Below are 144,179 nucleotides of genomic sequence, written 5' to 3'. Positions count from 1 at the left end.
TCGCAGGAGTCCGCTGGATGCGGGTGGCGCAGGAGAGGTCATTGTGGCAATCTTTGGGGGAGGCCTATGTCCAGCAGTGGACGTCTTTCGGCTGATATGATGATGATGATAAATATTCAGGACGTCATCAGTTGCTTTTGGTACGTATTATAGCTCCTTCTGGCAGGTTCATCAACAGCCTCAACTAGTGCCATTTACGTCTGTCCATCAGCCCGTCTCGATCCAAAGTGCCGTCCGGCACAACCATTACTTCTAGATTCCGTTTTCCCCTTCCACGTCAAACACGTTTTTCATAATGTTGTCATACGATAATTACCATTTACCTCGAAATCTGTCAGTAAAGTACTATATTTTAGGTAATTTCTTTAAACATTATTTACAAAATCATGACATTCGGCCATCAGTTCTAGAATAAATTGAAAGACTTGAATATAATTATGAGGCATCAATTAATCAAGTATTACAGATTTTTCACATATACATTGAACACATTTATTTATACTAAACAATCATGACATTCGGGAGGTTAAGTTTTTGTTTAAGTATCCGACTCGGCGTGTCACTTTTGTGAAATTGGAGAAAAAGATTTATTTTTATGATTTTCGTAATTTCATAATAAAATTAATTAACCAGTGTGAGAGACCCTTAGGAATAGGTACCATTCAAGTTAGTGTCAAGCAAGTGATGTTACGTCATAACAAATTAATCCTAAGAAGTAGTAACCTTTAAGCCGTACAACACTTATTAAGGCAATAAATTATTTCTTTGAATAACTCGATAACAGAGTTACGACACTAGTTTCTTAGAAAACTTGATTCTACTTTACCTAAAGAATCTTCCCTTAAAGTTAACGGAAATCAATAAAAACACGTTGTACTTTCACAAAACTATCAAAAAAAACATTAACTTCACACGTGTATCCACGAAAAATCAGGAAATTATACTTCTTGCCTTGTTAATGACCGATAATGACATATTGATTCTTAAAGACGTGTTTACCTCACGCAAGAGACAAAATGTCACACATAAAACGGTCATTGCGTCATACAAAAGACATCACCGTATCACATACAAGACACCTCTGCGTCACACAAAGGACACCTCTGTGTCACATACAATACGCCACTGCGTCACATAAAAGACACCTCCGTGTCACATATAAGACGCCACTGCGTCACTCAAAAGACACCTCCGTGTCACATATAAGACGCCACCGCGTCACACAAAAGACACCTCCGTGTAACATATAAGACGCCACCGCGTCACACAAAAGACACCTCCGTGTCACATATAAAACGCCACTGCGTCACTCAAAAGACACCTCCGTGTCACATATAAGACGCCACTGCGTCACACAAAAGACACCTCCGTGTCACATATAAGACGTCACCGCGTCAACCAGAAGACACCTCCGTGTCACATATAAGACACCACTGCGTCACACAAAAGATACTTCTGTCTTTGGTACGTGACGGTGACAGTTATACCATGCCGACCAAAACTTTTCAATGTACATTTTTTTGTGTGTAAATCCCTAATAACAATCGATCACCACCACCCATGTATTCCCGAAACATTAAACGAGTTGTCCTTGATTTTAATTGCATGGGGATTATCGCAATGGTTGGGATGTTTGGCACAGCAAATATTACTAGGCACGTATTTAAAACAAATAAAATGGATGGAAATTAGAACTAGACGTGGGGACAGTAACGGTTATGATTAAAATGCTATCATTTAATTCTACTAAAAAGTCCACTGTTAGTTAGCTACCCTCAAATATTTTAAAATACGAGTTGGTATTCTAGGTAAAACATTATTACAAACAATCAAAACAAATAAAATAACACTACAAATAATCGTCACTCAGTCAAAAACGGTTACTTAAAAACGGGTAGGTACGTGTAAAAATATCAATAGGTAGCCTAGTAGCTAAATATCGATAGAATTAGGATATATTTTTGAACTATACTTTTTGTTACACGTTTTCATTATTATAAGACTATATGCGACTAAACTATACTAAACATTCCATTGAACCACTTTGAACGTTAAAATCTAAACCAAGATGTAGGTAATCACAAATCACACAAGAATTGAAACACTTTGTTTTTATAGACCGATGGTTATGAGCGTGAAGATCTCTAGACACTTCTGAGATATTATAGCTCCTTCTGGCAGGTTCATCAATAGCCTCAACTAGTGCCATTTACGTCTGTCCATCAGCCCGTCTCGATCCAAAGTGCCGTCCGGCACAACCATTACTTCTAGATTCCGTTTTCCCCTTCCACGTCAAACACGTTTTTCATAATGTTGTCATACGATAATTACCATTTACCTCGAAATCTGTCAGTAAAGTACTATATTTTAGGTAATTTCTTTAAACATTATTTACAAAATCATGACATACGTAAATTATTTAAGTACCAGAATTCGGCAAGATATTTGGTAATTTATTAGGGATCAACACTTTATTACAAGTGGAAATCGCTTTCTAAATATGACATTGTTGTAGAATGACCACCGATTGAAATTGTAATTTGTAGCTTTGCGCTGTCTATCAAAATCAAAATGGCGGCCAATGTAGCTTGGTTTAACTCTATCACAATTTCACAATACAAATTCCGTTGGTTAAAAAATCGCATTTGCATTCATCATTATTATATACATTCATACTAATATTATAAATGGGAAAGTGTGTGTGTCTGTCTGTTTGTCCGTCCTTCACGGCAAAACGGAGCGGTAAATGAACGTGATTTTTTAAGTGGAGTTGATATGGATGGAGAGGGACATATATACTACTTTTTGTCTTTCTAACCCCGCACTTTCCTAAAATGGGGTGTGGAAGTTTGTATGGAGCATTCCGCAATTTTCGAATTAAATTAACGCGAGCGAAGCCGCGGACAAAAGCTAGTATATGTATGTAGTTGTAGTATGATAGTACTAAATTGATTCATTGACTCTATTGAAGATACGTTAATCTCGCTTGTGACAATTGAATGTTTCTTTCGTACATAATACTTATTCGCCCTGTATGTATATTTAAATGTGCTTTTTTCTACTCCCGTGTTGTTATTCGTCATTTACAGTGTCGTGCATACGATAGATCGTTAAAACCCTACATAAAAGATGCCCGCCCCCGCCCGGCGCCCCGCGCACCCACGCATAGGATATAGCTCTTAAAGCATTGTTAGGAAGCCTTTAGGGGATATAGCGTGGGTGCGCGGGGCGCCGGGGGCTGGCGGCGGCGGCGGCGCGGGGGAGTGCGAGCGACAGGGTGAGTGCAGGAAACAGTGTGAATTTCACGAAAGTTGTTCAAGAAAACTATTAAAAACTAAGTGCATGGTCGTAGAAAAAGTATTGTATGCAACGGTGTTTAACTGAGTCAAAAAATACTCGTGGCGTCTTAATAACAATTTTCGGCTTCGCCTCAAATTGTTACCCACGCCACTCGTCTTTTTTGACCTCCTTTAAACGCCTGTTGCATAAAATACTATTATTTTATACCATTTTATGTGATTTATTGGCAAATTTTGTAGATAGTTATTTCGAAATGTGGTGTAATTTAGTGAAATACAAAATCACATCAGCTGTGTTTGTTTCAACAGATAGCGAAGAGTACAATGACTCCTGAAATGTTAGCTTGTGTTTATTTATTAGTCTTTCTTATCATCGTTACTTTCGCGAAAATATTCACAAAGAAAATTGATAAGATGTTGGCTGATTATCAGAAGGTGGCTAATAAATCATTTTGTACACTTTAATGATGCCCTTCCTCGTGTAAGGAGTAGATTTTTGATTAATTATCATTTCCAGAATTCTTACGCCGTGTCTTGCGTCGCCGTCGCGTCTCATACTTCCATATCGATAAGGTTTGATTTCGTATGCGTCGCATCGCCGTCGCGCGAACATCGCGCGACCGTCGCCCACGCAAGCCACGGCGTTATATTCAATACCTGGGTACCTTACCTTAGGTACCTATACACGTAGCGTCACGTGACTTTATCGCTGACCGTTATTTGCGCAGAAGTCAAAACCAGGTCTCTCAGGGGATTACAGGGGCGAAGGGTATGAGTTCCTATGCGCAGCTATCCTCTCCACATTTCACTCAGCGCTAAACTTACGTGCCGCCACTAGGGATACCTGAAAAAGTCAGCCTTCTTTGAAACATTCCAAGATGTACATAGAATTAGAGAAAGAAGTACATACATAGGTACCTACATAAACTCACGACTGCATTTCCAAATGGGGTAGGCACAGCACACGAAACTGTTCAAGTTCTAGTGCCAGTCTTGGCAATTAAGGGTTTGAAACCGAAATAGTGATGAATGGTAGGTACAGTACATACAGGTTCAGGTACCTGAGAGAGACAAGCTTTACTACCAGTTGCTTATTTACCTTCTTTTATAACGGAATTTATACCGGGAACTTCAGAAATATGTACAATTTCTTAGCAAACACTGTTTCCTAGCTCTAATTAGTAATTAGAGTTAATATCTCCCATTTATCCCGTGGCAATCTACTAATTGCCAGCAGGCCGTATCTACGCACAATCTCGCTATACCGGCCGGTCAACGGCCTTCGTATCGCGCGTAGCTATAAACAAAGTTTATCGAACAATACTACAAAAGACAATAAAACCAACTAAGCACATGTTTTGCTGCACAAAAGCCGAAAGGTAGCGAGGGTTGATGGCGTTAAACAAAACTTAATCCAGTAGGAATTTCACCTACATCATTTTTTACCGCCAGAGTGCCGTAATACCACAAACCGTAAACCATAGAGTAACCAGAAAATTTAAAAGTGGTAATTTATTGCCTTGATAGATGTCGCTACAGGTCCCACTCTCCAATGTGGTGGAGAATTTCGCTGGCTTGGTTGAAATGTGGTGGCTCAGTTGGCAGAGCGCTGGAGTATCGAGCCAGAGTACCAGGTTCATCCAAGGCAGTAACAATACAATACAATACAATACAATACTCTTTATTGCACACCTCACAGGCTCACATAGTTTACAAGTAATACACAAGAAACAAAACAAATTAAACAGAGGTAACAACAGGCGGTCTTATCGCTGAAGAGCGATCTCTTCCAGACAACCTTTGGGTACTGGAGTTAATATAATCAGAATATATGGTAGGTGGCTCTAAAAATATGAGAAGTAGAATTTAAATACAACCAAACAACACAAAACACTCATTCAAATAGACATACATAAATAAGTATAACCATAAACATACATAAACATACACACATAAATATATATATAAAAAGGTTTATATTCATAGAGAAACAAACAACAGTGTCATTGAGTTCCACAGTCGAATAGCTTGGAAAGTAAATGAACGATTATAAAATTTGGAAGATGAAGATGGCACAGATAGAAGGAAATTTTGAGAGGATCTAATTGAATTAAGATAAGAGAAACGCTCCTTGAGATAGCGGGGAGTTGCTGGATTAAAAAGTATAGAATAAAGAAGAGAAATTATGTGAGAATTCCGACGACGACGGATGGGGAGCCATTTTAGTTGAGATCGAAAACTGGAAACATGGTCGTATTTGCGCAGCCCAAATATGAACCGAATGCAGACATTTTGAATACGTTCAAGCTTACTTAGCTGATCCTCAGTAATATCCAAATAAGAAATGTCAGCATAATCAAGAATGGGATGAAGTAATGTCTGAGCAAGCGCAATCTTTGTAGGAATAGGTAGAAAGTTACGAAGTCGCCTGAGGGAACCTATAGCGGTAACTTTCCACTTTTAAATTTATTTAAAGCCTAGTAGCATCTTTATGCTTATGCTTGTCAAAAAGTTAAATTTAACCATAGTCAGTTATATTTTCAAGTTACTATGCCGCGATTTGTCACAAATTGTTCCTTAAGTTACTTAAGTTTGTTACTTAAATTTAACGCGAGTGAAGCCAAATCGTTCGGGCAAAAGCTAGTATGGAATAAATTCGGTCTGCAAAAAGCGTCAAATCTCGATCAATCCGGCCCTCTAACGAGAAAGCGGGTTTTTGGCCTACGATCCAAAAATGTGGAGAACTTAAAATTATTCTGCCGCAAGATGTACAAAAAGCAAAACGTACACAACGCGCAAAATGTAACAACAGGCAAAATTCAGAAGGTAAAACGTACAATAAGCGGAACGTACAAAAGAAATTGTACAATCGCATAATGTACAAATCTGAATATGCGCAGTTGCGCACTACTAGCAAAACGTACAATACGCAAAACGTGTAATAGGGCATTTTCAGAATGTGGGTCCGCCCAATTAGCGTAAGTTGTTAACAAAACCGGCCAAGAGCGTGTCGGGCCACGCTCAGTGTAGGGTTCCGTAGTTTTCCGTATTTTTCTCAAAAACTACTGGACCTATCAAGTTCAAAACAATTTTCCTAGAAAGTATTTATAAAGTTCTACTTTTGTGATTTTTTTCATAATTTTTAAACATATGGTTCAAAAGTTAGAGGGGGGGACGCACTTTTTTTCCTTTAGGAGCGATTATTTCCGAAAATATTAATATTATCAAAAAACAATCTTAGAAAACCCTTCTTCATTTTTAAATACCTATCCAACAATATATCACACGTTGGAGTTGGAATGAAAAAAAATATCAGCCCCCGCTTTACATGTAGGGGGGGTATCCTAATAAAACATTTTTTTCCATTTTTTATTTTTGCACTTTGTTGGCGTGATTGATATACATATTGGTACCAAATTTCAGCTTTCTAGTGCTAACGGTTACTGAGATTATCCGCGGACGGACGGACGGACGGACGGACGGACAGACAGACATGGCGAAACTATAAGGGTTCCTAGTTGACTACGGAACCCTAAAAATGAACTCGCTGTCAGTTTTATGACGACAATTATAATAGTGAAATGAAGGAGTTTCTAGCAACATAAAAATTCCAGCCAGTCAGGGCACCATCACCAAGCCAAGTAAATATGCACGAGACCAAATAATAAGCCACTTGAGTAAATATTAAACATCCGTACAAAGTGTGTGGTATTCGTTGTATGGATTAGTAATACCTACCTACGCGAACCACATGTTTTTAATACTTCAATAATGGCAAATACCATATTTTTAAATCAATACATGGCACATACCTTCGCGCAATATATGAAGTACGTACGTGAATGTACGTATCTATAGTTTTCAAGCAATTAATTGGTTGCTTCAGTGCACACCATGGTTGATGATACAGAAGGTATTTCGAATAATTCATTATAAAAACCACCCCAACCCAAGTCTAACAGGTATCAAAAAGTTACATTTCAGCTTTTGCAAAAAAGGGATTTTTCATGTTGCAGCTGTTTTCCTCTACAGGAAAAGCGCGGGGAGCTGTAAAGAAATTTCATACAAAATTTCAGAGCTAGGCCGGGAAATATATATTTTTCAATTTCCATTACCTATTAAAGTAGACAGACGATGGACGATGATGACTGATGACGATGGAACATGGACGGACACACTGCATGCACCCTACTGTAACTTGAATAAGGTCTAATATTTATTCGCTTTTTGAATAGTTTTGACTTTTAAAAAATTTTTCTTTTTTTCTTTTAAGAGGTAAGTAAATAAATTGAGGGTATTTAAAAAAAAATACTTATTTAGCTATTTTTGCGCTAAACTTATTTTTTTTAATTCATTGCATGTTTGGCAAAATCATTATACCGACATACCTCGCCGTGAAAAGGCACTTCATTCATTTGAATTATGTAAACAAACACTTATAACAATTTATAAACCCAGCTGTACCAAGTCTACTAGCCCATTATATGCGCCGGAACATATTCTTTCTGGAAACGCATAGAGGCTTCCACGATAAAGTTACACAGCTGTTGTGGTGCATCCATCGACTTACAATAGGGACTGAGCTCACACTTTTTTTGCCATACTAAATTGAACCTTATCACCGGCGCATAAAGGCGTTCTTGACAGACTAGCAAAAGTGTGTCCACATGAGAGGGTCAAAGTTGGGGCTGGTGTCCCTCTCGCACGTGTGACCAGTGTTAAAAAATTACTATAGTAGTAGTATTTTTACCTGTATGATAACTAAGTTTATAAACTTCTTAAATTATTTTCGTATTATATCGAGGTAAGTCATTATTATGAAGCCATAAAACCAAAAAATTGCGCAATTATTAAAAACCTTTAATTGGGTATTAGTAGATTTGGTAGTAACTTTGAATATTGACTGGTATCCCCAAATGATGACAGTGATGACGTCATTCAAATGATTTTGATAGTGGTAATAAGTGCGAGAGGGACACCAGCCCCAACTTTGACCTCTCATGTGGACACACTTTTTGGCCTAACTACTCATTCTGGTTTAATTATAATTCTGTGGGTGCATCTATGATAAACAGGACAATTCAAATACTGACATTCAGAACGATATCTGCTGCGGCGTAGCCGAATGGCAATCGTCGCCGCCAGACGCCGACAAAAATGTAGTCGGGTTCGCTCGCGCCAATACGCAAGAGCAATAGAGATAGATAGCTACGAAACAGATAACATCGTGAGCGTTTGTGTTGACTATCTACTCGTACGTACTTACCCTGAAGCTCCTTTAGTTTGCGTCCCGCTCACGCCAAATACAGCTACGAAACGCACAAGAGCCAAATGAACAATATTTGGATTTATAATATCCTTCATGTAAGCACAGTATAATAAAGAGTATTATCGTACAGTATGGCCACTCCCGCTCCAGTTACCGCCTGTCGAAAACGCGAACAGTCGACCTTTCATAATATTTCACTCATACAAGCATAGTACGCGTTCACCTACACGAGCTTAGACTGTGTGCTAGGAACGCGCCTCTTTCATATATTTGTATGTATGTATGTATGTATAAGCTTTATTGTACATAAAGGAAACAAAAGAGACACAGTTACAGAGTCAGTAATATACAATGTAGGCGGACTTATCCCTTAATGGGATCTCTTCCAGTCAACCTTTGAGGAAATGAGTAGAAGCGAATTAACGATGAGTGACGAATTCAAAAATGTACAACCACTAAAAGAATTAAATGCAAATTTTGTATACACATGGTAACAAATATATACATATACAATTACATTAATACACCAATATATACATATAATAATATAATAATAAATAAACAAATACTCATAAAATATATATTTATATAGGTACTTAGACCAAAAAGTATATGGATATTAATTCGAACCACAAAGCAAGACGACAATAAAAAAAAAAATAGATAAAAATTAAAGAAAAAGAAAAAGAGAGAAAAGAAAAAAAAAAAACAATCCGATAAAAAAAAAAATTAAGTGTCGGAAAGCCATAGTTATTTAAGGTTATTCTTGAGTGCTGATATTTGATCGCCAGTGTCCGAGGTGTGGTGTAAGTTCGAATGGATCCGAAAGTTACACAGATGTTGCGGTGTTGGTATACAGGCCCCGTAGCCGAATGGCATTTCTCCGACGCCAAACGAAAGCGATACGCCGCTGTTTGGTCGATAGAGATAGATATCTATAGCGCTTCGTTTCGTGAGCGATTGTGCCATCGGCTAGCCACCCACTGTTTGTCTTTGCATTTGTTTGCTCATTAGAAAACATTCATTTCATGATCCCTGTAAATTGTCATATCTTGAGGTATTCGGAGCCGTATCTCGAGTTTTCAACTCTTTAATTGCCAATGAAACTTGAGCAGTTTCTTAAGTCAGTTTATGTACTTATGTTTACATAAGTATTCCTCCAGCGACCTATTGGCTGGCGTATATTCTATAACACTATCCGACCCATTACCGACCTAACCACTAAGTAATTAAATAATAAAAAATGAATCAAAATCTAATCTACGAGTTGCTTTGGCTGGGGCGACTTTAAGACTGCTTTTGCACTGAGGCGTAGATTACACTAAGTAATACCTATTATTCGGCGGGTTCCGTAGGTACCTAAAAACGAAAAAAAAAACCAGTACCCATAATGACCCTAAGTTTTCATCATTTGGCAAGTAATATCGTTATCGTCTTACACGATACTTAAATTAGATTTAGAAGATACTTAACTTCGTAATATGTAAACGTAAAATTAGGCCAAAATAAATAGGCTCACTTATTATCTCATTATTAGGCATGTATTGTATCATAGAACCTAGTGCCTACGTGAGGGACAATACGGTCCTCAAATTAATTATAATTACGAGTAAATGATATAAACGCCACAAATAGAAGCGATTAGTCATGTTGATAGGAGTTGTAATCAGTCAAAGTGGCGTGAGCGAGAGCGAGTCAACAAGATAATATATACCTACACGGTGAAATAATAACCTAACCACAAAATTAAAATTTTGTATTTTAAAAAAATTTTCCCCATAGACCTGTCAATATTAAGATAATATATACCTCTGTCTGTCTGTGGCGTCGTAGCTCCAGAACGGATGAACCAATAAATCGGTTCATCCGTTCGGGAACTATACGACTATAATAACAAAACGCTACGACTATAAATCTAAAGATTTATAGTCGTATTTAGATTGTTTTGTTTGAAAGCTGAGTTAGTCGGGAGTGTTATTAGCCATGTTTCATGAAAATCGGTCCAATATGTCGCGGTCGGGGGTTTTTCCAAATTTTTTTTTATTTAATTTTTTTTTAAAGACACCGATTTATATACCGGGTGTCCCGTAAACCAACGCCAAAATTAAAAGGGGTGATACGCCGGCGCGGCCGGCGCACGTCTAAATTCCCACCAGTCGACTTCTACGACACCCATGGGAAGTAGGGGGGTGGTGAAATTCTTAACCCACCACCATCACATAATTACATATACATAACTGCCAAAATATTCTGTCCTACAGCGTCCTGAAATAGGATACCACACGATATAAGCTATTCGTTAGGAAATAAATCATTTTAAAAAATGAATTAGATACATAGCTGCTGATTATTTATATTATTGGGGTAATTGTCGTGCCATGTTGTAGGGATGTGTTTGTTTTATCAATATTTTAGATAAGTATCTTACTTGCGATTTATTCTCTTGAAAGGTAGGTGAAATAATAATGTAAAAAGCAAGCGCTGCGCTTAAGATTAAGTGGAAAGAGGTAGTTAGCAGCAGCGGCTGGTCCATACAAGCCACAGAACTAAATCAAGATAGAAGGAAAATGCTCGGCGATTAACAGCGAAACCGAGCTTGTAACGTTTTGTGTCGAGCCTATGACGTCACGAGTGTACTTTAGTGATGGGAACGTTGTCGCCGCGTAACCCATTCGATCGATTGTGGAGGTTGCGTGCGGGATGCCCGCCGAAGTTAAAAATATCGGATGTTCATCTTCGTTGTGAAATGAAGTAAGTATATACCTGTATTCGTGTGATGACAAACAATTCACTAGTAGGTATATAATTTGCCTAAGGTTTTAGTAGGTAGGTATTAATACTAGTTAATATTTCGTAATATTTTTAAGAAAATCGACCATGTACTCACAGCATTATCCTCATGTTATTTGTTACAACTTTTAGTAATATATAAATATAATTAACCATTAACACATTTTTAGAGTTATTTTTATTCATAATAAATATAGAGCGTATTATGTTTGTATTTGTTTTTCTGCCGACCACAAATTCAACGTTAATACCGTAACTGTAACCTATTTTAAAGTTAAATTTACTTTTCACTCGTACTTTATATGTATAGTTTCATAGCAATATAAAAACATAATTATAATTTCCACTGCTTCGCAAAATCGATTTAAATCGAATAAGGAAATTGCAGCATACATGACGATATAGTTCCGTGGTGCACCACTATTCTTAAGTTCGACGTGAGTTCGACGGACAAAATAACAAATCTACCTTCACTTTGTCTCGACAGTTTGAATAGCCTATTTTTATATCGCTTGTTTTAAACGCACGCCAAGTCGGACTCGTCAAATTAAAGCCGCAATGGAAAACTAGTTTGACGGCCGTACGTCAGCTAATGTTTTGATGATAAAAATAGGAAAATCGTGTTTTTTATTTAATAAAAAATATTTTAGGACAAATGGTACTTACCGATGATAGGAAACACTTTGTTTAACACCCTTGCTTTTATTGGTGGTGTTTGAACAGTTAATTATCGAATACCGACCCATTTTGTATTTTTCACTGTATGTCACTCGCGGGCAGCGGTCGGGAGCAGACTGACTTGCGCGGCGAACAATGTTGCTCGCTATTTAACTTTTCCGCACGCGAAGTAGATACACTTTTTCCTTCTATCTTGATTTAGTTCTGTGATACAAGCCGACTCCCACCGGCTTGCCTAAAATTGATTACTAGTTAAGTACATAATGTTAAGATAGGTTTCTTTTTGCTTTGGTGTTGCCCAGCAGAAATTTTCACCAGCCGCCACTGGTAGTTAGTTACACAGTTAAGAGGAAATCCTTTACCCCAGAGGAAGTCATTTACCCCTACCCCTGGGGTAAACCGGTCTACATATTTATATATTTTATTTAAATACATTATTAACGCGAAACATCGCGTGTACAGCGCCAGACTGGCTGAACCCCTGCGGTCCGCGGCAGAGAACTGGTCTGAACACCAATTACTTTACCCCACACCATAACGCCATATGAGCCGTTCAATTACGCATTTTCATAGTACGTTGCGGATCAGAAGATGGGGTAGTTCCTTTATTTTTCCACTTACAACGGCTTTACGCGGACGATAGCTGTAAAAGCGTTTTTAATTATTTAAAGTTTTACGAGTATAAGTTATTCTCAATGAGTTTCGTCCCATTTGTATCCACCACATTTGTCATCCAAGCTCATTAAGTATTAATAACGATGGGACTAGCTGACTTTTTTAAATACTTTTTTACATGTCCTAATCCATACTCCATACTTACTTACTTATACTTACTATACTTACTAATATTATAAATGCGAAAGTAACTCTGTCTGTCTGTCTGTCTGTCTGTCTGTCTGTCTGTCTGTCTGTCTGTTACGCTTTCCCGCTTAAACCACGCAACCGATTTTGATGAAATTTGGAACAGACAATCTTTAGACCCTGAGACAGAACATAGGCTACTTTTTATTTCGAAAAAAAGGGATGAAGGGGTTGAAAAAGAGGTTGAAAGTTTGTATGGGATTTCTTAATTTTAAAAGATAAAACCATGAAACTTTATATTTTAGCACTTGATAAGAAATCATTAAACATCTTGATAAGGTCGAACGCGATTAATTAACATTATTTTTACCTTTTTTTTTTGTGTGTCGTGCGGTGGGAAATAAACATTAACTAAAAGCGGGTAGATTATATTTATTTGTCTACCCCGAACATTTATATATATTAATATCGGGTAGTTTTGTGTTGTTTACATCTCCGGTGACATTTTACTGGGACGTCAGTCTTCCGCGACCACGGCCAGTGCAACCTGGCCGAAACGTTGGGAAAAAAGGTAAAAATAATGTTAATTAATCGCGTTCAGCCTGTATGTGACTTTAAATATGTGTACAAAGCGCGAGAACTTAAAGTGTTATCTTGATAAGGGATAGGGATAGGGATAGGGATAGCGATAGGGATAGCGATAGCGATAGGGATAGCGATAGGGATAGCGATAGCGATAGCGTTAGCGATAGCGATAGGATAATATGGGTATCGTTAGAGGGATACGGATAATCGCTCGGCGGTCTCTTACAATCAATGTGCTCTAAGACGATCGTTGTTTGCTTGCTTGAAGATTACGTTTGCGATTGGTTTGCGATAAGTATAATCAAAATGTAAAAAATTGTAAGGGATAATAGAAAAAAGTACTTTTTACCCACCGATCATAGTGTCGAAATACGGGCTATTACGGATGTTTATAAAGGTTTCCCCAGCGTATATAGAATTACCTACGCTGTGGTCGATGTGTAATATTTCTACAATCATTGCAAGCAAAAGTATTATGTGCAATCGAAATAATCGCAGATAAATATACCTACAGAGAAACCTACGGATCCAAATGAAAATCTTAATGAATACTTTTATTACGCGGGCGAAGCCGCGGGTAAAAGCTAGTATAATATATACCTAACTAATATTTACGGATATGGACACTTTTTATATTGAGAACGTCACATTTCATAACAAGGTGACCCTTGTATGCATAATATCTCTAAGTAAACAGAATATATTGCTGTGTAGGTACCTAAATATTTACCTTTCACGATAGAACGTATAAAAAATAAGATAGGGCCGAGACTGATAATGGCCTTGAAATAGTGAGTCAGTTTTCGTGGTATTGACATTTCGTCAATTGCATGGAGTCGTGTCAACGACTGGTGCGTTTTTTAAAGAGTTGAGACCAAGGACGTTACACAAAGCATTTTCGTATCGCAGTTTTAAATCGGCTATCAGACATCATTCAATATTCAATGCAATACTGAAGATATTCGACATCCAATATGCGAATCAGATGAAATCTATACTCACTGAAGAGGAAACCTTCTGAAAGAGTATTTTCTAGTTTGAACTTTTACTGAATCTTTAATAGTTTCCGATCAAAAACAAAACATCTTCAATATCGGATCGGATCATGTACTTATTTTTATTCTAAATGGTGTCCCAGCTAGCTTTCTCCACTCCTCACGGTTTGATGCCCGCTTATTGCCAGTCGCTGCAAAATACGTAGAGGTCGTCCCGCCATCTCTTCTTTGGTCGTCCTCTGCACCGTTCCGGGTGCATCCGGCAAACATGCTCTGCCCAATCCCACTTGAGCTTGGCTGTCTTAGCACCCAAATCTATTATACCAGTTTTGGAACGCAGTTCGGTGTTTCTAACTCGATCGGTTCTACGAAGTCCAAGTATGCTGCGCTTGCTCGTTGCCAAATCTTGAGTCGGGACTTTTCAGCTTCCGTTAACGACCAAGTTTGGGCTTAATTTCATAATATTTTATGTGTCCATGCGTGTCACTGGTTCCAGTATGTCTACGCAGCAGAAACTCGAGTAGGTACACTCTACGTACTAAAGAGCAATTAACTACGTCACTTATCGACTAATCCGGAAACGTGGCGTGAATGCGAAAGTAAATATTATTCGATCCGAGTGATAATAAATAATAAATATCGCAGAAAATAGTAGAAAACAATAGGGGCGCCACCGTCTATGTAAATCGCTTGCATTGTATCAACTATTTTGACACTTCAATGAGAATGTTGCTACGATAAAAAATTTAGTTCCATTTCTACTCCTTTTGCCAAGCTGTACTACTCGTAGTCATTTTTATCAATTTCTCGCCAAAACGTATTTAACCCATTTGCAAAACGGAAATCTTTTCATATAAGTAGGTACATACACAATTTGTTATCAATTACTTACGTTTTACGCTGAGCACTAAAAAGGAGTTCCCTAAAATTTGGTATGTTTGACAGTTACGTCAGTTACCGAAGTTTTCCATTGTATTTTCTTGGAAACATTAGTATTTGTTATGCTAATAATAGTTCAGACAATGTCAGTACTTCTCGGACTAACTGAATTAGCATGACATGTTCGTACGTTTACGACGTTAAAAAACATTTTTCACTACATCATGAGCAGTACATTAGCTGATATATCTACATCATCCTCCTTGCGTTATCCCGGCATTTGCCACGGCTCATGGGAGCCTGGGGTCCGCTTTGACAACTAATCCCAATTAGCAATTAGCTGATATCTCTACGAAACCCTTAAAAGATTGTGTTAAAAACAGTGGCTGTGTCAAGACGTGCAGTTCAGTAAGGGATTTTTGCATATTCAGTAGGTACACAATTGTGTTTTAGAAAATTTAGCAAACCATGTGCTAAATTGCGTCGCAAAAGGTACCCAACGAATGCAGATGAAGGCAAGTAATTATAGACCTTTGTGGCCCAAAACATCTGTTGCCCGCAATGTGGTTTCGTAAAAAATGAAAGTCTTAATTCGTCGAAAGACTGCTGTAACCCCTGTCTCTTGAAGGGCAATTTCGTCCTTTTGTTAATATCGACTAAATATTTTGCTATCATGAGTGTCATGACATGACAGTTGTTGAACGACTCAAGAGAATTCATGAAGGAGATTCAAAAAATCTCTTAATTAATGATAACATTAATGAATTCTACGTCTGGTTTAATTAATCGCCCGTATAAGGCTCACACGCTGTAGAGTTTATATGTTTTGGTGGCTGGTTTATCGATTAGACCTTTATTAATAAAAATAAAATAATACTACCCTTTCCCTTGTAAAAGTGGAAAACACTTTTACCTCAATTATGTTATGAAGTATCATACGACATTATCTCCACCAATGGTATCAATGGCTCTTGTGATAACCGCAAGACGTGCTTTGTTGTTGTCTGATAGACAATGCCCTTTGTGCCCTCCTCGGGCCTTCGAGTAGTAATTATAAAAAAAATACAAAAAAAAACAGAAATGATTTATATAGCCTCCTGAGTCCCCGCGTACTTGTACAAGTACAAATTAAATTCGAGTTTTGAACTCTTAAACAAATAAAAGAAAGTTCCAAATTCAAAATCGGAAAAATTGGCCCGGGACTCAGGAGGATTAAAATTTGGAATCAACGCCGCCATGGGACATAAGCAACTATGGAGGAGCCTCTTATGCATTAAATGCCCCGATTGAGAGTCTTTATTTTCCTACATATACCAGCTTTTTGAATACCCCATCTAATAAGGAGTCATAGCCCAAGAGCAGTCAAGCGCGGATCCAGCTTCGTGCCCAGGGGGGGGGGTCACGTGGTAAAGGCCCAGGCCACTCCAATGACCGGGGGTCCGGCGATCTGCGCATGAGAGCAGTACCTCAGAAGGTAGTTTGTTTCTGCTATAGTTTCGTCCTCCTCGCTTTCTTCTTCGGCTTTTTTCTAACGCTGAAGTATTTTTTGCATATTTTATCTTGTTCGGCCTAAAAATTAAAGTTTTGTTTATTGTGTTTATCACGGGAAGTGATACACAATCTCTACTTATACTATTACTCATATCATACCAGATAAGAAAACATAGATTTCGTCACTACTTTTTAAAAAACTTGTATCTTCGTCTGTCAATGAAATAGTTATTTGTTATACAAGGGGGCAAAGTTGTATTTTAACGCCGAGTGTGGAATTGAAAAACGAGCAAGTGAAAGGATTCTATAGTTGAACCACGAGCGAAGCGAGTGGTTCGAGAATAGAATCCTGAACTTGCGAGTTTTTTAACACACGAGAAGTAAAATACATTTGCACCCGAGTGTAACACAAAACTTTTCCCCTCACTATAGCGAGGAAACTACTACGCAAAAAATGCGTTTATCACTGCTTCCAGTAGTTCCACGGGTGGTAAATAATCTTTATTACTAGATTCACCTACTTTTATCAATTTTAAAGTAGTTAATTTGACTTTATTCAAGGTCAAATTACTTTACCCACTAGTGGATAAAATGCATTTTTACCCGCTGGTACTAAAGGACAAAACACGTGTTTCCGAGCTAGTGAGGGGAAAAGAAAATTGTAGTAAGTATGTATGAAATGCATATAGACTTACTGCGTTTTAACTTTGAGGAACAGCGTGAGATACGAGATTTTTTAAAAGTAGTGACGATTTGCAGGTATGCACTCATTAACAAATCTTTAATAGTTATTTGTTATACAAGGGGGCAAAGTTGTATTTTAACGCCGAGTGTGGAATTTAAAAACGAGCAAGTGAAAGGATTCTATAGTTGAACCACGAGCGAAGCGAGTGGTTCGAAAATAGAATCCTGAACTTGCGAGTTTTTTAACACACGAGAAGTAAAATACATTTGCACCCGAGTGTAACACAAAACTTTTCCCCTCACTATAGCGAGGAAACTACAACGAAGGTTAAACAAACTTTGCCACCGATTGAAACACAACATTTTTCACCACATCAACACTAACAAAATACTGACTATAAAACATCAAACTAAATCAAATCCATCATCTATTCAATATTTACGATTCAAAATCATAATTTATAGGTCAATTCTAGCAGCCAGCTTAAGACATCAAGTTAAAATTTGTATGAAATTACTTTGCACTCTTGTGGATAAAATGCAATTTTGCTATCTGTTTTCGAATAGCAAAGTAAGCCTTTACCAGTTGTGTGGTGAAAAAAAAAGTTTTTTGTTTTATAAGGGGACGATACACGAGCAAGCGTAAGCTTTGACCCGAGAGCGTAGCGAGTGAATCGAAAAATGGAATCTTGAGCCTGAGCGAGGGTTTCAAGGCACGGAGGATAAACAAATTATAGGTGAAACAAACCACCGAGTGACACAAAACATATTTCACCACACTAACACGAGGAAAATACCTACTAACTGTAGGTACCTACCTAACTGAAACTACCTTAAATGAAATCTATTTATTTATTGGTTTTCAACTGGGGCTTAATTTTTTTTTTATTTTGCCAAGAAGAAGGTTAAAGTAATACTTTCATCCTGCAGTCAAACTGTTAAACAGTTTTGCAGGGCCTCTGATAAATTGTAATATTTGTCGACTGGATAATAATTCAATAAATAAAATAAAATAAATAAACTGAAAATTAGCTTGGCCTGAAGTCCGATCTACTCTTCAAACTCCGTCAAAGACTACGTAAAGTAACAATTTACGTATCAGCTAAAGTGCAAGGATCTGACGGCAGCGCAGGCGCAGGGGTTGCGTAAAACGTTGCCGCTTTACGAGCCTTTGTGTCGGCTCGGTTGTCGCTATCCGTGGTACTGTGGTCGACATAATACCTACTCAGAATGGGACAAAAATGTTTATAGCGTATAGCTTGGCAAAAAAGATGGAACATTTTTTTAAATCCTAGCAACACTGTTCTCATAGAAAAGTGTCAAAATCTGTCAGAATATTGGCCGTATCAAAAACGCATTGGATTACAATTACATATAGACGGTGGCGCCCGTATTGGCCTTATTATTTTCTACTCTTTTTTGCCAGACTGTACTGTACCCATAGCATAATCATATCAACTCTAACACAGTCCTTTCACTTTTTCACCGATTTACCTTTCCCACTTCTTCCCTCGATTCACATTCATTCATATTATACCTTATTAAACACATCCACATCACATATTAAAGAAACTGCAGTGTCGAAAAAATTGGTTTAAAATGTGTAAATATATCGTTGTTTAAAAAACAATTCAAAACATATTTTGTTTTTACCTGTGTGAGTGATTGTACAGTTCCTACGCAATAGTAAATAGGTAATGTAGGTACGTATTAGGTACACCGCGTATCGGTTACCCGGTAGCGGCGCGAATCGACTGCCTACACAGACTTTATGGCGGCGTACACCTATTCTAAGTGAGTTTCCTTTACAATACACTGGGTATATTTGCATAAATTACGCAGATTTTGAGGTTTTTGCGTGCTATTAGGTATATTCTGCGCCGGTATCACGGTTTAAGCGCAGAACACAGTGCCTCTAGCCAAATGTGCAATCGCTGGTGCTCCATGGCGAACGATGCGCAATTGGCTCTGTCGCCAATAGGTGCAGAAGAGCGAAAATAATAGAGAAAATGCGTTAACGATTATACGCCTGGCTTTTTAGATTATAGGCCCTCTGCCTCGGTGCTTAGCTGACGTCACAATCGCTTACGCCTCGTTACGCCGTGGCTTGAGTGGACGACGGGCACCCGACACGACGGCGATGCGATGCGACGCGGCGCGACGAAATCAAACCTTTCAAGCTAGGAACATGCGTCCGCGTACGTCCGTCGTCGAGCGACCGCGACCGCGACCGATCAGTGTGCACGGTCTTCGGGACGTAGCTTCGGCTGACCAAAACATCCAGCGAGCCAGATTTCGATCGGACGTCTATGCGCTCAAGGCCACGTCCACGACCGTCGACCGATAGTTTGCACGGTTAAATGTATATTCATTGACCAGATCCGCGTCTGCGGTCGCGCGACGACGGACGTCCGCGTAGTATGTTCCTAGCTTCAAGCTCTATGAAAGTGTCTTAAGCCGGGTACTCACTAGCGAGCTATAACTGTAACCGAACAGATACAGTAACGAGGAGTAATGTGTATGCATGTTACAGTTCAAGCTCGCGACGTCGCCGGATCCATTACCCCGAGCGTACTCATTTAGCGAGCCGTATTAACTGACGACCGGCCTGGCTTAGCGCGTAGTGACCCTGCCTGCTACGCCGCGGTCCCGGGTTCGAATCCCGGTAAGGGCATTTATTTGTGTGATGGGCACAGATATTTGTTCCTTAGTCATGGATGTTTTCTATGTATATAAGTATTTGAATATTATATATATCGTTGTCGGAGTAGTACCTGCAACACAAGCCTTCCTGAGCTTACCGTGGGACTCAGTCAATCTGTGTAAGGTGTCCTATAATATTTATTTATTTTATTAACTCTAGCCGAACAGATACAGTAACGGTTCTAGTGTGTACGCATGTCAGGCTCGTGACGTCGTGTCGCCGGATCCATTTCCCCGAGCGTACTCATTTGTGAGCAGTAACTGTAACCAAAAAGATACAGTAACCAGGTTCTAGTGTGTACGAGAAGGCCACACCGCTGTAACGTTAATGACGAGCCGGATGTATCTGCATTTCAGTGGCGGCTGGTGAAAATTTCTGCTAGGCAACACCAAAGCAAAAAGAAACCTACCTTAACATTAGGTATTTTACTAGTAATCAATTTTAGGCAAGCCGCTGGGAATCGGCTTGTATGGACCAGCGGCTGCTGCTGTATTTTTGGATTTACTCCACAATACTAGGGCTCTGGATATTCGGTACTACCCGCCGATCCGTGCGCCCGGCCCCTTAGCCCCGGCGGTGCTAAGCGTCCGAACTACCCGAACCCGCCGAAGTCCGTTCCCGTGTAGTGCCGTTCGCGCGTGTAGTGCCGAATCGGCGTTCGGGGCCGGACGGCCGGACGCACGGACTTCGGCACCGTTCGGGTATTGAACACACGAGGCGGCCGGCGGACCGATCGACTTATTGCCGTGCCGGTTTGTATTTAAAAAATAGGTGAAATTTAATAATTTAGCGAACGAATACGAATTGGTTTTATACATACTCGTTTTATTTGAATCAATAACGTGTTAACTATATTTTTTGCACTTGTTCCCGTTACGTTATAGGCTACTCGTACAGATTAGATAATAATTATGATGATATGTATTCAATACAAATATTACAAACGTATTCCATATAGGTCCATAATTCGCCAGGAACACTAGTCTACTGTTTTTTTTCAATAAAGTTGCTTAAGACAATTGCGAAAAGTAGAGTTTAATGGACTTTATTTGTCTCTAGGTTAACTAATAGAAGTCTAAACAGGGTATTGGTTTGTGTGAAAAATACTATATTAGTTCTATTACTTACTTGATTGTTTTATGATATTCATGGTGCCTTACTAACTATCTATAGGGACCATACCACCTATAGGTACTTACTACATATATGTACACATGTTGACAAATATACTTCAAAATATTGTCTTCGGTTACCGCGACAGTTACTCATGCAATTTATTATAGTTATATCTATGTCTCATAGTTTTAAAATAAATAAATAAATATTGGGGACATTACACAGATCGACTTAGCCCCAAACTAAGCAAAGCGTGTACTATGGGTGCTAAGCGACGATATACATACATACTTAAATAGATAAATACATAACTATGGAAACGGATTATATCACGTATACTGAATTTACAATTCACCCCGACGTTTCGAACACTTTACAGCGTCCGTGGTCAACGGGTGACACCCATAATTAATTGTAAATTCATTACTTATAGGCGATATAATCCATTTTATTTCATAAATATCCTTCAAATTAAGGAAATTTATTTGAACTATCGAGTTATTAGTTTTTATCTAAAAAGTTAGTAGAATTAACGTCGCATGAGAAGACAAAGGTAATAATGACTTGTGGGCGGCACAATAACCAATACCCGTGGTGATTTTTTTTTACTGATAATAATGACACTCAAACCTCACACCCGGCATCCCTTTGACATGGACAAACCTTTTGTTTGAAAAGTTCTAGATGTAGCCGCGCTGTTTTACAAATACCTAGTTAAGAATGGTATTTTTTTTTGTTATTTTGGAGTGAACTACTTTGAAGTGAATATGTATCCATAGTCCTGGTTCTTAACTTGAGCTAGTCGGATAGGGTGTGACAAAAAGCATGAGACTTGACATGTATATAGATAACTTGCAAACACTTAACAGAAAAAAATAAAAGTACGCAGACGCCGAGGTGTCAATGTTTCCCCTCTTTTCCCTCATTTTTATATCACTATTTTCAGTTTTTTTATATTGTCATGAAAACCGTGAAAGCTATAATCACAATATTTAGGAAAAATATATTCTCCATAAAATTTCCTTCAATACTGTCTGTTAAGGTATAGCTTTAACTCATCATTTTAAAATTATGCTTAAGTCCCCCGCATAATATTTGTGTTTAACTACTAGTGGGATGAGTAGGGGTAGCACTACCGTCTGTTAGTAATATACTTTAAATGGAAATATTGTAGAGAATTTCATGGTACTTCTCCTAAACATCTTTCTGGTAAGTACCTACTCGTAATATTTACATACCAAAACCTTTAATACCTACCTTTAATAGTTTTCGTGAAAATTTAAAAAGCTAAAAATGGGAGATAATAGTGGGGGAAGAGATTGACTCCTCAGCGTGTTTCTACTTCTATTTATCCTTATGAACGTCAAAGCTATGTGCATACCAACTTTCATGCTTTCTAATTTAGGCCACTGAAAACGCGTGCCCTGATATATAATTAATAATGCCGAAAATGGAAAACATGGAAAAAATCGAGTAGTTAAAATTTGTCCCCCAGTCACAATTGCTCCGCTGTCCCTTTCTCATTTTAGTTATTAAGGTTTTATCATTTTTGGTTCTCATATTCGCTTGAACCAAGAACGCGAACGATCATCAAGCATCACTATAGGTCGAGAACGGATCGGACCCGCGGGTTTTTAGAGTCCGTCGATCCGGACGCACGGACTACACGGGTACCCGGACCTTAATTACACGGTCCCTAATTACCCGTTCCAAACGGGCCAGAAATCCGGATTCGTGTAACACGGGAACGGATACCCGGCAACGGGTACACGAAACACGGACGCGACCGGGAGCCCTAGAGAATAGAGGTTAGAAGAGAGGTCTCTTAGCATTGGGCAGGTCTAATGCTTTTTTCACCACATGGTCGTCATCACGTCTCATAATGTGTCCGTAGCTAGGGATTGCAATTGCTGGATCCAGCATCCAGCAATCCAGCTGGATCCAGCGCATTTTTCGGTCTGCTGGATCCAGCAGCCAGCGCTGGATCCAGCGCTGCGGATCCGCAAATAAAAAAATCGGCAATAAAATGCGTAATTAACTTTAATAAACTTATTTTACGTCATATTTAAAACGGTTTCACGTTCCCGCGCGTAGCCCGTGGCCGCTTAGCACAAAATAATTCTATTTCGCCACAATTGTGTGTTTTTTTCAAAAACGTAAGTAGTTTGAAACTGTATTATAACTACTGAAGATCTCAAAATGTATTTATAGTATTTAATTATTTACTGTTACCGCAAAATTTCTTTTAAGTTTCAACTTATGTTTAAACTAAGCACTAGTAAGTAAATTAGTAATATTCAATGTGAAATTGTGAATGCCCAAATGTTGTGCCAAAAAAGCAGGCCATGTATGGTTGATAGCATTATTTATGTACCCACTTATTGTAGTACCTTCGCTGTTACAATTTTAATGACATTTTTTATTCATGTAGATTGCTATAAGGATTAAAAATGGTTACAAAAAGTAATGCCAACTTTTTACATATAAATTTTAACTTTTCTTCCCTGTTAGGAGGGAGCAAAGTAGCAGTTTTCTGTACACGGACTATGTTGGCAGTATAATCATATATGACAGAGTCCAGTTAGGGGCGACGACAAGCGAAACGAGGAGGAGCGTGTTAGTTTGACCGTGAGGAAACCGGAAAAAACTTTTGAAATGTAATAAGGTATCTGTACACTATTCCGGGATAGTAAAATGTGGTACATTATTCCGGGATACTTTGGTTTTTGTCGCAAAATAAGGAAACTATCAGGAAAATCTTAAGTTAATGCAGTATTTAATTAACTATAGATCAAATAGAACCGAAAAAGTCGATTTTCGGATATTTATCTTATCTTTTGAAGCCATGAGGTACCTCCAAATGCGTCAGTCGCAACCACGCAGTGGTTTCTATGGGCGTGTTTGACGGTGAGCTTAACGCGGCAGCGGAACTTCGTAAGGGTTTGCTGTGAAGATGGTAAGTTTTTTGATATTAAATTTGTATCATAATTGTCTTATAGTTATTAAAAGACATTTATATCATCTTTTCAAGTTAATTTAAAACATATTTTTATTAAAATGCCCGCTCCCGGAATAATGTACAAGTAGTATATATTTGGGAAGTTTAAACCACTTTCATTTCGTTCGAGCGATTCTCGCTCAAACTCATTCCAGTGGTCTAAACTCCCAAATACATCCTAACCCTCAAATATCTGGGCAAGAATTGTATCATCATCGTTAGGAAGTTTAAACCACATCGATATCCTTTCGCGATAATAGTTGTGTTTAAAATCACTTCATACCGTTCGAGCGTTTCGCGGCCAAAGCAGGCATATTAATCGAGTTGACAATGTAAGTCATCATTATGGATTAACATTTCATTATAACAAGACGTTGCTAACTAACGAGTATTTACTATGAAGTTTGTTAAGCAACCTCAAACCCTTCGGTTTGACATACTAGCTTCAAACTGTTCAAAACAGAATTCTTATCATGGAAAACTTTACCGAATTCAATCCGTTGCGTCATTTGTGGACCATCTAATTGTGGAAAGACCAATCTAATGATAGGTCTTCTTTTACATGAACAAGGAATTCGTTTTCAAAATGTGTATGTGTATTCAAAAACTCTTTATCAACCTTTATACAACTATCTAGAAAAAGTGTTGTCATTGGTTCCCTCAGTAAATTATTTCAAATATCGCGAAAATGATGAAGTCGTGAGTCCTCAGGATGCAGCTAATGACTCTGTATTCATATTTGATGACGTTGCATGTGAAAATCAAAATAATATAAGGGATTACTTTGCGATGGGACGACACAAAAACATTAATAGTTTTTACTTGAATCAAACCTACAGCAAAATACCTAAACAGTTAATAAGAGATAATGCAAATCTGATTATTTTGTTTAAACAAGACGAAATTAATTTACGACATATTTATGATGAACACGTTGGAACTGATATGCGATGGAACCAGTTTAGAGATATGTGTGCCACTGTATGGAACCAACCGCACAACTACTTAGTAATAAATAAGGATTGTGCGAAGAATTCAGGATGCTATAGATCGGGTTTTGATACATTTATTATTTTAGATGAATGTATTTAGAATGCCGCAATTACATTACACCGCCATTTCTTCATATAATTCCAACGAGGTTGCATGGTAATGAACGAAGAGAAGAATTTAAAGAGAAGCTGCTTCAGTCAGCTGAGGCTGTAAAGAGAAAAGTTAAGTTAATTCGTAACATCAAAACGGCCAATGAAATGACATTAGAGTCAGTTTTAAAACCAATAACAGAACCTCTCAATGAGATGGTTAAAAGTAATAAAAAAGTAACTTTAATAATGAAAATAATTACCTTAGCGACGAATTTAAGACTGATGATACAGACTGGAAAAACTCAATTAAGCGATTGAAATTCAGCCCTGAGGCCAGTGATAAGGAAAGTACTACTCACACCGTTGGTGTGAATTCTACGATCTCTAAAAGTAGAGACGTTTATGATGGAAGCAACGCCTCTTTAGATGACAGTATTAATAGCGAGGAATCAGCTGATGAGTTCTCTTTTAAGACTTCTGATTCGATAGATTCTCCCGGAGATGATAATAGTGATGGTAACATTTCGTATAATTTGGAGAATATCCCTTTTGGCGTACACAAAGAACGTGGTAAAATTATGCTCGGATCGCATGTGGTAGCGCTTGATAATAACAGTATAGTAATTAGCGGAAAAACTTACAATTTAACCCCGGGTTTGAAGGAATTATTATTTACAAAAGTGCCTGAACTTGAAGTTATAACTGAAGAAGATAAACTTAATTATAAGTTACTGCTATTAGAAACGAATGCACACAGGCGTGACTTTAATCCAAATAAACCTATAAAAAGCAACAAAGGTAGAAAATATTTACAAATCATAAGGCCTATGTTTAAATATACTAAAGAACGTTTAAAAAGTAATGGGAGTAATGTCCAGGGACAAGGGCTCCCAACTATGAAAAAGGTAACCAATAATATTTCATACGTTTATTGGGATGATCCAAATGAGTTAGTTGAAAGATTAAAGCTACTTATTGCATCCCGGGATGCTGGTAATACAGGGTTAGATAACGAAATAATATCTATAATTGAAGAATTGAAAGAATCAGATATATTGAAAGATATATAATGACCTAACGATACTTTAGATCCGCAGTCAATCTTAATCTTTTAATAAAGCATGATACATAGCAAAATGAACATTGATAAATTTGGACACCATGTACATAAACGCTTACGAGTATTCGAATTTTCGGAATTTGGCGAAAGGGCACTAATTCGCGCTGATAATGGCGATTTTGATTTACAATCGTCTCGACTGAAAGGTGTTAATACACCTGTGCTGTCTACTGATGGTGTAAACAAACAATATGTTGATCAACTCTTTAGTGGCACTTACAAAAAAAGTGAATTGGATTCTTTGCTTGAAACTATAAATTCACAAATTCATAGCTTGCAGCGCCAGTTGAACTTGAACTTTTATACAAAAAAGGAAACTGAGGGTATTTTGAGCAGACTCAGTAATGGAAAAGAACCAAATAGTAAATGAAATTCATAGGTCTGCTCGCAAAAATTTTGCGCGGCGTTCAGTTGTACTAAAAGGCATAGATGATTTGTGGCAAGCAGATTTACTGGATTTACAAAAATTTCATAATATTAATAAGGGTTATAAGTACGTTTTGGTTGTCATTGATACATTTTCAAAATACATATGGGGAATTCCGATGAAATCTAAGACCAAATTTGAGACCAAAGACGCTTTTAGGCAACTAATTGACACTGCAAAACGCAAACCTAAACATCTACAGACAGATTTGGGGAAAGAATTTTACAATACTGAATTTAAAAATTATTTGGAATCCTTGCAGATAAACCATTATTCAACCTATTCAGTTAAAAAAGCATCAATTGTAGAAAGGGTTATAAAAACTTTAAAAGGCAAACTGTATAAATATTTTAGTTTTGTTGGCAATTACAAATGGTTTGGAAAACCTTTACATGATATTGTGAATTCATATAATCATACATTTCATCGCACAATAAGGTGTAGACCGATAGATGTTGATTTCCATAAAGAGTCTGAAATAAAATCTATACTAAACAAACCTCGCTCATACCTACAAACAAGGGCCAACAAATTCAGTGTAGGGGATTGCGTACGTATAAGCAAGTACAAAGGCGCTTTTCATAAAGGTTATACGCCTAATTGGTCTACAGAATTATTTACAATAAAACAAGTTAAGAATACTATACCCGTTACATATTACTTAGAGGATCAACGAAAAATTCAATATTAGGCACCTTTTATGAACAAGAGCTGCAAAAAACAAAGTATCCTAATGTTTATCTTATAGAGAAAATAATGAAAAGAAAAGGCAACAAGCTATACGTTAAGTGGTTGGGTCTTAGTACAAGCGAAAATAGTTGGATTGAGCGCAGTGCTGTTGTATAGAGGTAAATCTATTTATAATACTGATGCGAATGTTACTTTATCACTAGTTAACTGACTATGAAAGGAAGAGGACTTTTAAATAGTGCCATTAATAATCTTCCATTTGAACTACACATACCTGGGTACAATTATTGCGGCCCTGGAACTAAATTACAAGAACGCTTAAGACGGGGTGATAAAGGTATCAACGGGTTAGATTCAGCTTGTATGCAGCACGATATTGCTTACGACAAATATTCACGTATAGAGGATCGACATAAGGCTGATTTAGAACTTTATAAAATGGCTAAGCGACGTATGAATGCAAAAAACGCTGGGAAAGGAGAAAAACTGGCGTCATGGTTGGTTAGTAAAGTTATGAAATCAAAAATTAAGACAGGGGCAGGTGTTAAGTCATTTAAGCACTTAGTTACAAAAATACGTAGCGAATTAAAGAAAAAAAGAATGGAAATATCATAAGCAGTGCTTATACAGCTGCGAAGAAAATATTTCCTAACACAAGTCGTATGCGGATACCTCGTATAATACCTATTCCAAAAACTGGAGGCATATTACCGTTGATTCCTATATTCGCGGGATTATCGGCTCTGGGTTCTCTGGCAGGCGGCGCGGCAGGAATAGCTAAAGCTGTAGGAGACTATAAAGCGGCAAGAAATAAACTAGCGGAATCTGAACGTCACAACAAAATGATGGAATCCATAGCGTTGGGCAAAGGATTACATATAAAACCGTACAGAAATGGCAAAGGACTATGCTTAAAAACCTCAAAAAACTAAATGGTAGGTTACCCAGTCGAGCTCTCACAAATGTCGATATTATCAACAATTCAACGGGTATACCTTATTTTAGAGGAGTATTTATGAGAGACCGCTTACCCAAACTTCCTAAGCGTAGAGAATGCGCGATAATTAACTTAGACGAATCAAAAACCAAGGAACTCACTGGGTAGCCTATGCAAAGGATAAAAAATATTGTGAATATTATAATAGCTTCGGCGATATTAAACCGCCATTAGAGTTGATAATATATTTGAAAAGATTTGATATTTCATATAATTATAGGCAGTTCCAACAATTTAATACTGTAAATTGTGGTCATTTATGCTTAAAATATTTAAAACAATTTTGGCAGAGGCGTTTAAATTGTTAACACTAATAAAAAAAATGTCATTTACACGATGTCTTTCACTTTATCCATAACGGGAACCTCCTCTAGTCTTACAACAAATTATTCGCCTGAACTTCAATTGGACGGTGAATACGAATGTGGTCTACTGTATTTATCTACGTTTAATTCAATACCTAACATAGATAGTCGAAATTGCAAATTTTACTACGGTGAGGGTGAAGTATTGGAGATACCAGAAGGCTCTTATGAACTCCAGGATTTAAACGATTATTTAAAAACACATGTTCAAGGCTGTTCTTTTAAACTTTTGTGTAATAATAATACTCTAAAAACATCTATTTTTTGCTCTAAGAGCATACATTTTGGTGGCGATAACTCCATAGGTAAACTACTAGGTTTCGGTAATGAAACTGTTCCTGCGAATATATTAATGGAATCTCCATTTCCAGTGTCCATTCTATCGACGACTATAGTTCGAATCGAATGTGATATCATTAGTGGATCATTTATCAACGGAAAACCGAGCCATATAGTTCATGAATTTGTACCTAATGTGCCTCCAGGGTATAGAATAATAGAGACGCCTAAAAACGTTATTTATTTTCCCGTCACTCAAAATACTTTAAGTTCTCTTAAAATAAGACTACTAGATACCAACAACCAATTGATAAATTTACGCGGAGAAGAGATTCAAATATATTTACACCTGAGAAAAAATGATTGATTTCAATAAAACAGCAGTGAACCGTGATAAATCAGGCAGTACCCTTGGTGCTATCAAGAAAAGAAGACCGAAAAGCAGGCTCACTAGTGAAAATATTTTGTTTCTCAGATCAATCGGTTTACTAAAATGAGCATTCTGGACTTAGCAAACTCCTTTAGCTATGATAACTCAATCGAAAGTTATGAATACCACTCGTACAAACCTTACGTTACAAGTTTTAATTTGAACGATGAAATTCGCATACCCATCAATCAGCAAGATATGTACGTGTTGCCTTCAGCTAGCACATTATACATAGAAGGTACTATTACAGTGATGAACAGAGAAACAAAACAACCCGTGTCGAGCGTCCTGTTTACCAATAACCCTGTCCTCCATTTCTTTCAAGACATTCGATACGAACTGAATGGAATTGAAATAGACAAAATAAAAATGCAGGAATCACAACAACAATGAAATCTCTTTTATCCATGAGTGAACATGAAGCGAGAATGGCAAAGTCGTGGGGTGGGACATAAAAGGTACTAAAGTTACCCAAGGTTTATTTTCTGCTTCTATACCATTAAACAAAATTTTGGGCTTTGCTGAAGACTACAACAAAATTATTATTAATTGCAAACATGAACTTATACTTTTACGCTCTAACACTAACTTGAATAGCGTTAAATTGAACCCAAATGAATATATAGACAATGTTACTTTATCAAAAGTGGTATGGCGTATGCCTCATATTAAGGTTTCCGATCGGGAAAGACTGAATCTTCTTAAATATGTGGAAAAAGATCGTGCAATACAAATTGCGTTCAGAAACTGGGACCTCTTCGAATATCCACTGCTGCCAAAAACTTCCAAGCACTCTTGGGCTATTAAAACTTCATCTCAAATTGAAAAACCTCGGTATGTTATAGTTGGTTTGAAAACTGGTAGGAAAAATGCGTCCGACAAAGATATAACACATTTCGATCATTGTAACTTGAGAGAGGTTAAAGTTTTCTTGAATTCTATATATTATCCTTATGAAAATTTGAATGTTAGTTTTTCCGATGAGAAGTATGCTATATTATACGAGCAATATTCTAAATTCCAACAGTCCTACTATAATCGTAGTCAGGCACCCTTGTTAAATCCTTACGATTTCAAAGAAATAGCACCATTGTTTTTCGTGGATTGTTCAAGACAAAGTGACACTTTAAAATCGGGTGTTGTTGACATCAGAGTTGAAATAGAGTGCAGTGAGGATATACCCGATCAAACATCTGCGTATTGTCTTATTTTGAATGATAGCATTATAGAGTATAGACCTCTTAGCAATATAACAAGGAAAATATCATGAGCACTAAAAGCTTATTCGTGGATGTTCAAGGATTTAAATCATTAAATAACGATTTTATAATAAAGGAATTCGCACTTAGTACTAAAGAATACACGCAAGTCTTTTTAATAAAACCACCCTACACGTTTTCTCATTTATCTCAGCAAGAAAGAAAAAGAGTAATATGGTTAGAAAAAAACCACGGGATTTTATGGAGGGAAGGATTTGTCGATCACAGAGAATTTAAAAGAATGATTGTGAACCATTTAAATAACAAGAACATTTATGTAAAAGGAGCGGAAAAAATTAAGTGGGTTAAAGATTTGTGTGCTAATTGTGTTGTAATAGATTTAGGTGAACAAGATTGTCCTAATTTTCTACATTTGCATGAAAAATATTGTAATAAGTCTAGTGCATATAACTGCCTGCATCATGAAAAAAAATGTGCCTTAAAAAATGTTATATGTATTAAAAAGTGGTATTTTGATACTATTGTGTCTGCACAAGATTTATAACGATGTTTACTATTTTAGAAATAAGCACTGTATTATGTTTTAATGATAATAAATAAAAGTCTGTAATGAAAGACCCATTTTTTATTTTTTTTATTTTACGCACACATACATTTTTAACCTTAACAATAAACTCAGAAATTTTCTTGTAACATTGATTTAGAGATTTGATTTATTAAACTGTATGCCGAATCCACAACATTGTCCACTGGTTCGCTGGCTATATATTGAGCACTAAAGATCATATTTTCTTCATCATCACTCTCTGCCTGGCTTTCCTGCCCGTTACGTAAGCCGATGATTTTTATTTGTATCAGACGGGGTCCCTCAGCAACGGATTTTCTACATTTCACAAAAGTAGTGGATGATTTTAATTTACGTTTTGGAGCACGCTGTTTAGTTTTTATTTTCTTTTTGTTGGGTGTTTCTATTGATGGTGCTGTAATGGTCACGTCATGCTTGTTGGCAAGTTCTGGATATGCGTCTTCAAATGTCTGGGTGTTCCACTCTTGAGCATGGGTAAAAGGATCCTCGGGGTCACAATGTTCGCACATGTTGAAACTGTAACACAATAAGTATTACCTTTAATAAAGCCTTACTATTAAGCATTAAATCTACCTCTTGTAATTTTAAGTTTTTCTTTTGTAAAATAAAGTTTAAATAAATAAATAATAATAATGTATTTAAATTATCACATAATATTTACTAAACGTATATAATAAAAATAAAATAATTACTTACTTGAACTTATTACTTGAACGACCACTTCTTTTTGTATCAAATTCATAAATGCGAACATGCGAACATTATAACAATATAGAGAATGTCAGTATTGCAGTTTTCCAATAATGTTGTTGACCTGCTTTTGCCAGCGTAGGCATGCACGCGCCAAGAAATTAGACTCTATTCAGCTATGCAATATATACAGGTTAGGTAGATAAGCTTCTTGTTACTTGTCGGCGTTAATTGATTTATCAAACAGCTCAAAAGAAGAGAGTCACATGTGATGAGCAAAATTAACACCTTTGTATACTTACTCATTATCATTAGTAAGAAATTGATGTATTTAATTATAATTTATAACACTGAGTGAAAGTTACTCACAGAGCGCACTTGCAACTATTATTTACTATAAGATAGGTATAGCTCTGTACTTCCTTAAAGAAAAATGAATCTACAGCACTCAGGCTTTTGAGTAGGAAACTTATAACAAAAATAATTGTCATCCTTTTAAGAATGTATTCATCTTTTTACATTATTTTCATTGGGAAACATTGTTAAAGCTACTTAAAAATAACATAATTATTTGTACAATAGGTACTATATTGAATACATTCTTAAACGGTTGATCAGTATTTTGGTTACACCCTGTAAAAATGGAAAGTATGGGAGTGTATAAGAAGAAATAAACTGAACACATATTTTTTATACGTTTATTAGATAAGTATACAAAATAAAAGCATAAAATACAGACGTGCGTTATTATATATATATATTTATTTTCCAATGCAGTGAGTTAGCAGAGTATAAGTGGATATCCCTCATCCTGCTAAAATAAAGTGTAATTTTTTTTCATGATTAACTGTGTTAACTAAGTTTAATAACAGTTTGAAACACTTTCACGGTAAATACAATTGAAATAGTACATTAAAATTCGCTACAACATATAATATTCAGCACTTACTTTTAGTTACAACTTTTCCATTATTTGTTTCGGATCTACAAAAAGAACTATTACCCCATGCCATAGTTGAAACTTTGTCTGATAAAATAATTCGTTTATCATCTTTATTACATAAAGCAACTTTGTTGACCGTTTGAGTGAAGATGTCATGTTTGATAGTTTTAAACAAAATATTCTTTTTTCGAATGATTTTATCGTTTAAAAGTACGTCTTTGTAATTTTCCAGTGTCAAATCTTTGATGGCACCAGCCTTAGTACCTTTTGCTTTTTTTACAAAGCCCTTTTTCGGGTGTGTACTAGTTATACAATACAGCTTAGACCGCAATCCTACAAACTCTGTTATAAGTGATCCTTCTAGCTCATCTTTGAATAGTCCCGGAATCTTTTTATTACGCAAAGGAATCTGGAAATCATTTAAAGGACTGTAATTACTCGTATCAAAGAAATCTAAGAAATGCGTCCTTAAGTCTTGGTAAAAGTCTCTAGTTTTAATTTCATAAATGAAACTGTCAGTATCAGAATAACAGAGGCGAACGCGATCACTATAGTGGGGTTTTATTACCGAGTAGTGAAATTTGTACATATGATTTTTGGATAGTTCTAATACCGAGAATCCTATGTAAATGGGTTTATCCAATACAACTCTTTCTGGCTTCATTTGAATGGCTACCAAGTTGTCAGTGAGCACTGTGGCGCTATGAAAATTGGGTCTTGCTATTAAAGTCCCGCCACAAGTAACCTTTTTAGTGCTGTTTCGTTCGTCATACCACTGGTTGACCAGTTTTACGTCAACGCGTCGTTCACAATCCTCAAGAGTTTTTCCGAATATCGAATTGTTCATTAGTTTAAATAGGTCCTGTTGAAATTGGGTTTTCGCATTTTTCCGCAACTCTGTATTTAAGTCTATGTATTTCTTTAAAAAAGAATTTTGTTTAAAAGTGAGTACACGATGTATTTTCTTAATAACCAAACCGTTTTTGAGGCATGTTTTTAGATGCTCGTAATGAATTACGTACTCATATTTATCGAACAAATTTGGAATTAATTTTGTATTTTTCCTCCCGGAGGAACAAACTTTTCTGCGCAAAAAGGATAGTCGTTGTGATCATGATGTAAATATTGCGGATATAGCAAGTCAACCTCAAGTATATACCCAAATTCCGCGTCGTCTGAAACCGATGTAATATCTAGGTGTGAAATTTCAAAGTCATCCAAAAAACGAAAATCTGACACAGGCAGCGGTTGTGACATTGCATACCCGTACAAATTATTACAATCTATGTATATGAGAAACGAATCAGGTGATTTGTTATCGTAGGTTTTCATATACTGATTATTTGCAATGGAATGTCTAGTTGAACACATACAAATCCCTCCTCGAATCCCTTTTTGAATAAAGCGAATGATTTCTAGGTCTGATATTAGCTCTAATTTAATACCAGTCATTAGTAACATTGCATCGAATGAAAGACTAGGGAGGTTAAATAGAACGCAGGATCTAGTCGATAACTAACCATACAATTTCGCCGAAAATTTTCAAAGATGTCTGATAAAAGTAAAACGTCGGTCTGAAGGTAAAGATCCGTATATTGACCAAGATTTTTTATATTAAATGTATTCCATACAGTTTGCGCATGCACATAATCCTCATCACTTATGTTCTCCGAAGTTAACGAGTTATAAAATAAATCCTGCGAAGGTAATTCAGTCTCGGCAAACGTGTCCCAACATGTTATATAGTCATAAGGATAAATACCTTTTCTAGTCAATAGGTCAAATTTGATTTCATCAGGAAAAAACAATCGTAAGTGAGAAAAGTCTGCCTTAGCAAGTCCCTTCGCTAATTTTTCTAAACTTGTATCTAGGAATTTAAACGAATCTACAAATCGTATCCGCACATACTGATCGTCAGGCATCTTTAAAAACTTACTGAAGGATATATAGTTTTCCTTGTTCTTCGCAATTATTTGCACCTTTGAACCTACATCCTCGCATAACTCCTTTATAAACAAGTGCGCATCATATCCTGCTAAGTTATGAAAGAAAACAGGAATAAATTTGGGAACACTATAACGTAAGTTACAGTATTGATGAGCGGCCCCACGATAAACACCAGTTAAGTGGCAGTGATCTCTTACTTTGTCGCCAAATAAAGCAGTCAGGCAAATGTGGCATGTCTGAGCATTTTTGTGGGCTAAAGCATTTGTTTCTGTGAAAATCATAGGCACTTCTTCACGCAATATTTTATAAATATCTTCAACATGTCTGTATAAATATTTTAAAAATTTAGAAACACAGTCGGGTCCTCTGTATTGAATAAATCTATTTAAGCGTTGATCATAAGAGCAGACTATGTTATAGGCAAAAGCTGCGGGTATATGCATTTGTTTATTTACAGTGAAACTTCCCTGAGGTTCCTTTTCAGGCTCACATGATTGAAATGGCCTAAGAATTGTTTCAAAGTCACAATAAACTACAAAAGGAACATTATAGTGACGTTCATAATGTTTAAATTGTAGATATGTACCTCTTTCCGGGAGTACAGTGGCGATTCCACTACAGGAGTGACTTTCAAACTTGTCTAGGGAAGGAAAAAATAAGAGGCAATCTTCACAAAAGTAAAGTTTACCATGATGTTTAGTTATTTGGGAACGAACCAATCGAGACAAATTATTTATTAAAACGTAGTGCGATTTATTTCCTTTCTCTATTAAAAGTAAATTAATTTTCTTACTCCTTTTATATTGAGATCTATAAATAGGTCCTGCCACTGTACGATTATCCATTAAAGAATACACATTAATACTTAAACCCACATTTTTATGCTCAAACATACCAATATCAGAGAAAGTTATGGGAAAACTGAGACCATCAATATTCAACACGTCTTTAAAGTAGGGGTATGAGGCCGTACGCTCTTTGTGATTTTTTGAGGGATAAAGCGCAGCAACAATACTCCACAGAAAACAATATTCATCTTTATTCTGTATGTTAATACAAGCTTTCTTGTTTTTAATAGACTTAGGTAAATCTATGTAAGAAGATCCTTTCAGAGGCTGGTATTTGTTAACATTAACCTCTAAATATAAATTAGATAAGAAAGTCCATCCACTATCGCGCTGCTCAAAATTTTCAATGTTATTTTTTATGTCGTTTATAACTTTTTGGTATAACTCAGAAAATGTATAGTTTTGATGTACTGTGAAGTTTTTTGTCGTAAACGACTTTGTTTCCTGCCGGTTGTTCTTAAATAAAAGAAAGTTTCCAAAATACTCGAAATTGATTTTTAAACACACGTGCTTTATCAAACACTGTTTTATAATATTTTCTAGTTTCGACGTTAAATTATCTAAAAACTGTTCAGGTATAGCAAATTCTAGCTCTTCAGATCCGAAAACTCTATAAGATGATATACGACCTTGAAAGGCAGACGAAATCTCAATTACGCCATCAGTTACTGCCACTAAAGAATTATTTTTGTGTTTAGTACTTCTCAAATGACCAACCCATTTATTTTTCAGAACTTGGATTGAACAGGCAGAGCAAAAAGGCATTTTAGTTCCACCTAACTAAATTCGCGTATAAAACAGTAAAATAAGTATTTATCTAACTAAAGTAAGTACCTATATGTATATGTGTGGTATCCGAATACAGTTCAAAATATACACTTAAAAATTATTTTTGACAATGCTGAATTTTTAACCTTTTTTGTTGTGAAAAAATGTAACTTCAGCATCGTCAAAAAGAGTTCTTAAATGCTTTGTGAGTTTTTGTAGATATTCCCACTGAGGAGTATCGTTATTTATTTGCGCTTTAACTGCCAGAAGGGCCTTTTTCCACTTATGCTCCGCTAACTCACTGCGTATATCGGCGGTGTTGTATACTCGCAGCTCCAAGAAAAACTCCCCCTCAAGATCAGCAGCACGCCGAGTCAATCCATCAGCCACGCGTTGAGTTATAGACGAGCGTAGCTGGTCTGGTGTAGAGCAATTTTTCGCAAATGCCTCGTCATCAGGAAATAGCTCGAAGACGTCGAAGGGGTTGCTGGCAGTCTTTTTCTTAGACGCTCCACTAGTAGTCCTGTAAATAATACAATAAAATATAAGTAATGCAAAACAAGGCAACAAAAAATATTTTTCAGATTACAACATAGGTGGGTGTCACAATTATAATAATCGAATAGATGCATATTTTAAATGTGTAACATACCTAGGAGATTTCGCCTGGCGAGGCTTCTTCACCTTCTTGGTCCCCGCGTCAATTTCTTCCCACTCTCGTTCTGAATCGGACCTGAAAATATTTTAACAATTTGTAAATTTAAATTCATAATGTAAGTAGGTAAAATAAAACGTAATAATCAAAAACAATTTACGTATGCAACGCATACAATATGTAAGTAGGTACGTGCAGGGGTCATATCTTTTTACCTATTAGCAGCATCGGACTTTCTTTTCTGCACCGGTTTTTTCGCTTTCGCACCTCCAGTCTTGTTATTTAGGGGTACAATAGTTTCAAACTCGGAGTCCGACCTAAAAGTAAATTAAAAAAATCATTTTAAACCTTGCACATGAGCAACTAGTATTATAATTTATAAAAAGACAAAATACAACACTTACTTACATGTTATATGTAGAAATGACGGTGGTTCGAACTTATTATTTATAAGACGTATGAGTACGTAATGTGCACTGTAAAGAACAAAGTAGCAAAGGAATAAACAATTAGAATGATGGTTTATTAATAGCAATTTATTGATGATTTTACTAAACGAATCAGGGGTGTCACAGTCCTCATTTTACTAGTACTCGTAATAAATGCATGTAAGCCATTTGTATGACTAACTTAATATACTACGGTGTTTAAAATGCAAAATCGAGGCACACTTATTAAGTGATTAAGTGATAGTGGTATCTTAGGTGTAGGTAATCTTATTCAAGAAATCACTCCATAGCGGCAAGATAACATGTTGCTAAAGTAATTTATACTACTAAATTATTTTTGTAATTATTCTCAATTTGGTTTAAAAGCCAATATTCAAACATATTATTTTAGTGTACTTAGAATAAGTTAAACACCTAACAAGAAAACATTGGTTTTAAAACGTATGTTTTGCGCTGATGAAACATCCAAAACAGTGAATAAAGAGATTAAGGTGTTTATCCCGGTTATGATAATGTTACTTTATCATATCACCAATAATCATAAATCACCAAATACGTGCCGGCGGCAACCCTATATTTATGCCAATACTATGCTAACGCAAGTATCCTATAACAATTTACATCCGTTTCGAAATTACGAAATGTTAGATGTTGTTTTTAACAATTAGTGCAATCAATGCAGAATACCTAATTAGAATAACATATGGATATGACGTTGCATTTTCGCAACACGAACCTTGATGATCGGCTAAGTAGCAATACTTAACAGTACCTATAAAATGGATGGTCCTGGGTTCGAATCTCAAAAATGGCCAACATTTCTGTGAAGTGCTTATTATTATTTTTCTCTTCGTCTTTAAATGAATGAATGAAAATGTTTATATCAGATAAAAATATCCATATTTTTTAAATAAGACTTTAGACTATTGCTATTAAAAGTAATAATTGAGCAAATATATAATGACGTTACAATATATTTATGTGCATCTATTAAGTATTTATCCTCCTAATACAAACAGTCTAAAACTCTTGTTCCAATAAACATACATAGTTCGAAGTCATTATGAAATAATTGTTTTGCTCAAATAGGCTCCTTTTGTTGAGTGCTTAACTAAATGAACCCATGAGATTTTTTTAGTTGGAACCATTGAAGGGAAGCTCCTTACTATGGAAACGATAGTGAACGACATCTATGGAAATTAGCGCAACCTAGCATAATAATATATTGGATAACACGATGCCTTAGAAGCATCTAATTAACGAAGTAGCTAGTTAGTACCATCCCTCACTAATAGAGGCCGCACTTGCAGTAAAACATCAATGATAATAAATATGATCTGATTACATTCCCCCTTGACATAGCAAAATAAGACTATAGTGTATTTTCTGCCGTTTCAGACTTTTACTGTTTAATTACAAAGTCCACAATTGTTAATCAAAAGGTGGTATTTACTTCGTTTATTATAAACGATAGGTCTACATCGCACTATCAAAGTTTTTGATGTTACTTCGTATAAATAAACGCCTTATAGACGACGTTGATGAGTCTCGACGACCGGGGACTCCAACGTTCACACTTTTCGGAATTGGCCAACCGACTTGTGTGCAATGTTGAATCAGATACTTAGGGAAACTCTGTATATACGCGGTCGATATATATGGATTTCCATGCCTGAAGAGGATTGTACTTAAATGATGCACGTAAAATGCGGCCTTACGCCGGGGTTGAGCACCTTGGAGGTCCATTCATGTTCTGTGACGCTGACGAGTTGATCAGACATGTTGTGTGAAAACGCCATAGTCAACCGAGCATTCGCTTGGAAGAGACTCGCACTCTGGGACTGGCCACCTCAGAGAGTGAGTTGCGTTAAGCTTTTGCATCTTTTTTCAAGAAACATACATTTTATAACGTGTTCTTATAACTGATATTCACTGAAGATTCAAATAAAGTGCTCTCAAAACACCTTTGTTTCAAGAGACGACAAGTAATTTGAATAGTATGTAACATAGAAAAAATCTTAGCCCGATGTTTGAGAGCCCGGATATATGAGTTTGTAAGCACTGGAACGATTTCGATCGCGAAACGCTCGAACGGTATGAAGTGATTTTAAACTTCCCAACGGTATGGCTAACATGATCATGCAAACGCGATTATTATAGCAAAACGATATCGATGTGGTTTAAACTTCCTAACGATGATGATACAATTCTTGCCCAGATATTTGAGGGTTAGGATGTATTTGGGAGTTTAGACCACTGGAATGAGTTTGAGCGAGAATCGCTCGAACGAAATGAAAGTGGTTTAAACTTCCCAAATATATACTACTTGTACACCATTTTGACGAGGTGTACATAATTGCGGGAGTATTACGGAATAACAGAAACACAGTCCGTAATGTTTTTGTGTCCTATTACTATTTACGGTTTAGTATATTTATATATTTGATGTAAATACATTAAGTAAAGATTACAGATTATAGTGACATAATTACGGTACATATATTTTTTAGATTTTAATCTCATAATTGAATACGAAATGTATACTCATTGAGTAATACGTGCGAAATATTAGACTGTGGCATCAATTTTAAATTTGTTTTATTTCATAAAATTAAAGCACAAAGTTTATTTATTTCAATGTTTTGAGTGTAATTGTTATATAATCTTCCAATATACTAAGAAAAAATATCTTGTTTATGTTTTAATATAGCCTTTTTTTTACTTCCGTAATTAAGTACACGACTTTATATGAGTGTATCTTATTCCGGTATACTTATATAAAGTATATTAAAATATATAAACTCATAAAATAAGGTGCAGAGACCCGGATACTATGTTTTTAAACTTCCTTAGTTAGCTAAAAATCTTTATACCGCATATTGGTTTGTCCGTCAGCCATTCTGTCCGTCTACGATTTAGCTCAATCATCATTAGTACTAGAAAGCTAAAATTTACATGAGGACAATACATAATAGGATAGACATAATATAAATATAAAATAGTTCCTATTTAAACCGATTTCATCAAACATGGCTAAGAAGAACACTCTCGATTAATTCAGCTCTTTCAAACGAAAAAAAACTAATCAAAATCGGTTCATCCATTCGAAAGCGATGCATTAGACAGACAGACAGTGAAACTTATAACACCCTGTCGTTATATCATATAATCGTTATACCGTAAAATATCATATTTCCCTTCCCATTCCAGCTCACCAAAATATTGCCAATTATAAAAAATACACTCTGTATAAGCATTTATCAAAACGATATGTGCATTATATATTTATGTAAACAATATTTTTAATTCGTTTCTTTACATTATGCTTCAACAAAGTGGACTTTAAAGACATCCCGGAATAATGGGCAAACTAAGGGTTTAGTAAAACAACGGTAATTTCTATAAATTAGAAGTTACGATGCAAAATAGTGTCTTACATCAATCGTAGAAGACTTATCCTTAAAATAAAATAGTTAACACGACTAGAAACCTCGCATTTTTGTTTCAATCCTCACTTAAAGTAGGAAACGTCTTAAGTTCCCGTAATATGGTACAGTTACCTTAACAATAAATTAAACAATATTCTTGTAAAAAAAGTAAGCAGGTAACTATGTTAAAAAATATATACGTAAGTAAAATACGTAATTGCATCCCTGTCAATAAATTTGGGAGTTCATAGGAGACTCAATATTGCATATTTTTCGAAATTCGCCATAGATATTGTCGATGTTCAATGAAACATTTGGTGTATACAATAAGCAACTAGTTGTATATTACGTCAAGTAAAACATAAGATAACATGAAAGTTTGGTTTTTAAAAAAAGGCTTTTTAATAACCCTAAAAACGGCCAAACTTTAAAATGGTAGATAAATGCAAGGTTTGCAAATTAAAAAAAAAACAATATGTTAATCCGGGAAATGAACATTCGGCGGAATAAAATTCCGCGAAACGTGCGTTGGGAAGTGATATTCGGTCATACAATTTTCCGAGATAAATAAGATACATAACTGTTTTTTTTTAATAAATTTTGCTTACAAAATTGCGCGTTTTCATCCTTCCTTTCACTATTTCAAATAATTTTAGTAATAACAGCCCTATAGTAGAGCAAAATGTAATTTTTTTTTGGAATTTTTTCTACCTGCTGGATCCGCGCTGGATCCAGCTGGATTGGCGTCGATCCAGCAAAAATCCAGCTGGATTGAAAACACTGCTGGATTGCAATCCCCCGTACCATCTCATCTGCTGCTCTGTTAGTTTTTCCGGGATGGGCGCAACCTTAAAACTGCCTCTGATGTATTCATTACGTACTTTGTCGAGTCTAGTTACACCTGCTGCCCATCTCAGCATCTTCATTTCGTTGGTATGAACTTTTGCTTCGTGAACTTTTTTGATCGCCCAACATTCCGAACCGTACATCAAGGCAGGTCTTATCGCAGTCTTGTATACTTTCCCTTTGGTCTTTATGGGCATTCGTCGATCACATAAAACTCCCGTAAGGGCGCGCCATCGTTGCCACGCGACGTTGATTCGATGATTTACATCAGATTCAATGTTAGCATCTGATGTCAGCATGGACCCGAGATACTTAAACTGTGGCACTTTCGGAACTGGAATATCTCCCAGTCGTATAGAGTTTGGACCTTGTCTTTGGGGTTGGTATAGACATTCTAGGTGCTCTGTTTTACTTCTGCTGATTCGAAGTCCGTTACTTTCCAAAGCATATCTCCAGGATTCCAGAGTTGCCTCCAGTTTTTGCACACACTTGTACACCAAAACCACGTCGTCAGCATAGAGTAGGCACCACGGTAGAGGTGACTGTATGGTTTTAGTGAGGAAGTCCATTACGACATTAAACAGCAACGGACTTAGTGCCGATCCCTGATGTACTCCCACAGTCACCTCAAATGGCTCACTGATTCCTGCCGGACTTCTGACCCTAGTACTGATGCTGTCATACATGTCTTGAACTACTTTGACGAGTGTCTCTGGCACTCCTTGAGCTCTCATGGCATGCCAGACTAACTTTCTAGGTACGCGATCGAACGCTTTCTCCAGGTCTATGAATACCAGATGCAGATCTTCCCTGTTGGAGCGATGCTTTTCCATGACAATTCTGACAGCCTGGATAGCGTCAGTTGTTGATTTTCCGGCAGTGAAACCAAACTGATTCTCCGATATAGACACTAAAGCTAAAAGGCGATGGTTTATGTTATATATTTTTATAGTATATTCAGTTATCTAATCACTGTTAGTACAAATATTAGATAATGGCGCCCTTATCACTACATCCAGCAGCAATTATTATTATCACTGAGCCAACAGTCTCGTATTTACTTTAGCTTGATATGTGCCGTCAGATATCCCAAACTGTTGTTACATAACTTTGAGGTTGGGTTGGGCGCTCGATACCCTTTGATACTAATATGCTACCATACTAAATCGAGTTAACAAGATTATTCCTGATCGAAAAATAATGATAAATATATTAAATATGGTCAAAATAAGTAATATCGACCTTTTCATTTGGCAAATAATGTTTATTAACTTTATTATGTTTTTTTGTTTCTTCTTCTTCCTCGGTTCCTCATGGCTTAGGGTCGCGACCACATGAGGTTTTGTTATCTTGCTCACCAAAGCTCTCCATTGATCACGGTATTCACGGTCTTCTGCAGTCCTAATAATAGGCGCATGTGTCAATCCCTCGCAGGCCTTCTTAACGCTGTCCACTCAGCCTAATGGCCTTAGCGTTGTTGTTGTTGTTTCTATCTTATTCAAAACTTATTTACGAATATACCGACCGAGCTATAGCTATATTTTATTCTGTCCTGTCAATAAAGTTCCCATGCTAAGTAATACTGCTTTCCGCCTGTCATGATAATAATCTCCATTAAGATTCTAAGCACGCCGCTGGACACGTTTTGCAAACAGAACTAACGCGAAATCAAACAAGCCTCTCACGTGGAAATGGCGACGCATTCGCCTTATACCTACAGCTTAGCTTTAGGTCAAGTAATAAGGTGAGATTGTAGAAGAAAATGCTTGGAACACAATTTTTGAACTAGTTACGAGACAAATCAAAAGTCCTGATCAATGAATCATGTGTCACTGGGTCACATACTCGTACGGCCGGGGATTTTTGACATGTTCACATCCTAATTATTCCAAATCCAAAGTTGCGAAGAAAAATTGTGCTTATCTAGATTTGGGCACGCTGTTAAGAATTCTAATTTGCTTAAAAGAACTCGCTATCATCATCATCATTGGCTTGCCCTTATGCCAGTTACTTGGGTTCAGCGCAGCATGTCCTGGCATCTTCTTCCATGCAACTCTTATCAATCGTCATCTCAGCATCTTGCTTCCGTTTCATATCATCTCTTACACAGTCCATCCACGTTTTCCTCACCCGTTACCTCCTTCCACATTATTTTCTAATACCTTTCTCGTCACATGACTTTCATTTCATCCCTTCGCATGAGATTTCCATACCACGATTCACTCTTGCTTTTTCTACTATCGGCTAATATTGGGATCAGATTCTCAACGGCTCCACACGGTTTTCATCGATTTTTCACAAGTTTTAAGTTGAAACTCCTGAACTTGTACTACAGATAGAATTACAAGACCTACAGACATCGGTTCTTTAATCTTTTATCTCTATCGTAAGAGCCATATTTTAAAAAAAAAAAAAAAAAAACTAAGGTACTTATTATTTTATGAATTTTTTAAACATGGTCTTAAAAACACTTTTATCGGAATTCAGAATGGGACCCCCCAATTAGCGAAAGTTGTTAACAAAAATTAACTCGCTGTCAGTTTTGTGACGATAATTAATAATAATGATGATCAAATTAAGCATGAAATTTCAATAAAAAAAAATTATTGAAAAAAAATTATTTCATTTTTTAAGCGATAATCTCAAAAACTGATTTTTTGGTCGTTAATTTTTTCCTTTTTTTTTTCACATTCTGAATGTACTGAATGTGAAAAAAAAAGAAAAAAGTTACGACCAAAAAACCAGTTTTTGACCCTACAATTGTTCAATTTTGATATATCATAGAAACAATGAGCTGTGAAGGAATTATGAGATACTATTTTGTTTAAAGACGATGCTGTTGATATGATAGGCTTTAGAAACGATCATAATATCAATGGTTTCAAATCGAAGGTCATTGGCACAGGAAACGCCCTTAAACGATAAGTACTTAACTAAATTGTCAAAACCACACCCCTAGCCCGATTCGAACTTTACCTTCGTCAAATATTAGATCTAAAAAATTAGATACGATATGGACCAGATGTGTCAGATGACGTTTCTGTTTAAAAAGATGTCACTTAATTTCGTAAAAATATTATTTTAATAAAGCAGCCTGATGGCCGTCCGTCGTCCTGGCGGTTCTGCGTCGGCTTCAAGTCAGTGACTGGCAAGAGGCTGCGTAGGATCGGGACAGGTGGCGATCACTCGTTTCGGAAGCCAAGATTCACTTTGGATCACTGAGCCAAAATAGTTAGTTAGCCTTGGGAGATTTTTAAGAAACAGCCGCACAACATGGTTTCACAGCTGAGTAGAAACTTCTAGTAAACATTAAACTAACGACATATACACAATAAAACTCTTAAAACCATAAATCATATAATCTTACATGTCATTCATTATAGACAATAATAATGTACCATATAATAAAAATAATAAATAAAATAAATAAAAAGCCTTTTTATTTCATGCAAGTTCGTTACAATTTTTGTTAAACATAAGAGAAGAAAAAAGTATATATATATTATGGTAAATGTTGTCGTGTTGTGTATCTTAGCTATGTAGATATCTTTGATATGCACGAACCCCTCCTCAGGTGTATATTAATATAGTAATAATGTACCATACCATGCCATAACTCCGGCCAATTTATTTTTGCGGTTCTGATAAAGCTTTCAACGCGATTTAGGGCTCAACAGCTTTGTGATAGAAACAAACGATGCCTCAATTTAAATGATTAGAGGTTGTATAATCGGTTGTGGAAATGAGATGTCTTGTCAAGGCCAGGCGTTATCTGGGTATTGGTTTACCAAAGCCGACTGCGATAGAAACGTGAGGGCTAATCAAATTATTGAACTTATAGTCAAACTCAAAGATAATACTGGGGACGCTATTGCTATGTCTTGTATGGGAACCCTGCATTTTATGATTAAGCACTGAGACTTGGCACAGTTGTTCATTGGGTGGCCCTGAGTAGATAAAGATCGGGAGGCATCGAGAGCCCCCCTTAATTTAGGAGGGAGGAGGGGGGGAAGGCTGGCGCCTCCGCGCTTCCTTTAAAACCATATTTCTCTAAAACTATACAAAATAGGGCATGCGATATATCATTTTCGGATAAATGAAGGACGAGGAATTCATTTTTGGAACAAAAAAAAATGTATTTTAGAACAAAAATACAAAATAAAATGGAAAAATCTGAAAACGAGATTTTTTTTTATACATGGTTTTTTCTAAATAAAAAATATTATTTAATAGCTACATTTATCTAGTTTTAGAAAATGTATAATTTGTTATAGAAATATATTATACGACGAGTGATAAAAAATAATTTACATCGCCCGATAGGGTGATTTGAATGCTCATTTCAATAAGTTTTGTCAATGATTTCAGGTATAACCACTATTATTAACACACGAAAGCCGTAATCATTGTATTTTATGGCTATTTTAGTGATTAATGTACTTAAAATGAAAGAAATACAAAAATTAAAAAAAAAATGTGATAACTTTTTTTATAACATTATCCTATTTTGTTCTTTCTATACAATATATATATCTAAAAGCAATAAATATGAATGAAAAGCCACATTTATGTAGTTTATAAAAATATATAGTTTGTTATATAAATATATTACTAAACGCGAGATAAAAAATAATGAAAGTGACGTGGCAGGGCGATCTTGATGTACAGTACGGGTCAGCTTGTATGATTCGATGAAGTAAGTAAGTAAGTAAGTAAGTTTATTTGCGAAGAATAAGTAGGTACATTAGTGTCTTAGTTGGTAGGTGACATTTGATTGCTTATTCTGCTATTTGTACTATACAGGTTGTACTAGCATGCAAAAATCTTAAATTAACTACTATTCTATCTGTATATCTTCAAAGAGGAAATCTTTTACACTGTAATAGCTCTTTTCAGTCAGCAACTGCATCAACTTATTTCTAAATCTATGTACAGGTAGCTCTCTTAAAGATTTTGGTAACTTATTAAAAACTTTCATACACATGACAAAACAGTGATTGGAATATAATGCTGTCCTGGGAACATAATTATGTACTAGTCTTCCAGGATCACGTTGGTTTCTAGTAGAGGCGCTTTCAGCTGTTGTAAATAAATACATATGCCTCTTTACAAACATGCACATTTCTAAAATATATAGACTTGGCAGCGGTAAGAGCTTAAGTTTTTTGAAGGATGGCTTGCATGTTTTGTGTTTAAGTGAGGTAAAGGTACTCAAAGCTCTCAAAAAGTGTAGTTATTTAGAGTAATTCAGATTAAACAACATACTTCTATATAGTCTGAATTTAACTATTTATATTACATGAAATGATCGATTGATATGATAGGTCAGATATATACATCTGATCCTAATACATCTTGTGAAATAGTAGTTATCTATATGATTTGCATAATTTATGGATAATTCTTACTTGACATATTTATTATTCCAGATCTGCGTCCTGTACTTTGGTTAACGAGTGCCGAAAATAGTAATTAACCAAAAAAGACCGCCAAATTAACAGCATTTCACCGACAAAAGCTGCCTTGCACCATTTTTGTAAGGGTTATAGGTATATCAAGGTGTCCATTTATGGGGTCAACTAAACCCAATTCAAAATTTTCCATTATTTGCTACTTGTGGCTGGACGAAATTCTGTAACAATTGGGATTTGGGAGCCTACTTGCCCGCAACGTTGCCTGTTGCTGCAGAAACATGCCTCGAAATTGTCGGATGCAGGTGTAATAAAAAACAGTGCCGCGTAAGGTGCAACCGTAAAAAAAGACTTTTTAAATCGGAGCTGATGTGCTTATGCAGTGGATGTTGTGATATGTACATAATTAAATTCGGACTATTCATGTTGTTTTATTTGAATAACTCAAAATAGCTACACTTTTTGAGAGCCTTGAGTAGTAGCCCCGATACACATGTTTTCGTCTAGTCAGACCATTTTTTGAGGTTCTCCTTTGTACAAAAGCAATGTCTTAGTTCAAAAATCATTAATGTTTAATGCTAATACGAATCTAGTTTATTTTTTATGGCACTATTGCGCAATAACTAACTATCATTGATACTGAAAGGAAGAATATGACGATTTTTATTTTATCTTTTATGAATGGGTAAAACCGATTTAAGGGGGCCCAAAGGAAGTAACTAAATTCTGCTAGTAAACTAAAAAATCTTCAAGCCTATGCATGCAGAACTGCTTTAGGAGAGGAGAACGTGATTAAGACATTTTTTTTGCAATATAAGTCACATGCAATTTTATTTTACAATCAAAATAAACTATATTGTCTGGTAGAGATCGCTTACAGCGATAAGACCGCCTGTTGCTACCTATGTTTAATGTCTGCTATTTGTAATCTGTTATCCTTGTGGTGCAATAAAGAATATTTACTTACTTACTTACTTACTTACTTATATTATAGGACTTTTACAATTTTCTGTACTGGGTCGTGATATACCTACATGTGTGTACAAACGTTATTAGAATAAGTATATTTCTGTATTACTAGACGAACTCCACTGCATAGCGGGTAGTACCTTTACCTCACCTCATCGAACAATGCAAGCTGACCCGTACATTAAAATTTTCATTTTCATTATTTTTTATCTCGCGTTTCGTAATATATTTATATAACAAACTATATATTTTTATAAACTGTATTAATGTGGCTTTTTATTGATATTTATTGCTTTTAGATATATATTGTGTAGAAAGAACAAAATAGGATAACTTTTTTTATTTTAAGTACATTAATCACTAAAATAGCCATAAACTACAATGATACTCTAAATAACTACACTTTTTGAGAGCTTTGAGTACCTTTACCTCACTTCATCGAATCATACAAGCTGACCCGTACTGTACATCAAGATCGCCCTGCCACGTCACTTTCATTATTTTTTATCTCGCGTTTAGTAATATATTTATATAACAAACTATATATTTTTATAAACTACATAAATGTGGCTTTTCATTCATATTTATTGCTTTTAGATATATATATTGTATAGAAAGAACAAAATAGGATAATGTTATAAAAAAAGTTATCACATTTTTTTTTTTATTTTTGTATTTTTTTCATTTTAAGTACATTAATCACTAAAATAGCCATAAAATACAATGATTACGGCTTTCGTGTGTTAAAAATAGTGATTATACCTGAAATCATTGACAAAACTTATTGAAATGAGCATTCAAATCACCCTATCGGGCGATGTAAATTATTTTTTATCACTCGTCCTATAATATATTTCTATAACAAATTATACATTTTATAAAACTTGATAAAATTAGCTATTAAATAATATTTTTTATTTAGAAAAAACCATTACAGTTTTCATAAAATGTGCAATAATATGTATAAAAAAAAATCTCGTTTTCAGATTTTCCCATTTTATTTTGTATTTTTGTTCTAAAATACATTTTTTTTGTTCCAAAAATGAACTCCTCGTCCTTCATTTATCCGAAAATGATATATCGCATGCCCTATTTTGTATAGTTTTAGAGAAATATGGTTTCAAAGGAAGCGCGGCGGCGCCAGCCTTCCCCCCCTCTTCCCTCCTAAATTAAGGGGGGCTCTCGATGCCTCCCGATCTTTATCTACTCAGGGCCACCCAAGGAACAACCTGTGCCAAGTCTCAGTGCTTAATCATAAAATGCAGGGTGTTGTGCAATAGCGTCCCCAGTATAACAAATAGTGACGCAAAACAAACTGCCGGCAGTCGCTAATGTGCCCATAACTAATCGCGTTCTTAGCTTTCATTTGATATAGGAATCAATTTCAAGTCTGTCTCCTACCTCCGTATATACAGAAGACATATAAAGTATAAGAAAAAACGCACCTCAGAACCATAAAGAAAAAGGTACGGAGGCCTAGATCGCGTTATACCATTGGGGGCCGCTCGGCTAGATGGCGCTAATACATATTTGACATTTAACACATATCAAGCTAAGAATATGGGCCAAATTGTCAAAACTGAGGTTCAAAAGTTTCAAGCCTGTGTCGAGAGATCAGTCTATGCACTGTGATTACACATTTGACTTTGACAGTAACTGTCTATAATACTCGATCCTCTTTGATTGTTATAGGCGATACGGTATAAGTAGGTCAGCCAAGTAAGTGGTTTACCACTTTTCGACTATTAAGGTCGAAAAGTGGAAAACCACTTTTTTGACTGACTGTACCTCATTAATCTATTATTTATTTTTCATCACATTTGCTGTTTAAGGTCTCATTGCGTCTACGTGTACTGAAGTATAATGTACTATTTTGTTCCCAAGGGAGTAATGAATTTAGTTTTAAAAATTAATACTATCCGTACAATACTTCAGGCAAAGGATGTTTCAATCAGCCAAGGATTTTTGTTGCGCAAAAAAAAAATATTGGGGACATCTTACACAGATCAACTGAGCCCCAAACTAAACAAAGCTTGTACTATGGGTGCTAAGCTAAGCGACGACATACATACTTAAATAGATAAATACATACTTACTAGTATATAACATAGAAAACTGACTGACTCAGGAACAAATATCTGTGCTCATCACACAATTAAAAATGCCCTTACCGGGATTCGAACCCAGGACCGCGGCTCAGCAGGCAGGGTCACTACCGACTGATCCAGACCAGTCGTCAAAGTCAAAAATTTTACTATTCAGCTATAAAATAGTTTATTTGTTTTACAAGGAGGCAAAGTAGTTGTTTAACCGCACGTGTCAATATTGATACCCGAGCAAGCGAGAGATTCCAATATTGAACTGCGCGAGTGGTTCAAAAAGTGAAATCTTGAGCGTTTCGAGGGTATCAAGGCACGAAGGTTATATATATGCCTTATGCCATATACACAGTATATGATTCACTTTTCTAAATAATGCTTCTATGCCGCGAGCCGCGTCCTGGTACTTCTGAGGTCTTCCCTATTATGGTGCTCCCACATTGGCTGTTATAAATGTTATATAACATTCTGTGACCAGGACAGCGCGATAGCATAGATATTACGCTGTCCTTGTCACACAGTGTTAACAGCCAGTGTGGGGTGAGCACCAAAGGTAATAATGAAAATTCTCTGCACATTCCTGGACCTATAAAAAAAATTGACGAAAGCAACCGTCGTTACTTTTTAGCCCAAATACGGTCAGGAATTTTTAGTGTCAGGTGTCAATAAGTAGCGTGGTGAAATAGACCCCAGTGCCCTTAGTACACAAGTCGTTTTGACAACACCGCTATTCTCGATTATCTTATACTGTCAATTTGTAAAATCGAAAAATGTAGTTAATTTTAGGGAGAACGGAAGATGATTTTTCGTCTGGAGCAGGGACCCGCATGGCAACTAACTTTTATGATCATATAAGAAAACCGAGAATATTAAAAACCATTAAAACACTGTATTATTAACACATTAAGGTCCGGTTCCATCAACCACAATCATAATTTGTTACTCGGCGTGGCGTTATTCACAAACACGTAACAAGCCTCCATTACCAATTAATCATTTGTCTTAGGGCCAGTTGCATGATGCATCAACCACAGTTATAGCTTGACCACAACCGCTGTGCCGCTCCTTAGGTATGCGCGGGGAGGCGGGGTGCGGGCAGGAAAGATCACGGACACACAAGAGTCTGTCGTCGTGTCGGATAGATCTGAAGATACCGAAGTACAATATTTTGGCTCTGTATAGGTACATACTTATTATATCCAATTTTTATTATGGTACAATACGATTTTTAGGTAAGCACAAATAAAAAAACCAATATAAGTCAAATTAATGTGTAATTATCGGAAAAATTAATAGTTTCGAGAGTTAAAACAGAATCAGTTCGAAAAACAAAAAAACATAAGCTTCTAGTTAATGAATACAGTGACTATTCTGACATAGATTCACTTTTATCTTCATCTTCCATTTCGCTACCGGAACTTGAATCATTGTCATCCTGCAAATTTATTATTATGGGGTCAATAATATTGTCGAAACGGTTGTCGCGATCCCAGTAATCGTTTTCATTTTTTGGACATGGTCATCACACCTCTGCCATTTTTCTGCCGTGAACTCCGAAAATAATAAATTCAGTGCGTTTATCTTTTCATCTAGAGAAGAATGAATATGGTTTTGCGCTATATTGTTTTTAACATCAGCCCATACCAATTCGATGGGGTTCAGATCTGGATGGTATGGAGGTAAACGCAGGACTGTGTGCCCATGAGCTTTTAAGAGGTCATCGATTCTGTAAACAGGCTCTTTTTGAGTGGCATTTATAAGAATTTGCAGTTGATCTTTTTTAATTTTTTCCGGAAATTCAACATTGTGACGCCGCAGCCAGTTCTGCATTTCACTTTTGAGGTTTGTCATGGTCGGTTTCTTATCAACTTGAACGCTGTGGTAAGACGCGTTGTCCATCACAATGACAGAATTCGGCAGCAGTTTATCTTTCAACTTTTCATCCACCCACTTATAAAAAGTAGGCCCGTTCATGTCTCCATGGTAGTCGCCAGTCTTAGCATCGGATTTAAATATAGTCAATGCACCTTCGACCAAGCCATTTCGACTTCCAGCGTGAACGATTACCAAGCGTCGTCCTTTCCCGATGTCAGTGTGAATTCCAAGTTCCGACGATGATTGCCAACATTTGCTAACATTGTGACTGGCGTTAATATATGTCTCATCTAGGAAATATATGTTGCGGTTTTCACTTCTATATTTTTTTATTTCTGTCAAATATTTCCTCCGCCACTCTGTAATATTAGGCTGCTCTATAAGAAGATGTCTTTTCGATCTACATTTTTTGAACCGGTAACCCATTGTGTGTAAAAGTTTTCTCAAATATTCTCGTCCACAATTCAAAACACCATCTTGTCTCAAACTTGACAGTAACTTACGAATACTTGGCACTGTTTTTTCGATCTCATAAAACTGATGAATCTTTCTCCTGATCACTCCCAAGTCAAAATCATCAATTACATATTTTTTCTTTATAACTTTCGGTTTTTTGGGCGAATTAAATTTCGGTTGGCCCTCATTTTCAATTGATGAATTTCCTACAGATATTACATTTATTACGGTTCTTTGGCAGTACCCAGTAGCTTCGGCCACAAGTTTGGCGATATTTGCGTCACTTTTATGTTCGAAACTATCTTTGTCTGCTTTTCTTTTCCTAAAATATTCCGCCACTTTGAAAATGACAGCTTTAACATCTCGAGATAAAGCACGACCCATCTTTGGATATTCTATCTCATGTGCGTCTGACATAGACAGCCCGCAACAGATAACACTACACGCCGCCACGAGCGACGACGGCGGAATGACAGAGCGCAGTGGCTGCTCTGCCCCCCCGTCTCGCCGCTCGCATACCTAAGGAGCGGCACAGCGGTTGTGGTCAAGCTATAGTTGAGCATTTCTTTTTTTTTTGCCACTTTTATGAAGTGTGATATTTTTGAAAAAAAAATGCTATTTCTACTCAGAATTACTAGCTTTTTCAATCCTAGTTTAAAAAATTGTCCCATACGATTTTTTCTTATTTTGTTACCATTTTCCGTACATTTTGTATGGGGTAACAAAAGAGGAAAGTAACAGAAATGTATGGAAATTCTGGGACACTTTTTGTCTCCCAGTGAGATTGAAAGTACTCGTGATTCTGAGTACAATTGACCTAAAATTACCTTAAACAAACAAATTTTTTTTATTGGCAAAAAAAAAGAAATGCTCAGGCACATCAATATCACGCTGCAGAAATCTATGGAAATTCCCATACAAAAAAATTGCGAACGCTGACCTCTTGGTGCATCTGACCCTTTCTGTCATATTAGCTTTGTGTTTGTAAGAAATCATTTGAGTCTTTTTAAAGGGATAATATCAGCTACTGTAAGAATTTGAGTGCAATTGGTCCATGATTCTCCCTCTGAGAGGAAATTTCCCATGCTTTTCCAAGTTCCTGGAGACAACACGTCCACTACCATGATAGTACTAGACAGATTACCTACGAATTTTACGTCTCGTGTGCCGCGATAATTTTTCATATGGTTTTCTCATTCCGGTATACGAGTTATTAAACAGGGTAATACCTATGTAATAAGTAAGGTAAAATACCCCATAATGGACGGAGATGCCATTATAGACAAAAAAACACAAATCCTTAAAAATAAGTATCTAAAATTAGTTTCTGAAAACTGATGGCTATGTACCGTAAACTAGAGTTGTAGAGCTGTTTCATTTTGAAGTTTCAATTAATTTGGTTATTTCTGAAGGATTTGGCGACAAGATGAAATTCACCAGTTTACTGAAAAAAATATCAAGACGAATTCTTAGTAATGTTGCTAAGAGAGTTGAGTTCATGTATAAAATAATAAAAAAATAATACTCGGTGTAAACTTGAATGCGTTTTACTTACTGCATTAAGCATGAGATAAGGTATAAAACATACTACATAGTTTGTTGCTCCAAGACAACGCCAGAAATGGCGTTATTTTGCGAGTATCCATTACTGGAACCGGAAAACTGCGTACCTCCTATGATGGACAAGGAACAATTTACAAAACCAAAATTTACAAGAAACAATCCTATGTTAAAATAACCCAAACTAATTGTATTTATGGTATATAAAATTGACTCATTGAGTTGGCTTTAAAAGTAAAATTTTAAACTTATTTCACTGTCCATAATGGGGGATCCATTACTGGAGAACTGCCGTCCATAATTGGAGAAAAAACACCTAGTTTTAATTTGTTAACTATGAAGAAACCAATAGGAGTATCTATTCTGTAATACGCTTGAAATGTAAAAGAAGGATAGGACATTCAAGATTTAACACACTTAGCGGTAGAATTTTTACGTTTATCAGTGAAATATCAAAAACAGGCGAAATTTTTTCTTAAACTGTCCATGATTGGGTCCGTTACCTTAATAAATAAGGTGGAAGTTATTCATAATAGTTTTCGGAAACATTTTTTCGCGTTTATTGTTTTTTTTAATATCGCGTGAAGGTAATGTGTAATTTATTCGTTCTGCGTTAATAATTCTTTTCAATACTAATTAGCGGCAGGTATAATCAGTGTCATTTGATTTATTATTTATTAATCAATATTTATTAAGAAGTAAGTAAGAATTTTTTGATTCTTGACATTTTAGGGAATATTATGGAGTGCCCTACAAATTCTTAACATAGATTCCCAAAAGGCATATCACTTATATTCAGTCAAGCTCCGTGATTGTTGAGACATTTAAAGCTCGGCCACACATGCGCGTTTTGATAGCGTAGGCGGAGCGATAGCGGAGCGCAACGATAGCGGTGCGCCGGACGAACGCTGGCGTTGCGCCCAGCGGACGCCGGCGGGAACTAACGAGCGCGGATTGCGAGCGGAATGCGCGCGAATTGCGAGCGGAACGACAGCGTTCCGCCGGCGCACCGCTATCATTGCGCTCTGCTAACGCTCCGCTGACGCTACCCTATCAAAACGCTTTATGTGTGGCGGAGGTTTTAGGGTTAGATCTTAATTGGGATTTGAGTGCAATTTGAGTGCAGTTTCACCGTTTATATGTAGCTGTTTACAAATTCAGCTAGGGCTTGAAATGCCTTAACAAACGGAGCGTAGCCGTACCCTATGATAAGTATGATACCTACAAATATAATACTTACAATATTGTAGTCTCACGGGAATTTAGTTAAAATTAGCTGCAACCAAAGGAAAATAAAAGGAAGAAAGCAAAATAAAATACAGATTTGAACATATTTTTACTATAATTGAATAAAAATGCAGATGGAAATAAGGAAAACTTACAAGAAAAAAAATGTCATATACAAGCTTTAGCCTTAAATTTTTTTTTGTCTAAGAGAATACGTAGTCAATTTTTTGGATGGTTAAGATTAAACTTACAATGGAATTAAATAAAAAAATTAAATACTTAATTACAACTGACATTGGTAGGTACTAGAGTTAAAACCTAATGCCTGTTTTTATATTAAATGACTCATGATATATTACTAACATTAAGTTAAGTATGTAAACTTATTACATAAATGTCTGTTTAAATACAAAAGAAATTAAATAAATCAGCTTTAATGGTTTATAATTCGTAATGAACTGATAATAAATAATATTCGTGAACTTTATGAAAAACGCTTAGAACTAACTTATGATTAGGTACAAAATTATTATCTTTACGTGGTCACCATGCAACGAATCGCTAAATACGGAGAAAAACTGAAACTAATAAACTATAGGAAAACAAAAATACCACCATCTCGGTATATCATGATCATGATAATTAAACACAAAACCAAAAACGGTCAACATGTTCGTTTATTGATCATACAGCATCGTAGATCTGACAAGTATAACAAAATATGTAGTATTCATAAGTGGCGAGAGTACAGTCTCTTGGTAAGATTCGAAAGCGTATCTGGCTGCTTCTATCAGAATTTCTCCTAATCACTTACTTGGTCCCTTAATTAAAACATTAAACTTTGTTATATAAATATTATAAAATATCACACTTTAAATTCAAAGAAAAAAAACTATGCTAAGTCGAAACTAATCACCTTAGTTCCGTCAAAAATACAAAAGTAATAACTGTGCCAATTTGAATATTTTATTCAAAAGGAGACAATAAATAAACAATCAATCTATCTCGATCAACTAAAAATTAAATATTATAATCGATTTAATTTGTTATTAAAGTAAAAGGCACTCTGTGGGTGCGCCGCCGCCTCGGCAGCGGCGCCGGCCCGCGTACGGTCGCTTGAACTGAGTTGTCGCTTGTAGTAACTTCATGCAGCTTATTGTTGGTACGAGTGTACGCGAGTCCTCGGGAGTTCGGCGCGTCCTCTTGTACTTTTTGCAGCGCGCCCGGACGCGATCAGTTCGACGTCGAGGCGAGAGGGACCAGAGAGTGAGGCACGAGGTCGAAAAAAAAAACAATAACGAAAATCCCAAACAGGTTTCCGCTCGCAGCCGGTCCTCCTCGCACGACGCGAAACAAAAAACCCCGCGGCGGCGCGCCGCGGGATTCACCGACGGCTCTCAAACGGGCTACGGACGATTGGGATCGCTAGCGGTGGCGGTTAGCGACTACTGCTACTAGACCCTGTGGCCCGTATCAGAGCTTTCGATATGCAGATGGTAATTACGGGCTAACGGATGTTGTGTTAGGGACGTGAGGCGCCGAGCTCCCGACGAGGTTGCGACTGATTGCGGCTCTGCCGGGGATTGACTATGTTCACGATGGTAATTGAGGTTGAGAGGTGAGCAGTGCCGGGATCAGTCGACTAAGATTGGTACAGCGAGACGCCTGGTGCGTCCGTGTGCGGTGTGGTATCGCAACTACTAGTTACACAATAATTATTACAGTTAAAGAGACTCGAAATAAATAATAAATTATTATCTTAAATCCTTAAAAATAGATCACGAGCGCCTCCCCGCGGTACAGAACCGAGCGCGGTTAGGCAGTACGAAATAAATAAATGTTCTATATCTAACTTTACAAAGAGACCACCGCTCGGCGGAGGATCGCTATGGGAAGACTTCCGCGAGCTACGCAATAAATATCTAATAATAGTTATAAGGTGCCATTTACAAGTGCGTGCCGATAATAATAAAGATGTACTGTTCGTAAATCACTTAATTCACACCGCAAACTTTAAGACGCCAGTGAAAACTTCGTTAACGTTATATATTACAGGTCGAAGTATTTAAGAGCATCGGCAAACTGGAGATCATTCGTTGAGCGGGTGTGCGGGACGGCGCGGCGCTCGGGCGCGGTCTGGAAGACGTCGAGTTTAGGCACTACGGTGACGGACGATCCTTATTACGCTCGGTATAAGTTAACTTAGGACTAGGCGGGCGGGCGTCTAGGCGATGACGAGGTCGCCGAACGCGTTGGCGAGGCGGTTGAACACGGGCAGCCTGTCGTCCTCGGGGTCGGGCGACTGCGAGCCGCGGAAGGCGAATGCGGGCGGAGACACGGCCGGCGGCGAGTGCGGCGACTGAGGAGCGATCGGAGAGTGCGGCGAGTGAGGCGAGCGCGGCGAGCGGGATCCGTCGCTCATGTACGAGGCCATCGAGCCGCCGGACGACAGCGACGCCAGGGACCCGCCGGGAGAGGAGGGCTCGCGGCGTCTGGCTTCCTCGGCATTGTGAACGAAGTGGCATCTGGGCCCGTAAGGACAGAACCCTACAGAATGGAAGGTGCGGCAGAGTTCCGTCTTGTACTTAGGATGGCGCTGGAGGTTACGGAGTTCGCGCATGCCATGTGCAAACTGGCACTTGTCACCATATTTGCAGACGCCCGCCTCTTCGAAGGGGCGGCAGAGTTCGGTCTTATAGCGGCTGGTGGCCGGCGGCGGGGGTGCCGGCTCGCTGGTGGTGCGCTCGAGGCGGCGGTGGCCGAGTCTGTCGAGGAAGCCGACGATGGCGGCGCGGTGCGCCGGCACGGAGGCGGCGCGGCTCAGGATCGGATGCTGCTCCCAGCCGACGCCGCCGGTGGCGCCGACGGGACCCGTGGCGGCAACTGTTGTGTTCATCGACTGCACTGGCCGAGATTGGTTCTGGAAAGATAAGACAAAAAAACATTATAGTCGAGTGTCATTACTATTTACAAATTACAAACAATGAATAGTCCCAACTTTGAACGATCCGTTATCAAGTGCAAAAGAGGGTTTAGGACCTTGCAAGCAGAGAAAAATAAACACAAAGATAGTGAACCTTTTTTTACAGATAATTTACTACCTACGTTCAAGTAATAAGTCGAGCTTTGGTAATTTTGGCCCTTATGGTGTAAGATTTACAAATCACGTCTGCAGGGTTTTACAATATTCGTCGTACTTTTTTTGGTTGATGAAAAAACGTACACAATCAGGCCAGAGGGTCGGGTACCTGCCAAAGTTAACAAAAAAGACACCCCAAGTCGGTTTAGTCGTTTACCTGCTCGAGTTCACCTCGTTTTCACTAATGGTCTCCACATTGAAATGGTTTAATAATTCCAATTAACTGAGCCTTAAGTGGTGGAATACTTTTAGAGCCCCAGGGTGAGACGAATTTTAATGGTAACCGACTGCGGAGACGGGGCGTCCGAGCCAGTATCCTATCATGAATTATTTATTTCTGTAAAAATCCTTTTTATAAATGGACCTCAGGTTCGGTAGTTTGTGAGTTTAGAAATGTAAATGGTGGATTGGTGCATTTGTTTTCACGGAGCGTCGAACTTTGGTGGAAGCATCACCATAACAATGCTAGAGCTCATGCGAGAGGCAGTTGACACGCGGGCACAATCGCGATGATTGTGCACTATTGTTCTGTAAGCGCGGCCCGTCGCCGTTGTGAGGAATAATTGTCGCCGCGCCGGTGCCAGGCGCCGACGCCTCTCGCGACTCGAGGGGCAACGGTCGCATGCATGCTGCAACCGTCCTCTTACCTAACAGTAGCCATGCACCTCTGCATATTATTCTAGCTAAACCATATAAAGTTACAATTAAACTAATAGATCAAGAGCCCAGGCCCGCCAGACCTTCCTCAAATTCTCAAGGATGAAACTTTGGGACAATGTAGAGTTCACATCGGCGTGTAATGTGTGCATATTTTCTAGTTCGGCCCATCGGCCAATTTTTTGCTATCAAGTGATGAAGGTGAAAAAAAAAAGTGCTTACTTTCCTTAAATTCTCAAGGCTGATTTTTATATATGTGTTAGAGCACGTTGTTAGAATTTGGTTATCATCAATGCCAGACCGTTTCCGCCGGCCATAACTTTTACCAGACGCGACAAAGATGGCAAAAAACGACTCTAACTTACCTCATTTTCTTAAGCCTGATTTTGATATATGATACGCAGGGACCTATAACTAGACCGTTTGTAAGCAGCCAGACCAATCGGATGGACCCAACCATCCGCCAGACCGACTTAAAGTTTCGATATGAGCATTAGTAGAATTGAAATATTCCGGGTCTATAAAAGCTAAAAACTTGAATTTTCTACATTAAGCTACGTGTATATTGTAAACTTGACGTAATAAGCTACTTTCAAAAATTTTACTTCTAAGGAAATAAAAAAATGAAAGTTTATATGTGGTGCAAGATTAATTTTAAGCTATGAATTTTATTTACACTGCGTAAGTACATGTGTATTTTATTATAAATATAACTTTTACCAGACGCGACAAAGTTGGCAAAAAACGACTCTAACTTACCTCATTTTCTCAAGCCTGATTTTGATATTATGATACGCAGGGACCTGTAACTAGACCATTTGTAAGTAGCCAGACCAATCGGATGGACCCAACCATCCGCCAGACCGACTTAAAGTTTCGATATGAGCATTAGTAGAATTGAAATATTCCGGGTCTATAAAAGCTAAAAACTTGAATTTTCTACATTAAGCTACGTGTATACTGTATACTTGACGTAATAAGCGACTTTCAAAAATTTTACTTCTAAGGAAATAAAAAAATGAAAGTTTATATGTGGTGCAAGATTAATTTTAAGCTATGAATTTTATTTACACTGCGTAAGTACATGTGTATTTTATTACAAATATAACTTTTACCAGACGCGACAAAGTTGGCAAAAAACGACTCTAACTTACCTCATTTTCTCAAGCCTGATTTTGGTATATGATACGCAGGGACCTGTAACCAGACCGTTTGTAAGCAGCCAGACCAATCGAATGGACCCTACCATCCGCCAGACCGACTTAAAGTTTCGATATGAGCATTAGTAGAATTGAAATATTCCGGGTCTATAAAAGGTTTTCACCTTGAATTTTCTACATTAATATGTGGTGCAAGATTAATTTTAAGCTATGAATTTTATTTACACTGCGTAAGTACATGTGTATTTTATTATAAATTTAAAGAAGAAAAGTAAATTAAACTTTTTTTTCGATCGTCGAACAAGGTGGTTTAAAATTAGTTTTAAGATCGATCCTTTTTAATTTGTGGGCGAGGGACCTCAAACTATGTATAAAGGCACTATGTGTAGGTATGTTGCATATAATGTCAAATCCCTCGCATACTACAAAAGTTATTTAAGCATTTATATAAGTTCAGTTAAAATGAGGTGGAAAGTTTAAGTGTATATGTTGTGTACACACGTAAAGTATTCTAAACTTTTTATAACGGCATACATGTATTTGAAGAATGTACTCGTGTCTGAAAATTCAGCATCTCCGACATGGGTTATAACGGGGTTGATGATGTTCGTATTGAGTACAAATGTTTAAACTTCCTAAACTTGTAATTCTAAAGTTCGTCACTTAGGTATGTTACCATGTTTTGTAGGAGAAAGGAAATTCGTTTAGTTATATACCGTTGTAACATTGATTAACTTTCATTTTTTTATTTCCTTAGAAGTTAAATTTTTGAAAGTCGCTTATTACGTCAAGTATACAATATACACGTAGCTTAATGTAGAAAATTCAAGTTTTTAGCTTTTATAGACCCGGAATATTTCAATTCTACTAATGCTCATATCGAAACTTTAAGTCGGTCTGGCAGATGGTTGGGTCCATCCGATTGGTCTGGCTGCTTACAAATGATCTAGTTACAGGTCCCTGCGTATCATATATCAAAATCAGGCTTGAGAAAATGAGGTAAGTTAGAGTCGTTTTTTGCCAACTTTGTCGCGTCTGGTAAAAGTTATATTTATAATAAAATACACATGTACTTACGCAGTGTAAATAAAATTCATAGCTTAAAACTAATCTTGCACCACATATAAACTTTCATTTTTTTATTTCCTTAGAAGTAAAATTTTTGAAAGTCGCTTATTACGTCAAGTATACAATATTCACGTAGCTTAATGTAGAAAATTCAAGTTTTTACCTTTTATAGACCCGGAATATTTCAATTCTACTAATGCTCATATCGAAACTTTAAGTCGGTCTGGCGGATGGTTGGGTCCATCCGATTGGTCTGGCTGCTTACAAATGGTCTAGTTACAGGTCCCTGCGTATCATATATCAAAATCAGGCTTGAGAAAATGAGGTAAGTTAGAGTCGTTTTTTGCCAACTTTGTCGCGTCTGGTAAAAGTTATATTTATAATAAAATACACATGTACTTACGCAGTGTAAATAAAATTCATAGCTTAAAACTAATCTTGCACCACATATAAACTTTCATTTTTTTATTTCCTTAGAAGTAAAATTTTTGAAAGTCGCTTATTACGTCAAGTATACAATATACACGTAGCTTAATGTAGAAAATTCAAGTTTTTAGCTTTTATAGACCCGGAATATTTCAAATCTGCTAATGCTCATATCGAAACTTTAAGTCGGTCTGGCGGATGGTTGGGTCCATCCGATTGGTCTGGCTGCTTACAAACGGTCTAGTTACAGGTCCCTGCGTATCATATATCAAAATCAGGCTTGAGAAAATGAGGTAAGTTAGAGTCGTTTTTTGCCAACTTTGTCGCGTCTGGTAAAAGTTATGGCCGGCGGAAACGGTCTGGCATTGATGATAACCAATTTTTAACAACGTGCTCTAACACATATATAAAAATCAGCCTTGAGAATTTAAGGAAAGTAAGCACTTTTTTTTTTCACCTTCATCACTTGATAGCAAAAAATTGGCCGATGGGCCGAACTAGAAAATATGCACACATTAACCGCCGATATGAACTCTACATTGCCCCAAAGTTTCATCCTTGAGAATTTGAGGAAGGTCTGGCGGGCCTGGGCTCTGGGTCTATAATTACCATAGCGGCTTGATGAAATGACGAGAATACGTTAGTGAATGGACTTTGTAAGACATTCAAGTTTGGCGTGTAGCGAGACGCGGAGACAATAAAGCGACCCACGCAAGGTTTCAAGGTTTCGCAAGAGCACTTAAATACGAAGGTTTTACCAGATTTGTGAGCCTCGAGCTCGGTGAGGAGAGCGGCGCGAAGGTCGGGCCGATCTGAGTGACGCGGAACATGAGCTCTATACATAATTTATGATACGGCGCATCTTGTATGCGGCCTCAATCGATGTGAATGACATGTCATTGTATATTCTATTCGCCTCCGTCTCGTCCGGGGATCGTAAACACGCAAACACTTGTGTTTAGGAATACGGCGTACAAATGATATTTTGTTGTGATTTACACAACTGGTTTACTCGCATAAGTTATGGGGACATCTTTAAATGTATGATTGTGTAGCATTTATCTTATGTCTACCTTTGATATTCAGAAAAATCTGAGGAAGGATATGAAATTAGAGCAGAGCAGCATAATGGTTAACTCAGTTCCGTAGTTATTACCAAACGGTAGGCAGGCAATTACACGCGTAGCTTTTATTGGTGTACGTATATACATATGAGCAATTGAGCACCTATTGTTCTCCGTGGGCAATAACCGCTAGTAGTAAATAAAGGTTCCACAATTAAGTGACTGTCCTACATATAGCCTATGTAGCTGCATAGCTAGGTCCGTAAGGGTCTCCCCAAACTTATCGACGCGAAATCAGCTTTAGTCGTCAGTATGACTATGCGTATGCATGCGTTTAGCGACGACTACGCGTAAGCGTCTTCATACTACCGAGCAATTTTTGGTCAGCTAGAGCTGATTCCGCGTCCGAAGACTCCGAAGTCCGCACCGAATTCTGTATAATAATAAGAATGAATTTAAAATAATCTACCTCTCTTTGGTAAACATAGGTCGCAGCTAATGAAGTCTACAAAAGCTGGTTGGACTAAAGTAGTCCAATATATGACAATTTTTTTAAGACGTAAAAGCGTGATGCGTGATAAATTCGAGCAAGACAGAGGAAAACCTTTCAACATATAAGACAAAGAAACGTTACCGTTGCACTACTCCTAAAACGCCGAGTGAACGACCGACGACGAACGGAATTGATAGTTTAGAATATATATCTGTCTATTGAAACAATATAGGCCTGTCAAAGGCGAAAGTGTAGCAAACAAATGAGCGTGCCGGAGCCGTGGCAGTGCAAGCGCGGGTGAAATGTTGCAGTGAAAAGCGCAGGGGTTAAGTTGGTGTCCGCCAAGTGTCGAAGGAAAACGACGGCCAAGGCGTAATTAGAGAGTTATTAGAGCAGAACATTGGTTAAATGTTGCTTGCTTTCCATCGGACGTTGCGCCCGCGCAACCGAGCTCCAGGGAAAATTGTAATCACTGTCGATTTCAAATGGCCGCGGTCGTTGCGTTTCAAACTGAGGGCATTCAGCCGCGGCCGCTCGGCCCACGGCTCGGGTGTTTATTGTAATCACACTAATACTAGATATTAGCCTCATCACCATATAATTTACATAGTATTACTTATTTAAACAACAATATGCCTCCTGCGTGCAGAGAGTAAATAATATTTTCCCCTCACTAGCTCGGAAACACGTGTTTTGTCCTTTAATAGCAGCGGGTAAAAACGCATTTTATCCACTAGTGGGTAAAGTAATTTGACCTTGAATAAAGTCAAATTAACTGCTTTAAAATTGATAAAAGTAGGTGAATCTAGTAATAAAGATGATTTACCACCTGTGGAACTACTGGAAGCAGTGATAAACGCATTTTTTGCGTTGTAGTTTCCTCGCTATAGTGAGGGGAAAAGTTTTGTGTTACACTCGGGTGCAAATGTATTTTACTTCTCGTGTGTTAAAAAACTCGCAAGTTCAGGATTCTATTCTCGAACCACTCGCTTCGCTCGTGGTTCAACTATAGAACCCTTTCACTTGCTCGTTTTTCAATTCCACACTCGGCGTTAAAATACAACTTTGCCCCCTTGTATAACAAATAACTATTGGCTGCAAAGCGGTTGTTTGAAGTTTTGTAACAGACTCCGATGAACGTTCGAGTAACGTCACGAGTTCGTGTGAGCAGTTTTGGTTAGCGAGGCGTGTTGTCAACGAGATAAACACGCGGCTCGAGCCAAAGTATTGTTGGTACAGTTCGTTAGATGTTTGCTAGCTCCGTATGCAAGCTAGGTTGAAACTTAAGCACGCCTCGAGGTTATATTAGCCGAACAGCAAAACGTTTACGGAACCGGTATTGGTTTTGAAGTGGACTCTTTTGCGGATGACATAAGCGTCCAGAATTACAGTGACATTAAATGAAACGAGCAAACATTAGAGCTCTATTCACATGGATGAACTGAACAGAGGCCAACGACTTCAGCAAACGAAAACAAATGTGCCACGAGCCGGCGAGCGCTCTGTAGACACAGAGTCGAGGTGCAAATACAGATGCACAAGACATTCGTTAACAAAACGCCTAATGAGAATAGCACAAATAAATAATTAATTAAAAAATATTTACAGATGTGTGTTACTTTGTGTAACATTAAAAGAGATCTGAATTCTTTATTACTTATGTCGTTGAATGCCTTTAGGTAATTCGCATTTAGGTACAGTATATGTATATTGATTTTATCGGAAAGCTATTAGGTTGCATATGTGTAACACTATCAAAAATACACCGCCGATTTTGATAAACACTTTAGGTCAATGATCTTTGAAACACCTCTAACTTGGTAGGTATGGTAGCTTGCATATTTTACGCACACAATCAATGACAATTCACACCTTTAGTAAGGTTATGTGAACTGGAGATCCTTCTAAATATATTTTTTGGTCGACCTCTTGAGATCATCGGCTTATTTACAACAAAGAACACGAAACTGGGTTGCAGTTGTCAGTAGGCATGGTTTAGCAATTTAAATAAGCAGAATATCTTTAGCTCCTAATCTTTCAGACAAGATTTGACGATACTGCGAATATTTAGAGAAAGCAAATGAAATAATGATTAACTGCTAAAGATTCATACGATTAATCATTATATTTGCAGAAGAAAAGCTTTCTCTCAGGCTACACACTTTTCCCTAAATTATAACAGTAAAGTAAAGAAATATTAACATAACAGGAGAAATTTCAAAGGGCTCTAACGATTGAAACAAGCATTAAATCGAGCTAGCCGGCCGAGGGGCCGCCCCGCGACAATTGGACGAGCTGTATAACTCTCGAGAGAACTGCTTAATTGACCGTTAATTGCTTTTAATCAAATGCGTTCTATATTTAAATGAACTTTTAACGATTTTAACGCTTGACCAGCGACACGCACCGTCATGTCTATACTACCACTATAAAGTTAACTCTTGTGTTACTAGAATCATATTTTAGTCTCATGAGTGCTAAATTGGTAACCGTTAAAATAATCGGCAGTAGAAATTGGTCCATTTCTTTGAGGAGGCAGAGGGTCTTGTCGATTGGGCCCATCAAGTTTATTGAATGATTGCGCGAAAATAACCAGTGTCGAGATGCTCGGCCCCTCCGAGTCTCCACAACCTCCCAATAATGGCTGTGTAGTCATTAACCTTTCAGTATTTCGCCTCGCCCCTGCGAGCTACGTCTCGAACAATAACTTGTTTATTTCGATTAGCATTGAGGAAATTTCTTGGCTTGTTGCTATGAATAAAGACAAACTTACATGCGCTCGAACCAACAAGCAATATTTGACGTAATCGTTTTCTATAGAACGTCTTCCTACTCTTCATGTACCGACTGCATATGCATAATATGCATGATTTAGCTCTTCTATTAACGCATAGATATATCGCATATCGTAAAACGAGATATTTAATGAAATTTCCGTTTCGTATCAAACTTAGTAACTGTAGTAACCGCTTCAGTATTATATTGGCCCATACAAACATATTAGTAACTGTAGTAACCGCTTCAGTATTATATTGGCCCATAATACAATCACATAAAAGTGAACTAAGTGTCATCTGACCTGGGTGAACAGAGTCGACTACAGGAGTTGTTTTGTTACAAGTTGTGTGATTCCAAAAATATGATTTTGAAAAATACGGAAAAACAAGTTTCTTTGTGGTTAAATAGTAATTATAGTATCTCCCTCAAATTAACGTAAACACGACTGGCATACTGCAAACACGGAATCACAACAAAGGCCGTTATTGTGATTCACCCGATGACAGTGCGCAGTTTGGCCTGCATTACAGCTATGATTAATTATGTGACGCATTTCACAACTCGCACAGGTTTGTTACAATTGAAACAAAATACGGATCAAATAATAAATAAATAAGGCCTCTACAAACGTGGAAAGAGTTGAAAATATGAATGTACCAGAATAAAGATATGTACAAGAAAACGTTTCATAACAATTTCCATAATTATATTTGGATCGGAGATATGGATCAACGGCATTCAGTTTGGTTAGCGCTTCTAGAATCTGATAAAATTGTCAATTTCTTATTATTGTACATCTACATCCCTATTATAAGTTCTCTATAATAGGTTTAGGAGCGATAAGCAAATGGCATATCGTCACTACTTCGAAAAAAACTTGTATCTTCTTCTGTCAATGAAAAGAAAATTGTAGTAAGTATGTATGGAATGCATAGACTTACATACATACATACAATCACGCCTGTATCCCATAAGTAGGCAGAACACTAAAACTATAAAGCTTCAGGCCACTCTTGGCAAATAAGGGGTTGAAAGAAAAGAAACTGTGACATTGCAGTGACAGGTTGCCTACTTCGCCTAAAAAAACCCATATGTATCTTCTTCTGTCAACGGAAAGAAAATTGTAGTGAAAGTATCACCACATGGAATGCATATAGACTTACTGGGTTTTAACTTTGAGGAGAAGCATGAGATACGAGATTTTTTCAAAGTAGTGACGATATATTAAATAAATCTGTATATTATGTTTTATAATATAGTGCATTCGTAATATTTTTTATTTTTAAGATATTGACAATGGCAACCGATACTCTTTAGAATATTCTGTTACAAATAAAGAATAATTTGCGATGATGATGGAATTCATCGATTAGTCCTTTTTTTCGTTTCAAATATCGAACGTTTTCAATCACTTGTTGATGACTTACCTGAACAGACTGTGTCTGTACAAGTGTACATATTGTAAAAAACTTCTTATATGGATGTATATAAAGTTATGTATATTGTATGCACATAATAAAATTATTAGGTATTAAGAGGATACGGTAGCGAAAATGCTAAAATGGAAAGGGCCCCCCTTTCAATTTGGGAATTTCAGTTAAATATACTAGATTTATCGAAAAAAAAATATCCATTAAGAACAACTCAGCTCAGTTAAAAGATATTGCGAAAAAATCTTTAAAATCGAGGTTCTGCTCTCGACCGTTTCCTCCTTCAAAACTTATTTAAAAGGAACAAAATTTGAGAATCTGAATAACAATGAAATAATCTGTGTCGGAGACCGTTTAGACTTTTTGGCTAATTGTTATCGATCTTGAGTATCACACCTTTGTTTGAGCCACAATGAAAAAGGCGGTTTTTGGAAATTTTTGATTGGCTCTAGTCTTTAAAAAGCAGAATATCAAAAAAATCAAAACGGTCCGACACAAATAAAAATAATAACAATCTGTGTTGAAAAAATCATTGCTCTATCTTCAAAAACCAGGGAGGAAATAGTCGAGAGCGTTTGTATGGAGAATTGACCCCTACCGTATCGTCTCGTCTTAAAACACCAGTCTCTCATGATACTCCTGTCTATGATACTTTCCTCATGAGAGTTTTCGGTAACTTCTGAGAATGTTCTCGAGAACGAGAATTTATCAGAATACTTAGTAACTTCGTAGTTTATACCATGATTTCGTCGGACTCAGCAAGTCAAGACGTAGTCCCGTTGTAGTGCGCTGGCTTCGTATGCCGATGTTCTCAGGTTCGATCCTGACAGCGATCTTTTTTTTTATTTATATTTTGACATGACCATATCAAGATCCATCAATCAATTAAGAAATAATAGTTCGGTACCTAATTTAAAAAAGTCAGGACTAAAACTGTGAAGTCTGAAAGTAGAAATGTTCCCTGAAGTATAGTGAGAATTTAAGCAACTTATTGGTAACTTATCACTTGTCAACAAAATAGCTAACTGTAATAGACAATATTATATGTATACAATACAATACAATACTCTTTATTGCACACCTCACATAGTTTACAAGTAATACACAAGAAACAAAACAAATTAAACAGAGGTAACAACAGGCGGTCTTATGTATAATAACATATAGTTTTATATTATGCCCATTTAAACTTTATTTCTAGTATATTCTCTCGTTTAAACAATAAATTTCATATTGCAGGAATGTTCTGCGAACATTCTCAAGAATGTTTCCGCTTTTTGGGAATGTTCTGCAATTTCTACATTACTACTCCTGTCACATAAGTAACTATTATACTCTATCTGAGTTTTCCTAAGCCTTTAGTAAGTACATAGTACCTAGTTGCTCTTAAGACGCTACAGGAGCGAAAATGCTAAAATGGAAAGCCCTTTCAATTTGGGAATTTCAGTTAAATATACTAGTGTTATTAACTAGATTAATCGAAAAAAAAAATATCCATTAAGAACATCTCAGCTCAGTTAAAAGATATTGCGAAAAATCTTTAAAATCGAGGTTCTGGTCTCAACTGTTTCCTCCTTCAAAACTTATTGAAACGGAACAAAATTTGAGAATCTGAATAACAATGAAATAATCTGTGTCGGACCGTTTAGATTTTTTGGCTAATTGTTACCGATCTCGAGTACCTACCACACCTTTGTTTGAGCCATATTGAAAAAGGCCGTTTTTAGAAATTTTTGATTGGCTCTAGCGTCTTTTAAAATAAAAATAGCAAAAAAATAAAAACGGTCCGACACAGATAAAAATATAATAATAATCTGTGTTGAAAAAATCATTGCTCTATCTTCAAAAACCAGGGAGGAAATAGTCGAGAGCGTTTGTATGGAGAATTGACCTGAATCGTATCGTCTTAATATTGAACAAGTGTCGTAAATGTTATAAACCTTTCCTGCGTATGAACTAAAGGTTGAGTTTGTTTCGAATCGCGTAAAAGTTTATGCAATTTTCTTGAAACGCTAAACCGATCAGAACAGTATAAAACGCAGCATGTAATGGACAGTTTAGTGTTGTGTAATTATTTCCAGTAGATTGAACTATAGCACTCCTAGTTTTAATGCAAGCCCTCCCGACGTAGTCATTAATAACGCTATGCTCGGCCTACAGTACAGGCTATTAAAATAGACGCATTGACAATTATAGCGTATGGTCTCCCGCGGAGTTCAACTCGCCATGTGATTGTAATGAAGTGCAACAAATTTTATTATGTTACTAGATTAGTATGATCTCATAAATTACTCCTATGCTCAATGTGCTAAAACTGCGAATAGACTATTTCGCTGCTTGATTAAAAGTGCTATTTATAACGCATTAAGTAATTCGTATAACGACAGTAATCTAACTTTAACGCGAGAAGTAAAAGAGGCATTTACGAGTGACCGCTTATATTAGAAAAATTGTGCCCTTTTTACAGAAAGGTTGTTATATATTATTGAAAATCAACAGAATGGTTTACTTTTGGTGTGGTAGCATACAGCTACCTATAATTGTGTCACGGATCCAAATGGTTTGTTTTTTGAAGAATAAAACCCTCCTTTTGACGAAGTCGAGAAAAAAAGAAAGGTACCTACAATATTTATTACAGCTTTTAATGCAGTTTCTTAGACTGAACACTGAACACTTTGTAAGCTCGGTGGTTAGCATATTTAGTTAGCAACTGTTAGATGAGTAAGACCGGACGCGGCCACCGCACCGCTCCGCGCGCCTTCGCGCATGCAGATAGGCAGGCATCGTGATTGTCATGCCAGATCGAGCCACCTATGGTATATAAATGCCATCACATGTTACCCGTTCGTATTTATTTGAATACCGCGATTGTCTTTATACATTAGACGAAACAATGGAAATGTATTGTGGATATTGAAGAGCAAGGAAATCACGTACGTCGTCAGCAAGGACGAGGTTTCAAGAATTGAAGGTGTAAACGTTATGGCTATTGTTTTGAGAATTCACAGCATAAGTATGTAAGAAGCAGTAGCTTTTGTGTGGATCTAGCCGAGAGATACGGTATGCGAAAAGCGTCTAAAACAATAGATACAACGGGATTATATTAAATACATCCGTTGACAATTTGCCTTTCTTGGAACATAGTTGTCGATTGACGTGCTGAATGCGTATTGAAGACTACTTGAAAATAAAAATTTCTTGGATCTGCGTTCAATAGATATGTAGACATTAAGGACATCATATTTGTTTACTATAAACACTAAGTTCACATTCCGATCAGTCTGGCTGAACTTACTTGACGCAGACCAGCTGTGGATCGTTTGTGTTAGACAATATCACCGTTCCTACGATATTTTTCCCTTGGTTTATACGACAAAAGCGAAGACGTAGGTCGCCGGCGCAGCTTGGCGCGGTGTTTACTGCGCGCGCGCAATAAACCGGCGCGCCGAGGTGGTGCAGTCGGCGGCCGTAAAGCGAGTGTCAACAAAGGGCTCCGTTCGATGTTTACCCCTCGGCTCAAAGCGGAGGAAGCACGTCCCTGCCCAGGCCGCTTTTAGCACCTCCTTATTTATAGATGCAACGCTGCCCCGAGGTCGATTTGCAGAACCGAGCGAGTAAACAACGTTGCACTGTGGTGGTAACCCGCTCGCCGCTTTCATTGTTATGGATGATCTTATAATTCGATCAAGTTTCAGTTGAAATAGGCGACTACGTGGAGCTAATATAGAGGCAAGTCTTGATAGGTAACTAAAGAGATTTAGTACGTGTTGATTCAAGTTTCACCACGGTAAAGTTGTCATATTACTATATTTCCTAGTCTGACGAGCAAACGTTAAGGAAACATGAGAGTAGTTACGCGCAGTATGGTAGTTGGAATGTGGTAGATCCATACGGGTCGAATGACTAAAGTTACTAAGCTACCCATGCGTGTAGGCTACTAAGTAGGTACAGGGTCTACCTTTTACCCTCGCAGGTCGATTATAGTGAGTGTGTATAGCGTCAAGTGTAACGAAAAATGGGAGTTTAATGATGGCCTAGTCACCGCTTCCCACCAGGAACTTATATTACGAAGGTCTATTGTAAAATTGCCATACGTGGAACCACAAAGCTTACTTTTGCAAAGTTTTTTCGATTGCTAAAAATACTAAGTGGGCTGAAGCAGCATACTTCACTTAATTTGTATGACCAGCTTAAATCTGTTTACGAAGCCATGTCACCTTTGTGTGCCGACCATTAGTGGTGACTTAGACCCTTACGTCAGTATATCTGGTTGCAGTAATTCCTTTGTCCGTGCGATTTTTATTGTTACGTCAGCACCAGTTCCACTTTCCCCGCAAATTGTGTGATGTGTCATTCACGTTGTAAAACGGATAAACTGTTTTCCATGAAGAATGAATAGGTCTTGGCACGAGGAGGATCTGGTCCTTGCGCTGAATTTCCTGATTATAATTATTATGATAGATACCACGTTATATGTAAGCGTCAATAATGTATGTTAGCTGACGGTTGAAGTGACGGTAAAAACAAAATACGAAGATATAATTTTGCGTGCCATTTGTGGTCATGTTTAACCATTTATTGCTACTCAATGATAATAATGTACTACCTCATGTATACCACGTTTATCGTAATAAAGTAATTCATTCATACGATTAAGTGTCAAAAAGTTTGATTTTTTAAGTTAAAAACCAACATTTCAGGGGCCAAGTTCATGAGCATGAAGTTGCCTGTGTGGTGACGGGTTAAGATGCCTGTGTGGTGACGGGTTAAGAATTTCACCACCCCCTTTCTTCCCGTGGGTGTCGTAGAAAGCGACTATGGGATATGGGTTAAATTGTGGTGTAGGCGAGAGGCTGGCAACCTGTCACTGCAATGCCACAGTTTCGTTTTCTTTTAACCCCTTATTTGCCAAGAGTGGCCCTGAAGCTTTAGCTGCTTTAGTAGTTTCATGTGCTCTGCCTACCCCTTTATGGGATACAGGCGTGATTGTATGTATGTAAGTGTATAAAACGCTTACTTACGTGTTTACTCAATTTCCCGAGAGATGTCGCTTTTCCTTCTGGAAACTAGCGAACGGTAGTGCATTGTAGTTTTGTTATGATATTTGAGTTATTTTGTGTTCGGTGTGATTTGTGTGGAATTAAACATACTTTTGTTTATTATTAAACTGGGTGTTTAATTGAAGCTCTTCCTTTTCGAGGCCAGTGTCCAAGTTAAACATGGTCCTCCGAATCGGATAATAGAGCAGTTTTTGAAGTAGTGTCAAAGTGCGGCGGAGCCTTTCTTCGTCCAAAGAAGGAGAAGTTCAGTGAAGCAGCGCACAGTGGCGCCACCTAGCGGCGTCCAGGCTGAGTCACCGGCGGTGCGACAAGAGCGCATGCGCCAAGAGAAGGTCAACGAAGAAGGAGCTTTACGTCATCAGTGTCAGTGTTGTCAGTTCAGTGAGTGTGTCAAGTGCAAACTGTAAGTACATTTATTTAATTTTCAAGCAATTTTCAACCTTGTGTAAAAGAATTTATTTTGCTACGGAATTTTGAACTTTATTAACAAGAAGAAATTTACTTTGGAAAAATTCGGTTATTTACATGGACATAGAAAAAATTCGGATGTAGTTTGTATGCAAATTAGACTTAGAATAATTAGCTAGATTAGTAACTTAGAACAATTCGCAAAATCCTGTTGGAACGGGGGAATCCATGCCCGATTTTGCTAAGTGTTTAAAAAGTTCAAAGACTTGTAAAATATTTCATAATTTTAAATGTCAAAGACTTGTAAAATTTTCCGAAATTTTATTTTGATAGTTTTACAGTTTTTATTTTTATAGTATTTTTAAAGTTCAATTCAAAATCTGTTTTGTCTAAAGTTTGATATTTGCAAACATGGAATCATTGCTAAACTTTCAAAATGACTTGTCTAGTCGTATTTTTAAAGCACATGTTAATTTCAAAAAGTCTCCGAAAGCACGCATAACGGAGCATTACATAGAGAGTCGACTAGACACCCTAGAGCAGCTTTGGTCAGAATTCAGACAAGGTCATAAAGAGTTGATGCGTACATATGATCAAGCACTTTTACAAGCACAAAGCTATATTATTGAGGACACTTATGACAAAACAGAGGATGAATACACAGATTATAAATGTGAATTGAAAGATCGTTTGACTGATTTCCTAAGTTTTCATTCAAGTCAATCAAAGATCAACATTCAGGACAATACATTTGTAACAAAGTCAGATTCGGTAAAACTACCCAAATTAACCATCCCTTATTTTTCTGGCAAATACCAAGAATGGATAACATTTAGAGATCTATTCTTATGTATGATCCACAACAACAACTCCTTGGATAATGTGCAGAAATTGCAATATCTGAAGGGTTATTTAACAGGAGAAGCAGAGCAGTTGCTGCGGAATATACCGGTAACCGACTCAAATTATGATAGAAGTTGGAGTATATTAGAGCAACGATACAATAATAAAAAATACCTGTCACATTGTATCCTTAAACGTCTCCTGAGTCAAAAGCCTGCAGTCACTGAATCTCCTGCTCTTCTAAAGGATCTCTTAGACACATCAACAGATTGTTTGAGTGCATTGTCTAATTTAGGCATTGATGTTTCCACATGGGACATCATAGTGATACATCTGTTGAAATTAAAGCTAGACCCAGAATCACGTAAGCAATGGGAGCTTAATGTATCATCTAACTTGACCTCAGATACATTTCCTACCTTGGATCAGTTCAAAGAGTTCTTAACCAGCCGGTACCGAGCTCTAGAGTTTATTGAGCCGAGAAACGTCAATAAGGTCACCAGTGCTTACGAGAAACCTTCGAGTAGTGCAATCAAACAAAATGTGTTCCATATTGCTAGCGCGTCGGTCATAGCATGTGAGTTTTGTACAGAACCCCATAAACTGTGTTTTTGTAAGAAATTTGCCAAAGCGGACATTGTGAAAAAACACGAATTTGTTACAAAAAATAGGATATGTTACAATTGTTTAGGGAGCAATCACACTGTTAGATTTTGCCAAAAAACCACAAGCTGTCGAATATGTAAAAGAAAACACCATTCCTTGCTTCATTCAAGGGAGGTCCCAACTTCAGTTGCCATTTCAAAGAATTTAGGTCAGGTAACTGAAGGTGTCTCGGAAGAAGCCACACATGTATCTCCAGAGAACAACCAAACAGAGATCACGCCAGTAATCAACTGTCATGCGGCACAGATTGCTAACGAAAAAACGTTGTTGCCTACGGCCCTTGTAAAGACTAAGTCGCAGACAGGTGATTCACAGGTGGTACGCGCGTTAATAGATCAGTGCTCACAGGCTTCATTTGTCACTGAAACTGCTGTGAAGGCATTAGGGTTAAAGAAAGTTCCCATAGAGGGTTCAATTACAGGATTAGGTGGTGAACAGACCTCTGAGGTCTCTAAATACGCAGTTGAGTTGAAAGTTCAATCGCTCACCGATCCAACTTTCAATACAGTTTTGAAGGCTTACGTTGTGAAGAAGATCACTACTTATCTTCCAAGTGAGAAAGTAGTAGCTCCAGAGTGGGCGGCGTTAAAGTACATCAAGTTGGCAGATCCAGCTTATAGTTCACCCAATAAAGCGGATATACTTTTGGGAGGCAAGGTTTATTGCCATATACTTATGGATGGTCTACTGAAAGGTCCAAATGGATTTCCATTAGCCCAAAACACCACGCTCGGGTGGATTTTATCTGGCCCACTGGATTGATTTATTTTTCTAGTAGAGCTTTGAATCTTGTTTATTAGGTCACTTAGTTGTCAAAACTATATTAATGTATAATCCATTGCTTCATTTTTTTAGTTCACGTTATATTCTCGTAAACTGAAGATGAGGGTGTCTTTTGAAGGAAGTTAATACTCAGCCTCAATGGTTTTGGTATATTTTAGTGGTTTTTCGGTAGAATGATTGAAATAAATTCTGTACTTTACTTACCTAAAGTTTTAATTGATGTGTTAACTTGTCAAGTTCAAAACTGTTTTAGTTCATAATTATTATAGATATGTTGTATTGTGAAGATCAATCGTTTTATGTTCTGTTAGTTGTATTGAATCAAACATGTTAAAAACCGTACACACCAAATTTGATATGTATTCAGTTCACTTTTGATTTCTTGGTCTCTTCATGGTGGGCGGTCATGATGAAGGACATGTTGTCCTTGGTGGGCGGTATGTATAAAACGCTTACTTACGTGTTTACTCAATTTCCCGAGAGATGTCGCTTTTCCTTCTGGAAACTAGCGAACGGTAGTGCATTGTAGTTTTGTTATGATATTTGAGTTATTTTGTGTTCGGTGTGATTTGTGTGGAATTAAACATACTTTTGTTTATTATTAAACTGGGTGTTTAATTGAAGCTCTTCCTTTTCGAGGCCAGTGTCCAAGTTAAACAGTAAGTTTCATGAGTCAGAGATATCATGCTACTATTTGTAATCATTTTCGTTGATATATTTTATAGCTTGATATTAAAGATTACCAGTATTTATAATAATTTTTCACGTTACAAATTTTTATTTGAGAATTGTAGTCAAAGAAGATTGTATGTATGGCCATATATGTATGTATATGAATGACACAGATCTAATTAAAATATCAAAATACGCCCCTCTATGTTCATGCAATTAGTTGCAAGACTTGCAAGGTCATTGCCATTGCGTCGAAATTGCAATAACTGCCTTCAATTAACTAAATTATGTATTCAGGCTGTAATAAATTGGGGCGGTATTACAGAAACCTAGTTTTATTTAACTTCATTGGCTCTAACTAAAAGCATTATAAATTCATAATGCAAAGCGTCGATGAGTCAACTTACGAATGTCGTTATCATTAATCCATTGTCCGAGTAATCGGGGCTCACCTGCGAACAAAAGAAAAGAAATTGTTAAAATGGTACACTTTGAAGAGTGTTGTAATTATTTAGAAGATTAACTACATATATTAACCGTCAGGTATAGTACAGTACAGACAGTATCAACAGAGCTTTAGGAGGAATACAATTATGTAAGTAGGTACCTGCTCAAGAAGCTTATTAGGTGTGTAACCAAGGGGTTGTATGAATTTATGTTGAGATATTTTAACACCGCTGCCTGTGCAACAAGGACGAAAGATCAAGATGTATTTATTGGTTTACTAGCTTTTGCCCGCGGCTTCGCTCGCGTTAGAAAGAGGCAAAAAATAACCTCTGTCATCTTTCCATCCCTTCAACTATATCCACTTAAAAAATCACGTCAATTCGTCGCTCCGTTTTGCCGTGATAGACGGACAAACAAACAGACACACACACTTTCCCATTTATAATACTAGTATGGATATTATAAAAATATCCTGACTAAAGATGTGTTCAAGATCAGATCGATAACCCAAAACAAGCTGAGGACGACACAATGACGATACATTCTGAAATAGATTCGAAGTCATCCACGTCCTTGCATACCAGCGATTACGTTAAAAGTTGCGTGCATTACAAGTAGATGTAGCAATCGGAGCAAGTATAACGCTTGCTCCGTGGCCCGAATAGCTCGCGTACGCTCAACCGGTCTCCATCGAAAGTGACAGCACTTCCTACAAGAAAGTAAAACCGAGCGGGGAGCCGTTGGGAAAACTCGTAGTTACAGATAGATTTGTTATTAGAGATTCGTGATGCAAGGCTTCCGTAGTACCTAGGTAAGTTGCCATACCATAAGTTTCAGGATTTGCATGTATGGTGTAAGATCCTTAAAACTTTAAAAATCTGTTCTGAATAGGACACGGAGTAGCCCAAGTTGTATTACTGACATATTATCGAGTGGTGTTTGTTCCTAAGCTGGAGATAAAACTTTTGGAAGCTATACGTAACGATTGCTGAATAGCGTAACCTGAGTAACGGAGGGGCAAAACGATTTGTATTTATCAATATGAATATATTCTTTTCTAAATAGACGACGCCCTTTACAGAAACACAACTAGCTGAACTAGCCTAGCTTATCATTACGACAACATTGCTTGATCTACCGCAAAACCTAATCAGTTTTGGGTCAATTCGAAGCAAAACTGGTTGCGTCACTAGTTTTTTCGGCCTGTATAGATCTATTTTCCGCAGTAGGCAGACTCGCGAGTCTCGCGACCCGCACAATTAACTGCGTTAGTTGCACGTGGAAATTACTGACTACAATAAGTATTACACCACCGCGGTTAGACGTGCCGTGTCACGACCCGGGTGTATGTTTCGACTGCTTGACGAGTTGACAGTTTGGTGTAGCTGTGAACTCAAGATATGTATTTCAAACGCGTAATAGCAGATCCCTCTTATAACTGGTTGGCCTTAGTTGAGCGTTGAGATCGTCTGCTCTAGCAACACAAACATTGAAAATACGACTCTTATAATAGGAGTGGTCGTTTCCAACGCAACCGGGTGATGGTTAATTGAACCCGGCAGTTCACGGAGCCGAATACTAATTCAACAGGCTCGGTATCGAAGGAGTTTTTGCAAACTAAGAAACGAGTTTCGTGACTAGTTTTATCAAATGACAAGTATGAAAAATTGCCCGAAATTTAGGATAAGGGCATATGTCCTGTCTTTGTCGTAGTTTATTTCGTTTCGAGATTAGTAGATGACTTCATTACGTTTTTAAATTGATCTAGTAACAAATTTGAAAAATCTGAACGCTTCAAATGACGAGATCTTTACTAGGCGATCTGATACCATCAAGATTATATAGAAACTTGTGTTTCCATTCAGAGGCCATACCACGCGACCTTTGACTGGTGTCTCATAGACGACCATTATGATCGATCACGATCCTCAGTTATGAGAGAACTTAGTTTTTCTATAAAAACAGCTACACACACATCAAACATTGTTGGATGTATCGGACCGAGTAGCAAAATGAGGAAAAACGTTGTTTACAATGATGCAGGCATCAGAAGATTAATTCAAACTAATCACGACGAAGGGGAAGGAAGGCAAACTAACGATCATAATAATTTACTCGAAGCGTGAATGGAAAACACGAGTTGTTTTAAGTTAATTTCACAGATTACTTTTCAAGATGAGACTAGAAGTACTAGAACTTAATAATGTTTAACGCGACTCAAGCGAGTCACACAGCCGGCGGCGGCTTATTAACAAAAAGAAAATCTTTGACTCGTTCCCTGACTCAATAGAGGAGGAGTAAGAGACTCTTATTTTTGGGCAAATTTCCCTTCCTATTACATTATGATACATCTATTATAGTTTAATGTGACTATCGTCAAAATATTGCATGAAAACATTAGGAATATTAGGACCTGCATGCCTGGTATTACGATCCTCCGCCGACATGTTAGGTAATTATAAAATCTACAAAGACTTCTGGTGTGAGAAGACTGTCATTGTTCTGAGAAGACTGTCATTGGTTACCAGGTCTTAAGCCTTAAGACCTGTGTATGGTAACCAATGACAGTCTTCTTAAACGCTTTAAAATATGGAGTTTATGAGAGTTGTCTATACTGTGAATGAAAAACACGAGTTTGGTTAAGTCTGTTCGAGCAATCGGGGCCACTTGCGCTAATTAAACACTTCAATAGAATTGGGGACATTAATTCAGCTGGCGTATCGCGGCTGTTTCGTATTGGTAGTAAGTACATAAAAATGTATTAAATATAGAGAAGTCTTCTGGAAAATTACGACCTATTAACCAATATTTATGTTTAACGATTCAATATGCACATAATCATAGACATACATTTTATATAGTCTGTAATATCGCTAGTAACGCTAGTAGAAACACCTACCTACTCTCCGTCCAAAATGAATTAACTGATGAACTGATTTAAAAGAGGGAAACATTTATATAACGTCGATTTTTCGGCAAAGGTAAGTGATATGATATGACTAATGAGTCTAATGACTCTACCTAATATACAAAAAAAGGAGTTTTGGACCCAATGACCAGAGATTTGTTTTTCCGTATTTACTTGTTTTCAGGAAATTTCATGTATCATACGCGTATTAGGTATATAGTACTACACGTACCTATATCAATTAGTCGGAGTGCAACTGAACAAGTACTAATAAGGAAAAAATATTTTAATTATACATAAGCGAACATTGTCCCCGTTTTTGTCGAGCAATTAAAGTGATATAATATAATATGCCTATGTACACTCAAATGTGCCATTTGTATAGGAAAGAAGAACAATGAACTTAACAAAGAAGATTATTACTTCCTACCAAGTCGCAAACTTTCGTGACTTACATGTACTTAAATGAAGGTTTTGTTTCGCAAATTGTGCTGAATTGTTTCAATGTTTAGTCTAATACGAAATAATGCTCTTTGTATTGTATGTGTAGGTACTGAGTGTGGTGTTATATGTACTTTCATGTTGTCATTTCGCCTAACGGTTCGCTTAAGATCCCTTTTTACAAAGAAATATTGGTCTTGCTTATTCAACGATGCTTTATTAATTTTGTTATATTTTAATCAATAACTCGTATGTTGTACAGTTTGGCAAAAAAGAGTAGAAATGAAACTAAGCTTAAACTTAACACAGCAACACTTAACTGATCTCATTGAAAAGTGTCAAAATCTGTCAAAATAGTTGCCACATGCAAAACGATTTACATAGACGGAGGCGCCCCTATTAACTAAGTATTTTCTACTCTTTTTTGGCAGGCTGTAATGGATATGACATTGTAAATGAAAACTCACGTCCGATGACACTCAAACCTACTGTCTCTGGGACCGTTTTGCTCGCCAATCAATTACGTTTCTTCCAATTGGAGATCACTTCGATTTGCCTTATTGGTGGCTTGTGCAATGGCTTCTTTCTCTCTGTGTAAGAGTGACAAAGTGAAAAGAGTATTTAAAAGTTTTATTATTCGAGACCATGTAATTTAATTGTAGACATTTAATTTACATAAGTTCTCGTAGACATATATAAGGTCCTAATTTATTAGATGCAGATATTTTTACAGCTGATAGTACTCGGTCTCTGGAGTATATTAAACCGTGAAACATTATAGCTTTTACGATGTTTTTTTGGAAAAACGGAAAAACAAATTTGCTACGTAAAAACACCCTGTTTATGTGATTATTAAATGAAAACTCATTGAACAGATTCTAGTACCTCTTTTACGTACCACTTAACTGTAACTGGCCACTTCAATGACATGTGCAGTTTTCCCGCCGAACCTTTACGACATTTACAACAAACAATTGTTGACATGACAGACAGTGTTATTGTGACATGTGATAATGCACATGATGATTTTTTTTTAGACGAAATTATAATTAATTTTTTTGTTAGGAAAATTAAATCAAAAAAGTTACATGAAAAGATTTCTTAATTTATATTTAAAGTTAATTATTTTAATGTAAAGGATCATGTGTTAAAATATCTGCAACTAATAAATTAGGACCTTATATACGTATTTTTTGTACTATGCCGGTCATGCTGGCCATGTCACAAGATGTAATAAACAATGTACAATATCAAACAAATAAAAAATATGTCAATTAACAATGCGGAATCACGCCCCTATATTGCAACCTTGTTGTCAATTTACGACGTGAACAATATGTCGAAAGGTTCTATATCTAGATTTATGGCTAATTTATCTGAATTGAATACTAATAAAAGTCAATTTCATAATGATTCTAGTTTATAACGCCCTAAACAGGTTTTGCGGGATTGCGTTAGATTTATAGTTATAGGGCAGCGAGTTTGCCTTGTAATGACCGAATGCTTTATGGAAATTGCGTTACTTTACATTATAATTACTAACGAGTATTGTTACATAGCTGAGAATCGATAAGATCTTTGTACTGTACAGTCAAGTGCAAAAATAAGTATCGAAAAAATCTACTCAAAAATATGGTACTACCACAGAATATATAATAGTACAAGCGTTTAAAGTCAGACATTACTAGATGGCGTTGTAGACATAGCCTACCAGTGGATTGTATGCCGCGCGGTTTGTATGTGTGCGTGCAGGTGGTGCGCAATGTACGAACGCGCTGGGTCCGCTCATCAGTGTGCGTAGTCGAATGCACACGTGCTCACGATAATATTTGTTTCGTTGTATCTATCTACCTCTAATTATAGCTGTTGCGTACTTGCGCGACAGAGCTAGACTACATTTCTGTCGGCATATGGTGTCGACAATTGCCATTCGGCTACGCCGGCTGCTGAGTAAAATATAGCACGCACCTATTATTATTGGTATTATTTTTAACCGTCGCCTCATCTCTCAAGAAGGACGGATATCAAGTCGTCTGTATGTTTTTTTTTATTTTTTTTAATGTTTGTTCCTCGATATCTCCGTCGCTTCTGGACCGATTTTGAAAAAAATTTTTTTGATTGAATGTATATGCATACAGATTGGTCCCATTTTTCTCAGAACCCAGTTCTGAAGATGGGATCCTGGAGAAATCGAGGAAACTCCTCGAATCTGAAAGGCATACATATGCTGATTTTTGTGTTTTTAAAGGAACAGCATGCATTTGGGTACGGAAAAGTGACATTTGGTGCAGTGGAACTGCTGATGATGGCCAGAACGGAACTCTTCAAATCTGAACGGCACGCTTATAGTGACTTTGGTATTTTTATAAGAACAGCATGCACTTTCGTCCAGAACAGTGACATTTGGTGCAGTGGAATTGCTGATGATGGTCAGAACCGAACTCCTCAAATCTGAACGGCACGCTTATAGTGACTTTGGTATTTTAATAAGAACAGCATGCACTTTCGTCCAGAACAGTGACATTTGGTGCAGTGGAACTGCTGATGATGGCCAGAACTTAAACTCCTCAAACCTGAACGGCACGCTTATAGTGACTTTGCCATTTTTAGGGTTCCGTAGTCAACTAGGAACCCTTATAGTTTCGCCATGTCTGTCTGTCCGTCCGTCCGTCCGTCCGCGGATAATCTCAGTAACCGTTAGCACTAGAAAGCTGAAATTTGGTACCAATATGTATATCAATCACGCCAACAAAGTGCAAAAATGAAAAATGGAAAAAAAATGTTTTATTAGGGTACCCCCCCCCCTACATGTAAAGTGGGGGCTGATATTTTTTTTTATTCCAACCCCAACGTGTGATATATTGTTGGATAGGTATTTAACAATGAATAAGGGTTCACTAAGATCGTTTTTTGATAATATTAATATTTTCGGAAATAATCGCTCCTAAAGGAAAAACAAGTGCGTCCCCCCCCCTCTAACTTTTGAACCATATGTTTAAAAAATATAAAAAAAATCACAAAAGTAGAACTTTATAAAGACTTTCTAGGAAAATTATTTTAATTTTGATAGGTTTAGTAGTTTTTGAGAAAAATACGGAAAACTACGGAACCCTACACTGAGCGTGGCCCGACACGCTCTTGGCCGATTTTTTATAAGAACAGCATGCGCTTACGTCTAGAACAGTGACATTTGGTACAGTGGAACTGCTGATGATGGTCAGAACCAAATCTGAACGGCACGCTTATAGTGACTTTGGTATTTTTATAAGAACAGCATGCACTTACGTCCAGAACAGTAACATTTGGTGCAGTGGAACTGCTGATGATAGTCAGAACCGAACTCCTCAAATCTGAACGGCACACTCATAGTGACTTTGGTATTTTTGGAAGAAAAGCTTGCATTTAAGTCCAAAACAGTGACATTTATTTAGTTATGTTTGTTAAGCATATTGAGTTTTCAAGTCAAAGTTTGTCAAGCTTCGATTTCTTATAATGTAATCGGATTCATGAGGAATTGAGGAAACTCCTCAAACCTTAACGTTATACGTATATTCATTTGTGTTGCCATCTAATAATTGAAGCATTAAAAGCAGTTTTAAAAAATACTTACACATTTCTACATAATCCAACATTCACAAGTAGCTTTCACCAGAAACCGAAAGGCGACGGTTTTTTTTCTTAAAAATTATGTTGAGCCGTTTTATTATGAGTCCTGTGGCACATTGTTGTTTATATACCAAATGTTTAAACTCCAGTTTTAAGTAGGTAACATGAATAACAAATTATTTAGTTTCACTAATCAAATTGATTGCTCTATAAATTGATATAATCTGTCAAACAAGTCTGTCAGTAAATAAGAACAAAGAAAACTATAGGTATCCTTTTCTATAGCACCCTAAAGAAAAGGACGCGTGGTGACCTGGTGACGTCTTAGAAAAGTTACTTCGTTGGGTTAGTATCGACACAGATCGACTAGTGAGGTAGTTTATCGATACAATATGTTCGAGAACAGCATATTAATGCAAGTTAAAATAAATCATGTAAATAAAATTGTTATTTGTTATACACACTGTTTTTATTGAATTCTGTTAACTTTAAGGGAAGGTCAAATGAATTTAATGTCTCTAAGAAACTTAACTCTTACGGTTATCGAGTTATTAAAAAAATAAAGATAATTACTGAACATGTGTGTGACTGCCTTTACCAAAGATAATTACTGAACACGTGTGTGACCAATTCCTAATGTTTTTTGTTTTGACATGTGCAGTCAATCACTTGACACTAACTTGAATGTTATTCGTAAGGGTCTCTCACACTAATAAATTCATTTAGGTACATATAGGTATACATCAGGGTGGCAAACGGCCTCCGCGCGGTTAGTACGTGTGCTCGCCGCTACGTACTCGCTCTATCCGCGACACATGCAAGCGGATGTGAATGAACAAGATTTAAGCTAGGAACATACTACGCGGACGTCCGTCGTAAAACGACCGCGACCGCGACCTATCAGTGTGCACGGAACAAAACATCCAGAGAGCCAGATTTCGATCGGACGTCCGTGCGCTCAAGGCCACGTCCGCGTCCGTCGACCGATAGTTTGCACGGTTATGTGTATTTCCATTGTCCAGATTCCCGTCCGCGGTCGATTTACGACGGACGTCCGCGTAGTGTGTTCCTAGCTTCAAGCTAGGAACATACTACGCGGACGTCCGTCGTAAATCGACCGCGACCGCGACCGATCAGTGTGCACGGAACAAAACATCCAGCGAGCCAGATTTCGATCGGACGTCCAGGCCACGGCCACGTCCGTCGACCGATAGTTTGCACGGTTATGTGTATTTCCATTGTCCAGATTCCCGTCCGCGGTCGATTTACGACGGACGTCCGCGTAGTATGTTCCTAGCTTTAGTCGCGGCCCCGCGCCCCGCGCCCCTACCTACCTATACTAGTACCTATTCTACGCATCACATTTGCACTGACCTTGAGAGGCCCGAGCCCCTCAAGAATGAGTTGGTTTATTAAAATTTAAAGCACTCGAAAGCAGGCGCGTAGTTAATTAGAAATGTGGGAAAAAAACCGTCGTCGGTGTCGTTTTTCCTTTCGTGTATGATATCTATTTCAATGTATAAATATGGAAATGTATATTATTAAGTAAACAAATACATATATATACATAGTTGCATGCTTTATCTCTACTAACAATAGTATTCACATAAGACACAACATGTAAACAGTTACCTATCAACCAGTAAGGATTAAAGTTAGAACTGAGCGCAGCGCCAACAAACTGGTTATTCCCGTTTGGCGCATTAATTGTACAGCATAAGTGTAATTGTTTATTATGAATAAATAAATAATAATAATAAAAAAAAACATGTACTTAATATAAAAAATAAAAGGTAATGTAGCTAGGTATTTGACAAAACATTTTCTAGAGTAATATTGTCTTCGGTTACCACGATAGTTACTCATGAAATAAAATTATGAAAACGGATTAATTAACGTTTCCATAGTTTTATTTCATTGTCTAGAGTAATTTTTACTCATGAAATTGAGAAAAACACCGAAATTAGTTATTTACTGAAACTTGACGTTCACATGTTCATTGTAATATGCCTACTTGAAAAATAAATATTTCATTTTCATTTCATTTCAACACATAATTACTATTATCTGTTATGGCCTTATGGCTGCCGGCCAGATGAGCCATTTTTTTTAAAGTTGTTCACCCCTGTTCTTTTGTAACATGAGTGTTTTTTACGCGATTCATACTCAGAATCTCAAGGTCTTTCGATCCTGCCTGATAGGAAGTAAAAAAAATGTCTTAAGATATCCATACATTTTTCAAACCTTCCATTCCGTTACTGCCATACAAAACGTATGAAAAAAAAACCGGCCGGGTTCCGTAGTTTTCCGTATTTTTCTCAAAAACTACTGAACCCATCAAGTTCAAAATAATTTTCCTAGAAAGTCTTTATAAAGTTCTACTTTTGTAATTTTTTTCATAATTTTTAAACATATGGTTCAAAAGTTAGGGGGGGGGGGGGGAACGCACTTTTTTTCCTTTAGGAGCGATTATTTCCGAAAATATTAACATTATCAGAAAACGATCTTAGTAAACCCTTATTCATTTTTAAATACCTATCCAACAATTTATCACACGTTGAGGTTGGAATGAAAAAAAATATCAGCCCCTACTTTACATGTAGGGGGGTACCCTAATAAAACATTTTTTTCCATTTTTTATTTTTGCACTTTGTTGGCGTGATTGATATACATATTAGTACCAAATTTCAGCTTTCTAGTGCTTACGGTTACTGAGATTATCCGCGGACGGACGGACGGACGGACGGACGGACAGACAGACATGGCGAAACTATAAAGGTTCCTAGTCGACTACGGAACCCTAAAAATGGTAACGGAATGGGAAAAAATTTGGGAGACTTTTTTTTCCTATTGGGAGTGAAAGAGCTCACGATTCTGAGTGGAAACCACATAAAAATTTCCAAATTATAAAAAAGTCGGGTGGACGTACAACTTTGACAAAAATAAAAATGTCCCAGATAACAGTTCTAATCAACATTCAACAATTAAAATGATTTATTAATAATGAAGAACTAACACGATAAGGTAGGCAAGCACGAATTCAAATTTGTGATTTTTGTGTTTATTGCCATCGCGCAGTCGGGGGCGGTGCCGCTCGGTCGCATCAGAAGTCCGAAACTAGAGAAATATAGAGAGCGCTCGATCGCGAGTAGCTACTTGCGCCGGCGGCGGACGCGGTTGTGTGCGTGCGCCACGCGCACGCACACAGGGCCTCTCTATGGGTTCCACCCCCGTCATGGTCCAAGAGCTGGCAGGATTTTGGAGTAGGTCCTTGAGGCAACCTGGAAAGGTGCTCAGATGCTTCTCTGATCATAGCCAACATCAGGTCTGCAAGTCTGGCAGCTAGGGAGCGGGGCTTTATCGAGCTATGAATTTTTAAAGATTTAATTTTTTGAGGCCCAAAAAAGGTGTTTGAGGCAACCTGGAATTATTAAAAAGTGAAAATAGAGTTCCTCAGAAGTCGCATAGTATTTATGCCAGATCATTTGGCCGGGTCCTTCACCGTGCCAGAACGGTACAAAGTGGTAAAAAAAAATTCCAAAAAAGGTTCTTGAGGCAGTCTGTCATTTTTACCAGTGAAAGATGAGGGTCTAAATAGCCATGGAAAAATAATGCCATGACACGAGGTGGGGTCCGTACCCTGCCATTCGATCTTGAAAGTCAATTTTTTAGTTTTTCGTAAATAACTCGTAAACTGTGGCCCACAGCAAAAAAATATGTTAAACAGAAAATATCTACATAAAATTTCCTACAAGAAAGGTTATGTACGTTTTTTCGATAGGATCAATATATAAATGGATAATTTAGTAAGAAAGTTTTTTTTAATCGATTACATGCTCCGTTTTTCGTCAATACCTCGTAAACGGTGGCCCACAGCAATAAATTATGTTAAACAGAAAATATCTACATAAAATTTCCTATAAGAAAGATTATATAACTTTTTTCGCTAGGATAAATTTTTTAGTTGGAAAGTATTTTTAAATAGATATTTGGGCCGTTTTTTGTTGATAACTCAAAAACGGTGGCTCACAGCCAAAAATAATGTTAGACAGAATTAATCTACATAATATTTCCTACAAGAAAGGTTGTATACGTTTTTTCGCTAGAATCAGTATTTTAGTTGGAAAGTATTTTTAAATACATTTCATGGGCAGTTTTTTGTTAATAACTCGAAATCGGTGGCTCACAGCCAAAAATAATGTTACACATAATTAATCTACATAATATTTCCCACAAGAAAGGTTCTATAACATTTTTCGCTAGAAACAATATTTTAGTTGGAAAGTATTTTTAAATAGATTACATGGGCCGTTTTTTTTAATAACTCGAAATCGGTGGCTCACAGCCAAAACTAATGTTACACAAAATTAATCTACATAATATTTCCTACAAGAAGGGTTCTATAACATTTTTCGCTAGAAACAATATTTTAGTTCGAAAGTATTTTTAAATAGATTTCATGGGCCGTTTTTTGTTAATAACTCGAAATCGGTGGCCCACAGCCAAAACTAATGTTACACAGAATTAATCTTCATAATATTTCCTACAAGAAAGGTTCTATAATAGTTTTCGCTAGGATCAATAGTTTAGTTGGGAAGTATTTTTAAATAGATTTCATGGGCTGTTTTTTGTAAATACCTCGTAAAAGGTGGCCTTCAGCTAAATAAAATGTTCACGAGAAAAAAATCTACCTAAGATTTCCTACAAGAAAGGTTCTATACGTTTTTTCGCTAGAATCAATATTTTAGTTGGAAAGTATTTTTAAATGGGCCGCTTTTTGTTGATAACTCAAAAACGGTGGCTCACAGCAAAAAATAATGGTATACAGAATTAATCGTCATAATATTTCCTACAAGAAAGGTTCTATAATATTTTTCGCTAAGATCAATATTTTAGTTGGAAAATATTTTTAAATAGATTTCATGGGCCGTTTTTTGTAACGGTGGCCCACAGCTAAATAAAATGTTCGCGAGAATAAAATCTACATAAAATTTCCTATAAGAAAGGTTCTTTCTATACGTTTTTTCGCTAGGATCAGTATTTTAGTTGGAAAGTATTTTGAAATAGATTACATGGGCCGCTTTTTGTTAATAACATCAAAAACGGTGCCCCATTACCACAAATAATATTAAACCAATGCTGCATAATTTGCTTAAGAGTACATCGTTATCTACGCGATCAAAGGCTTTTTTGAAATCAAAGTACAGCACGTCCACCTGCATCCCTCTATCTAAGTAGCGCGAAACGGAATCAACCAAGGTTAAGAGGCCTTATTCCTAAAGAAGAGCGTTTTTTGCAAAATGTAACATTTTTCATTCAAAACTATAAAGAAACTATACTTAAGTGATTATTAAAAAACTGATAATGATCCTAAAAGAACATATCCTAAGCTAGTTAATCATAATATAATATTTTAAAATATGTCTTTTTATACTTAAAACAAATCAGTTTTTTCGGTAGAAGTTTTCAAATTTCGTAGTGGGATCACTCATTTAGAATCGTGATTGTGCTGTTAAATATGTTAATATCTGGGCAACCGAGCTTCGCTCGGTTCTGTTTCGTATCCTTGACATGTGTCGCCATCTAGTTCAAAAATGAATAGTACCTACATCGAGCGAAAGAATTCTCAGCCTTAACAACACAACTACTCCACACGAGATGGCGCGCATTTCGCCACAAAAACTCAAATAGTGTATTTTTCTATTCGTTTTAGCCTTGACCTGTGTCGCCATCTAGTGTTTGCAATAAATAGTACTTACATCGACCGAAAGAATTCTGTCTTAACAGTACAACTACTGCACACGAGATGGCGCGCGAAGAAAAACTCATGAAAACTCGAAAATTCGCGTTTTCCGGGACCTAAGGATAAGTTAGACCGATTTTTCACCCCCAAAAACCCCCACATAACAAATTTCTGCGAAATCGTTAGAGCGGTTTCCGAGATCGTCAGTGTAAATAAATATATATATAAATAAATAAATAAATATACAAGAATTGCTCGTTTAAAAGTATAAGATTTGGGGTAATAAATGATCTATCATAATCCTATTTGTTATATCCAGCACGGGAAGCATGGTCGCGCGATAGACGATAAAATATCAGGCCGTCCGGATATCGCACTTACAAATAGTGCGATAGGGACGGCCTGCTATTTTATCGTCTATCGCGCGACCATGCTCCCCGTGCTGTACGAGGTAATCATAGTTTGACATTTTAAGATTTATTTAAAACGGTGGATAAATTTAAATAACCTTCCGTATCTTCCCCATTTTTTCGATAAAAAGAGGTTTACATTATGTATTTTTCCTGCGATTCCTGCATTTATTGTAACTCTTAAATAATATTATCCTAAACTAGAACTTCTTGTTGACATATAAGAAAAAAAATATACATATAGGACATACCTTTCTGTCGACAGACATTTTTTTAAAGCACCTAAAATTCGAATAAAATACACTGTGTTGATACGGGCCCGCTCAGTCTGCGCCGAGCGCTCGTAGACAACGGACTTGCGTTCGATCGTCCGGCGCTCCTTGCTTTCGTAAGTAGCTAGATAGTTCCGAGAAATGCTGTATACTGCGACTTAACAAATCTTGATCCCGTGGGTGGCAAACAGGCATACGGTCTTATATATAGCTGCAACCCCACTGATTTCTAACCTCTCCCTATATCTGGAGAACGGCTAAACCGATTTCGACGGTCAAAGTGTCTTTGTATAGAGGAAGCGGGGAGACGTGTGGGAAAAATATGGAATCTAGTCTGCGACTCTTGGGTCAAAAAATGTTGGACGGCCTGGCTAAACGGGGGGAGATATTGGGGGGGGCGCTCGACCAAATGTCATAGAGGACCCTGGGCAGTTTTTGAGGCCGCCATTTTTTTTTTCAAACTGGCCGACTTTTTTTTTGTCGATTTTTCAAGTTTATCCTAGAGTGCTCGAATTTTGGTCATAGAATCTCTCTAGGGTCTAGATTAGAATGATATAAAAAAATTTTGAAAAATGCTACAAATGTGAAAAAAAATTCCACTATTTTTGTATGGCAACTTTTAAACCGTAAGAGATAGCCGGGGGGTGCTCGATCAAATGTCATACAGGAGCCCGAGTAGAAAAAAGTTGCATCAAAAAATTTTGGCTCCCACCCGGGCCAAATCCAAGTAATTTCACTGCGGGCATAAAGTGCTCCCATACAATTTCCTTACAAAAGTGTCTTAAACAAGCGTAACCGGCGGGCCGAAGGCCCGACGGTGGAGCTTCGGAGCCGAGCGAAGGCCGAAGGCCGAGCTCCGCGTAGGGCCTAAGGCCCGGAGCGTCCCTGATCGACTCGCCGGCGGTCCGGGAAGTTGGAAAAATACTTTCCAACTAAAATATTGATCCTAGCGAAAAATATTATAGAATCTTTCTTGTAGGAAATATTATGAAGATTAATTCTGTGAAACATTAGTTTTGGCTGTGAGCCACCAATTTCGAGTTATTAACAAAAAACGGCCCATGAAAGCTATTCAAAAATACTTTCCAACTAAAATATTGATTCTAGCGAAAAATGTTATAGAACCTTTCTTGTAGGAAATATTATGTATATTAATTCTGTATAACATTATTTTTGGCTGTGAGCCACCGATTTCGAGTTATTAACAAAAAACGGCCCATGAAATCTATTTAAAAATACTTTCCAACTAAAATATTGATCCTAGCGAAAAATCTTATAGAACCTTTCTTGTAGAAAATATTATGTAGATTAATTCTGTCTAACATTATTTTTGGCTGTGAGCCACGGTTTTTGAGTTATCAACAAAAAACGGCTCAAATATGTATTTAAAAATACTTTCCAACTAAAAAATTGATCCTAGCGAAAAAAGTTATATAACCTTTCTTATAGGAAATTTTATGTAGATATTTTCTGTTTAACATAATTTTTTGCTGTGGGCCACCGTTTACGAGGTATTGACGAAAAACGGAGCATGTAATCGATTAAAAAAAACTTTCTTACTAAATTATCCATTTATATATTGATCCTATCGAAAAAACGTACATAACCTTTCTTGTAGGAAATTTTATGTAGATATTTTCTGTTTAACATATTTTTTTGCTGTGGGCCACCGTTTACGAGTTATTTACGAAAAACTAAAAAAATTACTTTCAAGATCGAATGGCAGGGTACGGACCCCACCTCGTGTCATGGCATTATTTTTCCATGGCTATTTAGACCCTCATCTTTCACTGGTAAAAATGACAGACTGCCTCAAGAACCTTTTTTGGAATTTTTTTTTTACCACTTTGTACCGTTCTGGCACGGTGAAGGACCCGGCCAAATGATCTGGCATAAATACTATGCGACTTCTGAGGAACTCTATTTTCACTTTTAAATAATTCCAGGTTGCCTCAAACACCTTTTTTGGGCCTCAAAAAATTAAATCTTTAAAAATTCATAGCTCGATAAAGCCCCGCTCCCCAGCTGCCAGACTTGCAGACCTGATGTTGGCTATGATCAGAGAAGCATCTGAGCACCTTTCCAGGTTGCCTCAAGGACCTACTCCAAAATCCTGCCAGCTCTCCGTCTATCAGCGCGACGGCGATAAAGATCTAAAAATCTCAAATTTGAATTCGTGCTTCGGTATCGTATCCTCTTAAGGGTTATTCGCCTTCTGAATTTGTTATGAAAGTGCGTGCATTAGTGACGAATCGCTTAGTGGACGCCAGGCTTCACATATTGCTTTTCGTTTTACCAACAACGCCATTTATTCATAAGTTTCATTAACGATACCATGTGGTTACGGAGTGCACACGAGTTGAATACGGCTACGTAACCAGTCTAAAATGTGCCGTCCAGACGCGTAAGAAGATCATGGTTCCGGAGAGCGCCCTTACACTGGTTTTTTGAGCGTATGACTAGCCCGCACTCAAGTGGCTATTCTAATTATATCACGTACGTTATACACACACAGTCACTCCATCTAGTGACGAGAGGTAATAATACTTAGACGACTCAATAACGTTCAATGCGAGTTTGCTGATGTTGTATTCAGTCGTGTAATAAATTTTAGATCACCGGACTAAGGTCCTATGGGACATATTTTTGAGTAAGATGTGTACACCCATATTTTTACACTTGACTGTACATACAAGCGAGTAAAACCTACCGATCCTGTGCAGATAGCTAACTATGCTTTTACTACAATGTTATCTCTCATTTTGTCTTGACGAAACGGTTTTGATGACTTGATAATATCCTAAACTATTCATTGACGTCGACAGGTTACAAGACTTATAAAACTAAAATTCAGTAACTGACCAGTCTAGCTGAGGTTAGTGACGCTGCCTGCTGTCCTGGGTTCGAATCCCGGTAAGGGCATTTATTTGTGGGACGAACACAGATTGTTCCTGAGTCATGGATGTTTTCTATGTAAAGTAAATACTTATAATATATACTTTGTATATTATGTATATCGTATCTGAGTAGTTGAATACCCACACCACAAGCCTACGTGTGCTTTACCGTGGGACTCAGTCAATCTGTGTAAAAACAATAAATAAATAAATAAATAATGGGGACACCTTACACAGATCAACTTAGCCCCAAACTAAGCAAAGCTTGTACTATAAGTGCTAAGCGACGATATACATTACTTAAATATATAAATACATACGTATATACATAGAAAACATCCATGACTCAGGAACAAATATCTGTGATCATCACACAAATAAATGCCCTTACCGGGATTCGAATCCAGGACCGCGGCTCAGCAGGCAGGGTCACTACCGACAGTACCGACTGAGCCAGACCGGTCGCCAATGTCGTAGAATATTATTTAACTTTCATATCTCTATAACTATAGTTATTTACTATCCTAATTCATGCTATATATCCATACTATATACTATACTATATACCTACTGTATAATATTATAAATGGGAAAGTGTGTGTGTCTGTTTGTTTGTCCGTCCTTCACGGCAAAACGGAGCGACGACTTGTCGTGTTTTCTTAAGTGGAGATAGTTGAAGAGATGGAGAGTGACATAGCTACTTTTTGTCTCTTTCTTATGCGAGCAAAGCCGCGGGCAAAAGCTAATTTATAATATATATGTTATTTGTCGTAATCAGATATCGAAAAAGGGCCTTAGTGCGGTACGTATGTTTACGCCGTAAAACCTAGCATTTACGTCTGTATCAATTCACAAAGGTCCTATATGTATAAGCGTCACGTGTGTTGACAGTATCTCAAATTAAGAAACTTTCTGGTTTATAATTTCATATCGCTTGTAGCTAATAAAGGGCGTCGTAAAAGATCATCGACTTCACGCCTATTTCCAAGGCCGAAACCATTAATTTGTATCAAAAAAGAAGTCAAGATCGCCATTGGGCAACATGCAGCAGGTACAATTTTTAATGAGCAGAATTGATGAATAATGGGCATATTAATGATGAGCCTTCACCTCATGTCCGATTGAGCGGTTTACTTCTAAATGTGACAAACAAAGTTAGCTAGTCAATGCCAAATTTTACTTTGACTACATAGCAAGTAGGTAAATGAGATTAGTTATGGTTGACTACATAGTACCTATACGGTGAAAAAAGTAGAGCAGGTAGGCCTTTCAAGAATTAAACAAGAATTACTGACGGGAGCAGCGGTCATCAGAAAAACATTAAGGTGTTAAGAAATCCATAATATACAGAAATCATTAAGATGTTAAAAAGCCTTTTTTGCTTGGCTTACCCAAACTGTGAACTTACTACGGGTTCTATGCCACAGGACGATGATAGTTAACTTGAGCAATCCCTATTTATAATGTCCAAGTTCATTTACAGACATGCTATATTGATAAGCGACCTTTTGTTCTAATTCTAACTTTAATTCCATTGTCAACATCGATAAGTTGTAAGGAGCTTCTGTTTCTAGAACCGGTCCTGATAAAATAACCATCCAAATAAATGAACCTATCTAATTACGTTTACTTCTAATCTTAATCCATTCAACGAAAGATAAAGTTAACTAATGGCTGTTGCTGGGCGTGGAAAAAAATGGTTTTAGACAAGTCATTACAATTTCGTTGAAATTGGCAAAAAAGCTTATTCATATGTATGAAGGAGCGTGACCTTGAAGCGGAGTTCGCCAGTCAAATATTAATTAAATATTTATAACTCGTTTGGTGAGTCCGGCGGCGTCGGCGTGTTGGCGCGGCGACTCCGCGCAGAGACTCGCTAAAACGAACTGGCCAACAAAACGAGTTATGTTGTTTGAGTTTAATGCGTTGTGTGCCTCGGGAGAAAAAAACATGCGAGTGCCCTTTGTGTATCAAGTTGTTTATATCCTACATGGAATTTACTTTGATATCAGAATAGAAAACGGCTACTTATTATTCATGACACATAAGTTCTACGTCCACTGCAAGTGTCTCATCTTTGCCTATTAGCCATCTGAGTTCGACGAAATGGACAGATATAGTATTTTTTTATATGGCAGTAAATTGTGATTCGTGTTGACTTCGTCACATTAAACTAATCCGTAATAACTATAAATAAATAATAATTTGGAACTCTATAAATATCAAATTGAAAATACACATGAAGTCAACTGACTCATATTCTGTAAAAACACTAAAAACAGACTGACTGGAACAGCCACGATAAACGATTTCCAATTAAAAGCAAAAAACGCTTACATTATCCTTAAAAAGCGCCACGTTGTTAGAAACTAACCTACACGTGAGTTAAAAGTACCTATACTACCTAATTCCGCGTAATAGTAATAAAATAACAATAAGTCATTAGTAAAAGTAAACTAAAGCGAATGATGTGACCGTAACCTTGATTACACTTTTTTCAACTCATTAGCAGAGAATGTTACTACCGCTGCAAAAATAACACAAGCGATTCTACATTTTGTGTCAACAGAATCAATCAATGAACGTATGTGTTCATTGCGTGCGTAGTAAACAATGTTGCGTGATATTGTGCATCCGTGCATTTAGCGATTAGTAAATATGTTATAGATACATTAAGACGATACGGTAGGGGTCAATTCTCCATACAAACGCTCTCGACTATTTCCTCCCTGGTTTTTGAAGATAGAGCAATGATTTTTTCAACACAGATTGTTATTATTTTTATCTGTGTCGGACCGTTTTGATTTTTTTGATATTCTGCTTTTAAAAAATTCTAGAGCCAATCAAAAATTTCTAAAAACGGCCTTTTTCATTGTGGCGCAAAAAAAGGTGTGATACTCAAGATTGGTAACAATTAACCAAAAAAGCTAAACGGTCCGACATAGATTATTTCATTGTTATTCAGATTCTCAAATTTCGTTCCGATTGATTAAGTTTTGAAGGAGGAAAGAGTCGAGAGTGGAACCTCGATTTTAAAGAATTTTTGTAAATATCTTTTGACTGAGTTGTTCTTAATGGACAATTTTTTTTCGATAAATCTAGTTAATAACACTTGTATATTTAACTAAAATTCCCAAGTTGAAAGGGGGGCTCCTTTCCATTTTAGCATTTTCGCTACCGTATCCTCTTAACAGATGATACCAAGAATAAAATGGCTCTAAGCGACATAGTAAAAAAACCCAGAGGGACTCAACCCAACCAAAAAGGTACGGAATAATGAAATGAGGAATACGAAATTAATATGTCTATCAGGTTTATTTTATTCTGATGGTTGATCTACCCTGACTGTTGCTAAGAGGCTCCTAGCGGAAGATTTATAGGTATAGATGCTTAAAGATAATCCCATTGTGGATCGTGCTATCGTGCATCGTCTCTTTGTGTGGTCGTTGAGAAATTAACATCTTAACAAACTTGCTTTAAAGACTGCACTTCGAAATGTTAGTATTCCATTCCCGTGATAGCTCTTCACGATGGAAGCATTGTCAAGGAGGAGTCAACATCAACACACAAGATTTGCGAGGCCGAAACATGTATTAGAGGGAGTCAGACCAAATATCTATCAAAAATAGCCGTTTATAACATCTGAATAGTTAGAGTAGACTAGCGGATCTACGGAGTGTGGAGTGGAACGGTGGCCGCGTGACACACGCGACGGACTCGGATGGTGCAATCACACGTTCCGATTGTCACGAGGGACGCCATTAATGACTCAAGTACATTTTATGCACATTTCGAAATTATAGCAGAATACACTTTCATTAACCTTGATTACGTAAAGAGGCCACATTTCGGGCCAAATTAATGTGTTATGTACAACTGGTTGTTTTTAGAAACAGAAAACAGTTGTTTTTTCTCATTTATAAATATTCTTTTTTGCAGAAAGAGCATAGAATGTTATAAATAATTAATTCGCAGGTGACGAAAAGTGCATGTAACGAAAGTTTGTTTATAAGTTAATTTAATTTCATTTATGTGTTTTATTTATCCTTAGTTCTAAGTTTATTTATAGTTGTTATATTGTTTGTTTTTCAATTAGTCATACTTGTTATGGAGATTTTTGGCCAAAAGCTGCACTTTTGGATGGAAGCAAGCCGCTTTGCATGGTGATAGTAGACATCATAGTAAACGATTTTTTCCGAGGATATCGAAATTTCATCCCTTAGGAAACCGAGCGTAGCGAGGTGTTTTATGAAAATAAAAAAAAATCTATCTTTTTATTGTATCGTCCGATGTTGACAAAACGTATCTCAAATAAAAGGTATTGCTTTATGTAATTTAAAAAAAATTTGAAACAAAAATTATTATAAAAAAAGTAAGAAGAAAATTAAAAAAAAAATTACGTCTCGCGCTGAATAACTTCAAAGAATGACAGACAAAATGTACAATGTCGATATATGAGTTTTTTTAAATCAAAAACAGATAAATTCATAGTTGAAAACTCTTTAGTTTCCGCCGCATCAAAATCGGATTAGCATTTTTTAAGATACAACTTGCCAAAGTTGGGAAAATTTGCTTTATATGGCCACTTTGAAATTCCTTTGCCAGAATGTCAGAAATAATATATTTTTCTTACACAGAAAAGTACATAGTGACAGTACAACTCAAAATATAATAAAAAATTCCGAGGATATCATAATTTCATCCCTTAGGACGACGAGCGTAGCGAGGTCTGTTACGAAAACCGAAAAAAAAATCTAATTTTTTTGTACGTCGTCCGATTTTGACAAAACATATTTCAATTGAAAGGTATTGATTTATGTAATTTAAAAAAAATATTGAAAAAAAATGGGAAAAAAATGTAAGATTGTTTTAAAAAAAACTTAAATTTTCGTATCACACTGAATAACTGCAAAAAACGGTAGACACGATGTATAATATCGATATATGAATTTTTAAAATTAAAGACAAATAGATTCATGATTATAAACTAAAAACTGTATCGAAATCGGATCAGTAGTTTTTAAGATAAGAGTTGTCAAAGTTGGCTTAGTTTGTTTATATGGTCGCTTATAAATTCCTTAGCTAGAAAGTCAGAAACATTATATTTTTCTTACAGTTAGAAGTATGCATTTATAATAGACATCATAATAAACAATTTTTTACGAGGATATAAAAATTTCGCCTCTTAGAAAGCCGAGCGTAGCGAGATCTGTTACGAAAAACAAAAAAAAAAGTTTTTTTTATTGGATCGTCTTTCTAAGGGTTTCTAAGGGATGATTTTTTTATATCCTTGGAAATAATCGTTTAATATGATGTCTATTACCAATGCATACTTATAACTGTAAGAAAAATATAATGTTTCTGACTTTCTAGCTAAGGAATTTATAAGCGACCATATAAACAAACTAAGCCAACTTTGACAACTCGTATCTTAAAAACTACTGATCCGATTTCGATTCGGTTTTTAGTTTATAATCATCAATCTATTTGTCTTTAATTTCAAAAATTCATATATCGATATTATACATCGTGTCTACCGTTTTTTGCAGTTATTCAGTGTGATACGAAAATTTAAGTTTTTTTTAAAACAATCTTACATTTTTTTCCCATTTTTTTCAATATTTTTTTTAAATTACATAAATCAATACCTTTCAATTGAAATATGTTTTGTCAAAATCGGACGACGTACAAAAAAATTTGATTTTTTTTTTCGGTTTTCGTAACAGACCTCGCTACGCTCGTCGTCCTAAGGGATGAAATTATGATATCCTCGGAATTTTTTATTTTATTTTGAGTTCTACTGTCACTATGTACTTTTCTGTGTAAGAAAAATATATTATTTCTGACATTCTGGCAAAGGAATTTCAAAGTGGCCATATAAAGCAAATTTTCCCAACTTTGGCAAGTTGTATCTTAAAAAATGCTAATCCGATTTTGATGCGGTCTTTAGTTTTCAACTATGAATTTATCTGTTTTTGATTTAAAAAAACTCATATATCGACATTGTACATTTTGTCTGTCATTCTTTGAAGTTATTCAGTGCGAGACGTAAATTTACTTTTCTTATTTTTTTTTCTAATTTTTTTTATAATATGTTTTTTTTCCCCTGTGTGGTGACGGGTTACATAATTTCACCATACCTTTCTTCCCGTGGGTGTCGATAGAAGGCGACTGTGGGATATGGGTTAAATTGTGGCGTAGGCGAGAGCTGGCAATCTGTCACTGCAATGTACAGTTTCGGAGACTTTCAACCCCTTATTTAAGGAGTGGCAGACTGAAGCTTTATAGTTTCAAGAGCGATCTCTGCTTACAACCTTTATGGGATACAGGTGTGATTGTATGTATGTATGTATATTTTTTTTTCAAATTTCATAAAGCAATACCTTTCATTTGAGATACGTTTTGTCAAAATCGGACGATACAATAAAAAGATAGAATTTTTTTCATTTTCATAAAACACCTCGCTACGCTCGGCTTCCTAAGGGATGAAATTTAGATATCCTCGGAAAAAATCGTTTACTAAGACGTCTACTATCACCATGCAAAGCGGCTTGCTTCCATCTAAAAGTGCAGCTTTTTTTAGGGTTCCGTAGTCAACTAGGAACCCTTATAGTTTCGCCATGTCTGTCTGTCCGTCCGTCCGTCCGCGGATAATCTCAGTAACCGTTAGCACTAGAAAGCTGAAATTTGGTACCAATATGTATATCAATCACGCCAACAAAGTGCAAAAATAAAAAATGGAAGAAAATGTTTTTTTAGGGTACCCCCCCTACATGTAAAGTGGGGGCGGATTTTTTTTTTCATTCCAACCCCAACGTGTGATATATTGTTGGATAGGTATTTAAAAATGAATAAGGGTTTACTAAAATCGTTTTTTGATAATATTAATATTTTCGGAAATAATCGCTCCTAAAGGAAAAAAAAGTGCGTCCCCCCCCTCTAACTTTTGAACCATATGTTTAAAAAATATGAAAAAAATCACAAAAGTAGAACTTTATAAAGACTTTCTAGGAAAATTGTTTTGAACTTGATAGGTTTAGTAGTTTTTGAGAAAAATCAGAAAACTACGGTATGACTGGCCCGACACGCTCTTGGCCGGTTTTTTCATAACTAGTATGGTTCCAATTGTAACGAAATCGAATGGTAAAAATGACCAAATATGTACTTAGTATCGATGTCTTTTGGAGCGCGTAATGTTAAGTAATGCTGGAAAAGTATTGGCAGTGGTCGCCGGTTTCGATTGCCAGATTACATATGACGAAATTGATATTGGTGGACTGTAACTTCCTGGTCTGACGAAATTCGTTTTCAGTTACGCCTAAATAAATCACATATTTCTCGTTGAGTAGGAATATATATCCAAAATTCATCAAATTATTTTGTGTTTATCACTTTTTAGGGTTCCGTAGTCAACTAGGAACCCTTATAGTTTCGCCATGTCTGTCTGTCCGTCCGTCCGTCCGTCCGTCCGTCCGTCCGTCCGTCCGTCCGTCCGCGGATAATCTCAGTAACTGTTAGCACTAGAAAGCTGAAATTTGGTACCAATATGTACATCAATCACGCCAACAAAGTGCAAAAATAAGAAATCGAAAAAAATGTTTTATTAGGGTACCCCCCCTACATGTAAAGTGGGGGCTGATATTTTTTTTCATTCCAACCCCAACGTGTGATATATTGTTGGATAGGTATTAAAAAATGAATAAGGGTTTACTAAGATCGTTTTTTGATAATATTAATATTTTCGGAAATAATCGCTCCTAAAGAAAAAAAAAGTGCGTCCCCCCCCTCTAACTTTTGAACCATATGTTTAAAAAATATGAAAAAAATCACGTAAGTAGAACTTTATAAATACTTTCTAGGAAAATTGTTTTGAACTTGATAGGTTCAGTAGTTTTTGAGAAAAATACGGAAAACTACGGAACCCTACACTGAGCGTGGCCCGACACGCTCTTGGCCGGTTTTTTAGGATTAAATGTTTGGTAGAGATAATTTGACGTAGCGCGGGCCAGTAACTTCCTACGTCAGGATGGGAAAATAACGTTACATAAAGTAAAATCATTGCAAGTTTTCATTCCAATTACATTTTGACAGCAGTTAAGTCATTTAATCGTGTAACAAATTACAATAACAATTTTAAGCTGGCGCCATTTACGCAACGCGATTAGGCGGGGTAAAGGGCTTGCCTATAGACAGGGGTGTCATTCCATTTGCAGTCGAAGGCTCGAAGTACCAGTATAAAGCGGCTTTCGATTACACATAGATGTTACGAATCTCGGCTTTCATTAAACTGGTACCTCGAGCAGTAATCTCGCCTGTGCATGTGAAAAGAGAATATGTAACCAGGCTCCGAATTTCCTTTACTTTCCAATCATACATCAAGTTGGGTATGCCGTCGGGCGTTGCAATTGGAATAGTGCAAAGGTGTTGTTATTATTGGTGAGATTTATTAGTATTTGGATGCCGGAAGTGTGGCGCTGAAGGTCGGAGAGCGCCGAGACGGCCTTGCCGCCGGCTGTGCTACTTTCTCCTCGGCGCAAGCGACGGGCCCACGCGTACGTTACGTTACACTTACGTACAAAACAATGACTTCCATAAGCTCAATTACGGCAATGGAACAGCTGACATAAGTCATATTACCCTTTTCCATATTCTAGTTATTTGTAAACAATCCCAATTACAGGGTCTTCTGGCATTGTGAATAACAAACAAAGCCTTGGTTTCGCAGTGTGCTGACGGCACATTCTCTTTCCATAGTTAAGTATTACTTGTTCAGTTTCGTAATAACTGTTACGACGGGACAATAAACAAAACCATTAAATTCTGTTGTTAAGGGACCTAAATACTATTAACCCGGTTAAACTTAAGGATCCGAATTAAGTAATTAGGTACGTAAATAAGAACAGTAAGAATAATAATTGTATTCGAGTAAAGCGGAAACTCTCTAGGTACAAACACTCTATCAATTACTCAAAGGTAAGTTGGAAGTGATTTCCTAAAAATATTATAACGGGGTCTAACAAAAACGTATGACGTGACTACTAGTGCTATGTTCTGTATTGTGATTTCCTAAAAAATTATAACGGGGTCTAACAAAAACGTATGACGTGACTACTAGTGCTATGTTCTGTAAATCTGTAATATTGATGTAATATCAGCTGCAAAAGTGCATGGAAAATTTATCAATGAATTCATTTATAATTTCTCCATGCAATTTTTCAGCTGATAGTACCTAAAGGTAAAAGCATTACCTAGTATAACTACTTACTCTTTTGTGAAGTAACTACTATGCTGCTAAGTTTAAAAAATAACTGTGTAAATACTCACGTATCTATTATTATATATTTGTTCGCTACTAACAATTTAATCCATGCTTACATAATTGTATATTACATCCATCACTCACAGAGACGTCATCTTACGAGTACCTACCAGTCGCCTAATGTGGCTAGCTCGATCCGAGATGAATAATAAACTTCTGATTTAAATGCGCTCCTTACTAACTGGTCAACTTGGAATACTAATACTCTAAAATACAGGCCTTATTGCATAACTCCTCATAGCTGTCCGATCATTGGCTCTAATACCTACATCTAAGTAGGTCACATTGAATAGCCATGTGGCAACTGTGTCAAATAAGTGCAGTAAATATTTGGTGGAGACGTAACTGATTTTAACAAATAAAGCCAGCACCATAATGTGAATGAATGCTAAAGGTTAAGAGGGCACATTCGAAGACGGCATATTGCGACAGACTAAAGCTTACGATTACGATACTGGAACAAAATGGGTCTCTGTGAGAGCCTCGACCGTTGATTTTAGAAACATAGCGTACCTATTACGTTACACAATTCATCAAATTATTGAAGAGCATTTAAATTTCTTATTAAGTTATTAAGCTTTATTAAAATAGGTATTAATATTCCTATAACAAGGTTGGATCATTTTTGATAAACGATGCAATGAAGAATTATCTGCTGCATTAATCATGCGATTGAACGATCCGTCCTCCAATTAGTCTATTCAGCATGTTATTCAATAACTTGTGCATTTTATCACACTATGTAACCACAATAAAGTTCATAGTCACTCAATAATGTTACCTCAGAGTTGAATCAAATCGATCTTGAATTAAATTTTACTTTCTGCTGCCATGTGACATCTGACCTCTTATAAAAGTAAAAGTAGGTACGTACTGTTGTTGTAGAGCAAGAAAGCGACCCAAGTCTTACCTGGAAGAAAGAAAAAAATATAAATAAATATTACAATCCTAAAATAAGCAGCATAGGAGTTTATGTACCCAATACAAATATACAAGTCACAATGAGGAAGCATACATATCGTCACTACTTTTAAAAAAACTTTATACATATTATGACGATTCTCGATAATTAAAAAAAAAAAGAAAAAGAATATTATGACGATTCTCCTACATTCAACAATATTTTATGATATCGTAAAAAGCTCGTCTTCGCTCGCTTTTGTTAATGAAAGGGCAATCGAAATTCGTTTAATTTAACGCATTTAAGTTTATGACGGCTATGGTGTTTCGTACGGCGCATGAAATGTGCGCGGCGCGAGGTATGCGATGGGCGAATGGTAACCTTCGTAAACGCAATCGAGTGGATTAACTACACCTACGATCCGAGCCGAAGACGTAACTCAGTTTGTATCGTAATAAAGCAAAACGCTATGATATTACACTGATAATTTACTAGAGGTGTAGATTAAAAATGAGTGCCGTAAATATTAGGTACAAGCCATTAGGCTTAAGTTCGCTTTTAAAATATGAGCCTCGCAACGAAATTTAATCGGGTTTGCAACTTTACATTTAAAATGGAGATGATTGGCAGGGCAGAGGGCGGGGGAAGTGGTCCAATGTGTGGGACACATTGTGCGAATATGGCCGTCGCTTCGTCTTTACTAATTGCCTGTTATTCTGACTTAACGCAACAGATGTGCAACATCCGTTCTTCATTTATGTTTTTTTCAACTAATTACTTTAAATTGAAATGTCGCTTAAAAGTTTTGTAACGTTACTTATTAATATTTGGTATGTATTTGTTTACACGCGGAGGACGATTTATAATAATACTATGAGGAAAAATAATTCATCGTAGGATTACGTCGAAGGTTGTGGGTGTTAAATCATGAGGCTCTTGATGTGGCGAAGTACCGCGGGTTTAAATTATATTATTATTTATGGCAGCGACGTCGAGATCAATTCAAAGTCTGATGTAATTTCATCACTGATTAAGGAAGAATTCGTTAAGACACGAAATTTATCATAATAAATACTTAAAACAAAAGGCATACTTAAAAATATATACCTAATCGCTACTGATATTACTTCTGTAAAGGGTTGGATAATGCTTTTTCGTATTAAACCGAGAAAGGTAAGAAGCAAATGCGATTCTCATGTATTCCTTTTATTTTACAGGCTATAAAAAGCCAACAAAGGAGTTCGCCGCAAAGGTTCCAAGTCGATTATCAGATACGTTGGGCACAGTGGCTAGTTCTATTACAAAAGTAGAGAACAGCCGGCGATTACGACTAGTTTCACTTTCGTTGGCGCGATGCGGGTCAGTGCAGTGCACCGATACGGCCTCGGTGCAAGCGTAGGCGAATACATGCAATACTTCCACTATGGAATTTAAATTATGTAGCTCTTGCTGTTTAAATATTCGCTAAGATAATAGGGAAACTTGTTCAAACTGTGCCTTTTTTGAATTGCAAAGTAGATCATAAATAAAACGCAATTAAAGCGATGCGTTGAAATTGTCGTGTGAATGTTTAGCGTCGGTCGGTACCCAAGAATAAGTGGATATGTACACGACTCTTTATAGCGCTTCACAGAAAACGCCTCCGGATGCGGCAGTTAATGATTATTTTTAGCCACTTCTTGTTAAGATATTGTAAATAATCCGGAGTTGACAAAATACAAGTTGAACAAACTGCTACAAAACACGAACTCGGGTCGTTATTATTATCTAAGTCGCGGTGATAACATTTGAACCAACTGAACTAGTTTTGGATGCCTGTGTTATCAAATTGCGTCAAACGAATGTTTTCTTTTAGTTAAAATGGTCATTTGAGCTGCCCGTATCGCTGAGCAGCTACTTGGAACAAAGGTTTTAAGTTCAAAGAGCTGCCGTTAAGGAAATTATTTTTAGCTGAACTCGTATAGGATGCCTAGCTTATCAAATTACGTCAAACGGATGTTTTTCTTTATGTAACAATGGTTACTTTAGCACGTAGCTCTAAGTAATTACTTTATTGTCGCTATGTAGAAGTATTTTCATGTGGGTGCTTGTATGTGCGGTTCGTTATCGCTTTCCACGGGCCCGGCTGTAATGCACCGAAGCATGGCTTTCCGCGTCATGCCATAGACCACCCCGCTTGTCACGGTGGTGACTCCTCACCCACCTCGTGGGTCTCATGTTGTAATGCATTACGAAACATTTCAACCGTATTACGAGGCATATTGCACCGGTAACGAAGAAGTAAGTTAAGGACATCGTAAACGTAACTACTGATTTTAGTACATCTTAAATTATTGTAAAGCATTCGTAATCAAACTTTAACTTAATTTTTATCGCTTTCCGTAATTAAAGGTTCGCTTTCGCATAATTACATAAACAAACGCAAAGATCAAGATGGTTAAACAACAGTCAGCCAAGTTGGCAGATAGTAACAGAGACGGTACATTTCACGGACCCTTGAGCACGTAGGTATAGAGGTGTGCGTTACGCCGGTGAGCACCGATTTGATGCAGCGAGGGCGAACTCTACCTGCTGCCTGTTATGGAATTCACCTGTATCAAATTAGCTGAATAAATAAATGTTTTTACGTTAGTTATATTACTGGCGTAGTGTTATGGTGGTATCACGCTTGGATAAGTACGCAGTTCGTTTATTGTTTTGCTAGTACGTTAAATAATGGAATAACAACACTAAAATTTGCATACTCATAGTTCGCTACGCGATTACGTTTGTGGAATTAAAAATATGGCATTCGTCGAGTCACGTTTTCCTCGGTTGTACTTAATTTTCCTTCAATCTCAATCTTTAAACGAGTCAGTTCTGGTTCAGTGGGCAAGTTACCCAAGATGATGTTTCGAAAACACGAGAGAAGCAAGAAGTTTATGTTTAATGGAACCAACGCTATGAAATTGAGTTTTATTTTTACTGCGGCGTTTTTGCCTGCTCGCTTAATGACTTTGAAATATTGGTGTTGGGTATGGTTGCGTGGAGATAGAATATTTCATATGCTCATGATTATACGATTATAAAATTACCGTGCTAGAAAATTGTTCACCTCTGATTCGACTAACTTAGGCAGCGTTCCCACTTATGCTCAGGGGCGTCCGCGCCACGCCGATGTAATTACGTCTCCTCGTACATTTTGTATAGGAAAGATAAGACGCGCCCCAGGTGGCGTGGCGGCGGCGGGGCGCGCGCCGCGCCGCTTGGCGGCGCGCCTTACGTCCTTCCTATACAAAATGTAAAATTGAATTACACTCAGGTGGCTGATTGCGCGCCCCGAGACACGCGACGCATAAGTGGGAACTTACATTGTTTAAATGTACAACCTTACGGCTTGATCATAGGTATAGAACGTAAGTTTTTAAATATGTATGTTGAAATACATAAACGAGGTATTTTTGAAGAGTACAGACGTGACGTAGAGTCCAATACAGAATCCGCCGTACGTCCACCTAAGTATAAGTTCGGAGGCTTAAGAGGATACTCACAAAGCAGGAAGCTGCGCAAGACCTTGCGCAGTTCAACGGCATTGATGACGTCGCCCCACGCCTTCCTGCTCGCCATGTGCTTCCGCACTCGGAGAAAACTAACCTCTAATCTATGCCCCGTGCTCCTCACCTTTAGTACTAAGGTTTGACTAGTGTGCCAGTTCGTGCATTATGCAATTATGTAGTAGGTAATGTTTAATTTATGTAGGTACCTTTATGTACAGAGGACAAAAGAAGGGATAGGGAAGGGACAGAGGACAGAGGAATAAAGATTTATGTATGGTGAATGTAAAGACTTGTTCGTCTAACGAACAGATCTATCTGACTTTAAAAGGAATGCATACCCCCAACAGTAAGTATTTCATGCTCATGCATCATCATTCTATCAATCAATCGTAAGGCATCCCATGCAGTGTTCTCCTAGTTACTTCTCATGTCCTCCATTCCCTGTAATCTTCACCAGAGCGGCAAGCATGGTCGCGCGATAAATGATAAAACATCAGGCCGTCCTTATCGCACTATTTGTATGTGATCAGATCGTCAATTCATTTATCTTTTAGTCATAAGTAGGCCGAAATGGTAGACTATAAAGAAGCCCGCCAAGAACTGCAGCACGAACGCGGAGGTTACTCGGTCGGAACGTGCTTTTGAGATTGAGTAAGGAGGACAATGTTCTCGAAAGGAGTCATGTCCGAAATCACGATGGATGGTATGACAGTCGTTATGTAAGCGAGCGACACTGACCTACCGGCGCGGCCGGTCGTGCCACTTTCCTTTCATTATTGACACACATCTTGAAACGGACAACAACCTATCATCGAGATCGCTACACAAACAGCAGATGATGGCTGCATTTTTATCACGTGCATTTACATTACATTTTAACTTGACCATTCGTAATAGGTATTTTCTTGACAAGATAAACAAGTGTTATATTGTTTTTGTTTATATCGTGCATCGCAATGCATTATGTATCGTCGTTTAAAGTCCATCTTTTTTTGTAAACGTTGTCACAAAAACATATTTCCTCACTGTATTATGCAAACAAAATAAAAATGTTGAATGCATATTTAACATTTGACTTCCGTACGTCAAAAAGTTTCAAATTTGTATTTTTTGACAAGTGACATAGACAATTTGCTTCACATTCGTCGCCGCGTCATGTATTAGGTATTCTGTGATTAAACAATAAAGTTTTATTGTATATCACCAGATATCACGCAATAAGAAAGTCCTTCAGATATCATCACGACACGACCCTTAGGCCTAACTTAGACGGCGTGCGAACTCGCATGCGATTTTAGTTACATTGCGGGTTGTTGAGGTTACATGCAATTTTGCACAGCCATCAAACATCGCATTGTAATAAAACTCGTATGCGAGTTCTCGTACCGTCTAAATATGCCCTTATGGGTGGTTCAGTTGACGACTGTTGCAAAATAACATACAGCAATTATATATACGTGACGCAAAACGCAATGAGGACCGCGGCCACTTTGATAAGCATCTTGTTAAGTATCTATTCATAATTCAAGTACCTACCCTTTGTAAGTCTGAGTAGAATGATAATTGTTGGTTTGATAAACAGCTTGATATACTGTGACCACGAGCAATTAATTGACATTCATCTACACTACACGGCAACGTCAGCAAGTCAGCATCACATTCTTTATTACAAAGTTAGAAATATCGGGCTAATGCATTACTTGCATTTATATCACGCGATAGTGACAAGATCAGCGAATATTATGACTCATTCTGCTCTAGTATGGAATTGATGGCTCTGTGCTTTACACGCGAGTATACCTAACAAGAGCTAGAACCAATATATTAAAAAAGAGAACTCCATGAAACCGAAGTTGATAGTTGTTCTGAATGTTGACGGTTTTATAGAATTATGCATTGCTCTTCATTGAAATAGCTTCGTACAGAAACAAACGTGCCGCAACGCTATGGTGTCTTCGTTTATTTAAATATTGCCTTCCGGGGCTCAAGGCGGCGCATACATTAATTAAATTCGTTTATGGCTATGACTAAACACGCTAAAGACATGCTGTTCAAACCCGGATGCATGCATAAGTAAATGCTACAAATTCTACACAATGGACGGCTTGGTGACGCCGCGCTTCCTACGTTCGCGAGGTCAACAGATAGGCGTTAGGCTGGGCTTATGCTGCAACGCAAAACGTGGTCGTGTGTGCCGCAATGTTTGACCACCTCTTTTCTTGGCGTGGAAAATGTAACCGCAAAAATATAAGCTAATATTACTGTTATCATAGCGAGTATACATTTATGCAGATACCGAAGAAATGCAAAATCTATAGTCGAATATAAGTTGATTATCTTGACAAAATCTGCGGTCTGAAGTGTTAGAAGTCTAAAGCCGTTCTTAGAGAAAATTGCGCAGTTTATAATAGTGAATTTACATTAATTAGCCGTGTATAAATATTGCTAGTAATGATAAAAATTGATCACTAATGGATCATCATTAAAATATATTAAGACAATAAAGTAATTAAACCTCATTTGCGATTGTGGCAAAGCGTTATAATATGGTTATTTCTTGTTTTTTGCATTCGGCTATCCAGTTTTTTGTAACATTATAAAAACGTGTGTCAAAGTTAAATTGGTTTCTAGCACGAATGACTCAAGTGCCCCAATTAACCACTTACATAATTCCAATTGTTTCTAAGTGGAAATACTAAATACACACAATGGGCATGCGCAATGCTGTTACATGGCGCGCCAGTTTACAAACAAACCCATTTTAATTAACCACTCCAGGGCGAGATTAATTCTTCGGGTGCGATGGAACGTGAAATGGGATGGTAACTACTAAAAGGGGCAATAAAAAGTGAAAAGTTCGAAAGTTCACTTCCTGTAGAGTGCATAAGATATCGCGGCACGCGCGGATTATCGCAATCGCGTCACGTTTGTGCAACAGCTTACACAGTGAGCGCATACGCAAGATGACCTTATTATGACGCTGTTTTCGTAGTCGGCGTCAGGAGGATTGACAGGTTGACGAGGTTTCCGTGCTTGTGAGCTGCGTCTCGAGTAGCCATGTTAAGACGATGCAAGAAATGGCATACGATGCGATGTTAAATAATTGCCGTCTAGGAAGGGTAGGAGCAATGTTGATCGATCAAATGCCGCGCTAATCTCATTCAATTTTCGGAGACGTCTGTACTGTGCTGTTTGTAAAAGCCCATTAGCAACAATTATCAAGTACGAGGTGTTTTACAATACACGACAAAGACGTAACATCGTGATTTTGGTATGTTCGATGGAGAGGATTTAGTATTGATTGTTAAGAGTGGAGGTCGGATTTGAGTGGTATGTGGTGTCCAGTGCATAATGATTTATGTTATTGAAGTGTAGACGGGGTTGTGAAACCCGGCGTCGTCGGCGCCGTCGGTGCAAGCGCAGCGACAGCTCCTCTCCGCTGAGCCGTATCATTACGAAACGAGAAAAGAAAGTTAAAACCGTTTCAACCGATAGAATGTCGCTCTGATCGCTTGTCAGTGCTGTAATACATCCGCGGCTCCGCAAGTTCGTGACGTAATTGCGGCTTAGCTTCTGTTTGTTTACATAGTATTGGGCACAGCCTCATTTTGAATCAAGAACGGCATCTCATTAATGTTAATTGACAATATTAGATGTTACGATGACATTAGATGCACGTGTCCTTGAAAATAAACATGTATGATGTCATGATCGTGTCACGCGATTGACCCTATTTTGAAAATTAACTTGTTAAGTTTGTGGTGTCTTCCTTGGCTCAATTAGCTTGGTAGCAACTAGCAATTAATATGCTTGGTCAATAGTGCAATACGTCTCAAACCTTATGACATTTATGCGAAGTCATCATGCATACAAGAAACTGTGTTTCTAATACTTACAGTACCAACATCGTGTAAATTCGCTGTAAATCCAGAGTTATCATGTTTTATATTGTTTATATTAATTACAACAGCGGTGTAGGTTAAAGTTTGCATCCGTTGTTACGATAAGGTAGATATAATGAGGTAAATAATATATTATTTTTCGTGTAGTGCTCCGCACTTTACAAGTAATGAAGCATACATATTGATAAAATACATTTATTTAATCTGATTATTTATATCTAAGCCTATCTAGAATTGGGGACTAGACCGGTCAACCAGTGACCCTGTTTTGTTGAACTCAGAATCTCGAGTTGTTTTGGTATTGCGTAAGTTGATGTGTTTTACGAGCAATTATGTAAAGTGGTGGATCGCGAGGCGAGGCGAGGCGAGCGAAGCGTGCGCAAGTAGGTGGGCAGGCGGTGCCGAAGCCGAGCCGCGGCAACGTAAGTGTTACACGATGTGCCCGATTCCGAGCGTGTTGCTCTGTGACGCAACGCTGTAGCGAATGTGTGCCAAAACTGCATCGAACCTACTCTGCCTACTGCCTTAGCTGGTTTACGTTACGATCGAAGTTTAAACTGTGTGACATTTGATATTTTTTACTTAAATTTATAGCAGTTAATAATAGACGCTACGAAGCATAGATGGATGAATGAATGTTTAGCATCAAGTTTATTCTAATTGTAACTAACTACCTAATACAAGTTTCATTAGCTTATTTGAGATTGAGAGAAACGTTGCTAGTCGCACGTTATACGTTGGCGCAACGTCAACCAACAGAACTTGTACCTTATACAGTTCAATTCGACAAGTGATGATTTTGATTTTTTTTTTGGCATTTGAATACTTTTATTTATAAACAATATATAAAATAATACAATAAACACTTACATTAAAACTTACAATAAAACTTATAAATAAAATATTTGGCCCAGGTCTTGCTCGTTGGGTAAGGTGCCCAGAAGGCTGGCCGCATTGCCCCGCTGGATAGCAATGCTGATCCGCTGAGCAAGGTATTGGCCAGCCCTCTGGTCACCAGAAGCGTCTATAAGGCGCTTAGATAGCTCCTTGTAGAGGCAACGCGCACTTGGCCCCCACGGCCCCATGGTTTCGACCCCAAACGCCGCAAATATGTAACTACTGCCGAGGGTAGTGCCCAATTTGATAATCAATTCCTACAATGGCTACAAATTTTCCCGTATAACATTGATGCTTTTATTAGTATCAATGCTATAGGTAGTATAGGTACATAACCGGTTCCGAGTATGTAATACCTAAATACAGGAAATTATTTAAATTACGATTGTACTGCACACTATTTATTTAACAGTTCGTTAGAAACATCTTACACGTTTACGTTCAATCATAATAATCGTAACGATCCCCCGATGCATGAACAAGATTCATGCATGCAAAGTTAGCGTTAATTTGAAAATAATTGTTGCTTTTAAACTGAAGTCTCGTAAGACAACACTAATAATGTTCGTAGTCGTTATCAGACGAGAGATAAGATAGAGAGTACAGTACCCTGTGTTTATGCGGTGCACTCTAAGACCCCCGATAAAGCATTATCGTTGTGTACGGTAACTATTTGCTTACTCACTCGTTAAATGGTAACTAACGATAAACTGTCTATTCTTTGTCTACGTCAACGTCGTCATTGGAATAAACCTTTCCTTTGTTACTTTATATAATGTAAACCGGAATTATATTACGGCATTTCCAAGTATAGTAACTATGTTCTTCGTTTGTTATATCACATATCACCACATTAAATGAAGGGTTTTGTGTAGCGCTTCACGACGCCATCTATAGCACCAGACAGCCAGTTTTTAAGTTAAAAATTTAACTCTTGCTTACCTAACTACTAATCTAACGGTCTAAATCTGTGTACTCTCTTCTGCACATCAAAGTCCATTTTAACTTTATCTTTTCTTAAGAACACATCATATTTATTTCATCACAAGCCACTAAGCAATTTACACAAGTTAAAGCAAAGCTAGTCAGACAAGTATAAGCCAACAAAGCACGTGTACGTATTTACTTCTGCTGGCCGTGGACTGGCAACCAAGTGATTACGCGTGGAGACTGTTCCGCTTGGCGCTCAATTAAGATGAAATAACATCAATTTCCGTTGGCTATAATACGGAGTGACGAAGCAAGATGTGATCAAGAATGAGGGACCTTGCAAAGGGTTTAAAATAAAACCAGAAATGCGTTGATCAAAGTTGGGATGCGTCAACTCTTTCATCATGGTAAGGATGTGTAAACAAAGCTTGTCTAGGTATCTGTTTCTGTACTTACACATTTTGCTCTACTAGAACCTAGAACGTGCTAGAACTATGTACATATCCTACGCTAAATGTTATGCCTATTAAGTTAACTTCAAAAAAAAAAGTTTTGTATAAGTACTATAATGTGAAACAGAACAAGTAACTAACAGTCATTGTTGACACTGCATAAAGTAAGATAATGTAGAATAATATAGCAGCCACTATATAAATAAATTAACTCACACAAGCGACTGCGACGTTCACTCGATCCATATGTAGTGAAGTATGATACACAAGAGGAAAAAACTCGTTGGACAATGTCGCTTGTCCGGCAATGAACCCTCGCATTTGCTCTGCCGAAACAATTAGCGGAGCGGCGCGAATGCTGAGACCATGTCTATTTATTTAATAAGTCCTATAACGGCCTGTATTGGACTTATAATGGCTTGACAACAAGAACAAACTTATTGTGGCTTCAGCTCCAAATTACTCCGGATAACGTGAGCAATGTTCCGTCAACTTCTGTCAAGTTTTTCGCGCAGCTCGTGTGCTTTCCTAAGAATCCATATGCCCAATTCGATACACGCTATTATAAAACCGGTATGTTTTGCAGTAGACAAGATTTGCTTCATGTTTCTATGTTTTGAAGGAGTCATAGGAACATTTGTTTTATAAAACTAACAGAAATACGAGTCAATTTAACAGAGACAAACACTCAGTCATCTTATGTAGGTACAAGCTGTACCTTACCTAGTCATACACACTGTACTCATAAAGTCAACATAATATAGTTTTAATACCGCGCATAAGTGCTTTGAAGTGTCTGTGTAAGGTAATTAAATGTTCGCCAAGCGGCACAGTAACCTAACATAACTCTAAGGTCACAACTTAATGCTATAAATTAACATAATAACATCACCTGTTCACCTGGCGTAAACTTCCAAAATTCTGATTAAGCATCATTAGCATGCACATAATTAAACCATTATAGGGAGTTTTTAACATTTAAAAATACTTAATGTAATTCTACAATGTTTTACTTTACATTGATGTGTGCGTCCTATTTGTGTTAGGTATAATCAGCTGCTTTAACTTTTCCGTATTCAAACAATTAGTCATGTATACATCACCTATACAAATAGCTTACTGTACAGTAGTTTAGCTGTGCTGTTAATAACAATTTTTATTAATGGCAAAAACGTTTAGGCAGAAATGCAATAAGGCGTTTGTATAAGTTAGCTCAGCCAGATTGCTTTTATAAGTAATCGTTTGAACGTGGGTAGTAAGCCATTGTCGCAATCTCCGCACAGGGCCACGCTGACTGTGAAACCTCCAACTTGCCTCGAATTAGCGTCTAGAGTATATTTATACGTCGACGCATAATGCCATCTTCACATTGAGCAACCGAGGAGCTCAAGGTAGGCCACATAATTATTAAAAAACTAAACAAAACTTTGGAAAGCGCACCTTGGTGGCCGCTTGACCGTATTGGACTTGCGTAGGTCTGTGCCTCCTGCGAGGTATTTTTATTTACCAGCAAGTGTATGATTGGTTACAATAATGATTTTGATCATGGTATGTAATGGGACTTAAACACGGGTATAAGGCTGTGTAGTGCGTTCAAATGAAGGGAACAAAGAATTGAGTCATGTCCAGAGCGCTGTCGCAGAGAAAGGAGCTAAAAATAGTACAGTGACGAGCCCGGGGCCGTTGGACCTGGCCTACGCAACTTGACTTATTGGCCTTTCGGCCCTGACGTGAGGCTTACCCAACGCAGGACGCGTTGCGCCGTTTCCCTTGCAAAGTGTGACCTCAGATTACCCCATATTCTGTTTACTTGGGTACGAAGATATCTCGCGTAAAAACATTCGGGTTTTCCGTCGCGACAAAGCTAATAAATACGTAAACAACTAGACACTTTAGCACCTGGATTATGTGGGTTTTAGCTCGTAAATATCAAGTTCTTATTATTATTGGATTCTTAGTATTACTATTCAGTGTTATCTACGTCAAGTTAAACTAAGAGTGCTAATTTTCAAGTCAATGACAAACGTGAGAGTTGAATGAATGATTATATTTTAATCCTCTATGTACTTACAAATGCAAAAATGTTTTATTACTTTGTTTGTTATGTTTTAACTTTATGATATATACATACTTGTCAAGTTCTTTTTAGTTGTATGCAGTACAGTACCATTACGATATTGCTTTTAAACAGGATATGAAATGAAAATAAGGGGATTGTGTCCAAGGCACAGCCAAAAATTGTTAAATTAATTACGGGCTAAAAACTTTATTTTATGACCTGAAGATTTCAAATGTGTTTCACTATATCACTAAGTTAGTGTTTACATATTACCGACCTACTACAGAAATGTTTTAAACGACATAGGCAAAATTAATCTGTGTTAATAAGAGCGTACCGACACTACCGACAGCACATGCACAACACGTCAAATGAAAGCTTGCAACATTCGATGCCCAGCGATTCATCAGAAACATGCTTCTCGAATTGCAGTCCAACGCGACGCGATAACAAAATGGCGCCTCGAATCCCACGCAGCATCGCATTTCGCCAATGGGGCATGAGAGGAAATACTCTAAAATGACTTATTGTAGTAACGAATGCTGCGCTGAGTTGGCACCAGCCGACTCCCACGGCCGGCAATTGTTTACGTTGTACTCGAGGGTTTCTGCAACTTGTCGAGTGTTGGGAAACGACTCCGGAGTTAGGAACCGGCCTTTTGAGAAACCTTTTCAACGGTGATTGCGAAAAGTATGGAAAGCTTGTATTTACATATGCAGAATATGACAAGACAACAGCTTCTTTGACACGAGTGTAAAGTAAACGAGAATTAATCAATTACATAGATATCTCTCTTCTGCCTTAGGGGCCCAGAGTATCCATATAGTCGGGAAACAGTCCGTCAGTATCGACCCTTAAAAGATTGTTGTAGAAAAACGTGGTTTGCCTTATCAACTCACGTGGAAAGTTAATCAAGTCACGTGATAACCCCCAAAAAGGCTAAGCTATAAGTACAACTACATATAAAAATGTAAGCACATGAAGCCACCTAATGTTAAAACAAAAAGGGCCTATATTATCGCCCTTTAATGGGAACCTTGCCCCTCTTCTATACCTCTTGAAATAGCTATAAAAATATTAAATAGCGTTTTAACACGTACACAGTTAATATGTTAAGGCGCTGTTAATGGCACTGAAAATAGACGGTTGCACGGTCAAGTCTAACCGCATCAAACTGCCTAGCCTCTTAACAAGTTCATAAAGAAATACTTGAGCAAAACTTGAAACATTAGCATTAAGTACCAAGTTTTGTTTATCAGGTACGCCATATTTTGTTTGAATTGTTATCTTGGGCGAACTCACGCTTCTATTTTTACCTGTAGGTAGGTTTATCAAATACTCAGAAGACTATAGCGAGTAATAGCAACGTCGCTATACTCTTGAGATCACGGATAAACGCATAACGATTAACGAGTACACGTTGACAGTCAGATGGATGGAGTGCCTCAAATCGGTTTCGGTGAAACGCCAAATCTTGGGATTAGTTGTCAAAGCGGACCCCAGGCTCCCATGAGCCGTGGCAAATGCCAGGATAACGCAAGGAGGATGGATGGACTCTCGGTTTCGGTGAAACAATAGCACTCAAAACGCCCGCATCTTCTCTATTTTAGGAGGAATGTATCAGTTTGGCGTAATGTATGGTAATGCGGGTATTGCGAGCGTGGCGCGATCACGCTCCGCCGCGCCACGTGATTACACGCCTTACTGCCCAACTAACAACCAACGGATGCACTAGGCACCGAAAATATACTGATCGCAATTGTAGACAAAACAATTCATATTTTACCTATATACAATATACATGCTAGAGTCTGTGAAGAAAGAGAAGTCATACAACGTATAGGCCCCAACCACGCCACGGCCCGTATACCACGACTTTACATGACGAACAGTCTTTTCGTACAGACAATCTCATCCCATTAGGAAACTTTGCAAATGTCTGTTCAATTTTCTCTCTTTTTAAGAAACACAAATGTCAAAATGACGTATAAAGGCAGGAAGCGTATCAAAACTTCACTATGCATGATATACTATGCATGGAATTAGTTTGTCATTATATGTTTAAAGGAAAAGTTATAGAATACGTTAATGTGATGGAAAGCCACGTATTTAAGTGAGGTAAAGAGGCAGAAACAGAAAATATCAGCCATTGCAATTGCGGAGTCGTTAATATCAGTGTTCAGGGTAAAGGATCCCTAGCATTTTATCTGAGACACCTACCATCAATAGTAAAAGGACAAAAGGGACTTTCACAAAGAGGTCTTTGTGGTGCCCTACGAGGAGTGGTGCAAAAAATATACCCAACATAATGGAGAGCGGTGGTGTGTGTAAATAAATAAAAGACAGGTAGACGGTTGTAGGTGTATTTATGGAACTGAACGGTTCCGAGCAATTTTTTTAAAGTCTGAATCTATGGGCTTTGATGAAAAAAAAGATGCACCTTTCAAATTTCCCACTGGCAGTAAAGTTCGTAATCTATAGACGTTTGGAAGAAAATATCATGACTTTATTACGCGTACACCTTATTTGTGATCAATTTGTACAATGCCTTAAATATGGAGGGAAGTTTAGAACAAAAATAACAATGTTTTACTGTCGTAGGCTACAAATTAACTTAGACAGATGAAAGAGTTGCAAAATGAAGTATCACCTACCAGGCATTGTTTAAAAAGCTATTAAAATTCAAAGATAAATAAATACGCCAAAATAGCATAGTCCAAAAGTAACAGAACAATGTTTGAAGCTTGGCAGTATTTTATTTATGATAAGATTACGCACAAAGGTTTCATTATATTCTTGTTCGCTATTAAACTACCCAGACACGTAGCACAGTACTGGTATTCTGTGCTTCGTTATATAGGTACAGAAACCCGATTCTACCAAAACCGCTCAGGTGTATAACTTCTTTATAAATATGTATACTGCGTAAGCATGTGTGCGTGTCCAAATGTAAGCCAGCAACCCCAGCAACAAGTGTCTTCCACATGTAAAAAACCACAAAAACCCTGAGCAGGTAACATATGATAGGTGGATAGGAGCAAACGATTTATAACTATGTGAATTGGCTAATAGAACCGGTTTTCCCTCGTCAACGCAAACGGGTTTCAAAAGCGTCTTGGAGTCGAGCAATAACAAACGTTAATAGTAAGACGCAGGGTTCATTTGAGACTCGAATGGTAACTTGTTTGTGACCCCTTAACCACGTCTGTTATATACCCCGTCGAGCGGAGATTACTCAACTCGAGGGTTCAAGCAGATACAAGATATGAAAGAAGTAAGGTAGGTACATACCTAAGTTACCCTACAAGATAAGTCGCGAGTCTCGTGTATCACATTTATAGGGAACGATGTAGAAATAAGGCAATTATAACGTCTTACCGCAAACAATGATCTAACCCTATAAAAGGGTAAACTTGATAATATTTGCATCATTTGCATGAATAAGGCAGATATCCAATTACCCATTAGGATAACTTGTGTCTTGTAACTATAGTTAAGTCAGGGCATTGACATAGACCATAGTAGGTTTACCTTAGATATAGGTACATGTAGGTAATCTAGCCACCTCCGATAGGTAGGTGCCTAGGCTACCCTACCCAGGAACACGCACTGAGCCCGAGCAACTGGTTTCATTAACTTGAATAGTCTGGGTAATAGGTATTTCATTAACTTAGAGCAATAGGTAATTGTAATTACTTACGTTTATAACATAGTCCAAATGTGGTTTTGTGGAGTTTTCAGAGAGTTGCCTCGTGAAACGGTTTCGTTTTGTTCCATACTTATTTTTTTAGACTGATTTTGAGAGTTTTGACATAATTTGAAACAAAAATTATTTTATACTAGGAAAATAATACACTATCTATTAATTTAATTCCCACTGGGTACTTTTGCACCGGTTAGATTTAATTTATTTATTATTAAAGTTTTCTTGTTCTCGTAATATTTATTGCAATAATTTATTATTAAATATACCTAAGAAACAATATATTCCTATCCTACCCTCTATTTTGATATCTAGAACTGATATATTTACTGCCGACATTGCCGTGTCTACAATCTATTGATTCGGTAGTTTTCCTGTCCAGTTGATAAAAATAAAACTTTTATTTAAAAGTCACCTATCATGAAACAGAAACTTGGAATCACCTACGACCTACGAAATACCTACCTACAGTACTTACTACTGTATTCTATTGTATGGCTAGGTAATTAGTTGATAGGTTTGTTTATCACAAATTAGTGTATCTACTTATTCTAATGTCAACAATTAGGTACAAAACAAAAATAGTGCCCACGACCTACTTAGTTACCTAACATTCCTAACAATAATGTATATATGTATAATTGTATAGTAAGGCTAAGCCAACTCTGCAACGTGTTTGATAGCTAAGATTGCGTATTCAAGTTATGTATTTTGAATGTCATAATTTTAAGAGGGCTTTCGCGTGAAAAACATTGAAATCGCAACCAAGCCCTTGATCATACCGTGTGTGGTATCAAATTAAAGGGCTTTGTGAGTAGTTTACAAATATATATCACATTATAGGACTTTTTCTACTTGGTCTAACAAAATATGAGAAAATGACCAAAAGTGGTAATAATTGTACCGGTGAAGGCTCGTTTTCAAAAATGTGCCAAAAATAAATAATAGCAATTTATAATCACTAAGGCATAACAGCAATTTAAGTAAACGTTGCAGATTCATTAAATACAAAAATTATTTCAATGTGATGTAGATTTTCAAAGAAATTGTCACTTAATTTTAGGTAATTTCTGAAAAAAATTGATTTCGTCTTAGCCTCGTTTACTCTTTTTTAAAACCTTATAATAAAAATGTAGTCTGAGAAGTTTGTAGTACAGAGTATACGAATTATAAATTTACCTATTTTAGTAATTAAAAATCGTCCAAATTTTACAAATAAGATCGACTAATTCAGCTCTATACGTGAGTTTTTCTAAACGTGCTTTAGAGAAAAATTCATAATTAATTTAGTGAATTGGTTTTCAAAAATCCAGTCTTATAAAAATCAAGCTAATAAGATGATCTAACTGAAATTTGAAATAAATAAATCTATGGGATAACGGAAAGTGTAGTATTTCACCGACTAAAACTATCAATTTTACATTATTTTGACGTTTTTTTTTAAAGCAGCCTTAAAGACGTTTTGACGTTTTATAAAAATCATTGTTATCTTTAGCGAACACGTTAAAGTGCAGACTGGGGGGTGCAAATACGTAGGTATTCACAAACAGCATCTACAACCATTTACGAGTGTGTAGATATTTCACAGCTGGAATTAATGTAATTATACACGGGACAAAAATGGGACTGGTAAAAATACGAGGACGCGATACCTTCTTCCTTCAAAGGTGACTCTTACAAGTACATAGTGTACATACCTAGGTGGCGAGGTCTTACATATGCGGACCGTATGAAAAGCTTAAGCCAGGTTAAGTTATGTATCTTGGTAAATAACGTTTTCAGTACAGATGGTGTTTTTTTTACGCAGTAGTACGAGAAGTGGTTCATTATATGCCAGGTCGAAACTTCGGAGGCTCATCTGTACTAAAAACGTCGTACGGTACACGTGCGAAAAAGAAATTCGTAACTCGTGTCGATTTAAAACACTCCCTTCGGTCGTGTTTTAATTTATCGCCACTCGTTTCGAACTTCCTTTTTTACGCACTTGTATCGTAATGTACTATTTCAAGTGACTGTCATTTATTGATTTGTGAAGAGGGTAACTATCAAACTCCATCCTATATTTGAAAGGTTGGTGTTAGCGAAATCCTCTTGAGTTTATTTTGCACATCTTGGCAGTAACAGACCTCATAGAATGAGGCATGCACGTAGGAGTTTATGTGCACCATCGTGTCTCATTTGATTCAAAGCTAACCGAAGAACACGTGTTGTATCGAGGTTTTAAATTCAATACACAGTAGATTTCTTACTTTATTGTTTACTCATATTGTATTAAAAGCAGGTAGAAACGTAGGTATTGATTTTTAAACTAAAATACCCTGCATATGAATATTATTATGCAACATAACACAGCAAGTCACTGTATTCAAATAAAACACGCTGTTTACGAACGCTTGTAAGTAGGTAATTTTGACAGCTGATAACGTACCTATTGTTACGTTATGAAAGCAAATTAAATCGCATATTAAATACACACTTCAGGACTGATATTTGACTAGCCCTGATTATTCTTGTAAAAAGATTAGTTGTATTAAGTATTGGCACATTAGAAAAGTTGTTTTTGAACCTTCGTGAAGGATTTGGAAACTTTTCTTTACGGTGTCTTGATTTTTGACGGGTGCTGCTTATGGCAGTGAAATATAAACGACTTCTAATTAATATCATAAACAAGCATACAACGAATGAGAAAATATTTCAACGTACCTTCAAGAACATATCACCAAAGTCGTACAGCGCAGACTGATGCATTATGGCAGTAGACATTATTATAAACCAACTCGTCACTTATTCCAGATAATCTTGGTTTATAAAACTGTTTCACTGTAGATTTGTTAGGTCGACGAACTCACTGTAATTTTAGGTTAGTTTTCTGAAAGTTCACGATATGTTTAACGAGAAATTTAAGGGAACTAGTAATGCAGTAAATTCGTTGCTTTTTTGTTTGATTGTTCGATGACCACAGATCAACTAGTTGGCTGCGGCTTTACTTTTTTTCTTTCCACGATTGAGCCAGATAAATTTTTTGAACACAATTTCGCAAACGTAGCGAAAATGTACAAAACTGTCCTTTGTTTTCGAAGTCTTTCTTCACTTTTTTCGCGTCTATACGGAAATTCACAAATTTAGTCGAAAAACTGCACGAACTGCATCGAAGTTAACTGAGTGTCATAAACTTTTTTCTGTTTCCGATTTTATACTCCAAAAACTTAGTTCTGGCTGGTATAATTCGTAAAATAAAAAAAATATTCGCAGAGTCAACGCTCGCGCAAAACGCACCACACGTTCATTCCGTATCACGCTCGCTCGCGTACTGAGCGGGTAAATTTTGTTTTCAAATCAAACAGCGCGATCACAGCGTTTCGGTTTCTGAGCGAGATTCGTTTTCCATTCGGGTGCGTTCGGTTGTTGTTCGGGAGTATTCGGCTGTCTGTTTTGTTTTTGCTTCTCCCGCCGCCACAACAAAACTCTCTCATCATGCTTGCCGAGTTATCAAAATATTAATGTACTTTTGTAGTTACCTAAACGCTTTATTTTTATATATTCACGTATTTTTAATTTTGACGTCTTTAATTAACGCAGTCATCTTCTATTTGGTGACTTTTTCCAATACGTCAGTGCTATGATAGCACTGACGTATTGCACGGAACAAAACATCCAGAGAGCCAGATTTCGATCGGACGTCCGTGCGCTCAAGGCCAAAATATTATAGCACTGCTATCACAGTGCTATAATAGTGATGTGCCATAACCGGTGTTTACCACAAATCGATTATATTCCAAACTGTAGTCGTCACCCAAATATAATAATGTTTTTGTATATATTTTTACTTTGTACTTATTGTTTTCTTGATTTTGTATTATTATTTTAGTTGCACAGTGCCTTGGTTTTTACTGTTATGCTGTGTAATTTATTTCAATATATAAATATTCTTCTTGCCAGATTAAAGTAGACCTATTATTTTTACTAGCTATGGCACGCGGTTAGTATGGAAAAAAAAATTGCCAATTCATATCCAAAAACTTAGACTCCCGATTAAACATTCTGAGATGTCATGTCATGTGACATTATGAGATACTCGTTTCAAGATCATAGTAAAACATTATTTTCTTTATTTTAACTAAAATCCTGCCTTGCGGATCTGTTTATATCAAATAGACATAACAATTAAATAAAAAAACTGACCAAGAGCATGTAGCATGTGCCATGCTCAGTAGGGTAGCTACCGTAGTCACCAGTCCTTCTAAACACTTTTTTTTTAAGTCAATGCCTTTAAAGCCTAAATTTAAATTCAAAAAAGGTATTTTGTAAGTACCGAAATCCGACTGTGTCGAATTCGAACTTTTACACTTGTTTTGTTTTAATGTTATGACTATGTCGGCGCAACTGACTTATATCCATGCCCTATTCCAGCGTTTTAACACTAACGACAAAGCTGCAGAAGTACGGACAGACAGATCTGTTTACTAACCTACTTATTTAGGGTCCTATACTTTCCATAATCAACTAAAATCCCTGCATAATCTTTATATACCTATAGTTTATAGTCCGCCTGAGTTACTACTACAGTGATCGATACGAATAAACAAAAACTTGTACCAATTACCAATTATACTCCTACAAATAAAACGAGCGTAGCCAATAAATCCACTTATATAAGTCTTATAGTATAGTAAGTTTTGCAAGCTGAATACCACGAAAACTTGCTATCGAAGAAACAACTCGAACCGCCGGTTAAGGTTACGGTTAAAGCTCCACAACTATCAATTTTGGAGAGAACAAAAAGGAGGTTGTTTAAAAAAGTTCGCAATTTTAGAGTGGGTTCTACCAGCTCCAGCTTAAACAAGTTCGAAATTTGAAACTATAGTGGTGTCGCATCCAGTCGCTTGATACTTGTAGTAAGTGGAAACAGGACAAGTAGAATGTGTTATTTTTTTAAAATTGCCCCAGCGGCCAGGATCGTCCATTGGAGTTGAGACGCACGACCAAGCGGACCAAGTCCTCTGGGCAACTTTTTATATAGCATTCGTTCGTTGCAAACCCGTTTGACGGTTTAGTGTTATGTTATGCACAATATCATGCTGTATACGTATACTGTGTTTTTTTGCGGTGTGCCCTAAGTAGGTAGTACCTATACGTATAATTTTCATTTACTTATACTTAATTGTAGATTGTTACCTAATAATTGTTAATACGGCTTATTTTGTTTATTAATAGTATTAATACAAACCAGAATAATTGAGTATCAACATTATTTTAACAAGCTTCATTGAGCTTAGGTATTGTAAGAGATACAGGTAAGTAATTGATATTAGGTAATCTACCAGGGTGTCTCATGATATGATCATTTTACCATAGTAACATCTAAATTGTAATAGTTCTATGACTACCACTACTCCTTCTATTTAGATGTTTGAACTAAATTTAATCACTCCAAAAAACTGAGAAAAAAACAGTTAAAACTATGAAATTTATAAAAAAAAACTAGGGACATCACCATCACTTATTAACAGTTCATCATCATCTCTTATACGTACCCAAGTTAATTTATTTATCAACCGAAAACTCTAGGTATTTCTAGCAAATCCTGTAAACAATAACTAAACTATAAGTAATCGTCATCTAATCCATAACCTGTTATTGAATTCGGAATATTCCTGACAGACAATATCCATGTTCAGCAAGTTTAGGATAGCTTAACTAAAGATATTGCTTCATAAGAAACCGGACCTAGGTATTTACAACAGTAACCTGCTTGTTTACTACTCTGCCTGTCATGCCTGTAGTGTCACAACACCAAGGCTCAGGTTCTCAAAGCCGGGATATACTATTTCTCACTTAAGTATTAATGTATTCTCATGGGAAACAACTCGTAACGTGAGTGGCATTAGGAATGAAACGTAAGCGTTTGGCGGGCCAGCGTCGAATGAGTATGGGTGACAATATTGACATTGCTTGCCGAACATGAGTCGACCATTTTAGGCAGGCCAACAAAGTACCGTCCATTGGACATAGCTCTACCACTATCCGTGTGAGTTTAAAATTTAGTCTGAATTACATCGAAGCGAAGGAATCAATACGTATCCGAAAGTATAAGGAGGGATACGGGTATTACTGGGTCACCTCAGGATAGTCAGGATACAGTTTATATTATATGCGAAGGCAATAGAGCTTGAGCTTGATTCTCGAAATACAACACCCTAATGCGATATCTACCCGAGTTGATATCTCAACAGTTTTGTGTGCGTATAGCGTTAAACGACATAGCATGTATGTCAACTTACACGGTGTACGTGTAAGTATCTTAAAAAATACGTAACAAATTAAATTTGTCCCTAAATGGGTAATTGGTCCCTAAAATGCTGTAAAAGGTTTCATTCCGTATGTGAAACCACTTACAGTACCTAATTATAGATGTATACAAAACACGAAGTTCAATGTTATTAATTTGCCAGTTGCTGGTGGCCTAGTATTTCCACGTTAGTAAATCTAGGAAAAATCTTGTGGAATATACAGAAATACAAATATGTCTGAACAATTTAGAAATAATCGTTTCTACCCAAAATGCCAATAATACTTACCTCGTGAATAATTTTATCCTTTAAAAATACTTACAATTATGTCGTACAATTAGTTACAATGACAGCTCTGACTCGTTTTTTTCGGTTTAAATCGATTGTGGCCATCACTATAATGTATTAGTTTCAATTCGACAAAAATTGGGCAACACTGGAAATGTCAAATTAAATTAGGATATTTTTTTCATTTTTTGAGTTTTGCTGTGGATTTGCTTATTTTTGTCGTTTAAATTAGAAAGTAAACTGAATAGCTTATTATCTAGTGAACTAAAGTCGACATAATTATGCACATAATGAAGGATACCTATTCGCAAGTCTTGAAACACTAACTATTCTTTAGGCTAAGTATGTAAAATTTACGAAATATGATTTGAGCCGATCTCTCAACGAGACCGGCTATTTTGTCAACCTGAACTTCTGAACTAAAATAAGTTTATTATTATTATTTATTAATATTAAACTACTTCCGATTGTTGTCAATATTGTCAATCTAACCAAGCACTAACTGATTATGATAATTTCGTTAATGAACATTTATCTTTTTAAAAGAAGTTCGTAACCAGGCAAAAGAAAAGTCTGAAGTAGCTTGTGTCTAAGTATGGAAGTATGGAATGAGGAGGCACACTGACATTTTATCCCGCCAGGCGGCGCCTGTGCAAGCAGTGCAAGTTTCTAGGCATGTCACTGTCATTCATATAGTGTGTGAGAGAAAAAAACATATCATCTTCTCGCTCTCACGTATGAAATTCTTTATCTGTGCAATGCAAGTGCAATGGACTAATAGGGTGGCGCCATCTGTCATAACCTTTGAGTGTGCCTTCTCATTGCATACATACCAGACTGCGTTTAACCCTTAAATTGTTTTTGTCTGTTTTAAATGACGTCCTATAAAGTCTAGGCTAACTCAGATTCCTAGTCACTCTAGCGCAGGTGGCGTGATCCACACGGTCTAGCGTCTATCCCTTTTATTTTTACGCACTTTCGCATCGCTTTCGCTTATCAAAATTTAAAAAAAATACTCAGTTTAAAAATTACAACCGTGAGGTCTTTTTGCGCTTCTGACAAATGTCGTTGTTATGTAAGTAGTTTAGTAGTTTATGCGTATTTTTCACTCAATTTTATTGAAATAGTAATGAAGTTACTATTTAGTGTCATTATTGTGAATAAATGACAAACATTTCATTATTATTTTTGAAGTTATAATCATAGCTGGGCATTAACTCGTTAATCCGTTAATCGTTAATTAACGAAGTTAACATTTCGGTTAACGGATTAACTTTTAAGTTAACTTTAAAAAATGTTAACGGATTCGTTAACTTCCGTTAAATTTCATCGAGTCCGTTAATCGTTAATCCAGCACCCCAAGCGGCTCGCTGCGTCGCGAATACCACGTCCTGACTGCTACTGTAAAAGCCCGTAGTACTCGTACGGCAAAACCTAGTATTTATCGGTAAAAGCAGATCCGTCGGTTATAAACAGTCTAAAGACCAATTGGCGACTTTGGATCACTTATTCGAGATCTTCTAAATCTTATTAGACGTGCTAGATCGATCACTAACCTGGGAATAGAGTGCAATCATCAGGCATGACAGACCAATCGCGCAACCGACGCATCGAGTCCGGCGGGCCTTAGATTACTCTACCAAGTTATCGTGGCCCACAGCATCGAATTGTCGTCTCAAATCTCAATCTGAAGAACCGACGCACCACGATCGCGACCGCATGAATGACCCAATAATTACCAATCCGAAGTAAAACCTAGGATTTAGCCAACCAATAGCGGTAAAAGCCCGAAGAGACCGTAATTATTACATTTCGGTTTTTTACCGATTGGCGTCACAGGTTTTAATGGTTTTTGGTGGATACTAAGTAAATACAAATACATAATACCTACAGTGAAGTCCTATTTTTATGACGTGTTAACGAATTATCGATTAACTTTAACTTCCGTTAAATCTACCGACATGTATCGCTTTAACGATTAACGAAGTTAACTTTTTAAGTAACGGATTAACGATTAACGAAGTTAACTATTTGATTAACGGTGCCCAGCTATGGTTATAATATATGTCACTTCAAAGTGACACTGCCAGTTAGTACTAAATATTGTGTTTTTTCTATTTGTCACTTGTAACGGACATTGCCAACTTTTCTAAACGAATATTTTTTTGTGTATTGTTAACATTAGTTGCAATTTTACAATAATATGGCTGGGCAACGTTTGAGGTCAAAGAGGATAATAGCTCTTCTACCACCTCTAGCTTCTGAAGACTCCGATTTAGAATCAGACAACGAAGAAATATGAGAATCTTAGCTAGAGAGTTTTTTTAGAGACGACTGCAGCAGTAAATATTCTTCTCCTAAAAGTGTAGGTACCTGTTTATTTTGCCTGGACTATATTTTTAATTTATGTATTACAAAAACTCACAGATAAAGTTACTATAAGGCTTATAACATAGAAACAACGAGCCAATAACAAGCTTCCACAAATAGAAACGGGGCTAAGTATATGCGTGCAAAATTACTGAAAATTGTGTAATTTATTTAAAGATTATGTAATAGATATCTATATATGAGTTTAAACAATGATTCAGAGCAAACAATAAAAGAAAGGAAAAAAACAGTAACCTGTTTATAGTGTTATTTGAGAGTTAACAGTGGGAGAAGTCTTGGGTCAGTAATTTGCATACTGATGTAAAACTGTCACAGATCAGATCTATGGGGTCGTGATCAAATACTTAAAGAGGTAGCACGTAAAGTTTCAGACAATGTTGAGTGTAACTTATTAAGTTTACGTTTTATTTTTCTATGTTAGCAATGTGCATGTGTAGTTGGCAATGTCCGTCCAAAGTGACGTCTTTATGTTAAGCAGTAGTTGGCAATGTCATTTATAAGTGACGCTTAAAAAAAACCATTTCCAATTTTTTTATATTTTTTTTTTCACATATTTTTCCCTTAATCTACCCTAACTGAACCCAAAACACCAAGTTTCATTATAAAAATCTTGCGCGGTCATAGAGTGGCAATTTAAGGGTTAAATATGACCATATCATTAATTGATTAGTGAAACATGGCAAAATGGTTCAATTGACAGGTCATCTGTAATGCCGAGAATAACTCTTGATAAATTCGGAGCTAGTGAACGTTCCGATGGCCTGATTCCGATTTAAGACAGTTTCATGAGGTTAAATGACTGACTGTTATTTTATTGAGTCTACGAGTTGTGTGTTCTCTCTGTCTAGTGTTCCATGAGCTCAACACTTATGTTTTGCTTTTCGAATCGAATCGAATTAGGTCTGATTTAGACGGCTTGCGATTTTAGTTACTTTGCCGGCTGTTGAGGTTACATACAATTTTGCACAGCCATTAAATACCGCAATGTAAATGTAATAAAACTCGTACCTATACGAGTTCTCGTGCCTTTTAAATGGGCCCTTAGGCTGCTTATATGTATTTACATACTAAACTCTCCCACTCTGGACGGAAACCTCTAAACCATTGTCAAGTTCTAACCTAAAAATCGTATTTTAGTTGTAATAGCCAAATAGCCAATGCTCATTCTGAATCAATATCTTGTAATGTCACGCTATTACACTATATACATCGGGTTGGCTCGCCAATACACACCGCACGTCCGTGCTCCATCACACTCGGACACCGACTGCCATATGTACTCGAGACACCTATACACTACATCCCTTTCTTGTTTTAATTTTTTTTTTTTTATAAATATTTAAATAATAGGTCAATTTAGTTTTAATTCAAATACTTGCCATGCTGTGCCGTGTATCTCTTTTTTTTTTTCTTTTTAATGAACTACGTTTCTTCTAATTGTCTGCCCACTTTCGTCATTCCTAACTTGATCATCTCCGTCTTTACCACTTAGTACTGTATGTGAAGTAGTTATAATTAGGGATTAATTTTCTATCTTTAGTCATATGTTTAGGACATTCCGGTCTGAGGGTTGACTCAGAGCGGACGCTGCACCACCACCTGCAGTGTATACTCAAACATACTTGTGTGTTTTATTAACTACAATTCCTAGATGTCAGTCTCCTCCTTCTTCTTTAAATCTGTTACCTTTTTCAATTCAGACTGTTTTGAAAACTAGATTAGTACATTTTTTTTTATATACATATATGATTGTTTTTTTTTTCTTTCTTCAATAGCATACAAATCATACAATATAATTGTACAATGCAAGCATCGCACATTTCTCGCGTCAGCATTAAAATTAATATAATTATGACTTGATTAGAATTGCTTTGCATTGCTTGATTGCATTTGCATGCATTTAGTTATGTTTTATTGCAAATAAATAATGATTGATTGATTGATTGATCGCTGTATTTGCGATTACGCTATACATCGATTTATGCATTAGTTTATGTTTATACGTGCTCCTAGCTAGTACTCAGTATACCTTGGTTATCAATAAATTTATAAGTGTATCAAAAATCAGTGTTTCTATCAAGACTACCATCAACCATCAAGAATCATATCATCTAAGGTGTACGGCTCGTACAATAATATTTCACTAATTTCATACCTTTTCATGATTTACATTATTATTATTTTTTTTTTAATAGGTCGCTTGTCAGGCGTCTAATGTATATTAGGTAATTATTGATGATAACATTGATAACTGATTGTATCGGCCCTATACTTCATTATATGCACCTATTATTGCTAGTAACTAGTAAATAGTACATATAAGTATTTAGTTATAGAACCTAATGTATCTGGAGCCTCGTCTGCCGACAAACCATACTCTGGTTTGGCAGAAGATAAATTTAGTTGTAGGTTTAGTTTTTGAATAAACATTTATTTCATTTTTCATTTCATCTAATGCAATTCATAATACTTACGGATATTATAATGTTTAGTTAGATCTACTCATAAATTTAATTATAAATTGCAGTGCATAGTTATTAAAACTTTTACTGTCTACTGTTTTTTTTTCTGGATCGAAAGGGCTCGTGATTCATTGCATTGTAATACATAGAGATACTATATAGAATATGCATTAAAATCCTATTCAGGGTCACGTATCCACTTTATCGTTTTATTGATTTTGTTTCATCATGATCAGCTTTCTTTCTCGTAGATACTTTGTACCACACAAAGTAATCAACGATTAATTTTCTAAAATAGATAGCTGTTCATATACTATTTAAGAAGTGCTTACCCAATTGACCCAATTATACTAACATCCGATTTATATCTACACAGTATGTATATATTTTAGATAACACTTTTCTTTTAAAGTATTTTATCAACATCTTTTTTTTATTATTATTATCTCTTTATCTATCTTAAGATCTTAACTCTTAGGCTAGGCTATTTTATAATATGATTATTAAAGAAATTACAAAACCACTTTTTTTTTTTTTTTTTTTGGCTGATTGGCGATTGACCATAGTCACACCCGATGGAAGGTGAAGATATAGTCGAAGATGGAGCTCACCGATTCAGTAATACTTAGCATATTCACTTTTATCTTAAAGAGACCGAGGTCGTATTTTTCTGGGAACATCTATGGTGGGAGTGCATTCCATTCCTTTGATAAAATATTATCTAAATTATTACCCAAATATTATCTCCTTCATTTACTTTCTTTGCGCTGTTAACCGAACAAATCAGCATGCCCATTTACAAGGCATCAAGTCATACTGAAATTGACCGGAGTAACAGGAGTAACAGAATACTTATACAGCTCACCGAACTACGAGGTAACTACCTCGTAGTAGGTAAGCACAGTGTTTCTCCCCAGGTACCACGATTTGAATTTGTTTTTGCAGCTGTGTCTTTAAATTCCTTCAGGAGATGTTATATCTTGACAGACTCAGCGTTTATTTATGTGTCACACGGAGAGAAAAACAACTAGATTTAATGTTCGTTCAACATTTCTATTTTTTTTTTTTTAAATTGCGCCTACGTGTTCTTTCATTCCAACTACAAGTTTGATGTTGTTAAGTGTAGTTACACTTCCTTCTACATTTTTTTTTATACCACGTCGGTGGCAAACAGTTATAGGGCCTCCTAATTGAAAGCGGTCACCGTAACCTATGGACGCCTGCAACTCAAGGGGTGTCACATGCGCGTCGTCGACCCATTAGAAACTTGTATAGTCCTTTTTTTTTTTAGAACCCCATACTGTAGTTCATCGGGGAATACCTTGACATAGCTCATTCCACAGCCGGAGCGTTCGTGGGAGGAAATATTATTGTTTTTTTTTTTTTTTTTTTGAACCAATCTTTTATTTAAACCAACAAGTCGATTTTGTAAAAGCACATGTCACATATTGATTTAAACATAATGTTTGGCTGATTCAATAAAATATATTTTAACAAGTTTGACCTTGTTGTTTGGTTCGTACAAATTCGACTTGTATCATCAATATTGTGATTTATTCCCTTTACTAAAATACTATTGTTTCAAACAGATAAACACGCAACAAGACGAGTTTGTTAGATTCACAAGGCAAATTTCTCTCAGTTGTACCCTTAACTTCACATCCGTCTATCAATCCATTTATATATAGAATAGAATCATGTTCCCTAACTTCTAAATAATGTGCATTGTAAGTAGTTAGGTACCTAGATAATTGACGTGAAGCATTGAAATCTGTGATTATTTAACATTTTACAATCACTACAGACAAAGCTGATTCAGCCGCTGATTGTTGTCCTTTTGTTCATTTTCTTGACCAGACGAAATAAGGTCACTAGTGAGATTTCAATATCCTCCCGTGAAATTACGCAAACAAGTTCAGCATTTTTATTTCTTATTTTTTTTTCTATATTAGTTCAATAGAGGCTCACAGATCCATTAGTTTATTTGTTTTAACTGGACACCTGACTTGTATGAGATTCACCTACATGAATCTCTGCAGTATGTACCTATTACCCTAACTGATAACGAGTACCTTCAGTACCAATATATTTTTGTAATGATTTTCAACTGACGTAGATTGTCTTTGAAAATCTATCATAGATCAACTTAAATAGGCATGTCTTTCTCTTGAGGTCACCCATACTGACAAAGCCTTGTTGACGGTAAGCAGAGTTAGCAACTTCTTTTTTTTCCGCGTTGTTGAAATGTATCAAGCGTTCGCTTAATTTTATTCAATTCAGCTGCACCACTACGTGTTTTTTTTATATACAATGCAATGTCAAACCAATGAACTGTCTTTATTTATTTTTTTTTTTTTCACTCTTTTCACTCTGATTGACGTTAGCGGCATCTAGGTATATAAAGAGTGCTCTTTTCCAGCGCTCCTACCGAACTCCTACTGATGTAGGATCACCTTCGCTGTCAAATGCCTCCAACGACAATTAAGAAGCCATACTGGACTTTCTTGGGGCAACCTGTACCCAATCAATTTAATGATTCTAACTAACACAAGTCAAAATATATTATATTGAAAATATTTCAACTTATGCTATCTCAAAGTACTCAGTCATTGTACTTGAGTGTTTTACTGGGGTAGTTGTCTCAGACTCTCAGGCACTGGATGCCTTGGTATTTTTTTCTTTCATATGTGTAATTTATTTCGGTTTCAATTTAATGATATTTATTGACCGACGTCAATCTACTATTATGACAATTGAAGGCTCAGATAGCATTTATCATCTGATCTAAGCGTCATTTAAGCGCACGTTCAACCAGTATAACCGTAATTTACTTCGTGTTTAGGTTATTATCATTAAGCTCATATTTGCAACAATTCAATGTTCAGTTTTTTTTTTTTTTTTTTTTTAATTGCTGTTTAACTATGTTTACAACAATTTAATGACCAGATAAATATATCTGCCTTAACCAAGGTATGTTTTTTTTTCATTTATTTTACATGACAATTAAATGTCCAGATTCAGTAATCTGCTGGTTCCACATATATCTATATTTATCCTCGTAAGGCTAAAGTCATGTCAAATTAATGACCAGATACATTTTATCTGCTTTGAATGAGCCGTGCACACTGTACAGGTCAGGTCATTGTTATTCTGTTACCAGTAGGTTTTTTTTTCCATGACAATTTAATGTCCAGATTCGGTAATCTGCTGTATTAACTAGCTTAATAACCAGAATTTCTGTTATCCAATTCACACACATGACAATTAAATGTCCAGATTCTGTAATCTGCTGTTTCCAAATTCGCAATTTAATGCCTTATTTTCAGCCACAAATGGCATAAAATTTCATAGTATTTAGATGCCATTTAAACGGTCGATACTAAACAATACAATTGAATGTACAGAGTGCACCTCCATGTGCTGTTTCCAAATTCGCAATTTAATGCCTTATTTTCAGCCACAAATGGCATAAAATTTCATAGTACTTAGGTGCCAATTAAATGTTCGATACAATTGAATGTACAGAGTTGCATATCCGTTTAATGCCTCTTTTTTTCTGCCGACTTTACTGGTAAAGTAATTTAATACTTAGATGGAAACTGCTTATCATAAGTGCTTCAAAAATGTATTTTTTTTCTATACCGTGTTTTTTTTTTCGTTAAATTTGACACGTCGTTAGGTTCATTATCAAGAACCATCCTGTATATCACTTTTAGGTATATTTAGCACTTAATGTGAACCCATCTGGTTTTCTGGTTTTTAAGTAATTAAATACTCAGATAAAACTGCTCGAAATCGGCGTTAGGAATGTTTACGTAAGTCAATCCGCGACAAGAGTATTAGTCATGATTTTATGGCATGTTCAATCAATTCAAAAGATTCACGTTCAAGTGATAATCTATCTCTAAATAAGTGTTACTTTCCCGACATATGCATAGATCCTTTCATTTGCAGCTGTAGTTCAAATAACCACTTAATGAAGTCGTGACTTACGTTACTTTTACGTAAATTCACCCCTGTAAGGAAGTATACTTAGGTAAGTATTTATCTAGTTTGTTTTGGTTTTCACCTTACTCTCAAACATCGACTAATGCTACCATAGGACATTTAAGTGTGATGGTTGTACAACATTTTATCATTCAAGTAAATGCCTTATTTAGGTAAATAGCTTAACCATTTATAAATTTAGCAACATCACATAATTTTGTGTATTAAACCAACCAACAGGTAGATGGTAACTTCACTAATTAAAAATAAATATCATTTCTCTTGGTTGGACGGAAATTATTGTAATGATTCCGGGCTGTGATTTATGTAAATAATAAATCAATTTTATAAACCCACTACACATAAACTCAAATAACATTTTGGTACCTAAAAACATTTGGCAATCTAGGTAGGTAACCAAACCGTTTACTAGGTAGGTAGGAGCCACACACCGACACCTGTATAGGCATGACAATCTAGGAAGGCTGGCCGTATGTTGTCAATTGCCTCAAACATTTTATTAATTACATCTATCGGTTACCTGCTTAAGGTTTATATTCGCACGGTTGAAAGAAATAACATTTCATTTATTTTTATTTGGTTTTGACTTAATTCTTGAAAAACTGCCGTTATAATCATTTCGCTTTGTAGTATTTAATGAACACTTTCATTTAGCTTCATTACGTTCCGAAACTACTAAGAATGCCAGTAATTTAAAACGGCAGGTAACCAAACCTGTTTACAAAAAGATAACGGTGCATCATGGCGCATCGTTACTCGATTTTATAGGTTATGTTACTTATGTTTCTATCCCATCTTTTCCGAATACTAGATTCACGTGGTAAGTACTTGCTTTTATCCTCGTCGCCACTTGTAATGTCACGCTATTACACTATATACATCGGGTTGGCTCGCCAATACACACCGCACGTCCGTGCTCCATCACACTCGGACACCGACTGCCATATGTACTCGAGACACCTATACACTACAAGTTACGGTACAGACCACAGCATGTTGCCATGTTTTGCCGTGGCGCTAGTGCAGCGCGGAAGAGCACGTTCACTACGTTCAGCTATATCTTGCTCGCTCGCACTCGTTGGCTTGCAATGGGGCTTGCTCTTGCATCCTTTTTTTCCTAGCTTTTAGCCTACATTCTGCCTAGCAACTTATATAACTATTTGTAGGTATATATAGAACATTTGTTCCACGATTTAAGCCGGGCTTTTGGTATGGTATGAAGTGAGGAACAAGATTGAGCGCGCGTTTGATTGACAACTTCAAGTGTATTATTATTTAGTCGAAAGTTTTATTTGCGTTAAGTGAATGTGCTCTTCTTCGTTTTCTTGTTATTAAGTGTTTAATTCGTTTAAAAATCCAATTGACAATGGATGAATTTGTTCCTTGTGACGGTGACAAATGCGTGGTACACATATTACTCGACGAATGCAAGGTAAAGTAGTTAAATTTTGCCCAAAAACGAGACATTATTTCCGCGCGAAAACCAACGCCCGGCTTGTGTATTTCTCAGAAAAGTGCGGCGCGTAATAGAACATTTTGTAGGGCTGTGAGTTCGAAAATTGAAGATTAAGTAGTTAGATATTGCCAAAACGTACCTTTCGGCTTGCCTCACTTTGAAACCCTAGGCACGCCACTGACTCGTCACAACTGCCACAAGTTGCAGCCCCACAGATGTCATATATACCATAGATCAAGCAAACGTATCTACTTAGCGTGTCAAATGAACTCAGTGAAATCCACTGAGTTGTCCGTCTTTACTCGCAGCTTGCAGCTTTCGGGCGTCAATTTTTGTAAGTTGAAGTCAACCAAAACATAAAAAATGCCTCGTTACGTGATATTCAATTGCAACAACACAAAAATTATGAACAATCAATAGCCTGAGACATATTTAAAATTACAGGCAAAAATCAACTTCAGTACAAAATTTGACACGCTCGGCCCCTACTTATACAAATATATGAATTTGTTTCTTCTATCTAAATTAAGTTCTGTTGCAGCCCCAATGAAGTATATTTTAACGAAATTTGGTAAGTGTCAGCTGATGTTCTAAGTAGGTATTATTTCTCAATTACATGACTCATTTGATTAGCTCGATATGATAAGATTAGCAAGGAAACTAATATTGACATGTAAGTACGTACGAAGAAGAAATGTTCTAAATGTAATGTGAGGATAAAAGCTAAGTAATGGTATACAAAATATACCTACAATCAATCCTACATGTTATTTCCTCTTTAAGGTATAAATTATACTTACCAATAATCTTCCATTTTATTGTAATCGTAACCTAAGACCGCAATATTTGTGGTGTGGTATTTTTGAACTCTGAATTATACCTAAAAATAAATACAATGCAATGCAACAGATGTGGCAAATATAATATTAAGTAAAAATTGTCCGTTTTAACAATGTAATAATAACACGAGGTTTTTTGGAATAAATACAATAGCTACAGTAAAACAATCTGTTTTGTTAATTACCTTCGAAAGGTTGGGTTAGAAAATAAACAAAGAGTTTTTTATTAATGGAAACAATAGTGTCCGAGGGATGAAAAAAAAACTACGGGGTTATATTGTTTTAAACAAACATGTTTTATTTTGTGTACAATAATAATAAAGTACTCCCTATAGCTTTATAAGTTTTTAGAGATCGAATGTTCAACCCTTTACAAAATTGACATAAGTTTTGTAACTACGTTTATTATAAAAACAATAAACATAAAAATAAAATTGATAAGTGAAGTATATAGTTGCATGGTATTTATTTCAATGAAATCCTAGTTATTTAGTTTCCTCGCTTATATTTAAATTAATTATATCTATTACTTATTCCCTATGCTTCATTCAATGCCTAGATTCCATATATTCTATTTCTTTGTTGATAAGAGCAATGCAATATTATCCATACTAATATTATAAATGGGGAAGTGTGTGTGTCTGTTTGTTTGTCTGTCTTTCACGTCAAAACGGAGCGACGAATTGACGTGATTTTTTAAGTGGAGATAGTTGAAGGGATGGAGAGTGACATAGGCTTCTTTTTGTCTCTTTCTAACGCGAGCGAAGCCAGTGGTGTCATAAAAATGAAATGACCATCAAAAGACTGTAGCGATAGCCCTGAGGTGTTATAAATCCGTCAATTATACTTTCCTGATCGGAAAATCGTAACGTACACAACTAAACCCGTATAGGCACGTTTTATCAGGAAAGCAAGACCCGGGTTCGATTCCCAGTGGGCCTTGTCGTTTTTACTTTCGTGTATGATATCTATTTTAGTTTAAAATATCACATAATATTTATAATAGTACAATAGTATAATACTCGCACAGTCGACTATAAAAAACGCTTGTATTGCTGCAGAGTGAGCTTAGCCCACATCTATGTACAAACAAACCATGATCAATGATAAACACGTTAACTGTAACAATTCTTTTAACAGTTTTAACATAATTTATATTACGCCACCGCATTGAAATCGTGATACAATGTACAATCAAATTAATCAAGTATACCTTTTATGTACATGCGATAACAAAGGTGACATTGCCATTACCTGCTCAATCAACACGGCTTGTCTATTGACGGACTGGGTTAATGTCCACTCAATTAAACTGCGTGTTCTTTGCTGTTTGCTATTAATGTTAATATTATTCTGACAAACAACGCTTGAAGCACCTACTGTTTCGAGAAGGCTACGCGACGTGGTCAATATAACATATTTGCGATGTAAAATCCAAAATGCATTCATTACTTTTTTAATAAAATCGTACGTAAATGTCTGTCTGTCATTACTGAGCATCGTGACACTTGGCTAAACAGTTCCTGTTATTTATCTCCAACTGTAGCGATCCTAGCCGCTTGTTAGTTTGCTTGAGGTGGTCTTTTTGACTTACTTACCTAGTTGGTTGTAGTCAATAATATAAGGTAACGAACCCAATCATGGACAGTTTAAGAAAAATTTTCGCCTGTTTTTGATATTTCACTCATAAATGTAAAAATTCTACCGCTAAGCGTGTTAAATCTTGAATGTCCTATCCTTCTTTTACATTTCAAGCGTATTGCAGAATGGATATTCCTATTAGTTTCTTCATACTTAACAAATTAAAACTAGGTGTTTTTTCTCCAATTATGGACGGCAGTTCTCCAGTAATGGATCCCCCCATTATGGACAGTGAAATAAGTTTAAAATTTTACTTTTAAAGCCAACTGATACTCAATGAGTCAATTTTATATACCATAAATACAATTAGTTTGAGTTATTTTAACATAGGATTGTTTCTTGTAAATTTTGGTTTTGTTAATTGTTCCTTGTCCATCATAGGAGGTAGGCAGTTTTTCGGTTCCAGTAATGGACACTCGCAAAATAACGCCATTTCTTTATATCTTTGGAGCAACAAACTAGTATGTTTTATACCTTATCTCATGCTTAATGCAGTAAGTAAAACGCATTCAAGTTTAACCGAGTATTATTTTTTTATTATTTTATACATGAACTCAACTCTCTTAGCAACATTACTAAGAATTCGTCTTGATATTTTTTTCAGTAAACTGATGAATTTTATCTTGTCGCCAAATCCTTCAGAAATAACCGAATTAATTGAAACTTCAAAATGAAACAGCTCTACAACTCTAGTTTATGGTACTACTATGTACATAGCCGTCAGTTTTTAGAAACTAATTTTAGATACTTAATTTTATGGATTTGTGTTTTTTTGTCCATAATGGCATCACCGTCCATTATGGGGTATTTCACCTTAATATATTATTGACTACAACCAACAATATGTCTGCAGGGGCTATTTACTTTTTGAGAGATGCCACACGATGCCGTCAAATGCTACAACCCTGCTTAACATTCCCTGACTCGAAAAATAGTGATTTATTGCTGAAAAGCCGCTTATAATAAGCTATTTATAGTGGCGGTCACCGTCCTATCTCCTCAAGACTTCGATTTAGACAAATAGACACCTATTTTGATTAGAACTACCAATTTTAGACCCAAAGTTAGGCAGGGTAGGCAATGTTGCAGCATTTGACGTGTCTACATCTACAACTACATTTTTTTAAATTTTACTTTGTCTAACGCTCCCATATTTTAAACACCTTTCAACAAATTGTATTACCCAGTCTATATCCAAGTATCTATGATTTTACACACATATACAGTTATAGTGGTTCCTACGAACTATTAAAAATGTAATGCTACATTGCACTTCAATTCTTCCATTAATTTTCATTACTCCAATACACCCAATGCAAGTCCCCATAGCAAAGTATCGTTGAATAAGGCATGGGCATGGGCAAGGGGCTGAGATCGTGCGCGCTGGCATCAATAATGTGTATGAGATCATTCAACCACTCAATCATACATACACTCATACAGTCTTACCGGTGTTGCTAGGACTATATCGGAAAAAGCGGTGTGCGATAAAGTTTTATTTAAAGTTGAGTGCACTAAAAGTTATTCTTTGCGAGGTAAAAAGTTAAAAACCTATAATGAATAACCGAAAAACCTGTAACATCACAGCAATCATTGTTTAACATTTGCACACTTTGTTTGACGTATTGAAAAAAAAAGTTCGCATGTGTAAGTTTTGAATTATTATATTTTTTTGCAAAAATGCATGTTTCTCAATTACCAGAAATTTTATATTATCCTATGTTATTTTTTCAATGTCCAACCCAAAACCTAGATCTAGAGGATTTTGCTAGACCTGGCAGCACTATACACACGATCACGTTGCCAGGCACCTTCCCTTTATGGTGTTCGTTTAAAAGGGCACCTCGCAGATCACCTCGGCGCTGCCGGGTTCCAGCCAACATTCATAAGTGATTGCCTTTATATTAACTCACAAAAGATGAAAGGCCATTGTAATGCTATGCTGACATGCTTAATCAGGAAACGAATCTTGGAGTATAAATATTTTTTGAAAAGGTCGAATGTGTCTTTTTATTTCAAAATGGCCAGCTTCCGTGGTTGACGCTAAAGGAGTCGTTTATGAACCACCATGAGTGAAGACGATGGTTAAATTCAGCATCAGCTAAATTCATTGATTGTCAATCTAATTGAATTCTGTGTCACTGTCACGGAACACCGCTCTTCAAAATATTTCTCAATATTTTAAGTTTCTGATCGTAAGATGCTAGTGTATGTGTCATAAGTTATTGCAAATTGTAAACCTACTTACAGTCAATCTTTTCAAATGCAACATGTTATTCTGATAAAAATCTGTTATAATATTTTAAATTAACGTTTGTACAACGTATGCATACCTAACTGCGATAAGACGCCGATGACACCACGGCTTTTTACCCAAGGAAAGGAAGTGGCAATGTCCATTAAAGTTGCATCCTTATCATATCATATTCTAATCAACCCGTTACACCTGCTCGTGTCATTACGTCGATTTTGTAATGGTTCAACTCAGAATTACAACACACTTGTAACACGATGATCGGATACTAAATCGTGCAACTCGTACGCACGAATCGTGGCAAAAAATGCAAGTTTACGTGTTATGTTACAATTAAGTGAGTTAACTTTAAATACGCGAATTATACATTAACTTAGATCAATACCTATAGTCTATTACACCGTGGGCTTGAATAACCCGAAAGATTTTAACAGTGTTTTCCTGACCACATTTAAGAGACTATAATGTGATTTCATTATTAAATATACCGGGTGGGGCCTGTAACATAAGCAAAAAATTAAACTGTAGGCTGTACTCCTTACACAGACCAACATTTGTTCAGCGACTTTTAAAAATAACTTGTATTTTGTTATTTATCACCCTTGAAAGTTTTTCCTAAGAGGTAATGTATTGCGAATTCTGTTAAGTCTAAAGTGTGATGACAACGTCTTGACAACAATAATGGCGTCCATTGAAGCTAATATTTATTTTGTATGAAAAATAAGAAAATTAAAAACTTCATAATTTTTAAAAAGTCGCTGAAGAAATGTTGGTCAGTTTAAGGAGTACAGCCTACAGTTTAATTTTTTGCTTTTGTTACAGGCCCCACCCTGTATAGACATTCTGGACTTGGTATAGATTCTCAGAAAATTCTTTCTCTAAAACGGTTTTTGTCATAACTCGGGCAAAACCGCATTTTTGAATGAAGTTTACACCACTATGTATTCTAGTCTTGTCATACTAATTGACAGATATTGTAAAAAAAGAATGAAAAAAAAACATCTTACTTAAAAAAAACATGAAAATTTTATTTTTTGGTTATGACTTATTAAATGTCATGTAAAATTTTAAAAAAGTACATAAAAAATCTCCAAAAATTAAAAAAGTCTTGTAACATTTTTTGCTTGTTTTTACATCAAACATGCGTGGTTAAAGTCTTTCGGGTTATTCAGGCCCACGGTGTATTTGCATTTCAACAGTTTAAATACTCTAAGCGATAAACAGAATCAATAATATCCGAAACTAACACGCTGATATGGCTATACATATCCTTCGTAACCTTGAAATCCAGTTTTGAAATGCCGTGGCGTATTTCTTATCTGCCAAATCCTGTTTAAGGATCGACCACACCGGCGGTTAAGAGGATAATGGACTGATATTTCTCCATGGGTACAAACTGTACAAAGTAAATCTCCTGTATCCTTTCTAGACTTATGAATAGGATATATGCGAATTTATTTACATAGTACTTAGTGGTTATATTTATCCCTACAGATTATAAATACTTAGATATAACAAAAATTAATATAACCTTTATTGATGCTCCCACACTGGGCTGTTATAAATTATAAGGGACTGCATGATGGCGCGATGGCGCACTGTCCCTGTCACACCATGTTAAAATATAACATTTCGTAATCATTCTTCGAGGCAGGCCTATCAAAATCATTGCAAACTAATCTTAGGCTACTCCTAATAGCATAGTCTATTAAGTGCCAATGTTTAGATCTTGGATGCATCCACGTCGTCTTGTGCTTGGCAGGTAATCTGAACATGGTGTTAGTTATTGCAAGACCATATTGTGCACATAAGCTAAGCAGCAGCTGACCATTGCTGTTCATATTGCCGACGCCGTGTCTGCCTAGCACATTAGGCCAAGCTTCAAAGTCACGCCCAACTCTGGCATTAAAATCGCCAAGCAGAAGGACCTGCTCCCTAGAACTTATGCGGTCGAGACATTGTGTTAATTCCTCATAGAATTTATCCTTAATGTCATCAGATTTGTCTAGCGTCGGAGCATAGACACTGATGACATTCAGGTATTTATCATTGTCGAGATGGAGACGTAATGTGGTAACGCGATCAGAAATATGGACGGGATATTCCTGTAGCGAACTTACAAGACTATTCTTGACTGCGAATCCGACACCTGATCTTCGGGGTTCTGAAGAATCAGTTCCTTTCCAAAAGAAAGTATTACCTCCCCCGTTCTCTACCAGCTCTCCTTCGTCGGCAAGGTGTGTCTCGCTGATGGCAGCTACATCCACATTGTATCGGCCGAGTTCCCGAGCTACTATGGCGGTCTTTCTTTCAGGACAGGCATTCTCATCGCGGTCAAGAAGCGTTCGCACGTTCCACGCGCCGAATATCATTTTTTTGTTTTGGACAGCCTTATTTTTGTTGCGTCGACCACGATTTAAAAGATGCGGAGGCAGCCGCGGTTACTGCCATCCCTAGTTGTTGAGGGGTGAGCTTTGTTTAGGGCACCTTTTCTAGCCCCCTCCCCGGCTAAGCGGGGAAAGCAGTGCCTCCTAAACAGGGCTGCTCCTAGCGAATATGTGCTACGCTGTACATACCACTTCCGATTAATTCCAATTTCTGCTAATCTTAGAATAGAACTGCCATAAAAGCCGTTTATTTCCAATGTCGACGCAAAATTGTAGGCATAAACACCGCTTTATCCGCGTGATTTCCGGTCGAGCGCCATTAGCTTGATAGGGAATGTAACTTTGCTACAATTAACTTTGTCTTGTAGTCGCTAATAATTAGATCAAACATATTATAGCGGCTTGTGGTATGGGGCGGAGGAGTAACTCATTGTCTACACTCGCTTCCATTTCATAAGTATGTAGGTGAGCTGTGCATGGAGAAATTATGAATGAATTCATTGATAAATTCGCCATGCACTTTTGCAGCTCACTGTACCTATCCTATCTCGTAAGTTATACCTACTGTAGGTACCTAAATAATAACTTCGTTATTTTTTAGCGTGGTGCCTATGGCACGATGGGTATGCTTAATTTAGAAAACTTGCTTCTACGTAACTGCTAATTTCAGTTAGATATCTATACTGTCAGCATCGAAAATACTGTAACAGTTAAAGTGCCATATAGTATATCGTAACTGATATTATATTATATTGACCCAAAGCCTCCCCTCTTTTCATCCACTCAAGTCTCAACCCTGTCGCTTGCACTTTACCAAGCGCCCCCGCCACCCTTGCGCACCCACGCAGTGCGTTAAAATCCTGTAACACACTGCTACAAATGCGTTTTTTGGGCAATAGACTATAGATTTTTCTTATCATATTTTATGTAGGGTTCTAAAGATCTATGCACGACCCGGTAAATGACAAATAACAGTACGAGAGAAGAAAAAATTTGTAGAAGCGCCTAATATGTACTCATCGTCATAAACTCCATCTATGAGCGGTCCACGCCTTGCCTGTTGTAAACCGTATAAAATCGTCACAAAGAACCGAACTGGTCGGGGCGGTTTGAGATGACACACCTGGCAAATTATAAGGCCCAATAAAACAATACTGTAACTGTTCGCAATTACCAGTTCCTTCGCCGTACGCGACCAAACTGTTTACGGTGAGGTACCCTAATAAACGAAGAAGCTTGCTATTTTACATTTTACTTTATCATAAACCTGAAAAGGTACGGCCTACAGAGTGCGTGTGATTTTCTATAACTGCAAGTTGTAAAAATTTAAGTAGAGATCACCAACCACTATGTTTGATAAACATGTTGGTGAACCAAGAAAAGACAAAGATTTTTATATTTTCAGACATATCTACTATAAAATAATTATTTAGT

General features: G+C 36.8%; 2 protein-coding genes across 6 annotated transcripts; both read right to left on the bottom strand.

Annotated features, from left to right (window-relative positions):
- Nucleotides 1-34,890: 34,890 nt before the first annotated feature.
- On the bottom strand, nt 34,891-38,522 carry LOC125235225. The gene is made up of 4 exons (XM_048141710.1): nt 37,748-38,522; nt 37,555-37,656; nt 37,337-37,417; nt 34,891-37,207 (listed from the first exon to the last, which is right to left on the bottom strand). Coding segments are annotated over exons 1-4 (567 nt in total). The 5' UTR covers nt 37,750-38,522; the 3' UTR covers nt 34,891-36,825.
- A 17,233-nt stretch (nt 38,523-55,755) lies between these two features.
- Nucleotides 55,756-122,054, bottom strand: LOC125235221 (protein TIS11). Of its 5 annotated transcripts, none has more exons than XM_048141701.1 (4): nt 113,184-113,228; nt 103,224-103,259; nt 76,714-76,758; nt 55,756-58,579 (listed from the first exon to the last, which is right to left on the bottom strand). In XM_048141701.1, the coding sequence occupies exons 1-4, from the start codon at nt 113,211-113,213 to the stop codon at nt 57,884-57,886; spliced, it is 807 nt and encodes a 268-aa protein (XP_047997658.1). In that variant the 5' UTR covers nt 113,214-113,228; the 3' UTR covers nt 55,756-57,883. The 5 variants fall into 5 exon arrangements, with proteins under 5 accessions (XP_047997658.1, XP_047997660.1, XP_047997661.1 ...); XM_048141703.1 differs by lacking the exon at nt 113,184-113,228 and adding an exon at nt 106,781-106,857; XM_048141704.1 differs by lacking the exons at nt 103,224-103,259; nt 113,184-113,228 and adding an exon at nt 121,433-122,054.
- Nucleotides 122,055-144,179: the final 22,125 nt, after the last annotated feature.

The sequence above is a fragment of the Leguminivora glycinivorella genome, chromosome 17 (genome assembly GCF_023078275.1).
Source record: "Leguminivora glycinivorella isolate SPB_JAAS2020 chromosome 17, LegGlyc_1.1, whole genome shotgun sequence".
NCBI lineage: Eukaryota > Metazoa > Arthropoda > Insecta > Lepidoptera > Tortricidae > Leguminivora > Leguminivora glycinivorella.
Note: the sequence above shows the minus strand (reverse complement) of the source record. Positions and strands in the feature narration are given on the sequence as shown.

Excerpts from the sequence above, each read along its gene's own strand:
- LOC125235225 (XM_048141710.1), bottom strand. Across the intron at positions 37,418-37,554 it reads AAGTCCGATGCTGCTAATAG|GTCCGATTCAGAACGAGAGT; the intron begins GTAAAAAGATAT and ends AAATATTTTCAG. Across the intron at positions 37,208-37,336 it reads CGCCAGGCGAAATCTCCTAG|GACTACTAGTGGAGCGTCTA; the intron begins GTATGTTACACA and ends TATTATTTACAG.
- LOC125235221 (XM_048141703.1), bottom strand. The coding sequence starts at position 106,822 with ATGCCGTTGAACTGCGCAAGGTCTTGCGCAGCTTCCTGCTTT. Across the intron at positions 76,759-103,223 it reads TTTCTTGCTCTACAACAACA|GTGAGCCCCGATTACTCGGA; the intron begins GTACGTACCTAC and ends TTTTGTTCGCAG. Across the intron at positions 58,580-76,713 it reads GATTAATGATAACGACATTC|AACCAATCTCGGCCAGTGCA; the intron begins GTAAGTTGACTC and ends TTATCTTTCCAG.